Raw genomic sequence first — 113,447 nt, 5'->3', positions numbered from 1 at the left:
ATTTATACAAAAACTTTTTGTAAAGTAGGCTATAGTTCCATTTCATGCATCATGGGACAGCTTGTGAATGTATTTCATCAAAACCTATATAAAAATATTTTTAAATTTAATCCATTCGTACTGTCCTGGCATAGCACTTTCGTTACACCAAGGTTGGTTCGAGAAAGGGATGAAGTAAATTAAACTATAGGAGGAGATTCACTTTTGGGTAGGTCTTTTATCACCTTTCCAACTGAGAGTATTGTTAGATTTGATATTTTGTGGTGCCCTAGAAGACTTCGTTTTGACCACGTTTGGTCCATGTACTCTATGGTGAAATAAACCCTCTGGGGGTCACTTTGATGACATCTTACATCACCTTTCCACCCGAAAATATTGTTAGATTTGATATTTTTGTGATGTCCTGACATAAGACTTCGTTTTGACCAAGTTTGGTCCATGTACTTTACGGGGTGAAATACACCTTCCGAGGGGGTCACATTAAGGAAAGTCACTTTGAAGTCATCTTACACCACCTTTCCACCCGAAAATATTGTTAGATTTGATATTTTTGTGATGTCCTGACATAAGACTTCATTTTGACCAAGTTTGGTCCATGTACCTTATGGGGTGGAATAAACCTTCCGAGGGGGTCACATTAAGGGAAGTCACTTTGAAGGCATCTTACATCACCTTTCCACCCGAAAATATTGTTAGATTTGATATTTTTGTGATGTCCTGACATAAGACTTCATTTTGACCAAGTTTGGTCCATGTACCTTATGGGGTGGAATAAACCTTCCGAGGGGGTCACATTAAGGGAAGTCACTTTGAAGGCATCTTACATCACCTTTCCACCCGAAAATATTGTTAGATTTGATATTTTTGTGATGTCCTGACATAAGACTTCGTTTTGACCAAGTTTGGTCCATGTACTTTACGGGGTGAAATACACCTTCCGAGGGGGTCACATTAAGGAAAGTCACTTTGAAGTCATCTTACACCACCTTTCCACCCGAAAATATTGTTAGATTTGATATTTTTGTGATGTCCTGACATAAGACTTCATTTTGACCAAGTTTGGTCCATGTACCTTATGGGGTGGAATAAACCTTCCGAGGGGGTCACATTAAGGGAAGTCACTTTGAAGGCATCTTACATCACCTTTCCACCCGAAAATATTGTTAGATTTGATATTTTTGTGATGTCCTGACATAAGACTTCATTTTGACCAAGTTTGGTCCATGTACCTTATGGGGTGGAATAAACCTTCCGAGGGGGTCACATTAAGGGAAGTCACTTTGAAGGCATCTTTACATCACCTTTCCACCCGAAAATATTGTTAGATTTGATATTTTTGTGATGTCCTGACATAAGACTTCGTTTTGACCAACTTTGGTCCATGTACCTTATGGGGTGAAATTAACCCCCTGGGGGATCACTTTGGGGGGAGTCTTACATCACCTTTCCACTCGAAAATATTGTTAGATTTGATATTTTTGTGATGTCCTGACATAGAACTTCGTTTTCACCAAGTTTGGTCCATGTACCTTATGGGGTGAAATTAACCCCCTTTTTGGGCTTTTTAGGGGGCTCTAGGGTCCAGATCCACCCGGTGCGGTCAATCTTCCATACTTTTTGTGAGTGACATGGTTGACCCCAGTAACTTCAAGGGCTCAAACCTTTTGTACCTTATGGGGTGAAATCTTCTGTCGTAGGCTCTCGGTCTAAAACTCTGGTGTGTGCAGTCCTGATGATATTGTTTCATATCAATTGCATGGGTTTAGTGATGCTTCGAATCAAGCTTTCTCTTCTGTTGTTTACTTACGTAGACTGGTTAACAGAGTTCCGAGTGTGTCTTTCGTTCTGGGTAAATCTACCATTGTTGTAAAAAATCAGTTTTCTTGGCCGATAGCTAGGAAAGAGCTTGTTGCCGCTTTAAATACAGCAAGACTCGTGAAGCAGGCCTACGAGGCATTGAAGATGCCCGACTGCAGTAAGTATTTTTGGTGTGATTCTCGGACTGTGTTGCAGTGGGTTAAGAACCCTGATTTACGTTTGAATAAGTTTATTACGCGTCGAGTTGAGCATATTTTATTGTTGTCTGGAGCCCAGGATTGGCGTTTTTGCCCTACCGATATGAACCCAGCTGATGTTGGCACAAGGCCAAATCTTATTACAAAGAAAGAGTTTCGAGAGTTGTGGTTAAATGGTTCTAGTCTTCTCTATCAGTGTGAAGAAATTCCATCTGTAGAAAACCCCACTCCAGTACCTGTCCATAGCCTATATCTTCGTGACGAAGAGGGGTCGCTTGACGTTGGACAGGGTGGCCTTCACAGATTGATCGAGGCCGCACCTTCTTTGTATGTTATGAAAAAGAGAATCGCTTATTTGGTTGCTTTTGTTGAATTTTTGTGCTGTAAAACGAAAAAGCGTAGCTTTATGAAGCCAAAACTGGACGCCTCTTATCTTAATAGAGCCTTAGACTTAACTGTGAAGTTTGTTCAGAAAAGCGTGTATGGCGATGTGTTAGATTTAATGACCAAACGATCGCCGGATGCACTTGAGGAAGTGATAAAGCGGGGTAGTGTTGGCGCTTCGCAACGTGAGAAGAAACGCTTGAAAGAATTGCGTTCACTTAAAAAGTACAGACCTTGTGTAGATGATGCTGGTGTAATCCGCATTGAAGGGCGCTTAAGTAATTCTCCCGAGATTTCTCTAGAAGCAAAGCATCCGATTGTTTTGCCTTCGAAACACCCCTTCACCAGGCTTGTTGTACTGTCGCATCATAATCGAAATGCGCACTGTTAGACCGAGAGCCTACGACAGAAGATTTCACCCCATAAGGTACAAAAGGTTTGAGCCCTTGAAGTTACTGGGGTCAACCATGTCACTCACAAAAAGTATGGAAGATTGACCGCACCGGGTGGATCTGGACCCTAGAGCCCCCTAAAAAGCCCAAAAAGGGGGTTAATTTCACCCCATAAGGTACATGGACCAAACTTGGTGAAAACGAAGTTCTATGTCAGGACATCACAAAAATATCAAATCTAACAATATTTTCGAGTGGAAAGGTGATGTAAGACTCCCCCCAAAGTGACCCCCCAGGGGGTTAATTTCACCCCATAAGGTACATGGACCAAAGTTGGTCAAAACGAAGTCTTATGTCAGGACATCACAAAAATATCAAATCTAACAATATTTTCGGGTGGAAAGGTGATGTAAGATGCCTTCAAAGTGACTTCCCTTAATGTGACCCCCTCGGAAGGTTTATTCCACCCCATAAGGTACATGGACCAAACTTGGTCAAAATGAAGTCTTATGTCAGGACATCACAAAAATATCAAATCTAACAATATTTTCGGGTGGAAAGGTGATGTAAGATGCCTTCAAAGTGACTTCCCTTAATGTGACCCCCTCGGAAGGTTTATTCCACCCCATAAGGTACATGGACCAAACTTGGTCAAAATGAAGTCTTATGTCAGGACATCACAAAAATATCAAATCTAACAATATTTTCGGGTGGAAAGGTGGTGTAAGATGACTTCAAAGTGACTTTCCTTAATGTGACCCCCTCGGAAGGTGTATTTCACCCCGTAAAGTACATGGACCAAACTTGGTCAAAACGAAGTCTTATGTCAGGACATCACAAAAATATCAAATCTAACAATATTTTCGGGTGGAAAGGTGATGTAAGATGTCATCAAAGTGACCCCCAGAGGGTTTATTTCACCATAGAGTACATGGACCAAACGTGGTCAAAACGAAGTCTTCTAGGGCACCACAAAATATCAAATCTAACAATACTCTCAGTTGGAAAGGTGATAAAAGACCTACCCAAAAGTGAATCTCCTCCTATAGTTTAATTTACTTCATCCCTTTCTCGAACCAACCTTGGTGTAACGAAAGTGCTATGCCAGGACAGTACGAATGGATTAAATTTAAAAATATTTTTATATAGGTTTTGATGAAATACATTCACAAGCTGTCCCATGATGCATGAAATGGAACTATAGCCTACTTTACAAAAAGTTTTTGTATAAATCATATTAAGTCAATCGAAAAAAGGCAACAGGACATGACAATACATGGCTTTGTAACACCAAAAACAGAAAGTACGTAAGAAGCATATAGGCTACAGTAGCCAGAAAATTGATCCAAGATCTTGATACCACCACTAAATGTGGACTTAATCGAACAACTGACTATCCAAATCAAAACGTTTCGAAATGAATCATTTGGAACGTTAATTTAGGCAGTAATGAACATTTTCCAGCTGCTACAATAAATAACCCAATAAACCCAATGTAGTAAATTTTTGTTTAATGCCATTTGCTTCATGTCTCCAATCAGTTATTGTAACTGTTCATTCATAAACAGAGATTGTTTGTGTAAATGTAAACGGTAACTCAATTGGTTAGCGCGTCACTTCTGGAACGAAGAAGCTTCAAGATCAATAGCGGCGCTGGTTCGACTCTCGGGGTGTGCGCTTGAGCAACGCACGTTAAGGGCTGCTCTCCATTCAGCGGCATCTAATGGATGGAATAATTCCCCGACAACAAGCCTTCAACAATCGGAAACTTCACTCTGTCAATCTCGGTGACCGGGCCTGCGCCAGTGATTCAAAGCCTCTACAAGTATGCGAAACTGCCAGGATTAAGCTCTGCAAGAAGCTTTCCCAGTCCGAGGATAAAGATTCAATCAATCAATCAATCACTGGTGTCGCTTTTACTTTCTTCGTCTTATTCTTCAGATTCATACAATTCTCCTGTTATATACAGAGAAATAAAGACTGTACGAAACAATTGCTATTATGCACTACAGATATGCGTAACATACAATAGTAATTTTATTATCTTTTACAGACGTCTATTTTTCTTCGAATAATGCAACATTGCAACTTACTATTAACTGGAAAAAGTTCAACATTTATTTGTTATTTAGTGCACCCAGGCATTTTTCTCAAGATTGCAGAAACTATTGGTTATAGGTTCCTAAAACGAAACTTTACAGCCAGTTATTGGCTAATGTTTACAGTAAGAAAGTAAACGACTGATAGACCAGGAGAAAGTTTTATATTTATAAAGGGTAACCCAAGCGACATCCAATGCTGTTTACCTTCTTCTTGACTTTCCTGGATGAGATCAGATTCCACGCAGAGACATCTAAAGATGCTTTATACCTTTACCTTCAAACCACACCACTTTATAAGAACCTCCTTCTTCTTTCCAGCCATACTCTAGCAGCAACGTTGCTGCTTGTTCACTTCTAGTTGAAGATAACCACCATCTTGTGATGAGATGTGTGCGCCTTGTCTTCTGGAGAAGTACTCGTAAACAAAGTGGTAGAGTACTACTATCTACAGTAGCTTCTGGTATGCATGATATCCTTTCATTTTCTTTTTTGGGTTTGTAGCCGTTTAAAAACATTTGTAAACGGACTTCGTTGACATAATTAATTTTCTTGTTTTTGTACATGTTACACACAAAGTTCTCTATGGCGATGATAGTGTCTTCACTAATTTCTTTGTCGTGTCCGAGTTGGCTAAAAGCTGCCTGCGCTTCGTGGTTTCCTTGGAGTAATTTCAGCGGCCGCACTTTCCCTTTCCTGCTAAATGACGAGGTGTAATCAGAATCTGTAAAGGCATGATATGCAGGTAAACACTTGCAAATCGTCACTCCAAGTGCGGTAGGCCTATGCAGCTGGTTGATGTTGATGTACCGCTGCGTGTTATTGCTTTGCAAGCCAGCTTCTATCCATATCTTTAATGAAGGATCAAAAGTTCCATAGCAACCTAAGCCAATTACAAGACAGTCAGTGTCAGACGTGCGGATAACCACATTGCTTGGGGCTGGTACATCGCAGACAGCTTGCTTTATCTCTGTATATAACAGGAGAATTGTATGAATCTGAAGAATAAGATGAAGAAAGTGAAAGCGACAGCAGTGACAATTAGACCGAGAGCCTACGACAGAAGATTTCACCCCATAAGGTACAAAAGGTTTGAGCCCTTGAAGTTACTGGGGTCAACCATGTCACTCACAAAAAGTATGGAAGATTGACCGCACCGGGTGGATCTGGACCCTAGAGCCCCCTAAAAAGCCCAATAAGGGGGTTAATTTCACCCCATAAGGTACATGGACCAAACTTGGTGAAAACGAAGTTCTATGTCAGGACATCACAAAAATATCAAATCTAACAATATTTTCGAGTGGAAAGGTGATGTAAGACTCCCCCCAAAGTGACCCCCCAGGGGGTTAATTTCACCCCATAAGGTACATGGACCAAAGTTGGTCAAAACGAAGTCTTATGTCAGGACATCACAAAAATATCAAATCTAACAATATTTTCGGGTGGAAAGGTGATGTAAGATGCCTTCAAAGTGACTTCCCTTAATGTGACCCCCTCGGAAGGTTTATTCCACCCCATAAGGTACATGGACCAAACTTGGTCAAAATGAAGTCTTATGTCAGGACATCACAAAAATATCAAATCTAACAATATTTTCGGGTGGAAAGGTGATGTAAGATGACTTCAAAGTGACTTCCCTTAATGTGACCCCCTCGGAAGGTTTATTCCACCCCATAAGGTACATGGACCAAACTTGGTCAAAATGAAGTCTTATGTCAGGACATCACAAAAATATCAAATCTAACAATATTTTCGGGTGGAAAGGTGGTGTAAGATGACTTCAAAGTGACTTTCCTTAATGTGACCCCCTCGGAAGGTGTATTTCACCCCGTAAAGTACATGGACCAAACTTGGTCAAAACGAAGTCTTATGTCAGGACATCACAAAAATATCAAATCTAACAATATTTTCGGGTGGAAAGGTGATGTAAGATGTCATCAAAGTGACCCCCAGAGGGTTTATTTCACCATAGAGTACATGGACCAAACGTGGTCAAAACGAAGTCTTCTAGGGCACCACAAAATATCAAATCTAACAATACTCTCAGTTGGAAAGGTGATAAAAGACCTACCCAAAAGTGAATCTCCTCCTATAGTTTAATTTACTTCATCCCTTTCTCGAACCAACCTTGGTGTAACGAAAGTGCTATGCCAGGACAGTACGAATGGATTAAATTTAAAAATATTTTTATATAGGTTTTGATGAAATACATTCACAAGCTGTCCCATGATGCATGAAATGGAACTATAGCCTACTTTACAAAAAGTTTTTGTATAAATCATATTAAGTCAATCGAAAAAAGGCAACAGGACATGACAATACATGGCTTTGTAACACCAAAAACAGAAAGTACGTAAGAAGCATATAGGCTACAGTAGCCAGAAAATTGATCCAAGATCTTGATACCACCACTAAATGTGGACTTAATCGAACAACTGACTATCCAAATCAAAACGTTTCGAAATGAATCATTTGGAACGTTAATTTAGGCAGTAATGAACATTTTCCAGCTGCTACAATAAATAACCCAATAAACCCAATGTAGTAAATTTTTGTTTAATGCCATTTGCTTCATGTCTCCAATCAGTTATTGTAACTGTTCATTCATAAACAGAGATTGTTTGTGTAAATGTAAACGGTAACTCAATTGGTTAGCGCGTCACTTCTGGAACGAAGAAGCTTCAAGATCAATAGCGGCGCTGGTTCGACTCTCGGGGTGTGCGCTTGAGCAACGCACGTTAAGGGCTGCTCTCCATTCAGCGGCATCTAATGGATGGAATAATTCCCCGACAACAAGCCTTCAACAATCGGAAACTTCACTCTGTCAATCTCGGTGACCGGGCCTGCGCCAGTGATTCAAAGCCTCTACAAGTATGCGAAACTGCCAGGATTAAGCTCTGCAAGAAGCTTTCCCAGTCCGAGGATAAAGATTCAATCAATCAATCAATCACTGGTGTCGCTTTTACTTTCTTCGTCTTATTCTTCAGATTCATACAATTCTCCTGTTATATACAGAGAAATAAAGACTGTACGAAACAATTGCTATTATGCACTACAGATATGCGTAACATACAATAGTAATTTTATTATCTTTTACAGACGTCTATTTTTCTTCGAATAATGCAACATTGCAACTTACTATTAACTGGAAAAAGTTCAACATTTATTTGTTATTTAGTGCACCCAGGCATTTTTCTCAAGATTGCAGAAACTATTGGTTATAGGTTCCTAAAACGAAACTTTACAGCCAGTTATTGGCTAATGTTTACAGTAAGAAAGTAAACGACTGATAGACCAGGAGAAAGTTTTATATTTATAAAGGGTAACCCAAGCGACATCCAATGCTGTTTACCTTCTTCTTGACTTTCCTGGATGAGATCAGATTCCACGCAGAGACATCTAAAGATGCTTTATACCTTTACCTTCAAACCACACCACTTTATAAGAACCTCCTTCTTCTTTCCAGCCATACTCTAGCAGCAACGTTGCTGCTTGTTCACTTCTAGTTGAAGATAACCACCATCTTGTGATGAGATGTGTGCGCCTTGTCTTCTGGAGAAGTACTCGTAAACAAAGTGGTAGAGTACTACTATCTACAGTAGCTTCTGGTATGCATGATATCCTTTCATTTTCTTTTTTGGGTTTGTAGCCGTTTAAAAACATTTGTAAACGGACTTCGTTGACATAATTAATTTTCTTGTTTTTGTACATGTTACACACAAAGTTCTCTATGGCGATGATAGTGTCTTCACTAATTTCTTTGTCGTGTCCGAGTTGGCTAAAAGCTGCCTGCGCTTCGTGGTTTCCTTGGAGTAATTTCAGCGGCCGCACTTTCCCTTTCCTGCTAAATGACGAGGTGTAATCAGAATCTGTAAAGGCATGATATGCAGGTAAACACTTGCAAATCGTCACTCCAAGTGCGGTAGGCCTATGCAGCTGGTTGATGTTGATGTACCGCTGCGTGTTATTGCTTTGCAAGCCAGCTTCTATCCATATCTTTAATGAAGGATCAAAAGTTCCATAGCAACCTAAGCCAATTACAAGACAGTCAGTGTCAGACGTGCGGATAACCACATTGCTTGGGGCTGGTACATCGCAGACAGCTTGCTTTATCTCTGTATATAACAGGAGAATTGTATGAATCTGAAGAATAAGATGAAGAAAGTGAAAGCGACAGCAGTGACAATGAAGAATAAAGAAACGACCGTTTACATTTACACGAACAATCTCTGTTTATGAATGAACAGTTACGATAACTGATTGGAGACATGAAGCAAATGGCATTAAATAAAAATTTACTGCATTGGGTTTATTAGGTTATTTATTGTAGCAGCTGGAAAATGTTCATTACTGCCTAAATTAACGTTCCAAATGATTCATTTCGAAACGTTTTGATTTGGATAGTCAGTTGTTCGATTAAGTCCACATTTAGTGGTGGTATCAAGATCTTGGATCAATTTTCTGGCTACTGTAGCCTATATGCTTCTTGTGTACTTTCTGTTTTTGGTGTTACAAAGCCATGTATTGTCATGTCCTGTTGCCTTTTTTCGATTGACTTAATATGATTTATACAAAAACTTTTTGTAAAGTAGGCTATAGTTCCATTTCATGCATCATGGGACAGCTTGTGAATGTATTTCATCAAAACCTATATAAAAATATTTTTAAATTTAATCCATTCGTACTGTCCTGGCATAGCACTTTCGTTACACCAAGGTTGGTTCGAGAAAGGGATGAAGTAAATTAAACTATAGGAGGAGATTCACTTTTGGGTAGGTCTTTTATCACCTTTCCAACTGAGAGTATTGTTAGATTTGATATTTTGTGGTGCCCTAGAAGACTTCGTTTTGACCAAGTTTGGTCCATGTACTTTACGGGGTGAAATACACCTTCCGAGGGGGTCACATTAAGGAAAGTCACTTTGAAGTCATCTTACACCACCTTTCCACCCGAAAATATTGTTAGATTTGATATTTTTGTGATGTCCTGACATAAGACTTCATTTTGACCAAGTTTGGTCCATGTACCTTATGGGGTGGAATAAACCTTCCGAGGGGGTCACATTAAGGGAAGTCACTTTGAAGGCATCTTACATCACCTTTCCACCCGAAAATATTGTTAGATTTGATATTTTTGTGATGTCCTGACATAAGACTTCATTTTGACCAAGTTTGGTCCATGTACCTTATGGGGTGGAATAAACCTTCCGAGGGGGTCACATTAAGGGAAGTCACTTTGAAGGCATCTTACATCACCTTTCCACCCGAAAATATTGTTAGATTTGATATTTTTGTGATGTCCTGACATAAGACTTCGTTTTGACCAACTTTGGTCCATGTACCTTATGGGGTGAAATTAACCCCCTGGGGGGTCACTTTGGGGGGAGTCTTACATCACCTTTCCACTCGAAAATATTGTTAGATTTGATATTTTTGTGATGTCCTGACATAGAACTTCGTTTTCACCAAGTTTGGTCCATGTACCTTATGGGGTGAAATTAACCCCCTTTTTGGGCTTTTTAGGGGGCTCTAGGGTCCAGATCCACCCGGTGCGGTCAATCTTCCATACTTTTTGTGAGTGACATGGTTGACCCCAGTAACTTCAAGGGGTCAAACCTTTTGTACCTTATGGGGTGAAATCTTCTGTCGTAGGCTCCCAGACTATGTGGAGTACAGCACACTTTGTTGTCTACGCGACAGAAGTTTTGGATCGCTAATGGTAATGCTTCCGTGAAGAGGTATCTTAATGATTGTGGTGTATGTGCGATTGAGAAAGCTCGGCCTATAAGGCAGCTCATGTCTGATTTACCTTTGTCTCGCACAACTGCCCATAGGAAACCCTTTTTTGATTGCGGCTTGGACTATCTTGGACCACTGACCTTTGTTGAAGGTAGGAGTCACAAAAAAGCTTGGGGACTCTTATTCACATGTATGGCATCTCGCGCTATTCATGTTGAGCTGGTTACGTCATTGTCGCTGAGTGAATTTTTACTTGCCTTTACAAGGTTTACAGATTTACGTGGGCAGGTTAATGCTATCTATTCCGATAATGGAAGTACCTTTCAGGCAGCATCTAAGAAGTTACCCGAGTTGATAGAATCAGCTGAATTTCACAACGCCCTGAGACAGAGAGAGATAAACTGGGAATTTATACCTCCGTATGCTCCGGCGCAAGGTGGCGCCTGGGAGGCAATGGTTAAACAATTTAAAATTGCATTTTTTCACATTTTGGACTCTTCAATTCGTAAGCCCAATTTTATTGAACTGCTTACGTACACAGGCAGTGCCGTTCGGATCGTGAACGAACGCCCTTTGGTACCTTTGAGTGACGACCCTAGGGATTTTACTGTCATCACCCCTGCCTCACTTTTGACCCCATACTTAGACCCATACTGTGCTGTTGGGCAACCACATGATCGTGACCAATTAAGAAGGGATTATCGGTTCAATTTGTCACTTTCTCAGCAGTTTTGGAGTAAATGGATCGATTTTTACTTGCCAGGTCTTCAGGGCCGGAAAAAATGGCTAAAAATGGCCGAGAATTTGGAGCCTGGTCAACTTGTAGTGGTAGGTTCTCTCCAAGACATTGGTAAACGTGGGAAGTATCAACTTGGGAGGGTGCATGAGGTAGTTCCACAAATTAGGAAAGGGAAGCCTGTGGTTCGTAGAGCCAAAGTTGCCGTCTGCAACTATGATGAGAGTACGGGGAAAGTAAAAGTAGACTACGTGTTGAGGGATATTTCGTGCCTCGCCCCCGTAAAGAACACCTAAGTGTTAGGGTTTGAGCCTGGTTTTGTCTGCGGTGGCCGACCCTTGTCTGAGCCCGGAACAGTCGGTTATTATCGCAACTATTGTATATAGCGTCATTTTAGCGTGTACCTATGGTACCAATTTCATGTATCGTCGTGTATTATTCCGTATTGTTGTTCATTCTTTGCATGCCCTTTGTATTTGCGTATTAACTTAAACGTGAGTGATTCAAACAATTAGTGTATCGTATGTTTTATTCATTGGCTCACGATTGTCCTTCAATTCTTTTTTAGTTATGCCATGTTAGACTGTCATAACTAGGGGCCGCTATGTTACGGCCAATCTCTGTACAAATCAAACGTCATATAAAACCGTTCAAGTCTACTGAATATTACGTCATGGAAGTTGCTAGAAAATGTGCCAAAATTGCACCAGCGTTCATAAGAATTGTGTCAAACCTGTTTGGGCCTGTTTAAACAGGAAATATTACATCAGCTTTAAACACCTGTTGGAATGACTTCATAATTGTCTTTCATTATTGCGTCACAGTACTGCATACGTGAATTTGAGATATTGCTATCTATTCTGGTCATTCGTAAAATGATTGTTTGAAAGTTGGCCGCACATTTAACTGTTGGCTTAGTGCTTGCTAGCTGGACAAAGGTTCCGTCTTTTATCCAAGTAATTTGTATTGTAGTGACAGTTTTTAGGTGTACGGCGTTGCACCAGTCATTTCGATAGCCTCGGGCTAATTTTACTGGAATACACTTTTGAATAGACGTTTCGAAAGTGTGTTTATTTTTGGGTCATTGCATGCAGACGAACGGATTTGGGAATCTTACGTTACAATTTTCCCACGAAGAGATTATGGTTTACCGCTGTGACCAGAAGTTGAAAGAAATCAAAATCTGTTTCATTAATTATAATAAAAAATTAAATTTGACAAAACCTGTGAATTATACCATCAAATATGTGGCGCTAAATGAAGATCATTCAATAGACCTTTTGCATAACAAACCACCAGAGCGTGACGTTGGAGTCGTGAACGACTAGCCGCTGTTTGCAATGCTGTGCGATAGGGTTAGTGGCGTAGTTTGCAGGCGAATAAATTGTTTAACGTTTGCTTGAGCTGTTGTTTTGTGTTCTTTACAGGCGTGTATCAGTGTTTCAGTATAATTTTCAAGAAAATAAAACTCTTTTAAGGTGTAAACTTAGGCTACAGAAGTGTTAACCTTCGACCCAGTGGCGTAGCCAAGGGGGGGGGTTGGGGGTTACAACCCCCCTTTGGCACGCGTGTGACGTCACGATATTGAGAATGATGCTTTCAGTCTAAAAAAATTGCTTAATTTTAAACAAAATTGCATTAAAAGAGCAAGTTTTGCCAATACCAAACATCTCAGCCAGAAATTAGCAACAAGAAAACATAGAAACTTAGCTTTATTTCCGAAAAATGTCGAAGAAAGCATGATCTTATCCTTTTGCTATGCTACCAGACACCACCATTTTACAGGAATATTCGTAACCACATTTTTGTTGAAAATGCTCTCAGAATGCACCGAATTCAAAGTAATTTTTCAAAATGTTCTGGGGGAGGCCCCCCAGACCCCCCGACGCTGGGTTGTCAACCCCCCCCCCCCCCCCTTTCAAAATTCCTGACTGCGCTACTGCTTCGACCAGTTCTTTATTGTATTGGAAGCGATCTTGCCGGCAAAGATAGGAAGAATTTCCTGTATTATAGTTATACAGCTTCAAAAGCTAAGCGTGCAAATCAAAATGTTGATGCAGAACTTCAAGGTTTGGTATTAGTTCTGCATCTGTACCGTACACCGTATTTTTCATTCATGAATGCATCTCATGTATTTAAGGTTGAATAGTTTAAACATATTCCGTCATCGTGATGTTGTCATAGCAGCCATGAAGCCAGACTTCAAGAAGGACTACTCAAGCACCATGATCATCATCGACTGCACTGAAGTAGGCTACGTCTCGAAACACCATCCTCACTTCACCGTCAGTCGCAAACAGGGGCGGCTCGCTAGTGTGTGCTGCGGTGCTGCAGCACTCCCATAAAAGTTTTTACAAAAAGTTTCTCAAATATATTAGCGTTTCTTCTGCCCAAAATGTATTTTTGTTCTCTGTTCACAGAATTGCTGACTGTTATAAGTGTAAATTATATTTGGAAACTCTGCGTGCTAGGAAATATGTGCTGTTTTGAAACGGTAAGCACTTTAACGGCAAAATTTCATTAACTGTCGAGAAAACCTCGAGCCAATCAGAAGCTACGTTCTGTGTGACGTGAATCATAAAAAACGCGCGAAATCCCAAATGGAAGACATTTGCAAAATTGCATTAGTTTCACTTTCATAGCTGGCGGTGTGACGACATTTGCATTAGCTGACATTTGCATTATTAGCTTCATAGCAGGCAGCGTAGTGCAGGAAAACGCAAGTAGCCCACATCATGAATGATCATCCTGAAACTCAGGTAAGGTTAGTTGCAGTTAAGTCAGATCTATTCTTCAGGGTAAACTATTAATACTACAAAAAGTGCTTATATTTGATTTAGATCTTACAGTATGAGTACTGAGTAGGCTATATATTTTTACTAAAGTAGTGGTATTTGAAGTTCAACAGTTGTCAGCTACATGGCATGTGGTTGCACTGTGTTGATTTGCCAGCGCATACAATTATTATTATTGTTGTTGTAGTGGTTCACTTCTGTGGAAGATGGCATGAAGTTCATTGAAGAGTATGCAGAGAAAACTGCAACAAAACTTCTTGTTGCACAGAAACGAGCATATGGTGTGTATGTTGTTTGCTACATAACATCCTACAAAATTCATACTGAACTGTAGAGGTTTACCTTTGTTGACAGTAGAAATTTTGGGTGCAACCTAGTTCGTACCCTGAACAGTTCATACCCTGAAAAGATCGAAAGAAAAAATAAAAAAAGCTGAAGCCACTGATCGCAGTGATCGCAAAGATCAAGAGAAAAATTGCCACAAAGCCGAAGTTGCTGATCGGAGTTTTTTTTTTTCCGCAAACATTTTAAAATTTCCGGTAATGATCCTTAGAGTTCGCCGAAGTCGCTGATCGCAGTTTCAGCAAACATTTTAAAAGGGTTAGGGTTAGGAAAAGATCAAGAAGAAAAAATTAAAAATAGATGAAGTCGCTAATCGGAGTTTCCACAAACATTTTAAAAGGGTTATGGTTGATCGGAGTTTTCGCAAACATTTTAAAATTTCCGGTAAGGATTCTAAGAGTTTTTGTTTGTTTGCGGAAACTGCGATCAGCAACTTCGGCTTTGTGCTATTTTTTTTTCGATTTTTTCAGTGTACGAACTAGGTTGCATCCAAAATTTTAAAGTTTATTTAGCCAGGCTATAATGTTATCATAACTTGTGTAAATGTTATCTTTTTACGGCAATTCGATGTATTGGTTTTGAAGTAACATTTTTAGAAGTAGCCTACTCAATTTTTTCAAAAAGTGGTATCTTCACTTTCAAGTGGCATAAAAATGTAGGCTAATATGTCAACGAGAAGTGCTTTTATCAGGATTTGAGTGTTGCTACTATCACCGCATTATGTATATACCACGAGTTTTTTGCAGATTGTTTTATGAAGTAGATTGTGCAGCATCCACTAGGTTCTGCTGAATGGACAGTTGTCCTTTCGATGTGTTGCTCAAGAACACATCTCAATAGTCGAATCAGCGCCGCTTGGTCTTAGTAGGGTGCTTAACCACTGAGCAAATGGGGCGGACAGATTTTTGTGGCCACTGGCCATGTCACCTTTTCATTTACATACTGGGGTATTGACTACGGTACCTCAACTAATGGTATCGTTTTCATTCCGGATGCATTAATGACAAAAAATAAATTGATATGATAATTAAAAAAGCACTACCGGGTGTATTGATAAGCAACATTTTGATTTTGCATATTGTTTAACATGCCAAACACACGTGTGTGGACATTTTGCCGAAAGGACTAATTGCGGAAAGAACTGATCTGTTTGCGAATGATATTTATGTGTTAATGATAATACATTTGTATAATTTCAGCAATTTGTCTTTTCGGCAAAATGAGTTTCGGCAAAATGTCCGAGTACCCAAACACATTACTACAATTATTGCAGAAATCTCAAACAGCATGATTTATTGGCGAGGTGATACGCCATATATTAAGCTGCAATGCCCACAAATGCAATGCCCACAACTTCTTGTTCCGCAGATTGCTCCGTTTTACTCTGTGCCTTTCATCGCGAACAAGCCTGGGAAAGGTGGATGAGGAAAAGTGACAATGGCGTTCGTGATGATAAAGCAATTGTACTATCATACTTGCGAGCACTAGCAAGAGCCGAGAGCGAACAGTCTTTCGAAGAAACATTAATCGAGTTGAAGGACAGCAATAGTTGGATCAGCAATCCGAAACTCCGGAATTATATTGAGAATGTTTGGCTTACAGAAAAGAAGGTTTGTGTGCAATATAAACCACCCTAAATGCAAATAAATCGTAGGCTAGTTCAATAAAATAATAAACTTGTTGGTGGGTTTCAGCGTTGGGTGTGGTTTTACCGTTCTGACAAGGTCAGCATCACGTTTCACACCAACAATGGAGTGGAACGGCAGAACAGGACTCTGAAGGAATACATCAGCATGAGAAGGGATAAATCGTTATCTGCTCTTGTAACGCTTCTCCACAAGGAATTTCTCCCTGACAACAAACGTCGGTTAGTGACTTTCCAGAATAATCGTTGAATGTTGCCACTTTCTGCATGTTTGTCTGCTACTAATAACCATAAAACTAAGCAACCACACGGCATTTAACATAATGCATTAAACTGGACATAAATTATAAAGTAAAAACGTTTTCGACCATACCCAATACACATGTTAGCCCTTTTGAAGCAACCAAAATTAACTAATTTTACACCATCCACATTGAAAATGAATAACTGCTCTACACAATGAATTGAAAAAATGAAACACATAAGAAGGAAACGGCAAAGCAGGGGAGAAAGGCACATCACATGGCTAACGGCTAATTAATTACTAATAATTCTGTTATCTTTGCAATGTTTAGGTACGAACAAGAAAACATGTTCTCGTCAGAATTTTATCGGAATTATAACTCTTCGATTCCTGATTACTTGAAAAATCGGCCCAAACATTTCATTCACGAATGTTTGAATCGTATCATTTCATCCCAAGACGTCACCGCAAGCTCCATTGTTCAAGATGGAGATACGTTTGTTGTGAAAAGCACTTCATCAGAAGTACGTTACAGAACAACCTTTGGCAGTTGCAACTGTGCGCCAAACTGCACATGCCAAGATTTCCAACTCAATTTTCTTCCTTGCAAACATATGTTTGCCATTATTCATAATGTGGCAAATGTTCGTTGGGAATCCTTTCCAACGTGGTACACCAAATCTGTGTTGATTGTGATCGATCCCGACGTGGTTGGTAAGTTAGCGGTGCCTCGCCCATCACATTCTCCACAAAGTGTTGTGCAACCGTCTTTCGATTTTGCCACCAATGTTGAATCCATAAACCACGACGCCCCTGGACCGAGCAATGCATCACCTACCACACCTATGACACCTATGACATCTATGAGGGATGTTCATGCATCTGTAGATCGATTGTGTAATGTTCTGTATCGTGTTAACGATCACACATTGATAAATGATACAGTCACTCGGATAGATGCAATGACAGCTGATGTTCTATCAATCTGCCAAGACGCTGGATTAACAATCGCAAGGGAGGATACTCGGCCTAAATCTCTGAAGGCAAAACGAAAGCGCGGATCGGATAGAAAAGTTGCGTGTGATCCACTGCCACAAAAACGTGCGAAACCAAGCCCCTACACTCACCGTTATGGAGAGCATGCGGATGCAATGAGGGCTGCTTATGGTGCAACAACTCTGGACGCAATGAGGAAAGCAACTACATAGAATTGACTTGTTTGCAATCAAACCAGGCGACAATGAGCGATTGGCAAACGCGATACCCCCCAATTCAGGGATAATATGCGTGTCTGTGACCGCAGGGGACCTGGAGCCGAGTTGTTTTGCACGTTGATAACACCGTGCAGTTGCAAGCACAGTTCTGTGATCTTCACACCAAGGTTTTTTTCAGTTGCTAACACGGTCACAAATCGCAGCACATATGCGTGCTTAACTTAACGTGCTAGTGTTAAATAACAGCCTAATGGAAAGTGTTGTGGACTGAATTTGTTAGTTCAAATATATTGATTTCGATGACCAAAGCCTCAAATGAATTCACAAATGTCGCAATTGTTAACGACGACATATAATTGAGGATGTTAATGCACACACAAACTAGGGAAAGTATTGCTTGAAGAGTTAATTCCTGGGACAAAAATTGAAAACTGTAGGCTATGTTGAGCAGAAGCTGGTTTAGTGTGTTAAGGTGGTAAAAACCGTTAGCATGCGTCTACTTACATCCAACAAATAACGAAACTCTAAACTTCTCAGTTTGGTCGGGAAAAAAAGGGTTGCGAGGACAAATGGCAGGTCTCATCTAGGCAAGGGGAGGAGAGACACATGGATGATGATCTGGCCTAACAATAGTGGAAGTGCCATAGTGCATTGGCTATTTACAAAAAGTTAATACCGCACATGTTAAACAAAAATTATATATTTTGGGTACCGCAGCGGCAGAAAAAGTTGAGAAAAGATTTAGACAAAGGCAGTTGGAGCTAATTGAGCTAAACTTTTAAATGTGGCAGAGTGCAGACTTACACATTTCAGCTAGAAGTATGTTTGATTAAAGTAATTTCACAAAGTTATTGGGATTTATAGTACCGAAGATGAAGAGCAGTTTTTTTGTCGTATCCAGGCTCACGCCAGGTGGTTGAAGATTTAGATCAGAGGTGACGAACCTGCGGCCCGTCAAAGAGTTTTGTGAGGCCCGCAAAACTCTTTAACAATCGTTCATGCATTAAAGACATCTCAAAGCTGTTTTATGCATTCACTGGTACACCTTTCCTTTGCTATTTTCTTGCCCTAAACACTAACTTTCAAGGTATACAGTTAGAAAAAGGAAAGCTATAAGGCAAAGTTGTTAAAACACTATTCACCAACTTCACCTTGTATTTTTGGTCGATTCCAATATGTGACGTCATAGAATTTTGACAAGCGCTAAGTTGTGTGGCCCGATAACCATGTGTAATTGACAAAGTGGCCCGCGACCGCAAAAAGGTTCGTCACCCCTGATTTAGATTAAGTGAACGGGAAGACTTATACGACCATATGCTCGTTTCTGTGCAGCAAGAAGTTTTGTTGCTGTTTCTCTGCATAGTCTTAAGTGGACTTCATGCCATCTTTCACAGAAGTGAACCACTACAACAACAATAATAATAATTGTATGCGCTGGCAAGTGAACACAGTGCGATGATCATTCATGATTTTGACGTTCTTACGTCACAGACAACGTAGCTTCTGATTGGCTCGAGGTTTTCTCGACAGTTAATGAAATTTTGCCGTTAAAGTGCTTACCTTTTGAAACAGCACACCAGCATAACGTCGTAGAGGCATCGACTGTGACGTCGTAGAGCCGCCAGTTTTCTTGAATTGGCTGTACAAGCGAATTGCAAAGCGATGTGCTGTCTTCGGAGCAGCACACACGGCAGAACGAGAAAAAAGGCAGAGTGAAAAGTCGATCCACTGTGTCTGGCTTCGTGGTGACGTCAAAAGTGGTTTACAACGCAATAGGCAATAGCGACACCAGTGTGAATCCGCCTTCACGTTGTAAAATTACGCATTGTTAAATATTACGCAATAAACCAATTAGTAGTTTACATTTTCGCTGATTAGTATTAGGGTAGTTTTAGTTAAAGAAGAACGCAAATACGGAGGCACTAGAAAAACTGATACTTTTTAGGATAGGTCTACTTCCCATCCTTGGAAAAAAACTGCTTAAATTTAATATGTCATGCAACAAGCAACGTATCTACATCCAAAATGTAAAGTGACATAGGCCACGGTAGAATTTTTTGTCGAATAGGTAATGAAAAAAAACAACCGTGTTCTCTTTTAATCATTAAGAACGTGTTATTCACATATGTTTGTTGATCGTCCCATTCAAAATATTACACATTTGCAAAACTTATAAGACAAGTTTTACATTAAACTTTTATCACAATTTAGAGCTAAAATATGCTCAGAATGTACCAAATCAAATGTAATTTTCTGAAGGAGACCCCCCCCCCCCCGCTGTTGTATTCGCCTTCGCGGCCACAGCACCCCCATTTCTAGGACTCACCAGCCGCCACTGGTTGCAAACGTACTCGAACTATAAAAGTACGAACACTGCAAAGGCATTAGATTAGTGGGAGTTGATCCAAGAAATGGGGGTATTATGTTTGTATCTCAATTGTACACTGGTAATGTGAGTGACAAAGAAATATATCAGGGGAGTGGATTTTTCACCTTTTGAAGCAGAAAATAGCTGCTAATGAACTGCACTTCAATGATGCTGTTATGGCCAAAAAAGGGTTTCTTATAGAAAAAGATTTAGCCTACATGGTATTGGTCTACATTTGAATATCTCACCGTTCCTAGGTAGGCCTCAAATGAGTGACGACGAAGTGTTGAATACACGAAGTATTGCACGCCATCGCATTCATGTAGAGAGTGTGCCATAAAAAAAATTCGTCAATTTCACATCTTCGACAGGAAAATACCAGTGACTATGCTTGGCATCACCAATGAAGTGTGGTTGGTTTGTTGCATATGTTATGCAGAATGAAAATAAAATGTTGCAAGACAAGGTAGGCTACCACTAACGTGATCCATATATCCCGGTCAAAATGTACAGTTGTACACGTTCCACAATGGCCGTCTTAAATTGCCTTTCCTAGTCTGTTAGCCAACACTATGATTAAAACGAACAAGAACTGAAGTGTACCGATAACCTACAACAACTCATAAACACAAACAATTTACTTTCACCTCCCAGCGACCTCACGCTTGCTTGCAATAACAAGAAACGCCTTCATAAACCGTAGTAAACAAGCGATTCTTAACCCTCAGACTCCGCGTAACTCAAACGTCACGCTCTGGTGATTTTGAATGTGCAAAAGGTCTATTCAATTTATATTTCTTTGCTGGCGCGAACATGTAGAGAACGATAAAGTAATCACACGAATTTTACGCCAACAAAAGAAGATAACAAAACCAAAAGGTTTAAAATATGCATCAATAAAACTGTAAAATATCAATAAAACTGTAAAAAGTAATCACACGAATTTTACACCAACAAAAGGAGAAGATGACAAAACCAAAAGGTTTAAAATATGCATTAATAAAACTGTTTGAAAAACATAATCTTAAAAATGCACAGCCACCAAACCTAGAAAAGAAAGCGAAAAAGAAAACTTTTATTTCGTCGATAATAAGATAGATCTACAACACTTGCTAGAGTAGCAAGGGCGATTTAACACAAAAGAAATTCAAAAAGTGACAAGTTTCCCGAAGTTTTTACTTTGAGAGTCTCGCATTCAAAACTTGGTTGTGATGTCATAAAAGACTCAAAAAAATAAAAATTCAATTCAATTCAATTTATTTTTGCTGCTGGCGCAAACATGTACAAAACGGCAAAGTAAACATACGAATTTGACACCAACAAAAGGAAAAGATGGCAAAACCCAAAAGTTTAAAATATACATCAATAAAACAGTGTTACCACTATCTTAAAATTGCACAGCCACCAAACCTAGAAGCGAAATAGAAAAAAAACTGTGTTTTTTGGGAAAATAATTCTACAATCACAATTAACACTTACAAGTGCAAGGGCGATTAAACTTTTTAACACAAAGAAAAAAAATTCAAAAGGTGACAAGTTTCCTGAACTTTCGCTTTGTGAGTCATCAAAAGCATTTAAAAAAAGTGATGCTACTCAGCAAGGCAAAATTACAGGAAACCGGTTCAGAGTGACCGCACAAATTTAGAAAAAAAGTAAAAAAAAAAGCAAAAATACGATTAAATATTAAAAAAACTACATAGGCTACATAGCCCTATCACAATTTTTTTCTTAGTTTTACAAGAAAACAAAAACGTGCATAGCCTACTGTACAATTTTATTAAGATATTAACACTTGCAACAAGGGCGATTTAAACTTTGCCAAATTCAAGACGTGAAAAGTTCCCCAAACTTTTAAATTATGAAGTCTCAAGACAATTAACAAAATGAAAGTGTGATGTCATAAAGGAATGAGTCAGAGTGACAAAAAGTTACATAAAACCGGCTCAGTGTGACCATATGAATTCAGAAAAACAAAATAATGAAAGGTGAGATATAAATAAGCGTAATAAAAAAAAACATAGGTGCTATTTACTTGTTGCAGGAAACCGGTTCAGTGTGACCATGCGGATTCAGAAAAAAAGTAAATAAAAATAGAGATATAAAAGACATACTACTTTCTGTTCAAATAAACTTCGTTCAATCAATTTCACTTTCCAAAACTTTTACAAAAGTTACAAGTGAAATACTTTATGGCGATTTAAAATTTAAATCATAAATGCAATTATATTTCCACCAAAAAGGTAGTGATAAAAATGCAACAACAAAAAAATTGTAGTCAAAAGCAAATTAACGAGAACGATTATACTTGCAACAATTTGTATAAAACATTAAAGCTGCAAATGTAAAATAATTTTGATGATACGAATTTTAGTACAAAAAAAAAGATCTGGCAGCACTATTTCTAGAAATATAGTTAGGCTACCATTCAACATATTACAATTTAATGACAAAAATAACTAATTTGCACAATTTAAAGTTGTATTTTAAGGATAAATAATCACATCTTAGTCCAACACAAGCAGTTTTTGTTATTTGACCGAATTTCCATTGGAAAGCCTACTTCTTGTCTTCTCTTTTTTTTCACATTTTTCTGACATTCCACTTCGTAATTTCCTTGCAAACTATTTGAAGAAGATGAAATTGTAATTTTTCCTTTATATTTTCTTGAGTTTAGCTTATCTCCAGGTCCGAAATTTGCACAAATCCAGTTTTTAAAATTGGACCTGGAGAGCAAAAATCTTGCTTCCGCCATCCAAAAAGCGCGGGAAAACCAAAGTCAATTAGTTATGTATGCATTATTGCATACCGGTGATTGATTTCCTGTGACATCAGTGAAGTGCTAACTAGCCCATAGCCTAAATATTTTTATCATTTGTCCTGAAATGTAGGCTACAAATTTCAGACAAGTGCTGTCTGAGATCTTGGATTACTTGGCAACTCTGGTTCTGATAAAACACTCAGTGGATTTAGATCAGTCAGGCACTCAGGCTGGCTCTGAATACATCTGAATAACCTATTATGGTAATAATATTATTATTTATTTACGTCAAACAAAGCTGTCCACATTCAATTCAATTTTATTTTTTGCTGCTGGCGCAAAGACAAAACAACGAAATAATACACAAACTGCAAATGCACAAAGGTCACAGAGAGCCACTTTGCCTTTGGATGTCGTCGGTTTAAAAGTCACTAAATACCTAGGCTATCTACGGTACTGTTACAAATTTACATACAATGAGCGTTGAAAGTATCCAGAACGATATAAAAATAATTAAATACGTAACAATCAGGGATTCCTAAACAAACCGGGATGCGAAACTCCGTTTGTCCGCTTAACAACAGTAGGGCTAACGCGAAACAGCGCTGCAACTGTTTTTGAGCATATATCTGATACAGAACTTACTGCAGTTTTTGTTTCAAACATTTTAGAAACACTTAGTATTGGTATTACATAGACTGGAAGCAATATTGGTTGATTACAATTTTTTTACACCAAAAAACTATTACAAAAACAATAATTCAAAAGTCAAATAAGGGTGAAAAATCACTTCTTAGAATATTAAAAACACATAATAAATCGAATATGAAAACCTAGAGGTTTAAGCAGCAGTTTTGTTGGAGCTGGCACTCGTAGCTTTTCGAAGCTTTCCAGCCATCATTGCTGGTGTTTCATGTTTTTGTGCGTTGAGCTGTTTGAGTTCGTTTTTGGCAAAACAGTTAAAAACTATCTCCAAAGTTAGTTCAAAATTGCAATGTCCTCCTACGCAATTCTGGTGCAGCATAGCACAATAATGGATAGACTCATGTGCAACATTTTTCACTGCTGCTACACATGCAGAGCGCTGATTAGAAACTGACATCATTTTGGATTTGGCACCTTCATCCGATATGATAGCAGTATAACATTGTACAGCTAGCGTGATTACCGCAAAACAGAATTCAGAAGGCACTGACAACCCCCCTTGGTCTGCCATTTCAAATAATTTGGAGTGGTCTTCTGAATCACAATCAGGAAATGGAGGGACATCGACATCCTCGCTCTTGATGAGAAGATCTCTGCAGCATTCACATTTCCGTCGGGGTGTAATGCTGCGTGCAATGTAGCCACTAACATAAAAAGCTACGTTTGCATCATTTTAGGACAAATCTTCCAGTCCATGCACAGCAACGATCAGCAAATGTTCGGTCAACCACTTTACTCCTGGGTCGTCTGCACTACTTTCTCTACCACCATTAGCATGCCATGAAGGCATGACTTTCTCATTATTCAGCCTTGAAGCTGCCAGCAAACCGTGCTGTTGCAAAACACTCAATGTCCGAATTTTCTTTTCCGCTTCGACAAGCTTCTTTATTGACATAAAAAAGTTACCTCCATTGGCTTGGCGGTACCATCCAAAACGTCCTTCTATGGGATTTGAGGTGAAATTTTCCGGTAAAACGTACCGAAGCTTAAACTTTCGTCAAGTTTAAAGTCAACTTTTGTCTCACGCTGCTGAAATTGGCCAAGTTACAGTTCTTAAAATTGCAATCAGTAGTCTTATCTGTACAGAGTAGGCCTCCTACCTGCTAGGGTATTGATTTTGTGCTGGTCAAGTAGGTTACTAACTAGCTTGTTCTACCTAATTTGCTATGGCTTTTAATTTATTCTTGTAATCTTCCAGTACAGCAGTGAATAAGAACAACGAAACGTGAACTGCTGTCTAGCATCTGCTTACTATTGGCAAAATCACATGTCACCGCCACGCGCGCACTCCGCGACATGATGATTGATGATAGCACTACTGTTGTTACGATCCAAAGCGGATAATCCGTTAGTTTTGCATTCCGGTTTGTCTAGGAATCCCTGGTAACAATGAATAAACAATGGACAATTTGCGATAAAAGTTACTGCTGATCCAAGTTGGCATTGTGACATACGGTCAGGCCCGGATTAAGGTCAAATGGGGCCCCTTGTGCTAATGAATTTTATGGGGGCCCTTACCAGCTTATGTGGAGCGTAATGGAAGTAAGTTGGTTTCGCTTGCAGAGGAAACCGAGCTTTGCTTAGGTAACTATAGCTAACTGCTCTAGGCTGCTGCTGAGTCGGAGTCTGCCTCGCTTTCTGACCTAGTCTTGTTCTGAAGCGATCCCTGCTCCATATCTAGAAAGCTAAAGATTGAGGTTTTATAGAAAGTAACTATAAAATTAACTAGAAAGTTAGAAAGCAATTAGAAATTAGAAAGCAATTGAGGTTTTAGTTTGCTTTGGTAAGTTAGATAACTTTGAAACAGCACGTGATCGATGATTAAATAAGCATGTGCAAATTAAGTCAACAATGTTTACGTTATAATGGATGCAAAATCACACACATTAAATCAATGAAACCGTGCAAGGGAAAACATTGTACCGTAGCAAGGGACCACTGTTAGTACTGCACACTACACTGCAAATTGCAATAAAAGGTTATTCTGAATTTCTATTCTAAACTGCTCTTTCATTCACTGCTAACTACCAATAGGATTTAGAAAACTAACATGAAATTCAGTCGAACAACTTTTTTCCGGCTTTCTTTGCTGCAAAGTCTGTACGGATAGCATCAAAATTGATAAGTCGCAGCTTATCACACTCCATGCTGAGAAGGCTCAGATTAGCCAACCGCTCTTGTGTCATTGTAAACGGATGCAACCTAGTTCGTACCATGAACAGTTCGTACCGTCAGTTCGTACCTTGAAAAGATCGAGAAAAAAAAACAAAAAAAGCCGAAGTCGCTGATCGCAGTTTTCGCAATCGCTTTAAAATTTTCCCCTGAAAAGATCGAGAGAAAAAATAGGGCAGTGGCTATTTGACCGGCTCCGGTCTTTGAATCTGAAACACTATTTGACCGGTCATGACGTCATTACATAAGTACTTTTTTCTTTTTCTCTTTCAAAGCAAAAGACGTGAAGCGCCGTTATAAAGTTCTAAATTTAACACGATTCCTTCAACTCAGTCCGTGGCGCATACGTTGCGTCTCGGGTTGCCATTCTAGAGGGGATGAGTTCGATACTATCTGGAAGCATTGACTTTTTTTTTATTTTTTTCAATCTAAACTTTGAACCGAAGCGCATTTTTGTGGTCAATTTTTAATTTGAGTAGCCTACAGCCCATTTTTTTATGTCTTTTCAAATGTGAGTAATAAAGTTAGAGTTTTTTTAATTTGCTGGAATTTGAGAATTTCTCTGGGTATAATTTTCCGATCGTCATAAGTGACCGTGTTTGCTGAACGACCCTACATTTTTGCTCTCAAGTTAGTTATATTTTTTAAAGAAGTATTGTATAGGCTATAACTAACTTGAGAGCAAAAATGTAATTTTCTTTTAAAAAAAATGGACGATTGGAAAATTGGACCATTTATCACGATCGGAAAATTACCAAGAGAAATTCTCAAATTCCAGCAAATTAAAAAAACTCTAACTTTATTTCTCATATTTGAAAAGACATAAAAAAATGGGCTGTAGGCTACTCAAATTAAAAATTGATCACAAAAATGCGCTTCGGTTCAAAGTTTAAATAAAAAAAAATGAAAAAAAAGTCAATGCTTCCAGATAGTATCGAACTCATCCCCTCTAGAATAGCAACCCGAGACGCAACGTATGCGCCACGGACTTAGTTGAAGAGAGCGTGTTGAATTTAGAACTTTATATCGGCGCTTCACGTCTTTTGCTTTGAAAGAGAAAAAGAAAAAAGTACTTATGTAATGACGTCATGACCGGTCAAATAGTGTTTCAGATTCAAAGACCGGAGCCGGTCAAATAGCCACTGCCAAAAAATAGCTCAAAACCGAAGTCCGCTGATCGCAGTTTCCGCAAACATTTTTCCGCAGTTTCCGCTAACCCTAACCATAGAGTAATTTATGCTCTAACCCAGTGCTTCTTAACCTTTTCTGACTCCAGCACCCCTGTAAACAGGCCTGACTAGTCTAGCACCCCCTAACTATCGTTAACATACAACTACTACAGTGCTGACCAAAAGTTTAGTAGAGGCCGAAATTTTGAAATGCCTTCAGATCGCTGGCGATATATTTTGTAACGAAGTCTCTTGTTGTTTAACAAACTGTGCAGTTGTTTTAACGAAGTTGATTGAGGATTTGGTATTTGACTTTCATTCACCAACAGAAATTCAATTATAACCATATGTAAGTGAATCAACTATCTTAAAACAACAACGCGTTGGGCTCGCAGTCGAGAGCCTGCATGTTCGACTCCAGCCACCCGCACTTGCTGTTGTTTCTCTGGGCAAGAAACTTTACGATAATTGCCTCTACCCAGTGACCGATTTCGAGTAATGGGTAGGCTAGCAAATTTAAGTCATAAGTAGAGTAGACAACCGGAAACAGACATTGCAGTCGGCTGCAGCGTGGGTCAGGTGTACGTCGGAAGGCGTACACCGATGCATAGCGCTCAAGTCCGCTTTCCCGCAATGCAGGATAAAGATAATAAAACAAACAAAAAACAAGCACAGTTTGTTAGGCGACAGAAGAATATACCACCAGTGATCAAAAAGCATGTCAAAATTTCGGCGCCGCCATTAAACCTTGGCCTGCAATATTAAAAGGAAAGCAATGTACAAATTGATCATTTTGTTTATTCTTCAAAACTACTGTCGTCATTGGTAGTAGGCCTATAAAAAATAGGAACACCCGAGAATAGTGAAAGACATTGGACAAACTTAAGCATACTTAAGTTACCCAGCTGGGTAACTAGTTACTCATGTATCAATGTGATTTCTGTTGTTGCTTATGTGTGACCAATTTCTCTATTCGAGGCTTCGTGTTGGTCAAAGCCACTCTCATATCGTGGAGCAAGGCGGTTCCAGGCAATTGTTTTGATTTGGAGCATGATGAAGAACGCCTTTTCACACAGGTAGGTAGTCGGAAATTGAACGATCAATTCCAATGCTGCTCTGTGCCAATGCAGGATATACTGTCAACTGATCACACCAGAAATCAACAAGCGGAAGGACGAAATTTTGTCCGACAACTCTGATTCACCAGCATGTCAATCAGCTCCTCCTTTAGCCTATTATCATCACTCATGTCTGCCAAGAAGGGCTGCTGTATCCATTCTGGATATGAGTGATTTCTGGTAATGTATTTTGCCATGGTGGTTTCTAGAAGTGAGAGGTGAGCAACAATATTACAACAAAGCACCCACCAGGTAAGTTCACACAAACTACTCAGGATCAATTTGCGTTCATGACCGGTAGATGACTACAATAACAGCAAACCATGTAGGCTACTTTGAAACAGGAATCATTGATATGACAACTGCTGATACTGGTAGAAAGACGAAAAAATGCAGAAAAGTAAAATGGCATTTATGCATTTAGCACCCCCTACAGTCTATTCCAGCACCCCCAAGGGGTGCTAGCACCCCCGGTTAAGAAACGCTGCTCTAACCCTAACCCTCGCTGATCGCAGTTTCCACAAAAATTTTTCCGCAGTTTCCGTTACCGTACCCCTTACCCTAATTCTAATTTCTAACCATAGAGTAATCTATGCTCTAACCCTAACCCTCGCTGATCGCAGTTTCCGCAAACATTTTTCTGCAGTTTCCGCTGTTACCCTAACCATAGAATAATCTATGCTCTAACCCTCGCTGATCGCAGTTTCCGCAAACATTTTTCCGCAGTTTCCGCTAACCGCAGTTTCCGCTTACCCTAACTCTAACCATAGAGTAATCTATGCTCTAACCCTAACCCTCGCTGATTGCAGTTTCCGCAAACATTTTTCCGCAGTTTCCGCTAACTTTTACCCTAGCCATAGAGTGATCTATGCTCTAACCCTCGCTGATCACAGTTTCCGCAAACATTTTTCCGCAGTTTCCGCTTACCCTAACTCTAACCATAGAGTAATCTATGCTCTAACCCAGTGGTTCTCAAACTTTTTCAAAAAATTTGTTGAACGGTCCCCTTGCGATTTTTTCAAATACTCACGGTCCACAAAAAACTGAAGGCAAATTAGCGCAAAAACGGTAAATAATAATTTATTTGTTAAATGCAATTAAAATGCACACGTCAATAAAATGGGTGAACATGCTTGGGTGTTGTCAGTTCTATGTTAGGTTCAATATGATCTTGATATTATGCATTACATCCAACATGTTTTGAGCTAGGTATCGATGTAACATTGACTTCTGTATCTTTGACACCACCTGCAACTAAATGTTTTACGACAGTTCAGATATTCTCCTTCGCACAATGTCGTTTGACAGAGACACTTGCTTCAGCTTTTGAGCTTCAGATTCTTCCAAAACGTTTGATACAATAACTTGGCAACAAGGCAAGATCAGTTGTTCTTCGATGATGTGAGGCTTCTTAGGGATAGCTGTTTTTCTTACAACTTCGTAGGAGGCCCTTAACCCTGCATTATTTTCCTTCCATTGATCACTAGTGCTATCAAATCTTGACCTAACTAAACTATTAGCTTGCCGTTTAAAAAAATCTGCATCTTTGTTTTGATAATCTGGATGATGTGTTACCAAATGCCCTTTCAGTTTGCTAGGTTTGAGAGCAGAACTTGCTAAAACCAGCATAGCACGCACTGCGGCTTTTCTTCTCCTCCAGAATGTATCATAGTGAAACCAAATTGAACATAGGAATCATTGAATTTAATTGTTTTCGAGGCTGAGCCATTTTGACTTTTTGTACTCAAATTTAAGTTAAAATTTCATTTAGTAAAGTTAAAAAGTTATTAATCTTTGGCTAATTTGACTAAGGTTAAACAAGCTAAAAGTTCGGAAAGGCATTCAATTCAAAACTTAAATCAGTAAAAATAACCAGCCTTAATCAAATTCGCCTAACTCCTTTATAGTCAAGTATATTTCGTAATTCTGTTCTTGATCTGGTAAACACGAGTGTTGTAGGAGTACGTCACCACTATATGCACTTCTTGATGTCACAAAGACGATAGAAACGAAACAAAGGCTATCACAATGAAACGAAAGGCCAGGCTTAAAAAACTGTGTGGAGGGATGCCAAGCCAGCTTACTAAAATGTATCTTTTAACTTTGGTTTGGAAAATAAGTTGCCTGAAAAGTTTTACTTTCCACAATTTTTTTTTCTTCGGGCTCGTGTTAATTTGTTTGGAAAGTGCTTCGCGGTCCCAGAAAATTGTCTCGCGGACCCCAAAAGGACCGCGGACCCCAGTTTGAGAACCACTGCTCTAACCCTTGCTGATCGCAGTTTCCACAAACATTTTCCCGCAGTTTCGCAATTTCCGCTAACCACAGTTTCCGCTAACCCTCGAGTTTGTTTCAAATTGTTTGGGGAAACTCCGATCAGCGACTTCGGCTTTGTGCTATTAAACTGCGATCAGCAACTTCGGCTTTTTTTAATTTTTTCTCTCGATCTTTTCAGGGTACGAACTGACTGTACGAATGGTTCAAGGTACGAACTAGGTTGCACCCATTGTAAACTGAAGTACCGTACGTTTTTGATTCTTCTTTTTCCAGAACAGTTAGTGACCATCATACAAAGAAACAATCTAAGAATTATTTCTACATTAGGGAAAGCAGCTTCAACTTTGTCATTCTTTATTATCTGGTAGGCTACATGTTTTCATGACTAAAACTTGCTTTATTTCCATAAGCCTTTTTAAGATATATACAGGTAGAAATGCAAAAGTTCATCAACAAGACAGAGATCAACATCAGTAGGAAATTTTTTCGCTAAATTCATGACACTCTGTAAAATCTACTCCTTTGATGCATGAAGATCAATTAAAAATTCAGGAAAAATTTATTGGTTTATTTATTTCATTTTTAGGAAAAGTGGGGCCCTCTGTCTGGGGGGCCCCTGTGCTTTAGCACACCCTAGCACAATGGTTAATCCAGGCCTGCATACGGTATTTCCTGCTTTTATGGGTTAATATGGTTTAATTATGTCGCAGTTCCAGATTTGCAGTGCTTCTAGGAGGATTTTGACAAAATTTACTCTCAAGAAATACAAAAAGTTTGTCAAAAGCCATAATTTGATAAATTTTGACTTCATTGTCAATTTTGACTTTATTTGGATTTATTAACTTCTTATAAACAGTCCCCTAGGTGCTGAAAACAACTTTATCTTTGATTTGTGGACAGACAAGGTCCTTAAAAAATTTTGACTTTATTGACTTTTGCGGGCCCTACAGTACGGTACTTATGACATATTTTTCCCTATTGAGTGGAACCACAGATGGTTGAAACTCAACGTATATAATTTTTTCATTGATATATTGTGTGCAGTTATACTAAGCCAAGACAATTGTAGGTAATGTAGTTATGAACCAACTTTGTATCTAGTTTTATAAACTTCTTCAAGCCACATGAAATTTACAGAAGATCACAAGTCAATTAAAAGTCACTTGAATCAGGTAAGTTACAATGTGACTACTTTTAAGAACTTAATGTTTGCTATTAATATAGCCTCTCAGTTACTTAAGCGTAATGATGCAGTTCTCGGAGTATCCTTCTTGAACAATGCATTTTGAGGACTGCTGTCCATTTAACAGCAGAAAGTCTAGATAATTCACAGATAACAACACTTCTAAAAATGGAAGCTTCATTTTGTGAATCTCTATGACTGGGTCTGTGTCAGTGATGCAAAGCCTGTGCAAAACTACCCGGAGAGAAACGATTGCCATAGGTTCACATGGAAATGTAGCAACGGAGAGAAAATTTTCCTCGAGCATGTTGTCAAGAATAAGTTTGATATTGGTGCAATACTTTTATAACTAATTTATGCATCAGTACTTCACTATGGTCATATTTTTGATGAAATGCCATAACTAGTATTTAAGTGTTAAATTGGTTGCCTAGCAGATTTACAGCATATAATTTTGTGAAATAAATGTTCAGTACAGGTTTAGTTTTGTGTTTTATGTTCTCGGCAACCAAGCATGGCTTACCAGACCAGAGCTCTTTCTCGGTGGCCAAATTCTCACATTCGGCAGCCAAAATAAAAAATCCATCAAAAATTTGTATTTTTAAAAATCCATTAATTAATATCGTGCTTTTGCATTCATTTAGATAAGTACAACGCAAACAAAGCCCTAAAATATATTTTCAGTTGTATGTAAGTGTAACCTACTGCTTCCCATGTAGACGTAGAGCTATATATACTTTAAGTTTTTTTTTTATAGTTTGATGCTTAGCCCTTTTACTAAAGTTTTATTAGCAATATTTCCTGTTGGCATATGAAAGACTTGGTCATGAAAAGGTTGTGAGTGAAAAGAAAAAAGTTTGAAACACATACCGAGGGAGGGAAAAAACATTTCAAATACCAACAGTCAGAGTGGAGAAATAGTGGCTTGTGGAACTGACGACCTAACATGGCTTCGGAGGTCATTTATTGACCTCCCGGCGGCCATGGCCGCCGGAAGCTTAAAGGCCTTTACGTATGAAATTTACTTTGCTTGCAATGTTTTTTATGATTAGCATCAATTTCGGTCGGTAATGTTACCTGTGTTTAACATTGTAACATTTTCTTGAATCATTTTGTAAATGTGAAGAACTAACTCTCTCTGTCAAAACAAAGAAACACTTTCAACTAAGAAAAAAACTGTTTTTGTGATGGCTTAAAGAGGCTTGGACTACCAGTACTGATAAAATTCTTAATAATTTCAAAATGCATCTTCAACAAATTCTTTGAAACAGCGTAACCAGGCCTTTGTCTCTTTTCTTCATTAATCAAACTTCTTTTCTAGTCCAATAGGTTAGGTGTTCTGCCTTTTACCACCCTTGTAGCATTGATTTGGACCAGTGGTTCCAATCTTTTTTTTGCTCATTGACCATTAAACTAGAAAGATTGTGGTGGTGGGCTGGTGGCCCATTAACTTATGCAATAAAAAACACAAAGTGACAATAACACAAAATATTATGTGGATGAGAAGACTGACTCACACAGCCACGTGGTAGCCTAGTAAAAGACAATAATTTTTCAGACTGTTTCTGCTGATAAAAAGTTATGATGATTAGGCTATTGTGAATATATTATCATATTCTGAATTATGCTTAGCTTGGTGGCCCACTGGAAGGGTCTGCTACTATTCGGTGAGTCCGATTTGGTGAGTCCGATTCGGTGAGTTCATAACCTCTAATCCTTAACCCCTAACCCTAAAACGGCAATGATAATTAGGCTACGGTACCCAATAATTTAAAAAAAAAATTGAAAAAATTCCCCGTTAAGGGATCAGACTCACCGAATTGGACTCACCGAATCGGTCTCACCGAAACGGGCCATTCCGCCACTGGAAACAGTGTCATTGCCCACCAGTTTGGAACCACTGGTCTGGACTAAATGTCAAGACAAGTGTTGTGTATCCGATGTGTCATTTTGTCATCCAAACAAGACAGACCCCAAACTACCATGAGGGTATGGTCATTGGACAATTGTCCAGTTGACATGATCTGTTGCTAACATGTGCTAAAACGTTCATTATTTTCTAGAATTTATCGTCTACTGTCAAGCTTCTTCAACAAGAATGTAGAAGAAATAATTTGCCAACAGTGGAATCAGACAGTGACTCTGCTCAGCAGCTTACAGCAGTTCTAGAAGGTTGTTTCATTCATGGATTAAAAGTAAGTTTATACTATACAATTGCCTAATTTGACACCAAAAAAGAAATTTGGAAAACTGTCAAGTACTGTCAAAAAGTTAATCGAGTCATCCAGTTAAGCAATTTTGTGAATTTCTCACCCTAATAAAGAGAACCATCGACGCTTTTATGTTTGTTAGTACACATTTTCCATGTTTGCAGGATAAAGTGAGTTTAAGGCAATATTAAGATGCCATCACAGTGTTACAACACAGAATCCTTATTTTCAGTCTAATGTCTGTAGCTTTGACAGAGAATTAATTCTGTAATACCATAGACCTGGGGTGTCCAACTGTCCATGGTCCAACTCAAATATGCTAATACATAAACTGATAAAACTTTAATTAAATTTTTTTTGTTTCATCCTTTAGTGACTTTTCTTGACTTGCAACATGCGTAATCAATATGTGTATTATGTGTTTGCTTTTACGAAACTATCCATTATTCACCATCTTGAACACCTTTTTGTTTGTATGCTATTTTATCTTGTTGATTTTTTTCATTCTTCTACATTATTACAGTAAAAATACTTATTTTTTGCCTCATCATAGCTTGAATGACATGAAGTTACTTACGCTGAGTTTTTCACATAGCAAACATTGGTGTATTGACTCCACATATCTTTACAATAAACCTTTTCAAAACAATTCTTAGCTATCTTTATGTTGTAATATCAACTTGTTTATTAAGTAACTGCAAGTTAAAAGCGTGTTGTATTTTACGATCCGCTTCATAATATTTTATTTAAAAACAAAGATATCGGTCATTTCATGAAAAGTATGTATATATAATAATATTGTTTCTATGATGCCTGCCCTGTTTTATTTTCATGCTCTGCATGTGAATCAAGTCTTTAGACATGAAACTGCAACTTGTGAGAATGGTCTAGTGTGGGTATCTGATTCTTTTGAAAATTTGGGAACTTTTGAATTTTTTTAGGAATTTACGAAGAGTTTTCCCTTTTCTCATTATTTTCAAGGTTGTTCTGGCCCAGAGCAGTTGTACCTTGCACTGCCCATTGCCCAATGCCCATGTATTGGTAAAATACCCAAAAGAGGTTTAGCTCTGTTATTTACAATGTGTAGGGGTAGGCATACTGTGCATCAAATAGAGCCCTGACATAGGCCTAAGCTCATTTTTTGTCTTCACTGAAATGATGCTTGACTAATGACTATTATATCTTTGTAATGAATTGCTACTACATGTTGTGGGTCTGCTACTATTCGGTGAGTCCGATTCGGTGAGTCTGATTCGGTGAGTTCCTAACCTCTAACCCCTAACCCTAACCCCAAGCCCTTAACCCTAAAACGGCAATGATAATTAGGCTACGGTACCCGATAATTTAAAAAAAAAATTGAAAAAATCCCCCGTTAAGGGATCGGACTCACCGAATCGGACTCACCGAATCAGACTCACCGAATCGGACTCACCGAAACGGGCCATTCCGACATGTTGTAGTATGTACTGTACAGTCATGTGAATCAAAAATCAATACATGGGTCAGATGCATCAATTTTGTACCCTGTAGTCTCCAGAACGCATTTTTGCAGTTTTGGTATTTCTTAAGGTTTCAGTCTACTTTTTTAGGCTTTAAGTTACAGTTTAGATATGTGCTAATTTTCAATGGAAATTGTTAACTTCTTAGCAAAAATTTTGGATTTATCACAAAATTGCCCACTTTTTTTGGATTTTTTACGTTTTTACTTCTGTAATTCCCTTGTGATTTTTCACAGGCAAATACTGCAGTGCTAAACTGACTTTTATTTAACACTGTGCAGCTTTAGCTACATTTTAATGTTGAAATGACACTGGCTTTACAATTTTGGCCTTGTATTTTTCTCAATTTTACGAATCTGCAATTTTGGCTCCACTATGTTGTAGTCTCCAGAACAACCCATGGTACTACTCTACCAATGCCTACTCTGTGCTCCTGTTTGGGTGTAAAATGATGCAAATTTATATATAAACAAACCTACAAAACAAGAAAACAGATTTACTAAAAAGTGTGATAATAGTTCACTCTTCTATGGAAGCTATTTAGCCTGGCTCCAAAATTGTGTAGTCTCCAGAACAAACTTTAACAAAAAATGTATGCTTCCCTGTTTAAAATGGCAAACATTCTTCCAGTATGTGATGGACTAGTATGCTCACTTAGCAGGATTTCATAGAGAGGACTCGGAATAAATAAAAGATTAGGAATTTCTTTCTTATTGAATTTGTCTGTAGTCTCCAGAACACTGTAGTCTCCAGAACTTTTTTTTTTCTTTTTTTTTTGTAAAACCAGTAAGCACTCCTTTGTACAGTTATTTTTACATGTAATGTTACTATAAAAGTTGCTCATAAGAAATGATACCTGTTGAAGCATTCTGTAACCTATTTTTGATCTTAGAGAACATAGATACAGTTAAAGTTGTTAAATTTTAATTTAGCTGTGATTGTGAGGTGCTTTTTACGCATATTTGATTGGCAATGGCTCCATATGAAAAAAGTATTGCTATTACTATTGCTAGCATATGATTTATTACTACCTTGAGGTCAAACAATACATGACTTTGGCTGAAGTATCAGAATATTTAGGTACATTATCGCACAACTGCAGTAAACCTGCTAGAAACTCATAAAATAGGTATACTCACACTGATATTTAATTTTCAGTATAAAAACATGATATTTTTTGGGGGCAGTCTTTTGATTTAGTTGGTAGAGAAGTATCTCAAGACTTTTAAATCAAAATTTTATGGCACCAAGCATTCTGAATTTTTTCTCTGTTCTGGAGACTACAGGTACAAAATTGATGCATCTGACCCACATAAGTAATTTTTCATGGAACTTCTTTTTTGTGTATTCAGGAGGCATATTATGAAGCAAAAAAACGTCATAAAGATTTACCCATTCCGCAGTTTTGGAATCTTATTCTTAAGATCAGTCATAAAGACACTCTTTCTCAGGTAAGCAATTACGTCTACTGCTCTGTGTGCATTTATTATTAAGCGTATTGTTGTGTTCATACCGGTACTCAGTGAGGGAAGCCTATGTGATTCCAACTATGAAAGGAATTAAGGAATTCAATCATGTGCAATCACAACGGATTCAGTTTTAAAAAACATTTGTTACCAAAGCTGCCTGAAATACTTTAGCTTTCCTAAAAACATCACTAACAAAGCTCTATCAATTTAAATAAAAAATGCAGAACCTTAATACAAAAACCATATATACTTGTGCTATCATGGCATTCGATTGATTGCACTGATGACAGTTTAGTTTTCAAAACATTTTTTAACGAGTTCAGTTTTTGCCTTTTGGGCTCTGTACTCTGTAGTGTTAATACAAATCAAGTGAGTTATATTTACATGAAAAAATATCAAAAATAGAAGTAAAAGAACAAAACATTACAGTTACATGATAAAATGTAATTAATTACATAAAGCTCAATTACGAATTGCAATTGATCCAACTCCGGTATGTAGTTTAAAAATATCAAAAATAGACAGCCACAAGAATAATGTGGTGGAGGTGGTAGTAGTAGTACAGTTTTACTCTGGTAATGTCCTCATTATCGAGGGTGGCCGGATTCACCTCCACGTGCCGCAATAACTTCTATTGTGTGGTCTTCTAATTTATGTTCCTGCGTCATGCTTGCTTTCACACAAACCTCTAAGGCCAGTTTAAATACATCTTGCTATTGCAGACAGAGAAGCTCAGCTTCATAAAAACCCGCGTTGGCCGGTCCAGAGCATGGTTGCGATTAGCTTTAAATGAATCGTCCCTCTCCTCATATACGTCATCTCTCCTTCACACACCAGAATATAAACTGTTGCTGAAAAAGTATTATGAGACACACGCCTTACTGAGAGATAACGAACAGGTATTGTTTGTATATGAAGGCTCATTGTTTACTGATTAAATTAATTTAATTTACAAGGCTTTCTTTGTGGGTCTAGCATACCAGCCAGAACTTATTGACCCTAATACTTCCCAGTGGTTATTGCATCTTCATGGTAATTTGGTTGTTAGTTGCGTGGCCTCACATGGTAAAGCTAAGCTGTTGCCTGTTTGTGTTCTTAAGACAATCAAAATGTTAGTTTTCATTTTTAAATAATGTGGTAAGTGGGTGAGTTAAGCCGCTGTTCAAAAACATTGTGTCCATTTATGAATCAAGTGAGTTCGAATGCTCACTGCTCATAAACTAAAAGATGTTTTGTTCAAGAACCTTTTGAAGGATTTTGACCTAGGAACAGTGTGAAAAATTATTATTTCTGTTTGAGTCAATTTCGCTTGGCAATTTCGTAGGTCATAAGTAAGCAGCTATTGTGTGAAGTATCACACAGCTTACAAAAAAAGTTTTGAGTACTCATTTAGTTGTATGTACGAATTTCGTTTCGCATGCCAGGTTTCAGGATGTGGTTGTGTCTTTCTACTCAATTTCAGTTACTAATTATGTACAATAATTCGAATTTTTGCAGAGCGACATCTTCTTGAGCCATCTTCAAGGTGTTGAGAACTTGCATTTTGAACTCGGTTGTAACTCCTTTGTTCTCAATTCGTGGACCAGAACTCCGTTGGAGTTTGGAGGAGTCATTGCACGAAACCCTGTCAAACGGTGAGAGATAGAACGCCGCCTTTGTACGATATCACCTAGCACCTGCTCAGGAAGCCATTATTTTAAAATCTTCAGTAGAGCCGTAGATCTCTTGGCAATGTTATTCATCGTCATAGTATATATAGAAATACAGACAAAACCGGATAATCGTGTAGTCAATTTGCCAATAATTTTTGTGCATTTTCCTTAGATATGCCATTATCCGACTCGGATTACCAGATTATTAAGCTTTCTGATTTAGGAATCTTATGCGATAAAACGGTTTTTGCGCTTAACTGTTTCTGTGCCCAACTTTGTGCATCAAATACACGTCGGATGTACATTGTACATTCAGACTTATTTTTTGAATAAGTTTTCATCTGATGATAGATGATGGTGCGCTATCACACTTACGTAGAAACAATGCAGATAGACGTTGGAACCACAGCAAAACAATGTTGTCATACAAAATGAATTCTTGTATTATTTTTGATCCATGCACATTCCACAGCTTCCAATTCATCGAAAAAAACTTTTAAAAAAACATGCGTTATATTAAAATATGAGCAAACGAAGCGTCCGCTAACCTGCAATCAGACCAACATAGAAAGCAACACCACATAGGAAAGAAACAAATTACATCGAAATCCTGCATTTTTACATTGATTTAACGTCTGCAAATTTACTACAATCAGATAGTAGATTGCAATCAGTAGTATTGGGTATTTTTGTATCTTTAGTAGTTTGTCTGTTATTCTTACCTGTTGTTATGGCCTTTAGTGGTAACAACTTTCTTGTTTCTGTAGCTTACAACGGTGTGTTGCTTTGCTTCCAACGTCAGCGTTATTAAAGTTGATTGAATAAATGTAGCCTACAGATTGCCATTTACTGTTATCAGATAATAAATGCAGTAATGATTGAAAATGTGACATGGACATTGAACAACGGCCCTTCTATTGGTGATGTTCCAGTACCGTTGCATGCCATTTTGGTCATTTTTTTTATGAGAAATAATTTTCTTGTTCACAGTCTGCATCTATTATGTATGCATCTATTAGAGTATTACCTTGACCACGTTGAAATCCATCTGGGAATCAACTACCAAACTCCACTTTTATATGTCCGGTTTTTGCTATTGATTTTGTAGTCAGTACTTTGTCACAAGTTTGTTTTTGTACATAGAAAGCCACTTATAGCTGGTAGCCATCTTGCCGGTTCGACATCGAGTCTCAAGTTGAAGCAATCCTCCCCACACAGTCAACTGAAATCCGGCGAAGCTCCAAGTTTGCCATCAAGCCGAAAGAGCAGCTTCTCTGATTCGCTACAGATACCTTTCTCACTTTCTCCTGCCTCAAGGTATAACAATAAAGACTGTGCAGGTTAATTTTATTAAAATCAACGGAGAAAGATTCGAGTGAATAAAAAAGTCTTTAACCTCTCAGCACAAAATGAAAATGAAAAATTTGCGACCCTCTCTTTCCTTACAAAGGATAAAGTTACATCTTGCAGAAGCACTCAGTTTTTTTTTACACCAGCTGTCGCATCTTGCATTCTCTGTCATGTTGATGTGTGTTTCAAGCTAGTGTTTTTCAACTCTGCGAATCTTTTGCAGTGTTTCTTCTCTGGTTGCCAGTCCTTTGCCATTCGCTCAAGTACGAGCCGGGACGGAAGGTAAGTTTAATTATTTTAATGTGAAACTTGTATGTTTGTAAATTTTTGTGGTTAATTTACTAGCATCCGTTTTGTTTTTTCTGCTGAGGTTGAATTGAACTGTTTCGTTTACAAGTAATGCGCTCCCCCTGAAACTGTTTTGTGCATCAAGACCGTTTGCTCGTCTAGCAATGATGCGCAACTAATAATATGAAAAATAAAAACAAAAGTGTTATTGTGCTTTATTAATGCTTTATGTATTGTGACTAATTGCACCCTCACATCGAACTGCCTGTAGAGTTAATTGAGAAACGTCATTGGTCATTAACAGAAACGAATCGTTCTTCGTACTTCTTTAGCTTTCAGATGAGCATCGCTTAAGAGAATATTTTATACTTTATATATTTAACTTTAAGCAGTTATAAAAAAGTTCCTAGTTATATAAATAAATTAAGAGTTTAAAACTTTTCATATTTCTTCATTTTGTTTCATTTGTTTTGTTCTAGAAAGGTTCCTTTGTCTCCAGTTTTAGAATTGAGTTCTAATCTTGGGAGGTTTAAATACAATGGAATATAAAAATGCATTTCAAATTAACTAGGAACTTTTCTTTTAGGTGATTTCTATTAACACTTAAATAATTCCTACTTGCATCTTTTATTGTTTAACCGCTGTGTGTAAACTTTTATTCCACTAATATGAAGTCAACTTCCGCAACAGCTCATTGCCGAAATAATGTAACGTTAAAGGTCTTGTGCAAAAAAATTGTCGAAACTTTGCATAAAAGAAGTGTCCTACTTTTTGTTGTAGTTGACAATAGCAACATGGTCGAAGTGTTGCCAGAGGCAGGTCAAGCTTTTTCCCCATCTAACAAAGAGCATGACGATGCGACAAATAATGTCTCCTCTGTTCTGCATAGGCGGCATCTAATGCGACGGAAGAGGATTAAAGCGAAAAGACCACAGGTAGGTAGACTGTAGTGGTAAGATAATTAGGGCTTGTTTTTGCCAGATACACTTTTGACTGCACAATATACCACCTTGGTTAATTCTGAGTTCATTGCGTCTGGCCTTGCTGCTCGAACAAGGCTTTGAAAACATATCTTTTGGAATTTTTATTTTGAAAATAAACTCTGGGCCACTAAGCTGCCGATATTATGATTGAACTATGCAAATATGAAGGAACTTGCTGGTTGGAACGCTCAAGACTTCTAACTACCATTGAACAACTAAAATTAATCTTTACGGTTTTCGGTGGGCCATTAAAGACGAGGAAGTTTGTTTGCTTACTCAGCAAAGGTAAAATTGTCACATTTTTGTCACGTGATAGGTTTACTATGCTTTGCCTGTCAGACTTTGCCCTTTTGTATAAATAAAGCTTTCGTGGCTGCTTTTTCCTACTACTGTATCACATTTCAGTGTCTCTTTGTTTTCGTATTTTCAACACGAACTGTTGTGAGGCTGGAGCCAAGTATTAACGCATTCTTCTCGTTTTCGAAGCACATGACTAACACGAACCAATTTTAAACTAAATGATGGGAAGTTGGGGCCAGTTGTTGATGACTGCTTTGAGATGAAAAATCACTGCAATAAAGTAAAACCCAGATAATAAAATCCATTATTTTTACTTTGATTCAATGTAAAAATGACTCATTTTGCTGTCTGGGAAGTTCCATAACCTTTGCTACCACTGTGAATGGAGAAGTTCGTCATTTAAAATTTCTGTGGAATCTACTTACTTTGCTTTCCTGAAGAAGCTCATCACGTTCTGGTGACGAACCGTTTGAATTTATTGATTGTTCAATTTAAGGATTTTTGCATTATCAACAATAGTCTATACATTATTTTAATATCTAGCAGTGTTATTAAATTACTATTTTCAAAGTGTTACAATTACATGTAACTTTTTGCTATGTTTTAGCTGGAAGACTGCACCAGTTGTACGGGAAGTTGTTCCAGTTCACCGAACAGCATCGTCAGTTATGAAAGTAGTTTGTCGTCTAGCAAAATAGAAGCGGCGCCTAGTGCCAGTAGAGTCAGTAGTGTTGCCAGCTCACCTACACTTTCAAATTCTGTTTCTGTAAGTGTGTTTTCATGTGGTTGTAGTCCGTATCGTGCTGTTTCGTTATTGATTTACTAAAATATCATATAGTTTTTAGCTTTTCTTGAGTGCTGGTGTTAAATTAAAATCATTGCAGTAATTCAAAAGCTTGTTATGGCTGCTTTAGAGTTCCCGTCAAATTTTGTGGCACGTTTGACAAATTTATAAGACCGTTACATGCAGATATAAATAGCTGAGTCCCATACTTGATCCAAGCATTGGGAGATGAGAAAGTAAGTTTCTCATTACACTAAGCCTTCGGCACTAACGAGAATAGGGTGGCTAATTCCTTTCCTTCGGCCGCCTTTTTTTCAGCAAGTACGCCCACTCAATGCGTATATGCGGCCAAAACTCCCCTGTTTTTTAAATAGTGAAATAGTTTTTGCTTTGGTATCAAAATGCGTTACTACTGCTAGTAGTGTTTAGTTGATCACTTGCAACCTTGTTAACTACAGTATTTGTGCAGCACGGCACGTTTCGGTCAAAATTGAAGTACTGTACTTTGATTTGCATTTTCTTTATCACAAGGTCTTACTGTCTAGATGCGTGCAGGCTATGGCACCAGTGAGTCATCAACACAACGAAACCTAGATTCCCTGACTTCAGAAAAGACTGACTTCCCACAAGATTTAACCAATCTTCCTTCACAAGAGCCTCCATTCAATCTCGCAAGTCAAGCACAGCATCAAGTTGCAAAAGAAATCAACTTTTCAGAGAGTTTCTCCACGAACTCCCATTTCTCCACCGTTGCCCAAGCGGATGACACATTACACATCTCGATGCCAGTAGAAGATAGGACGTTAGATACTAACGAGACGCGCAGCCAACGAAAAGTTCATGACGATTTTATTTTAAGAAGCTCCACCCCTGCTAAAGAAACGCTTAAGAAAATATATTTTCCATCATTACACAGGCAAAAGTAAGGCAAACTGTTTACTTTTTCAAGTCTTAACCTAGGCCAAGCTTTGAATCCACTAGTTTCGAAAGAAACGTATTTGTTGGTAAGAAGACAATGATATGAAGGCACGTTGTGTAAATTCATGGTTCCTAATTCACATTTTATCGCTACTGATATGGCCTAGAATTACTAGAGTACAAAATCTTTCCAAGACGTTCTCAGCCAGAGGGTAAATTGTACTTCCACTGTCCGCAAGTATTTCATTTTTTACGTTACGGTACGTAAGTTGTATGGCCTCTTCATCTCGGTATGCTGAAATTAGGAAAAAGAACAAGTTCCAAAATTTTGGAATCAAGATCCTCCTGGTCCAAACCTTAGCCTCATGTGCGGAAAAAAACGTTTTCAATGCAATTTATTAACTCTTGTTGGTCTGTGTTATACTGTCGCTGGTTAGAAATTATTATAAAGGTTGTTGAAAGTACAATTTTTTAGCTCATTGTTAAAAAATGATGATTGATCAATTAAATCTTCAGCTTGGATGCGGTTGACGCTACCACTTCATTTCATCATCAACTAGATAACGCTAAAAAGATGGACCCCGTTGATTCTCCGCAATCCTCCCCGGACATGAGTGCATCGGTATTGCAGGAAGCACCTCACTCATCCGCTTGTCCACACGTATCTCTGGGTATGTTGTCTTCGCATGACATAGAGTGGTTGAAACTAGTTAGAACCGGTTTACGCAAGCAGATATTCGTCTGGTGTTCTCATTGCTCTCTGTTGCTCGTTCCTTGTGTCCTACAACGTCCTTTAAGTGCAAAGAGTCATGTTATTGTGTTTAGGTCAGGGGAACAGCCTACTGTGTGGGGTGGGGTGGTCATCTGACCATGTGGCTGCTGTTGATGGGAAAAAGGAGACAGGCGTATCTCCTCCAGTGGTAAAGCCTCCTGTTAGCGCGAATGGTCACCTACGGTCCACTGGCTCATCCGACACCTCAGCAATGGTGTAAGCTATGCGTTTTGTGAATGTGTTTTGTCTTGTTTGAAAGATCTGCTTGACTAGAAATTTACCTTGAAAATGCATCTTGAAAAGTTAAAATCGTGAAACGCCTATGCAAAATAAAATTTGTGCGTGTGCAATTGTTTTCATTTACTTTTTGTCTGAGCTATATGACACTTTCAACTACTTCAGCGAACCGCTAGTAGCCTTTCAGGCGCTTAAAATTATTTTTGAACTTTTTTCCAGCCGACGAGAAGGTTTTCTTCAGAAGAAAGGCGAAACTCTTTTATTTTGGCGCACGAGATGGTTTGTCTTGAGCGATGGAATTCTATCCTATTACAAAGGTACGCTTGTCGTTTGTTGGATGTTTTCTTCCCACTTTTTTTTTCTTTTTGCACATTTTAATAATGATAATATTTTATAATGTCACGTCAAGAGCAAACGCCATTCTCCTAGCCACTGAATATGAAAATAGCAAACAGTTACTTATTCATTGATGAGCAATCTGCTCATGATGGTAAATGAAACTGACAGCTCACATGAATTTTCTAACTCCTCTTCAGATGTCTTGAGAAAAAACAGAAAATTCAAAAGTTTTTTGTATACAACGAGCTGTAATAGAAGCCTGAATAGGTGAAACAATATTGTTGTTTTTTTCAGTCTAAACTTGGCCTCCAGCCTTGCAGTTGGATGTCGCTCTCAGCTTATATATTTTTCACCTTTTTTACTTTTGCTGCTTTCAACTTTTTGTATTCTGTTGAACAACCAATCACGTGAATGAAGCCAAGCATTGTTCACGAAACTTCAATGGTCTGCAATCTATTTCAGATCAGAAATGCAAAGACAAGTTGGGTTTCATTCATCTCAGAGACGTTGACCGCGTCGACGAAGACGACATATCCAGAAATAAAACCATCTGGTTAGTCTATTGTTATCTGAAGGTCTGTTTAAATGAATCAATTGGTTATGAATCCGATCTACAGTTTATATTGAGACTGTTTGTATTCAATTTGTTGTGATGAAGGCCACTCCATAACTTGGCCAATATTTCCGTTTAACTATGTTTATATTTATATCAACGGTTCCGCAGCTCTTGACCGTTAAATTTATTAACTTTTCTTCATATCGATGGTAAACGGCAGTAACCCAACACTTGCTGTGATGGGAGTTTGTTTTTCTTTGCAGTATGAGTTCACTGGTTTACAAGTAAAGCTTCGTGTCAGGCCTGGGCTAGCTTGAAAACATCTAACGGCTAATTCCTATAATATCGTCCCCTATGTTGTATAGTCTGCCATAGGTACCGTGCTTTCAACTCACAAAACCCTTTCTTCAGCCTGAAAATGTTGGACGGAACTGAACACCAATTGGCGGCTGAGAGCAAAAGCTTGATTGCCCAATGGTCGAAGGACATCATAAATATGACAGATGCTTATAAAGCCTTGATGCCACTGCCGAGTATCCTTGATTCAATAGAGAACAGCTACGAAGTATTAGATGAGTACAGGATCGACAAAGGTATAAAGTTCGTTGAATGCAAATCGACGTTAGATTTCGTTTTAGAATTTAGTAAGCTTGCAAACAACTTCGAATGTAAAACTTTTTAGTTTAGTGCTGTAGCTGACGTTAGTCTTTTGTGGAGTTAGTCAACAATTTGATCTAGGGATTACAGAAAATAGTACTGCGTTTTCTGTAATAAAAATGCACTGAGTGCAGGAGCACGCATGTTTAAAATGAAAATTGTTGTTCTTAATTTTCCGAGGTATTTATTATTGCGTTAAGTTACAATTGTACTCTCACTGTCGTACAGTTCATCTTTTTTCTGGCACGAATTTCCCTTTTTCTTTGTAGCTTTTTGATGCAATGATCAATATTATGCTTTTTTTGTCCCTTGCAAACATCAGATGGACCACTCCGACCTTCTGAGACAAACACCAGTTACCTGGCAACAATGAAAAATCACATTATCAAAATAGCCAATGAGAAGGGACTTGATGTGCAGAACTACCAATGTGCCGACTGTGCTTCGCCTATTGGTAAGAATGCTCGTCAGCAGCTCATACTTTTCCGAGCACCGCCATTGCCTTCCAAGAGTATTTTTTTCCTTACAATTAAAATTGGCAATAGAAACTGTTGGGCGTTTATTTTTGTATTAAAGTTTGAGGATTGTCTCTTGAAAATACAAACTAAACATTGTTGGAATAGCGTTTTAGTAAACGCCGATGTATTGCGAGGCAAAACTTAATTCATTCCCTATTTACTGTAATTTCTGTGCATTTTAAACCCAAAAAGTGTTATATAAATTTAGTAGCAATTAGTTTAAGAAAATAAGGAAGGCACATTTAATTTAAAGAGCGGCTCCGATTCAAAACACTAAGTGACTGTTTTATTTGTGTCAAAAAACAAACCATAACGACTAACCAAGCATAATATTGAAGAGCTTAGGAAGAGTCAATTTACTTCTCTCTTGTTTTGATCAATAAATCACTTTCTTTAATCCAGGAATGATTTATGGAGCACCACGTTTATGTTCGTTCACCGGCCAGTACTACTGTACCCAGTGCCATCTCAATGAAGAGCACCAAGTTCCTTCGAGAATGATTCATAACTGGGACTTCAGAAAGCACAAGGTCTCCAAGAGGTAGCTTCGAATTTAATCGAAACATTCTCACAAGCTTTTTATTTTGTGCTTTTTTTCAATCAGCCGCTTCGCAGGCAGCAAAATCCATCGTTTTACAATGAAATGTAAAACTGACGGATTTTGCTGTTTGGGTTACTCAGCCTTTAAAATAGCTCTGAAAATGCGTTTTTTATGGTTATACAATATACATCATTGTAACAACGTAATTATACCTTCATATGATAAATCTATCCATCATTATTTTTAAAACGTTTTGGCGAAAACTATGTGTGAAGAAACACATGTATAACGACTTAGCATGAAACTCAACAGAAATTTGAGTTGCGTGAAACCAATATAAAATAACTTGAGCGAACATTTAGCATTCCAGCACCTGACCATCGTGCAACCCACTTCCAAAATTGGTTATTTTTACATTGATTACAACGTCTACAAACGTTGAATCAATGCCGAAAGGACCCATTTTGGTACCTGGGTCATTCCACCCAGGTCGAAGAAGTTTCTAGAAGACATGTGGAAAGAACCTTGCATCGAGATGGACAGGGTTAACCCGGCTGCATACCGCCACCTCGCGGACTTTCGAAAACTCCTTCCGCTCCGCTTGCAGTTGAATTCCTTGCATCCTTACATCAGTAGTTGCCGCATTATTCCAATCGGACAGTTTAATTCAAAGTATGTGCACTTTCAACTCAAAGGTTATCAAAAAGATTTGTTTCAATCTTTCCAGCAAAATCCGTCATTTTTACATTGATTCAACGTCTGCAGACAGATTCAACGGATTTTGCTGTCTGGCTTGCTATCATAAGCACATAAATCAGAGTATCTCAACCAGATCGGCTCAGTGTGTTTATGATAGAACTAGACCAATTCTCTACCGAAGCTTTATCTTGCTATCAATTAGACCAGTGGTTCTTAACCTTTCCACACTGCCGGACCGGTACAAATATAAAAATCCTTTTGCGGACCAGTAACTAGAATATCTAAAGGACGATGATTTTAAATGAGGTAATCGAGAAAATTAATAAGAAACTTAAACAAAACTATGCTCAAATATTCAGTGTGGCCTACGCAAATACTTTAATGTATGTCGGAACCTTATTTATTTTAAAGTTGCTTGTGTAAAATATTCTTCGAGATTGAAACTAGAAGTGTTCATCGGCACGCAATACAGCGTATCAAGCGAGCGAGACAATTTTGTTAAACCGGAGAAAAATTAACATGTTTTTTTTTGTGAAGAAGGGAGCGTTCTTCCTGGCTATCAGCACGTTTATGCTTGAGGAAAGAGATTAGTCCGTGAATTAAGTTAGTTAATCAGCCGATTTAGTTAATTATATGGTAGATAATCTCTTGCTGGTGCATCCAGCCCTAAAAATCAATTTAAAAAGTTCTTGCTTTTAACGTTAGTTATCAATGTGGAAAATTTCAAGTCGTTTGAAGCATTTTTTTCTTCTGAGTTTTTCCGCTTCCACTTGAAGAAACTGCTCACATCATACATTTCCAGACAGCAAATCAGTCGCTTTTTACTTTACTTCAACGTCTGCATACGTTAAATCAATGTAAAAAACGTATGATTTGGTGACGTTAGTTTTCAAACTTTTTAACCGGTTAAGACTTCCTCGAGCGATATTGTTATATTAATAAGTATTATGCAACCAAAGTTGATTGTACAGTATATAACACTGTATTTCTTACGTATTCCTCAAATAACCGTGCAAGTAGCTGTGTTTAGGGAGCATAGTCATGTACGCACAGTGTTTTTTTTAAGGTGTTTTGGGGGACCGAAACGGTCCCCCAAATTTCTCCAGCGGTTTCCCAAAATTTGGACTTGCAACTACAGTAGAAAAGTAATAGCTGTTTCTCGCTATGTCTTGTCGATAATACGAATATAGCCTACGATCAATAGTTCACGTCCGGAAAAAAGAATAAGTGGAGATACAGCTAACAGCTGAATCAAAGAGTTATTCACGAAAGAAGTGCACCTTCGATACTCGTCAATGTTTATTTCTGATTTATGGCGCATAATGATCAGTTTTTACGTGTGGAAACATAACAAGCAGAAGCCAACAAGTACACTTTGTTTGATTGTGCAGCAAAGTTGTTTGGCGGCCGTGTTGGGCAGGCTGTTTGGCCGCTTAAAACTTGCGGTCTCATAAAACTACTTAGCGGCCACCCAAATCAAACCTTAAAAAAAACCTGTGTACGCATAAACCATGTTTGTCCCTTTATTTTCCAGATTATCGGGCCATCATTACATGTTAGAGCACCCCCACAAGTACTCCCCCCATGACCTCAATAAGCTACATTTCGGGGGGCTTATCGACGTTGTAAGCAAGGCAGTGTCCTTCGGCATCAACCACGTTCGGTCTTGTGACCTTTGTTCTGTCAAAGGGTTTATTTGCGAAACTTGCCAGAAAGACGAGGTACGAGGAATACTTTCAATTTTTGCCTTTTGAAATTGAATTACATTAAAAACGATCTACCCAGACCAAAAATCAACAGTTTTCACGTTGACTCAACGTCTGCAGACGTTGAATCAATGTAAAAAAACGGTTGATTTGTTGTCTGGGATAGTCTTCATGCTTCTTGCCACTCAGGCATTTTCTCTTAAATCGCGTGAAAAGAATTTAGTTGTCATCAGTTCCTGCTCTCCCGCGGCATAAATCACTTTGTTTTGCGATTATTGTCTTTTGTGAGTTACTGTCGTCTCCACTCCCCTCTAATAATATCGTTCTTATTTTTAGTTGATTTAACGTTTACAGACTTTGAATCAATGTAAGAACAACTAATTGTTTCTACTGTGGCTGGGTTACTTGTGCAAATTCTTCTATGTACTGACCATAGTCGTTCATTATTGATATGTCAGCTTGTCGTTTTTCTCCAGCAAGCCACTCTTTTTACATTGATTCAACGTTTACAGACCGATTTTTTAGACAAGCTAAAACACTTATGTTTGTAGTTAGCTATATCCTGTTTCGTAACTGTAAAATTGAGAACATTGTTCTGTCAAAATTACAAACAAAGATGTGCTATTTAAAATTCAAACCCAAATGGAAATTCCACAAACAATTAAAACAAAAAAATTGAAATTTTTTGGGCATATGGTTCGCAGTGATTCTACTTGAAGACGACTACCAGAAAAATGAATGAATAACGACATGGAGTCAGACCACTAAGAATTTGGACTCATGATATAAGGACTGTCCAGGACTTGATGAGAAAACTACAATAGAAAAATCTTACTACAAAGGAACTTAATGATGTTGATTCTGTCACTTATTTTCATTTGTTATTTATAACTTTTCGTACCTTTTGTTCAGATCATCTTTGCCTTTGAGTCGGACAAGACCTCTCAGTGCGATGAATGTAGAGCCGTTTACCACAAGGTGCGTCACCCAGACAATAAATCGACTATTTTTTACGTTGATTTGCTGCCTGGGAACCTGCGTTGATTCAGCCAGAAAATCAGCTCTTTCTTACACCTTTCTAACGTCTGCAGACGTTAAATCAGTGTAAGAAAGGACTGATATGTTGGTTGTGTATAAAGCTTTGATTGACATGCGGCTACTTATCATATGAAAGTTCTAATTAAACACGTTTGTTGCTTAGGATTGTCTGAAGGATGTTTCAAAATGTCCCAAATGCGAGAGAAGAAATCGGAGGTTGAAGAACGAAGAGGAATTGTTTTATGTGCCATCTCAAGAGATTTGACATCAATCTTTTTCTTCTAACCTCTTCATCTTCCGTGGTTGACACATGACGCATAAGCAAGAGGGTGACTGTGATCACTGAGAAGAAGTTCAACCAATTGCCCATTCCAGCTTCTGTACTGTCATCAACCCAGCTAGCAAAGTAGTTTTTTTTACGTTGGTTCAACTGAATCGATGCAAAAAGACTGTCTGGGTATTGCAACTGCTGTCGAGCTAGTCTTTTACCAGCCAACAGAATTAGTACTTTTTTACATAGGTTCAACGTTTGCGGACGTTGGGTCAATTCAAAAAGGACCAGTTCTGACGGCCGGCTTATCACTTTTCATCAAATCGTTTCAAGATTGAAATTAAAAACTTTGTTCTTTTGCAAACGTCAAGAAACATAAAAAACATATTTTTCACTATAATTCACTATCAACCAAAGCGTGAAGCTTCGCTTTCCCATCGCAACTTCCCACACAAGGTTGAATTGAATGAAAACTGTGTTTCAAACAATAATGTTATATTCTGATGCGATCCTTGCACTTGAGAGGTAAACCTAGGAAACAGTGTTAGTATTTATTTTACAATATCGTTCTTGTCATACAGCAAATCTGTCGTTTTTTACGGCACTGTAAAAAACGACCGATTTCCTGTCTGTGTTGTGACTACATTATTTCTTGTTTCTTGATTTGTTTAATTTCTCGGCAAGAGAAGAAACATGTTCTCATCACAACACTACTGTTCATGCCTGACAAGGTCTCTGTTGAATTTTAATAGCCTAAGTGAAATATTTCGGTCAGTATGCGTTGAAAAAATGTGTGCAAAAGGAATATTGGCTGAAATAAAACTTTCATTTTAAAACTTGTTTTGTTTTAAATTCATTTGTTCTCACATCTGGACGCATTCCAACCAGCAAATCAATGTTAAACGGATTGATTTGCCGGCAGGGTGGCTGTGGAAGTGATGCATGTGCCTTATTTATATTGTTGGTGCCTTGTCCAATCGACGTTTATTGTCCAAGTAGTATCAGTTAATGTTCTTACATTGATTCAAGTTGGCGGGTAATATTTTGTTTGATATTTTACTATTTATCATTGTTTGTGTTTATATTATGATGGCAATGAGATTTAAAGAGTAATGCGAAGAAATATATTTTACATCAAAATCACTTTGGTCGACCAATTGACAAGGTTCTCAACACCGCTCCGCACATAATGTGAGAACTTGTTGTTTCAATTTTCAAAACGTTTTCAGGTATTGTCTTGCAGCAAGTCTAATGCCTTGATGATTTCTCTTCATGTATTTTGTTTAATTGCCATTGTTTTTCACTCAGCAAATAAACTAAAACCTTCGTCTTGAATGAGAAGTAGCAGGGTCTCAAGACACAGCAACCGTAAACCGTTCTGATGAATCAGTTTGAAATCGTTCTGATGAAGCTGCGAATCAGTTCTGATGACGAATCGCCATTTTTACAGTACTCTGGCGACGAAAAAAGTATTGATCTGTGAAGTGACTTCCATATAGCCCAGTGGTTCCCAACCTTTTTTTGGCTGTTACCCTAATCTCCAGCCTGAAGTGAGCCAATTACCCCCACAATCAATTTTCAAAAAAAAGTGTTTATTGCTACGTATTTCAAAGGGCCAACTCTGACAATCAAAATGCAATAAGTTACAATACTGAATACAAGATAAAAATGCGTGGTAAACATTCAATGCGAAGGTTGGGCCTGGACTTCAGCCGCCAGCTTTATGACATCGCTTTCGACATCTAGGCGATTGCGCTTCATTCCCAAGACAGGTGAAAATCCTTGTTCACAGCGATACGTTGTTGAAAAAGATGTCAGGATATTTAATACCAGTGTCGCTAACGTTGGTGCGTCTTGGAGTCTGCTAAACTAGAAGGGTTCCAAGCCTTTCCCTTGAAATCAAGTTTCAACGCTTCGTTCATTCGGAGAGTAATAAATTCTTCTTTGGTCGGAAAGTCGGCATTATCCACCTGACTGTCATCACATGTGAAGGGCTCAGTGCACCATTAGAGACTAGCCGTATCCAAATTCGGAAAGTAGTTGTCTATCTTCTTGGCTAGGTGGTCAGCTATGTCCTCCTTCAACGCCGCTGTCAACTTAAGTCCATTCGACTGTTGAGCGTCTAAAACTGCGCCACGGTGCCTCTTCCAACTCGCTTGTTCCACAATTTAACCTTTGCGATAACTGCTGCTACGGCTACTTTGGTGTCGATCACAATTTCATTCTTGCCTTGAACTAAAAGACTGCCTTTGTTCAATTCACCAAAGAAATCAGCCAGATAACACAGCTGGCAAATCCACTGTTGGTTAGAGAAGTTTGCAGCCAAGTCGGACTTCTTTTCAATCAGAAAACCATGGACAGCCTCACAAAGTTCGACCAGGCGGGTTATCACTTTGCCACGAGGCAGTCATCGTACTTCTATGTGGTACAGTAATGCTTCGTATCTTTCTCCCATCTTCTTGCACAGTTTCTTGAAAAGACGGCTGTTCAATTCCTTCGCTTTTTATAAAGTTCACAACCTTCACTTGCTTCGCTGTTTCTAAATCGGGTCTCGTTACCCCACAAAAACAGGCAAATTACCCCCAGGTTGGAAACCACTGATGTAGCCTATTCGATAGCCTATACCTTTTGAGATGAAGCGGTGAGTGTCGAGAAGTGCCAGCCGCAACTGATTTCATGAAGGCCAGTTCTGGATACCAGAGGTTCCCAAACTATGTACCACGAGAGGCTTGGTAGTATGCGTCAATTTAGTTTAGAAGAAGAAGAAGAATGCTTTCGTGTGATCAACTGCTGGCTATTAATTGCGTAAGTCGCTTGATCATCGGACCTCTCCTAACTTTCACCATTTAACTGCGTAGTTACTAGTAAACATTTTGGTATTCTGCATGTCACCGGCATAAAATTGACAGCCTAAGAGCAACTGTTCTGATTAAGCATCGTTAGCTCCCAACAGAAGTAATGCAATGTACGTTTGTAGTTTTTGATGAAAATGCCTTAAGAGTATCCTGATGTTGCTCTACAAGCTATTTGTTTTTTTACTGTAGGCCATTACCAAAGCTCACTTAAATTGTGCAAATCAGCTTTTTCTGCACCGACACTGATCTTTTTTTTTTGTCGTATCCAGGCTTACACCCGGTGGTTGAAGATTTAGATTAAGTGGACGGGAAGGCAAGGAAGCCAATCTTCGTGTCCACCTTCAGGCATGCCTTTAAATGTCCTGCCACAGCCGCATGCTCTTGAGCGGTGTCGAACCGGCACCCTTTCGATTGCCGTTTCAGTGTTCTCACCACTCGGCTATGCAGCTGACACTGATCATTGATCAAGACTATAGCCTACACAAAACAAAAGTACCGTATAGGCTGCATGTCTTTCGCATTGCAGTAAAACTTGTCTAAATGTGTTTACTGGCAAACACTCAATAAATTAAAATTAACTACTATCATGAATAGTTTGTTTAATGTAGCAGCTTCGATCATCCAGAAGTAGTCTATCTAAGTGAAAAGCCAAAGTTACGCAGTAAATTCCGAATTCTTTGGTGTGCCGGAGTTCAAAAAAGTTTGAAAACCACTGCTCTGTACATTCCATGATGTACAGAGCCTAATTCCATCCATAAACAATGGTTAATTATTGTACAGTATACAATACCGGGCAGAAAAGGACTTTCCTAGCGGTGTTTGACAATTTGAGATGAGAGTGTGTTTGACGTTATATCTTCCAGTTACACGTGGAAAATTATTTTTAATTTTCAGAAGGGCGATTTATCATTTTTTCTACATCGGCTTTGAACATTTCCTAGTGCTAACAAATGCGTATTCAATGCTTAGCGAAAAAAATATTTCGTCCATCCAAGCTAACATTAGCAAGATATGGAAAGAGATTATATTTCAGATAGGCTAGGCCTACATCAATGTTATGTAAATCGATTACAAAAGTTTTTCTAATATGTTACGAGAGTTATCTATAATTTTTTTCGAATGCTTTGTTTTTAGCATATAGGCTATTACCTTTGGACGCTAAGAAAAAATGTAAGGTCAAATTAATTTTATGCCACCCACTGTTATACGAATTATAGTTAGATAAAGGTATGGCTCACGGTCTAATCCAGTTAAGTAGCCTGTGCCCTGTACGCTTTTTGACCCATAGATGAAAGCGGTTTTTCACGCCTGGTTTATGCCCTAAGATATTCTCATTAAGCATTTCGTTTCGACCAGGTCTAAAACTCTTTGCACTTAAAGTTCTTCACAATCTGTATATTTTGAAATCATTCAACATTTAACTCTGGTTGGTTTCTTTTTTCTGGAATTACGCAATACTGTTGGAGTGTAGGTATTATTAATACGTAGCCTAGGCATAGGCATTTTTATTGTGACGGTGACTGCTCGTAGCTTATTTGAAGAGTCAGACCAAAGTAACCTACTCAGACGTGAATCGCCATCCTCAAGTCTTGCAACTTACCACAACGACGTCTGCAAACGTTGAATCAATGTAAAAACGACAAGTTTTGCTGACTGGGAAGAAAGAAAATTTTAGGAGGTCAAAAGCAACTCTTGCGGAAAAATATTTTATTATTTGAAATAAAAGGTTTGTTTGAAAGTAAAACTACTGAATGCAGCCAAACGGTAATAAAACGTCATTCGACAAGTAATGCAATGTCATTAAATCGTTATAATAACTTAGTATTAAAAGCCTATTTTTTGGGGAAGCAAGATAAAATGTTGGGGGAAGGATTGCTCCCTCAACCCCGTGGCTACGTTCCTGACTTAAGTTATACTGCGAACCAACTTTTGAAAATTACTTTTAAAGCAAAGTAAAACCATGCAGACTGTATTTTGATATCTCACTATTTCCCATTGTAGCAGACTGGTGTTTTATGAAAAGGTTTTGTAACTTTAAATTATCTTTTTAATTCAATGCAAAACGGATTCAAACAACTCTTCGCTTCTGAAAATCACCGACCCTTAGACTTAGTTCAGGATCTTTCGTAACTGTTTTCAAGTTACTGCAGATTTGCACTTGTCAATGTTTCATCAATTTGCAATTAAAATAAATAAGGTATAAAAACAGCAAATTTTTATTTCTCAAGTACAAACTAGGGGTTGAAAATACATTAAAATCACAGTGATTTACCTGGGGAGATATTATCTAGCTAGTGGTGAGCACTGTGGATGGTCTTACTCGTAGACAATTTAAAAAAAAATATGCTAGATTGGAGAACTCCATGATTTTTTCATACTAGGTGGGAAATTTTTCCTCGTTATCAAATGGCGTGTACACATGAAATTTGGGTAGAAGCAACTTGTAAAGCACTGACCAGGCCAACTTAAAGTGTTCTTCAGTGTTTTCTTTGTGATGAAGAGGAACACTGCGACTTGACCTTGATAAAAGTGGAAATCTCATCATCATAAAGATTCCCGTACTCGAATCGCTCACTGATGCTATGTTAGAATCTCCTCTGTTCAATTTTCGACGCAATATCCCAGTTATTAAAACATCATGTAGTTCATCAGGTAAGTTAAAAAGTGTCCATCGTGATTCTTCGTAAAGTTCTTTAGCAAAAGAGACTGGAATAATGTATAACCCATCCGTGCAATATGGCGGCCAATATTGAGCACTGTATGTTTTGTTGCTCACAGATCTGAAAAAAAAATAGCATAATAATAAAACACTCTAATATTCTTGAATAGTGAACTAGTCCATATAGACTGGAATAGCGTCATTGTCTATTAAAGACTTTGAATTAAGTGACAGATCATCTAATGCAGGGGTCACCAAACTACGGCCCGCGGGCCAGAACCGGCCCGCGAACTGATTTCATCCGGCCCGCCACGTTCTGCGAAAACAAGAGCAGCTGCACTACAACCGTTATAGAAAAAAGTTACCAAACTTGTAAAGGACTGACGTTGCTGTTGAGCTACACGCAACCTGCTAATGATTTTTTCATAATGTTTCTTCTTATGACATCACAAACTTTGTTGTTCAAAACACCAATGTTTAATCAGTGCGATATCTCTGTTTAGGCAAATCATACCAGCCAGACTAGACATCATAAGCAGAAGGATTTGGACAATTCAAGTCAATCAAGATTCTAAATAGTTGTATATCTTTTTGCAATTTGCATCCGGCCCGCAGCTGTTGATCTCGGAGCAATCTGGCTCTCAGAGAAAAAAGTTTGGTGACCCCTGATCTAATGCTTTGGTTTCTAGCACTAGTGCTAGAAACGATAATTGTCCTGATGAACACCCGAACTTTTCAATCTAATGCTTTGTTGTTTTAACTTTTTAGCCTACCGCTGGGCTGCGTTGTTTTTAGCTTGAAAAAACTTCTGTTGAGGCAAAACAGAAATGTTTGCAACAATGTTTTAATTAATTGTCTGCAATTATACAGATTGTCACTGTATACATCTTGTAGATGTGATAGTTTAGCTTAATTTGCACCAGTAGAACATCTCATATTATTTAATTGTCTGCAAGTTATTGAAACAAGCTTCTTGAATGAGAAGTGGAAATACTGGTAAAATTATGAAAGAAAGAGGTGGTCTTCTCCCCAAAAACAAGAGTTGTCTGTAAAAGTAGAGATGAGATGCAAATGCACTAGTAGCGGATCCAAGGGGTTTAGGGGAGCATTTGGTCACGTTCCCTCCTAAAACCGAGAAAAAAATTAATTTTTGTTAAGTTTTGATAAAATTTCTTGCTCGCTTTACGTGATCCGCCGCTGGAATGCTCCACAGTAAAAGAGTAGGGATAGTGTTTTGTTCAATTTTACATGCCTCTGCAAAGTTTGCGGTCTTCTGAAATCACCTGGGTCTAAAAGCAACCTCTGGACCCCTGTTAAAGTTACTGGGTGCACTTTTTCTTTTTAGTTGCTTGTTCGGTACTTTTCTTTGCTCTTCCAGCTGGTAGCCAACCAGGGAAGTAAAATCACTATAGCAAGATTTTTTGAAATGCATTTGCATAGCCTAGTATTCCAGGTAACATAAAAATCTATGATTATAGCTTAGGCTATTACACCCAGCCTAGAGAGTAGCCTAGCAGACAACCAAAACAAAAACTTAAAACCCACCTTTCAAGCTGACTATAATTGGCATTCCTTTCCACAGGTTCCATTAATTTTAAATCTTCTAAACAATGTACTATTTGCTTTTGTGAAGAAAAAAGGGCGCTGCCATCATTTGCTATCATAACATGGACATTGTCAATAAACTGTTTGAAATAAACATGCTGGGATATGACGTCATGGAGTGCCACAAGATTAACCAAAGTGTCGTCCCCGACAAAAGCATAGAAGAAATCTTCAGGCAACATGGCGGCCGCCCATTGGAGTCCAGCAAAACTGTTGCTTGTGCTGACGCTGCAATGTAAACGCACAGTGATTTTTAGACTTCAAAAATGAAATTACTATTATCTTTTTGACAATTTTTTTTTATTTACAGAAAGCAAAAGCAAACCACCTGTTGTTTGATTTTGTTTACATTTTTGTGTCTTGCTCGGGTTTTGATCGTGGCCTTATCCATAAATATGAAAAACCCTAGCTCAAAAATCAATACAATAGCTGCAACAGTTGGCGCTCTTAGACATCACAAAACTTTCCATTCGTTGTTGTGCGACGAAATGCAGCAGCCTAGGGGTGGGCAACCTTTTTAACACAAGGGCCAAGTAGGAAAATGTAATGCTTACAGGAGGACCGCACATCAAATAAACATTAAGTCATATTTTCAGCAATGGAGTTTATCTTGTTGAAATTTTGTACAAGAATGTCATCCTTCTGCAGTGAATTCAATTCAAGCTGGATTTCTACAGGCGCAAAACTTATTTCACAGGTTGGCTACAGGGGAGTAAAAAGACGGTCATATCACTTTTTAAGCTTCGAAATTGTGTAAATCGACATGAAAATAGCCTTATTTGGGGAAAAATAGCTGGAAGAAGATGAAGGGCCGCACAAAAAATAGAAAAGGGCTTCACGTTGCCCACCCCTGCGGTAGCCCAACTGTAGGGGAAGGTCGGGTTAGTTGAGCCACTTTTTGCATTTTTGCAATTTTTTTTTATATGAGTTGCTTTTATTTCTTCATTCACAGTGCTCTACCTTCTGGGTATATTAAACAATATTTGTAGGAAGTAGGCTACAAGCCTTATCGAACGACGACAACCGGGTCCACAGGTGTTTAAAATTAGTAGTCAAATGGCTCAACTAACACCACGGTAAGGGTTAGTTGAGCCTCATTTATTATTTTTGAAAACACAAATTTAACCACGTTTCTTTTCCAAGCCTTAGTTTATATTTAAAGTAATAATATCAATATATGAAAACAGGTTAACAATTGTTCCAAGAGTCGCTCGTAACTCAATGTACGCATCAAATAATGAAGGCATTGCTACGGCATTCAAATAGCACCATTTCATTAAAGCTTGACCAAGTTTATGTGCCTTTGTTGAGTTTTAAGTAGTTCAAAGAGATTTATTGGACCGTAAACAGGCTTATCCAATGGCTACAATCTATGCAAGGTGTGTAGAGGTATCGTAAGTAGCAATATAATGCCCTTTTTACACTGGCTCAACTAACACCTTAACTATACCGCCATGAAAATGTTAAAACTACAGCAAAACTTCATGGCACACTATGCCGCTTTTTATTCAGAACGTAGCTTGTTTGTTAAGCTACCAAACAAATTAAATGAAACTGTCTCAGTAACCAAGTATAAAAAAATATTATTGGATATATCTGTATTTTCAAAATCTACTTTTCTAGGTCAAAACACAACTTTTTAACTTTAGCACCACATATAATATCAATCGTCAACTCAAACCAGAAGGGAGACCACGCGATGAGAAACTTTAAGATCACGTGATGATAAAATGTGGTTACCTCACCACATTTAAGAATTAAAAGGGGTGGATCAATTAACCCAGTGGCTTAACTAACCCGACCTTCCCCTACAGTATGCTATAAAATAACAGCAAGTCATATCTATCAATCTCCATGTATACGATTTAACGTTTCTTGTTTCCCGTATTATAATGGTAAGGCATAAAATTATGTAGGCCTACCGCTAGGCTATACTTTACATTAGATATCTCACAGAAGATTGCTCTTCTCAACGTTTTCAGTCGGTTTAGCATTCAATAATAATTCTCTAATGAGAGCCACTGTGATGAGCATTATCAACGTAAGCAACTTAAAGCTACCATAACCAATAACCATAGCCTACTTTGATTAATCAACAAAGAACAGCGCTTAAAAAGTTACAAAATTTATAGCTTGGTAATTAACGGTGAAAAGCTTCATGTACATTAACTATGCTTAGGCCAACTCACTTTGTTTTCATCTCTCCGATATATTGCAAAATATCCTTATATTCTCTGCTTTCTTCCAACAATAATGCTTTCATTTTTTCTGTAGTCGGTGTACTCAAAACAAATACAGTCTCAAATCTGCGTCAAAATATTACAGCATAGATCATGATGTAATCGACAAACCACCGAATAACGTATGAAATATGCAAAGATCTTGACAGACTCATTATGACTGCTTCTGTAAAGTAGGTTTAATATTTTCAACAATTTCAAGTTTTTGTTTTATAAAAATGCGAATTTCTTATACCAATCTTTTGCGATTACTTTTCAACAGGGTTTGCACTCTAGCCAGCAGAGATAGCGAAACATGCAGCAACAGGTAAATTCGAAATAGTTTTCTTGCTATATAGATCAATAATTATGAACTGTTGAATGAAAGAATTACTTATCCTCAATCACAAAAAAGAGTGTTCAGAAAAAAGGAGTTTAAAGTTTTGCAAATTTATAAAAACAAGTTAGGCTATATGTCGGATGATGTTGTAGGCTACTACGGCTCAGTGTGACAAATAAATTTATCAACGAAATACATTTTTGCATGAGAGCATTCTTTAGCCAACGCACAGGGATGGAGGAACCATTTTAAAAGTAGGTGGGCCCAAAGGCGTAGCAGTCAAAGCTAATCAAACTTCTGGGGGGCTTCGCCCCCCAGACCCCCCATAACATTGCTGCATACCTAATACTTCAAATCGTTTATACATTGTATTTTCATGATTGCCTTTTGTGCCAACCAGCAAAAAATTTCCGTTTTTGGACCCGATGTGGCCAAACAAATTACAAAATTGTTAAATTGCTTTATAGCGCTGTACAAAATATGGCGATTTACACACAAATAAAAAGGCAAAAGTGCACACACAGTTATAATACCAACCTGAGAGAAATAATCTGCAGCATTATACAGCAGGCCTACATGCAATCGTGCATGCACTGCATAATATGTAATGATATCATTGTTTTAACATTAGAGAGCAATTAAATTGATTTATAGATTACTCCACCAATCACACGCAACCACGCCCACACGTGCTGCCCATCAATAGTGGGCTCAACAGAAAGGTTGGAAAATTAAATTTCATCATTGAGCTATCAAAGATAACACAGGTAAACAAAATTTTTCTTTAAAAAGGCACGGAATGTGAGAGTCATTTTAGGGTATTTCGAGGCCCCTGATTCCGAAAATGCACTTGTTTTTTCGAATTGGCTCTAGTTTTAGCCTTAACTATTTCTTACTCTTATCTTCAATCAGTCACGTTTTTTTACCAATACAATCAAATGCCACTTACCTTAAACCTTCGATATCTCTAATAGAAGCCCAGGTCTTCCTTAAGAGCATTCTACGTCGATAATGACTGGCTTTCGATTGGACGAAGAAAACCAAAGCCCCTTTCATTAGCAACCCTGACCACGAGTTTCCTTGAAATTCGCGAATTGCCTAAAAAGGAAGATTAGACTATTTACGATTTGGGAAAAAGTGTAATTTCGTTGTTCTTTCTTCGGACCTTCGGCTGGGCTTACAGATAATCTCACTTTTGTTGTAACTTGTAAGATATTCTTTGTTGGCATGAAAAAAATTTTCAGGAAAAAGTACAATCCCCCTTTATCGCTATCAGGGGCGCCGGAAGCGGGGGGGCAGGGGGGGTGAATGCCCCCTGCCCTCAATTTTTCTGCAGATGGGGGGGCAGGGGGGGGGGCAATGGTGCCGTTTTAAAGTCATGTAAGCTACTGCACATTCTGCAATATAACAATTTCTGCTTTTCGCCTTAAAATTCGTTGTTTTTTCGGCAGCCATCGTGGCCTACCGGGAGCTCCTTTTCGCCGGCCAAATCTGCGTGCTTGGAGGCCAAAATACAAAATAACGATAGCACAAGTAAATAGAAATAAACTTGCAACAATGCTAAAATCATCACTTAGCGTTGTTGAAGTCTGGGCCTGGGCGACGTCCTACAATAGAATCGTTGCACCACGCAATAACTGCTTCATCGGGATTGTAATCCAGTACTGCGGGACCATCTAACGACACTCGCACGAGTGTCTCCAATGTGACTGATTTTAAAGAAGTTCGCCACTCATCTAGAATTCTTTTTAGCAACGAGAAGCAACGTTCGACATGTGTTGACGATGACGGCAAAGTAATAAAATAAGTATTTCAATGATGTGAAGGACATTACTAAAAGAAGCAGAATTTTTGCAAAATAGGATGATAAAATGTTTTCCCCTCGGATGTCAACTAACCTAGTTTTCCTTTTTAACAACGATTCAATGTCCGACAACATCGATTCGACATAAAAACGACAATATTGCCAGCCGATGTAAATTAGCACTTTCGATTAAGACTTTATTCAAATATACATCGGGAATTACAAACAAGACTTACAGCGCTGTTGATCGGCTGATTGCAGATGGATATATTCCAGCAATAACAAATATTCCCGCACAATGCAACAGTGGCGATTATGACGCGCTGATCTAATTTTGCGTCACTCTTTGACACTACATATTTTCGACAGTTAATCCACGATCATTCTATTGCGAAATTAAATAATTGGCTAGAAGAGACTGGCGGCCAAACTTGGCCGATTGAGGAGGTAGCACCGGCGGTCATTCAAGCACTACTTAGCGGCCATGGCCGCAGGCTGCTTTAAAGCTTGACAGTAGGTTACATCATTATAACATAGGCTTGTCGTTTTTTAGAAATGCAAATCCGGGACGCATATAAAACTGCAAATAATCTTAATGTAGGCCTAATACAAAATAATTTAATGCAACTATAATTATTTAATATGGGAAAATTACCAATATATTTAAGCCTATTTCTCCAACGAAAGCAAGGGAACTTAACAATATTTATGAGCACATGAATCAGGCCTAATAATATTTTTCTGTGCTAAGTACCTTTTTCGAAAGTAAGCTACAGCAGTAGCGCACCCAGAAAAAAATTTAGGGGGGGGCTAATTCAGAAATTTCGGCCGAGTGATTTGCGACAATAGTGACAGTAGGCCAATGCCCATCCCTTTGATTAATATTCAAAGGCACTCACGGCCCACTACCTACCGGTTGCCGATACATCAGTATTCGTTCTCTCAATCAGATTAGAAGTTGGCCTAGTGAACCCCATGCTATTAGAACCATCAACACTCTCATTCCTACGTCGACTCTCGCAATCTTCTATAGATCTCGACTTTTTTGTCATGTATGACAAAATAGAATTAGCTTTCCGTTTGCCAACACAAATAAGTGCGAAAACAACAACTAGCACGAAAACAGTTTGAAACAAAACACTAATTGTGTAAACAATAAATTTGATGTGGACATTTTTCCTACTTACAAAACATTTAAAATTAGTTGGTATTTTCAATTAAAGTCCCAGACGCCTTCGTCTCTCTGCTCAAATGTCGTATATAGTTTTACACCACAAGAGTACGGGAGCATCTGAACGTTAGAGAGTTAAATAAAGGTGCCATCAAAGACCATAGGCCTACCATGGAGTGTTCTTTTTGCACAGATCAAAAATTCTCTGCTGACTCATTTAAAATTTTACGCAAAGGCAAATCCCAATTTGACACCAAAATTCAAAAAGCACTGTTAACGCTACAACCCAAATTCAAACAAACAGTTATATACTTGCTGGAGGCCCGTCCATTCTCCTTAACATTTACTTGATGTATCATGTTCCCTGTGGTGCAAATTTTTTTGTAGTTATGTAGTTGCCTTTTCCTAATGTAAATTTACCTTCAAGAAGTTGAACTTTATCGCATTTTTTAATTACCTTATTTTCAGATTCCTGATGAGGGCTTAAAGTTTAGCCAAAATCGTTCGACTGTTAAAACTATTTGTAAATATGTAAAATATATTGTTATAGTTCTCTTCCCTGTTGTATTGTTGTGTCTTATTTATATCTAACCTGTAAGCAAAAGGTATCACTTAACCCTATCTGAATACGAGCTGTTTTCGTACGCGGAAAGCACGTCACGGGCTATCTTAGCCCCGTGCTAATTAATCGTTAATAACGGGAGCTATGAAAATCACAGAGCCAAAATACTTTACAAAATAATAGCCATGTGTATTGTGCATATAGAAATTAAATTTTTATCCAACAAATTTATTGGAATAAAGTGTTTGAGATGAAAAGGCGTCAGAAAGTCGGTTTTTATTCTACTTTCCCAAAAATAGCTTCAAAATTGAAATTTTCGAATTATAACACAAAGTAATGCTAAACTAAACAAAAAATTACTTTTTCTCATAATTATAAGGCATTTTTTGGCGTTTTTACATTTCAAAGTAATTGCACTAACATTTATATTGCCCTTACATTAAATTATATATATCTAGCATGGACGAAAATGTCTAGCCACCTGAGACGAAATGCTTATATTGTGAAGGGCAAGAATGTAGAAAAATCACCAGTGTATGTTTAGAAAATTTGCAAAGAACAAAAACTAAAAGTCAAGAAATTTCACATTTCTAGCACATTTCCTTCTGTAAAATATTTTACTACTAGAGTGGGGCGTCCTCATAAAGCCGGTGTCACTACAGATAGGGTTAAATGGTGAACATACAAAAACTTCATTTTTTGTGGCGGGTTTGGGGGGGGCTTGAGCCCCCTTAGCCCCATGCTGGGTGCGCTACTGAGCTACAGTGTTAAATTTTATCTTTTCATAAAATTCACTACATGTCAAATCAACATTAATTTTGCAAGTGAGGAGAGCTTTGACATTCTGTTCTAGCATTTGGCCTCTGTCATCAGACCACATATTGTTCATAATTGAAAAAAATTGTTCAACTGGTGCTGATGTCCCAGGCAAACAAAACGCAAACTCGACAAGGTTTTGAAAGTTTGGAATGGTTATGTTTTTGTTAAAGTTTACTTTTGTTCAAGAGATGTCGTTGCATTTTGCCATGATTCTTTACTCTCACTCTTAGACATCTATTTCTTTACCAAAACGTGCTCATCGAAAAAGAAGTCGATGTTGATCATTTGCTTCTGAAACATTTTGTTGATATTTTCTGCAGACCTACTTGAGAAAGAATTGTGATGACTAGCTCAAGAATTTTTTTTTGCAAATCTCAAATTGAAAACTCCGGAACAAATTGGTTAACCGGGCGAGACAACGGGCAAGGTCTTAAAATCGGGACTGTACCGGCTAAACCGGGACGTATGGCAAGCCTATTATAACATAGCATGATGCCCTTCTTTGCATACCGGATACTTGTATGCTATCATTACTCAACACATAGTGAGCTGATAGATTAGCATTATCGCTATATCTTATCTTAAAACTTGAAAAAAAATTGGCCTTTTAGTAAACAAAAGTGCCCTTTTTTCGTGGTCTTGCCCCCCCAGTCAAAAATCGTTCCGGCGCCCCTGATCGCTATGACGTTTGTCTCAATAGCTCAGTTGGTTATCGCCTGACTAAGTAAAAGAAGAAGCTTCGAGATCAAGCGGCACTGGTTCAACTCTCGGGGTGTGCGCTTGAGCAACAGAGTTGCCAGATCCAAAATAATTCTTTAGCCAAACTTTAAACAAAAAATGGCGTCAAATGGTGCGCGTGAACTGGATGACGATTCTATTCAGTGGCTGCTCGACACCTGCCCACAGGGGCGTTGACAGGGGGGTCTAGGTGGTACTTTTGGACCCGGGCCCGGAATATTTAGGGGGCCCGGATTTAAAAGATTCCCCGCGACTTCAAACATTATCAAGATCTTACTATAATCAGATCTAAAGGAATTGCGACCAGAGGTTAAAACAGCTACTTTAGCCGTCAGATGGTAAAGTACCGGGCCCCCTTCCAGGTATAGCCTAGTGATTTCCCTAACCACGATTTTTTTTTCAAAAACACGAAATATTTTTCTTACCCACTCTTTAATTCTGAATACTGTATATATATTTTTTGGTGGTAATCACTTCTAGCTACTTGCATCTACAATTCTTAGCCGTAGGAGATGGGGGGGGGAGGCAGTCGCTCTCCCGCTGAAAAAAAATGTTGCAAAAATGTCTGGGCAAATCAATCTTACCACAATGTTTCGACGCCTCACCTGTTTAGAAACTTTACATATGATAATTGTTGTAATTTATGAGATGCATTTATATTTTCCAATGAATGTAAATGTATTATCACCGACTTTGAAAACTGCTGCATGTGGTACTGCAATCTGGGCAGAATGATAAGTTTCGATTCGACAACTGCAAAATAGAACTGTAAAAAAGCACAGTTGGGAAACAGAGGTAAGCTTATTACTGATATTCACTAACATGTAGGCTGCATTTCTTCATGGGTAAGATTTAAAAGCCTACTGGTTACTGGTAACTCACTGGTAACTTTATACGATTTTTTGTTTTTTCTCAATATCCTACTAATGTAGTTGATTATAAATAATCATTTGGGCAAAAATGTATAGTTATTTGGACAAATCAATTCTTACCATAAGTTTTCAACATTCTACCAATTTATTAACTTTATAGTGTTGCATTTTGTATAAAAAACATTTTGCTTTGAATGTAAAACAGAGTATCGACAATTTTGAAAACTTTTATAGTTGGTATTAAAATTTGGGCAGAATGTTAAGTTTCGATTCAGTATTTGCAGAAAATAATGCTTCGACAAGCTGAGATAAGCTTATTACAGATGTTCATTAGAATATCATCACACTAGTCTACATTTCTTCATTGGTAGAATTTTGAAACCTTGCTGGGTTCTGGTGAGCTTATAAAGTTTTTGTTTTTTCTTTATATCTCACTACCGATAATGTTGCCATCCCAAGTCCTTCCGAAAGTCTACAACAAACTCCCACCCTTGAGAGAAGAGAGTGGTGCTGCCTAAACAGAGCCCGCTGCGGAGTTGGGAGAAATAAAAGCAATCTTTTTCGATGGAAGATGACTCCTGACCCAACGTGTGATTGCGGCCTAGACAATCAGACGATGAAGCACATCCTCACCAACTGCCCCCTTAGCCCTTCATGTGATGACAACGACCTCAAAAACATTACAAACAATGTTCTTACCTGGCTTCGACACTGGCGTGACAAGCTATGAATGAATGACCGGTAATGTAGTTGAACTTTGTAAAAATATTTGGGTAAAAATTTCCAATTATTGGATAAGTCAATTTTACCATGAGTTATGCTATGCTCGCAAAACTTGACTAAATACTACAAAGATAGCTTATCATTTTTAGATATGGTCAAACAAAATAAGGATTTGTTACAAACTTTAGTAATCAATAGTTGTGAGCAATGTGAGGCCACATATACACCACTTTTGTGAGCATTGATCCCGGCCACTAACTATAGTTATGTACAAAGTGAAAAAGTATATTAAATGAAAACAACTTGTGAATGTTCCTGTATTTAATTTCATGTTTTTGTGAGCTATGGTTTAACTGTTTTCAGCATTGAATTTTTTTGTATAAACTGCTGTTTGTCTTTGCCAGTCCCAAGGTTGATATGCTCAGTTATTTACTACCTATGACACAGTATTAGAGCAACAACAATCAAATATAAAGACACATGTTATGTTATTTTGTCATCCAATTCATGCAGTTAATATATCAGGCAATGTAAACAGTGCTATTTTTGTGTCATGTTTTGGTAATTTGGTCTGTATTTTGTGGCAACGGTTGAGTTTAAAGTTATTATCTGGGAGTGATTTTTCTTCAGTGCTTTTGATTTGAGTAGGCCTAGCTGCTTCATTGTGAAGTAAGATTATCTTTGTAATGATCTTCTGAAAAACATTGACTATTGACTATGACTATTTTATTGTAATATGATATCAATATTTTTGGTATCAAAATTAGTTTTGTTCAAAGGTGGAAGTTTGATGCACATAGCATGGTAAACTGTCCAATTTTTTTCAGGCTGTAGGATTTGAAGCAGCATGGATTAAGTAATGTTACTGGTTTGATAAGTGAACGGATTGTCATTTTAGTTTTTTTCTATGCAAATGTACAAATATTGAATCTTTGAATTGAAAAGATTGAGCTACTTTGGTCAAGCCTTTTATTGAAGTTGGGCTGGAGATTTTCATATAATCTGGTGACATGAATATTCAGCAATTATTGTTATCCAGTTATTGGTGAAGTCTCAGTTCAAATTTTTTTGAATCCAGTTAGGCTTAATATAGCCTACTGAATATTTTTTTTACGATACACAAGAATGTTTTAATTTGATGATTTATTTAAATGGGACACAGACAGGTCTATGAAAGTAGATTAAAGTAAGTTCAGCCTTGTGTTGCTGTTGTATATAGCCTACATTTTTTTTGCTTGTGTTTCGTACACAGCCAAGTTGATGACTCTCAGAGATTGTGAGTAATCTAGTATTTTTGAAAATATATACGCAAAGACAAAATTTGGGCAAATTATGTTCGCCCCCCCAATTGTTTTACTCTCCTACGGCTACTTTACTTTACAAAGAATTAATTTTAGCCGAAAAATCCAACAATTTTAAACATACTGACGAAGATCGTAATTGAGAGCAAGGATTTTGCGGTTTCTGGAGAAATCCCTAATATTGCGTAATTGCACAGTTGGGGAAATTCGTGGGTACAACAAATCTTAGAGAATAGGCTACATAAATGATATCCCTCTTAATTTTCTACTTTGAACGGCAAGTGTTATCCTCATTTTAACAGCACATCAACAAACGTTTCTACACAACCTGATATTACTATATTCATAACATTGTCGATGAAGGGGGCCCGAAAACAAATGGGTACAAGGCCCGAGAAATCCTGTCAACGTCCATGCCTGCCCAAACATCTAGCTAGACCGTCGCCGCCACTGCCTAAGGGTGGCTAAAGGCAGAACCCCTCGACCACTGGAGTGTCTGAGAAGGTTTACACAAAGAAGAACCGTCCCGTTAGCTCAGTGGTTACGCGCTCGGCTCAAGATCACGCGGTGCAATTTCGACTCTCGGGGTGTGCGCTTGAGCAATGCACGTTAACACTGCATAATTGCTGACAAGCTGCAACTGATTTAGCGTGGGTGCCTGCTTTTCTGGTTTTTCAAAAAAAAAACTTCACACGACTTTTTAACACTAATGTCGCGCCATTTTATTGCATGTGAGAAACTCTTATTGTTACATCACAATCACATTGCCCATTCACTTTTTGTGTCGTAATCGCAAAGGTAACCTTGATATTTGCTGAAGTCAGTTTTTCAAGGGTTTAGAGTTTGACCTTTTCAAGCTTTTGAAAGTTGATTGAAAGATTTTTACTCTCCAGGTCCATCGTTTTGCTTGCGTTCTTTTTTGTTTTTCGTTTTTTTTTTTGCGTTCGTGCAGTGTTTTGTGCTTATTACTCTCTTTGTGCTTATTACTTTTTCTTGCGATCTAATGTTCTTGGTGTGTTCTTATTATCTTTTTTGTTGCGTTTTAATTGTGTTGTTTTGTTTGTTGACTTCTTATTGTGTATTGCGGTCCTCGGGTGAAGTTACAAGTGTTCATTTGGCTCTCAGAGCAATTTGAGTTTGAGTCCTTTGCTCTTCAAGAATGCGAAACACTTTAACGGCTATAATCTGAATGTGAATTTATTAATTCTGTGGTACTTGGAGTACTTTAAACATCCTGATGATCCCACCACTGATGTATAGTGCATATTAGCGCTTCTCATCTTCTTATTATACAGTAGCCTATATACGGCAATTTGGATACATAGGGTATGACCAAGGAGCTATAAAGCCCGCGTGGCAATTTTAGAGGCCCGTGGTCCTTATAGGCCGTGGTCCTTATAGAGGCCCCAAAATTGGTACTGTCGCCAACCTTGCCAAAGTGCTCAAACTGCAAGCAGTGAGCTAAGGGCAATGCAATAGCAGGGTGAGAGAGAAAAACAACTTAGAGCAAAAGTCCAAATACCTGGTTCAAGAAAAACGGATATTTTTTCGAGTATTTATACTTTTTTTTTACAGACATCATCAATAGGCTACGTTTAGAAGGTAACAAAAATTCCTAACGACAAAACCTCCTTGAAAGTTTGATGATGTGAAATTTAAAATTGTAACGTAGACCAGCTAAAAAAATCTGAAAAACAGCGTTTTTTGATCTTACCAAAAGTCCATCTTTGCCTATGATTCGCTCTGGCTCCAATGAATATTTAAACTCTTTTCGCTTTTCTTTTGATCTTACGAGAATGTTTTCCGGCAAGCTCTGCAATCCCAGCAATGTTACCAATGGCATAGTGGCGCTCGGAACGTTTATCTCAGGTGCAAAACGTAAAACAGCTTTTTCTTGTTGTTCTCCTTTAAATGGGAATGGTTCTTCCGAATCTTCGTTGACCAAAGACATTTGAAATTTTGAAAGTCTGGCAAACGAAACATTTTTGTTATTCCAGTTAGTAAGAGAATACATAGCTATAGGCTACTGTAAATGTAGACAGTATAGAATAGACAGTAAATGGCATTAGCCTACTACTACAAAAAGTGGTCAATGCCAAACAAAAAACCCAAGCAGAGCAAATTACGTACCCTACAACAAATTCAGTTACTACTCTCCAAAAAGCTCTAAAGCCTTTTCATCCTTAACTACTTCGAATCATCGAAAGGTCCTTATTCAAATAGAATCTTCAAAATCGAAATGGTTCTATTTGAATAAGGACATTATGATGATCCCAAGTAAAGGTGAAACAGGCTGTAGAGATTTTTGGAGAGCAGCATCTGAATTTGATATTATCATCATCAATTAATCATGCCAATGCTGGCAGGTGGCCTCCACACATGTTTCCACACCATTCTCACCAACCACCAACTCGCACTGAACCAGCGTGGTGAGTAAAGGTTCAAACCCACAAATGAAATACATTTGATGTTATAATAATGTGTAGATTAATTTCATAATACTTTTAATCTGAAAGCATTCAAAAATAATTTTACAACAATTGCACACACTCCTTATTGGCTACTGTAAGCCTAGTCCTTTGCTCGAGTAACAGCAACATTACAAACAGAATGCAATTTTTTCACTAATTTTGTCCTTTTTGAGTCTGGAGGACTGGTAGGAGCAAATGTGTCCTTTATATGGTGATTGCCACTGCAGAGACAGAATAAATTCTTCAGTAATTGAACAGTTTTGGACATGTTGGATTTATTGTGGACCTCTTTGTTTTTGAACTAAGATAGCCTCTCTTGAACCTTAATCGTGGCCGTTTTGCATGCTTATAGAGGAATTGAACCACAGACACAGGCCCCAATACGAAGATTGATAGATATATTTTGACGCTTTTGATTGTTGCTGTTAATAAATTAGTTTATTCACTGAGCGCCACTGAATAAAGAGTTGTGATTGAACTCTCTTGCTAACTGCACTTGTTTCATTGATCGTTGGGGTGTTTTATCCTCTGGTTATTTTTTGTTTTGTGTTGCTTGTTCCTGTGAGCGACCTGCCTTCATTTTGTAGCATGGTTTGAGCAGGGGCGACCGCATTTTAAGTTAGCTAAAACTTTAGCAATAAAGTCATCTTTAATTCCATGACAGTTGGTCAAACTGTGATCAAAAATCGGCAAAACCCAGAATAGTTTGTAAAATGCAATCGTCAATGCCGTGTCTCTAGTCAGCAATGGCTGATAAAATACTCTTAAAGCAAGAACATTATACAGTATGTAGCCTAGGCAGGGTTTGTTAATTGATAACAACTTCTACTTACACGAAAAGCATTTGGGAAAGCACTTGAATAAAACCGATGGCAATAAGCATGAAAAATAGAATTACACGAATTGTTTTGAACTTTATCGTTGTTTTTCCTAGCTTCATGATTTTGAAAGGACGTATATCCACAAATTGATGAAGACCAATTGATTCTTGACGTGTTTTTGATCGTCAATTTGACTGCTCAGAAAAACAGCTACGACTTCTACTGTTATTGCTGGAAAAAAATGAGTTACTTTACAACCACTTAAGCTAAAAGTTACATTTCATCTAAAACTGTATAGGCTAGGCCAGGCTACTTGGCTTAACAAACTTATCAGGCACAATCCGATAAATATGATGATACATTTTTTCATTTTTGTTAGGCTATATCTAAACATTGCAACTTTAGGGCTCTTCAAATCGGTTGAGATTATTTTCATGTTAAAACATCCATTACCTCCTAGGAAGTGTTTGTGCACCCTTAGCCTAGTTGTTGTGCTTGTGCCTAATAACTAATTGGAAAGTGTAGTGTAGTTGTAGGCTACGTTTGAAAACAAACCTTGACAGAACTGTTTTTGCAAAACAAACGCATACGTGGCCGTCATGACTGAGCGACTTGCAAAAGACGTGTGCACCTCTTTTATAACCACCTGGTCATTCCAAAATCAAAAAATTTATATAACTGTGAAATTGCTAAATTTATAGTTAATAATAATCCACAGCACGACGCTTTCCGCCCCGATAGCTCAGCTGGTTAGCGCGTGACTTCTGGAACGAAGAAGCTTCAAGATCAAGCGCCGTGCTGGTTCGACTCTCGGGGTGTGCGCTTGAGCAACGCATTCTAAGGACTGCTCTCCATTCAGCGGCATCTAATGGATGGAATAATTCCTCAGCAACAAGACTTCAACAATCGGAAACTTCACTCTGTCAATCTAGGTGACCGGGCCTGCGTCAAGGGTTCAAAGCCTCTACAAATATGCGAAACTGCCAGGATTAAGCTCTGCAAGAAGCTTCCCCAGTCCGAAGATAAAGATTCAATCTATCTATCTATCTATCAAAAACTATACTAAAAATTGACTATTGTACATTTGTACACGTCTTAACTTTAACGTTTTGTCCTTTTACCCCTTTCTAGACTTCTGCTTTGTTAGCATGTAGCCTAGTGTTTTCTATGTGATGGTTGCAGATAAAACACAGCGCACTGAGCCGATCACATACAGCTGCTTGCCTGCACTGAACTGCCGTAACGGTTGAAAAATTTTAGTCACTGTTCAGTTGTTTCAAAGTACGCATGAAAGCTTTCAACTATTTCCCCAAGTGTTGTCTGCAAGTTGCAAGTAATTGTTCTTCAAAAGCAGCATCACAACTTTCAAATCACTGGATATCCAAATGCTGACCAATTAATGTGTTTTACACTTCAAGTTTATCCTTTACAAATCTGGTAATAAACGGCTAGTATAACTGGTGACCATAACTGCCTGTGCCTCGTAAGCTAAAGTGTTCAATACCAGTGATACCTTTCATGGTACCTGATACCTGAACGATCAAGATCAGCTTTACAGCATTTCCATGACAGTTGGTCGCCTATCACTTCACTGATTCATAAGTTATCCTTTAATTTATTAAAATGTTACAACAGCTACCGACAAAGGGCCAGTTACCGAGCTTGACAGAGTGAAATTTCCTCTTTTTGTTGAAATGTTGTTGCCAAAGAATTATTCCAGACACTAGATGAAGCTGAATGGAAAACAGTCCTGAAATGCGTAGCTCAAGCACACACCTCGAGAGCCGAACCAGCTCCGCCTGACCATGAGTAAGACGCCCACTGAGATAACGGGCGAAAGTTGTTTCTTCATGTACAATTCAACGCCTATAATCTCTCCAATCTTTTTCTCACACGACTTCACACCTCAACGACTCCAATTTTAACCTCCAAAGAGTCTGAAATAGAACGAGACTGCATGAGCAGAGCAAGTGGCAGTCCCACAAACATCCCACCACCAAGATCAGATCTAGTGGAAAAAGCTCAATTGCATTTTCAATGTGACAAGACGTTTTAACATCAACTGGTCTATGTTTTAATGGGGTCTTGCTGAATCATTATCCTGTGTGATAGGCCTATGTATGTGGACGAGATCCTCAAATCGTATAAAATATCATCCAACATTTTTCTATGTACCGTCCTCGAAATGGAAACACTACAGTGCCTCGATAGAATAATGTGACTGTCATCATCGCAAATACAAATAAGTATTTACAGTATATATAGCCGTATTTGAATTAGTTTTTTCTTTTGCATTTTTCAAAAGGTTGCGCAATATTGTGAAAAAAAAGCAATATTGTAGCCCACTAATTTATTGACAGACGTAAATTGTTAAATAAACTCGGACGAATAGGCCTACCGGTTATATTCGTAAACTTCTTAAGCGATACAGATCATGTATTTGATGTATTAACAACGACTACGTGAATTGGAAATCTTGAGTCAGACTTGGACAACTAGAATTTTTGTAGTTTTTCGAAATTAGATTAGAATTAGAGTAATTTAAGCTTTTACAAATTAGACTAGAATTAGAGCTACCCAAGTTTTCACAAATTAGAGTAAAATTTAAACTAGATAAGAATTATTAGTTGGACGCAGTTGTCACATCTGTTTTAGTTGGATAAAAACGCCAATGTGGCAACTCGGGATCAAAGTGTCATTTCACCATGACAGCTCCAAAACCACTGACGTCATAATATTCATTGTAACGTCAGTGAATTGATGAATTAATCGAATTATTAATGACTTTGCTGCTCAAGGAATGGAATGACACTTTGATCTTGATTGTTTTATTGCATTTTCTATGTATAACGTTGGTAAGAGCGCAGTATCCTTCCATTTGCCAAAAAATTATGTTGGACAAACTAAATTTTTTAGCAAAACTGGAGATTGGATAAGAACTACAATTAGAGCAAACAAGTTTTTACCGAATTAGGCCTAAATTAGAATTCCGCTCTAACTTATCGAATTAGACAACTAGAATTATCTAGTTGTCCAAGTCTGTCTTGAATAGTAACGTCGCACCATAGGTCTACAGTGGCTATCTTAGTCTAAGCGTAAAACGTATTGACCTGGAATAAATTGCGACCCTAACAAATTAGGTATCGTTGAAAAGCTTAACTCCTCTAGATTAAGATTTTCACTCTCCTCCAATCAGAGACCCTTGGCAAAAAAAGTTATGGCCGTTTTTGAAGCAGCACCTTGCGCCGCTAGTGGCGAAACTGTATTTTTCCTTTTACACAAGTTTTTAGGCTCATTTTTAACTTTTTTTCCTATGTGTATAAGAGACAACTCACATTTGATAAAATATTATTTATATTTAAATGACGTCACTCTGACGTCATCAAATTAAAATTGCTTACCTACTACTCTCAGCCCATTGATAATTGCAGATCCAATACATTTGTTCTAAAAAATCGTTTTTAGACATAACGGAGCTTCATATAATGATTCAAGGGGGCATTTTGACCCCAGGTCCGGTTTAATGACGAAACTAAACGCTACAAGTGGCGAGAGTATATTATGGGCATTATACAAAAAATGCGAAATTTTTTAAAACTTTGCTTCAATAATTATGCCGTGGAGTGTTTTATTATCTTTATCCTGCATTGCGGGAAAGCGGACTTGAGCGCTATGCATCGGTGTACGCCTTCCGACGTACACCTGACCCACGCTGCAAGGTCTGTTTCCGGTTGTCTACTCTACTTATGACTTAAATTTGGTACTACCCATTACTCGAAATCGATCACTGGGTAGAGGCAATTATCGTAAAGTTTCTTGCCCAGAGAAACAACAGCAAGTGCGGGTGGCTAGAGTCGAACATGCAGGCTCTCGACTGCGAGCCCAACGCGCTAACCACTCGGCCACTGCCCAAGGCGTGTAACTATTGTTCTTGTCGACGGTGAAAATTCGACTCACACTGCTAGTGGATATGCCATGTCTGAGGAGTACAGCTCAACTATCCAGTGGAATCTTTCGGGTAGCCCAAATTTGGGCAATAGGCTACACAAATAATAATATTTATTTGCATCAGACAAAGCTGTCAATATACAAAACAAAGAAATAATACACAAACTGCAAATGCACAAAATCTCACTAAATAGGCTATCTAATGTTACAAGTTTACAGACAATGGTACGGTAGTGTTGCAAGTTAGAAGAACTGAAAGTATTCAGAACGATAAAAATAATCAGATGACATGGCAGCCATCAAAACTAGATATCAGCATACATAGAATTATTATAATGAAGACGATAATTTGATATACGATGGCAATCGGACCTCATCAGGGAGGCAACAATAGAGTTAGACGATACTTCGCATCTTCCAACAAAAGAAAAAACATATTTCCGAAGTAATGCATCAAATGTTATAATGTTGCACAAGACTTGATGTTCACGTACGGTATAATGTTTAGGCAAATTGTGTATAATTCTAAATGCATTATTGAAGGCAACACGCAGGCGATTAATGTTACGTTGATGATAATTTTCCCACAGATGACATGCATACATTGGAGTACAATATGAACGGAATAGAACATTTTTAATATCACTGGAGCACTTGTAAAATTTTGATTTTAATTTATTGGCAGAACAGATCATTTATTGAAACATGATCAAAATGTCGCAATCCTCAGGGCAGTCGTCTTGTACACAACTGAGATTGCAACAAGTTTCCCCACGACACTCTCCACATGCTGTTACGCACTTTAAGCCATGTTTTCTGCAGCTGCAAGACATTGTACCACATTGATTTTTTGTTCCTTCTTTGCATTTGCATCGTACAACGTTCAATAGCCATTCTGGTGCCGGATCTAAATTGGCCTTTATTGGCATAACTGCACCTGCTGCGTCAGCCTTCCATCCCCATTGTGCGAGATCCAAGATTTCAGTGTCAAGATGCTTCCACTGACATACCTGAAGCAACAGTTTTATATCAACTTAGATAAATCAAGTCTTGCTGCCATAAAATTTTTGATTTGTAGTACACCACATGTTTATGCTAGTCCTATTATAACGCAAGTTGTTTTGCTATAACTTGCATCTTTTCCTTACAGCAGTTTAATAGCGCAATTTGCTGTAATATTTTAAAGTTACCGACAATAAACAATTCTTGAAAAATATCTTCAAGTGGTACAGTATAATCTATAGAGCAAAGACGCTTTTATACTAAATGATTACCGGTATTGTGTTACAATACCATTAGGCTACGCACTATTATTTCACCTGCAAATGTACTCTGAAGGAATGAAAACGAATTGCAGCTTCGGTGGGTGGCAATCTTTCAGGATGAACAGTGGAAGCTGTTGCAACCATCTGCATGTAATTGACGTACCGTAGTTGGCCAAGTGAATCGGCAGGTTTTGCACTAAAGCTTGATGGATCAACAAAATATAGCATTACTATCGGTGAATCTCATTCAGACTGGTAGGCTACTCAGCAACATTTTCATTTCTTCTTATTTAATCAACTGTGCACCAATACAGTCCCAGTAACTAACCTTTTCAATAACAAATCTCTTCCAGCATCAGCTATTTGCTCACGTGTAGAATCTAATCTCCCAAATACATCAGCAGATTGTTGAAATTCTTCCTTCTTCAGGTAATTGAACATCTTTAGCTTTTCTAAGCAACAAGACAGATGACATAATTAATCATTGTCACCAAATAATGTGTGCATACACTCCATACATTGGCATTCCAAATAAAAGTATTACAATATTAGAATAATATTGAGTGGATTTGGTAATGACTGCCATCTGAATTCTTGCATATCTTTTAAAAGCTGATCAGAAAATGGTAAAAATGTACTTTCAGACAAGCATGGTAAGCAGTTCAGGAATATATAAAACACTGTAACAAACACTATATATAAAACACTGAAAGCAAGATTAAAATGTACTGCTACCAAAGCTGATTAATTATACTGGTACCTTGTTGATATATTGCAGAAGTTGTATCACATCCACTCCAAGCATGAGCAAACAGCAAGTAATTTTTGACACACCTCATGCACCTTACAACTACTTTCGCTCTCTTCTTTTTCTTTTAGATATTGATAAAGATGACTGTCACCAATGTTTTGTGCATAGCTGATTAATGTCTTCAGTCCACCTCGCTTCACTTCTTGTAGCTTCGATAAATTATGAGATTGGCATTTGATGCATAAACTTTCATTATAAAAAGCTTGATTCTGATTTTCCATTATTCAATTATCTCCATAACATCTGAAAACTAGTCTATCAATTCTAACTGTTTAATAAACTAAGCTATACAACTTAGAAATCATTACCGGTATTTCATAAAAATCTTTAAAGCTGTAAAGAGAGAAAACTAACATCAGACCTGGGAAAAAAATGGCCACACAGAACATTTGCTCTTTCAAACTTAATCTATATCTGAATATGTTATAGCCTTTACAGGTGGTCTCAGAAGTAACAAGAACCATAGCTCTTACTGGTAGGCTGGCCTCCTTATTTAACTGATAGTGTGTGCAATTACCAGAAAACGTATTGTTGCATGGATATCAGTAGAAGCTACCAGGTCTCAATAAACACCCTTCCTTTGTCAGTTTGTGCACCAGTGCACTGGTAACAGTGGCCTACTACTACTACCATACTGCATACATTGGTACAAATACTTCACACCTGCATGCAATGCCATTTAAAATCCAAGATGTTAAATGAAAGAGAACTCAACTAAAAGAACAGCAAACTCAAAAATTTAACATAAGCTAGAGATGATAAGACATGCTGCATGTAAAGAACATTTAGACCTGTTTCCTCTAACTTTCATCATAGCCCAGCATACCGTACTGTACACTGTTATAGGCCTAGTGCATCTGTGTATCGCCTGCTGCCAGGTACCATATCTAACGTTTTGACTTCTGTTGCAAACCAAATTAAATGAATAACCTGACATAACTTACAGTACCGATAATGATGTTCTTGCAAACAGTTCCCAAAACATATTAAACTACGGTAGGCCTGCCTGGTACGGTACTCAGTTCTGTGATATTTAGGCTAGTACTGCAGCCAGTGCAGAGTGGTAGATCAAGAATCTTTGCTGTCCCAAACCTACTCAGTACTGCCTAGTTACTTACAAACCTCATGGCTATGATGGCTATTTTTTTTTTTCTTTTTGCGCAACGCTCAGAGTTCAAGATGGATACCACTACATGGCTAATAAGCTGGTCAGTGGTCACCGGAGCAACTTCGACTGCCAGAATTTTACACGGCTTGCTGTTTCTGCTGAAAACATAGCTAGATTAGCTGCGCCACTAGCGGCGCAAGGTGTTGCTTAAAAAACGGCCACAACTTTTTTTGCCAAGGGTCCCTGGTTGGAGGAGAGTGATAATCCTAAACTAGAGGAATTAAGCTTTCCAACGATACCAAATTTGTTAAGGTCGCAATTTATTCCAGGCGGCCCTATATTTTCGCATTTTACGCTCAGACTATCTGTGCTGATTAGCTTAGTAGGCTATTGATCATATCGGTCACCATACATTTAATTTTGATGTATCGTACCGGTAGGCTAAGCGGTTTGTTGTTCAGCAATTTGTCATTCTTTATTAGATTGCTTTGCTTCAACAAGCAAACTCTTATGCAGTTGGGTTACAACTTTGCAAGGTGATTGTGAACTAAGTTAGTAAAAGATGAAGGTGGCCCCATACTTGATTCAAGTGTCGGGTATGAAAAGATAAGGCTCTAAAAAGTACTAAGCCATCGGCACTTAAAAGAGTAGGGTAGACAGTTCCTTTCTCTCGGCCACCTTTCCTTGAGCAAATATGCTCACCCAATTTATTACACCCAAGGTAGAGGTGAGCGGTGTTTTCAACAACTAGCTTAGCCGGGAGATGAACCAAGTTTGCATTATTGGAATGCCAACGCCTTATCCGCTGGGCCATCCCACCATCAAAGTGAACTAACAGGCTAAACAAAATATAAATAAACTAAAAAAACATCCTCTTTTAAAAGCAGGCTTCTGAGAAGCCAACTGGAAGCACCAAAATATGGTTTCTAAATCTATTATTATTCTTACTGCATTAACCACTGGATGACTGAACATGAAGCAGAACAAACCATTTGACAACTTTCACGGAGGCTAAGTTCTATAACACTAAGAATCTTTTCAGGAAGTAGACATGGCCGGATTTAGACCATGAGAGGCCCTAAGCTATTCCATTTGTGACGTCCTCCCTATTTTTGAGCTCAGAATTCTGCGAGTATTTTCAACTGAGAGCAGGCCCGCAACCAGCAACTATTTTCGGGGGGGGCATTTAATTTTTATCAAAGTACCAGCATTAAAATGATGCATTGTGACATTTTTATGTTAATGTCCACGCCCATTGATAAGGGACAAGAGTGTGTGGCACTACCATGTTACGGTTCAGTGGTCATAACTTATGTCAATCACGTTTTTGTTTAGTACAGCATTAAAGGAAACTAGCCTTTGTAACCTTTTCTCATTTAGCTATGACTACCCAAGGAAGAAAATTACGATAATACAAATATTTACAAATGCCTAAGCCCAACTGAGTAGCTTATTCACCACGCTGTCGTAGCTGCTTTTGATCTCGAATTATTTAGTTGTTTTTAAACGCTTTTTATGGTGATGATGGATGCTGACATTATGTATACGCTAACGAAACAGATAATGAGGATGCCAGCCTAATTTATCGAACAAAATCGTTAGCATGGCTTCCAACCAGCGTAGCCTACTTTCGGTTTCGATAGTCTACACTCTACAGAAGGGTTTCCCAAACTTTTTTGGGCCACGGACCACTATTTGTGAATCTGTTTATTCGCGGACCCCCAATTCCAATACAATGGTAAAAATGAATAAAACCGAATTTTGTTTATTTAAAAAACTGACAACATCAATGGGACGGATGGGATTGCTTCTTATTGCATAAGTCATCAATTCTGGGAGTTATTTGTGAAAGGCAAACTCTTAAGTCAGGATCCACGGAAAGTCTGGACCTGTATATTGTCTTCATGTTGGTAAGAGCTGAAAATGCTGTCTCACACATGTAGGTCGTGGCAAAAGGCAATAAAATTTTAGTTGCCTTTTGCGATAGCAATGGATATTCCTCCACAACACTCAACCAGAAAGATGCAATAGCTGTTTCTGTTTGATTGAAACTAAGCATTAAAGTTCGATCAGATGATAATTCGGCTAATTCTTCTTCTTCGCGTCCTGACAGATCAGTCTTTGTTACAACGAAAGGGTTTAAAATCAAGTCGAAATTCTCATATGTCTCTTTTAAAAAGTACTTCTTGAAATGTGCAGAAAGCAATTCCAAATGTCGTGTAACCTCAGAGAAAATCAACTCTGTATTAATTAAGAACTGCGGCAATTATTTTTGACTGTGTAGGCTACGTACTGTACAACGCATATGTGTGACTTTTTAATTTCTTGTCATATCGCCACAGACCCTGTGCAGTCGTCGCGGACCACCAATGGTCCGCGGACCACAGTTTGGAAAACCCTGCTCTACAGTATGGCTGTACGTGTACGACGCACGTCTATTTACAGTACATTTCATACTGCATAGAACGCTTAAAATCTTTTCAAAAAATTTCGGGGGGGGCAAATGCCCCCAATGCCCCCCCCTGGTTGCGGGCTTGACTGAGAGTATTCTGAGAGTATTTTCAACAAAAATGTGGGTATGAATATTCTTGTAAAATGGTGCTGTGTGGTGGCATAAGAAAAGGATAAGATCATGTTTTCTTCGGCATTTTTCGGAAATAAAGCTACAAGTCTCTATGTTTTCTTGTTGCTAATTCCTGGCTGAGATATTTGAATGTTTGGTAATGGCAAAACTCGCTCTTTGCAGTTTCGTTTAAAATTAGGCAAACATTGTTTTAGAGACTGAAAGCATCATTTTCAATATCGTGACGTCACACGCGTGCCAAAGTGGGAGGTTGCAACTTGCAACTCTCAAAACCCCCCTTGGCTACGCCACTCTACGGTACTTCAACATGGAAGCTTCCAGCAGAATACGCGTAATAATTGCCTTTATTATGATGCAAGGGACGTAATAATGACTGTTTACAAAGTGGTTGAAACTAGTTGTATATAGAATTTTCTACTTTGAAAAGCTTGATATATAGGCCTATATATTTTAGGTAGGGTTTAAACTTGTCAAGTTTTTAAAAGAATTACAAATTTCGAAACCGAATTTCGAGGCCCCTGTACGTTGAGGCCCTAGGCTTCAGCCTGCCTAGCCTATTGGTAAATCCGGCCCTGAAAGTAGAACGTAAATATTGACACTACTTTTAGAGCAATATTCCATTCAAGCTTTGTGCAGCTCTATTACTATCCAACCTAACAACCATCAATTGAGTTCTTTTAGGTCCTAACAAGAGAATGGTGGAAAATGCTAAAATAAACAAAACTTAACTTTTTGTAACTCGTATCAAGATTCGATTTGATTGTCTTTCACAACATCTTTATAACGTTTACGCAGCCTTTCAGCAGCGTACGTACTTCTGTTTTAGATGATAACATTTCTCGTTTTACTGTAGGTATATTTATCTAGGCACATACGGATAGTGGTTGTTATAAGGTGTGACCTGTAGGTAGCCAAGTGGAAAGTTGACGTTTTTGCGGAAAGTTTTTCAATTCAATATTATTTCCAGTGGCCACAAGAATCGGTGATTAAAGCAAATTTAGCATACAGGGTCATTGGAGCTGTCTCGTTATCTAAATGATCTACCGGCGTAGGTGTCTTAATTGCACCAGGACACAAAAACCAAGCTCAAATAAGGTAAAAAAGAAAAACCCTTTCAGTTTGAAACCCAATTAAAAAGGACAAAAATAACAAATGAAAACGTAGCCCGCTGCTTTGTACAAACACAAACATTGAGATTCTGCAAGCAAAAAATAAAAAGTGTTTTGATCACTGGCTACTGAAGAGGCAAATGAACAAATAACGAAATCGAAGCCGATAACTAAGAACTTAGGACAATAAAAAATACCGTAGAAGATGTAATTACAAAACTGCGACCGAAAAGTCTCACAATCAAAAAGATGTAGCTGATATTTTTTCTTCATTGCCTCCGACCCTCGACCAGTGAAAAGCCCCTGATAATGATTGCCAAGACCTCAGTTCTAGCAACACCACCGTTTATATTTATGGACAGGTGACGATTACACGTAACAGACAACTCTAATAAGTTAGCATTACAACAAATTGAAACGTTCTTGTAAAATACTGAAGAAGCAAATTTAACTGATCATCAGGCTCAGCAATAGTAAGACGCAGATAACAAACAAAAACATTTTTAACATTAACAACAACGTCACTTTTTCAATATCAAGTTATGGTCACATACGTATGAGCTGTTGAGATTATTCGTCATCTACGTTGCTTTCTGATTGGTCTTGTCAATTACTCTGCTTTAGCGACCTACAAATTACAACTACACCTATCGTGTAGTTTTGGCATAAATGAAATCAGTGGCTGACCAAATCGTGTTTTTTTTTTCTAATTAATTTTTTACTCGTTTTTGCTTATCTATCACACCTCATGTGATCTGCTTTTCGCCGATGGTCATCGGTGTAACCTTCTTTCGGCTCTTTTGCAGAGCGCCGTTTATACTTTAGCGTAGAAAAACTTCCTCTTTTAACTGTTTCCTTTATATTACGATATGTCCAGCATGTCTAGATTACCTGATGACGGCCCCTTATTGGAGATGGAAAACGGTCAAGTTATTTCTTTGTATTTAGTATTTCTTCATGTTTAAAGTCTTGTACCAAATGTTGCTTAATTTATAGCCTATTATATCCTTTTGAGATTCAATAATAGACAATATCTCTCTTATAAAACGGTCATTGAATCGTAACCCATAGGCCTACAGTTACTCCAATATGGACCTTAGTAGGCTTAGTTCAAACTCTAAAGCTTTCTAGTGCGCCTAAACGCTAAACCTGTTGCAAATTAGCCGAAACTGTGATAAGATCATTTTAGGGTAGCCTACTGCTACAGTTTTAGCTCAAACCGTTCTCAATTATGGGATTAAACGCTAGTTTTTTTACCTATAACCTTTTATCTACATATTGCTACTTAAATGATACACTCCTCACGTTTTCCCAACAAGCATCACACTGGTCGAATAAATAGGACCAACATATCGTTCAGCATTCCAGCGAGAAACTGCTGTTTCAACGCCGTTTCAACGTCCAGCGATTTTCAAAAGATGTAAAAAGGTAAATCTCAGCTAGCTGGCATCGTGTTACAAAGTTACTATAGCCTACACTTCGTTGCCAGCCGTTGGTGACACCAATACTTGAAGTTGTAGTAAGCCTATTGTCTTCAAAGCTTTATTTTCAATACGCTATAAAAAGCAAGAGCGTAGATGGTCTGGATTAAGCTTTCCTACTGGTAGTCTAACTGCACAAACTGTTCCCCTTTTATTTGTTGAATAAAATAGGCAAAAATATCATTGTTTTGAACATTGGTAAGCCTAAGCAATTGAAAATTCTTTCAAAGAACAATAAGCTTTTGAATACTAATCACACTTAGGCTATAACTTTACAAAAATGCATACATTTATCAAATTGTACTTAGGCTATAATCTTAAAAACATCGATGAACTTACACATATAACCAGTTAGTAGGCAAACAATATCCTCGGCTTTCAACCACTTCCATTAAAAATAACTAAATCCAAGCATAAGCTACTAAACTAACCCTTATTATCTCCACGATTGTCACGTGTTTTATAAGACAGTTCCATTGTGCTGTGACTACTGTACAGGACTCGATATAAAGTCAATACGTTAACGTTTTCAGGGCTTTGTTATGTCGTCAAGCGGACAGAAACGTCCATTTGGGCTACAAAGGCGTATTAGCCTACTGCATGCTTTTCGTATGAATACGAATGTTTGTGATTCGGCAATTTGATATATGCCTATGCCCTATAGCCTACCATGGTCTTCGCTCCAAACAAATAAGTTACGAATATTATTCGCACAAAGATATTTTTTTTGTTTAGCTCTTAAAAATCCCTTTTTTTTGCTCACAGATTTAATTTATAAGAAATTTGGTTTGTTCGTACAAAGATGGAAGATAAACGGTAAAAGAAGTAAAGGCAGACCAAGAATGATTTGGACAACAAACATCACTAAATGGACAAAATTAAGTTATGAAAGTGCAGTACGCACAGCTCATGGTCGAGAACAATGGCGCATTGTATCCAACCCTCCATACGAGGAAGGAACAATATGATGATGAGGCAACGAAGATGTTTTTGCTCGACATAATTTTGCGAAACTCTTGATAAGTAACCTAGATTTTATTGCAGCTCAGCCACATTTGGGCATTCGGCCATCTAAGCAAGAAATTCTTATGGAAGTATTTGCACTGACATTTTACATCTTTTTTTTTTCTGATGCAAGGTATTAGGCCTACGACCAGTGGTGCCGAAGTAGGGGGGATGGGGGGGATATATCCCCCCAATATTTTGGCAGGATCCCCCCCAATAATTAAGAAAAAAATATTTGCTATAAAGTTGTAGCCTACTTCGATTTAGTTGTGTGCAATCATTTTGCATTGTTGTTGTTTTTGTTTTATTGATGTTTGATCACAGGTCTAAATTGTCTTAGATTTGACGCTAGCTAATGAAGGACCTTCATTGAAGGTATTAAGGACGAGTTGGACCAGGCCACCGGCCACGGCACTGCAGTAATGCTTATGAGGAGACTCATTGTTTTAATATCCTGTGCAGGCCTTGTGTCGTTGGTATGCAATGGATTAATCTCCTGCGTTTAATCGTAGCTCCTAACTATAGTGTCTGCTGTTCTAATCTAAAAGAGCTTAGCAGGCATTGTCCGAGTTGGAAAAACCTCTCCATTCTCAAATACTTCAGCTGATTAAGATCCTCTTAGTTTGCCTGGTAAGCTCTGCTGCTGCAAGAGGTCATTTTCCAATCTGCATAGATTGAAAACCTTTCTGAGAAATACTTTGGGACAAGAGAGGTTGAATGCTAATATTATTTGCAGCATTCACCAAAATATTCTTAATGACATCAGCATAAATGACATTTCTAATGAGTTTTCAATGTGCACTACCGTAAGACACAACATGTTCGGTTGTAACAAGTTCTTGTTAAGTGTTTGAAAGTTATTATTTTTGTCATAAATTTGCAGATGTTCTTCTGTAGTTTCGATTGTTTTCAGTGTCCTGACTAGTGACTTTGTCTTATAGTGCACTAAGTGTAGTGATTCTAGTGAAGGAGAGGACAAGAAGAAAAGTATAACTTCTGTGTTTTTTTGAAAAACTAAGTATTCATTGGAAGGTCATAAGTTCGAATCCTGCTGGAGTTACCAATTTTTCTTTGACTGCTGCAAGAATAAGAAACAAGCATTCACAAGCGCACTGGTAGCACTTTTATCTCCATGATTTCTTATCTGTACCGTATATTATGCTGTTAGCAGCTAATTTACCCAGGTCCGGTGATTGTTTAATAAATTTAATACCTGTACCACTAAAATTGTGTACAAAAATTTGCATCCCCCCAATGTTCAAAAATCGTCTAAAATTTGATAAATTGTTGAATTATCCCCCCCAATCCTAAACTAACTTCGGCACCACTGCCTACGACTCAGAGCATTATTGATTCCATAAACTGGGGTTCACGCTTACCTTGGGGGAATACAGAAAGTTTTAAGTCGATGAAAGTGCATTGATTTTCAAAAAGGTAACGTAGATTTATTTATTTAAAACTAATTTTGAAAAATACATTGTCTACTTTGGGTTATAAACAATAAATAGCCTACTATTAAATATTAATACAGGTACTATAAAAATTGTTCAATGCCCTGTTTCACTCTAAAAGGGGAAACGAATTTCTCAATAGCCTAAATTTCTCAATTTTTGATTATCACAAAATTCACAATGAAAACAATACGGTTGTAAAACTTGGGATAGCAATAAAAATAAAATAGTAAACACAAACATCTTTTTTAGAAGCATTAAAACTTTGACCAAGTTCAAATGGTTTCAAGATTTTTGAAATAGGCCTAGGCCTACTGCATACTCTTTTTTGATTTCTTCATTGTCGTCAATTCTTCAAACGTAAAGTCAATGTTTAAAAAACCCTAGAAAAGTTCATAAAAAATTTTAAAATTGTTTTGAGGTGTTGCAACAGTGCCAAATTTTAATTAATGACAATCCTGTTTTGCTCTTAAGCACGTTAGGCCTACAATGCGTTTTGTCGCTTAATTCTTCCTTTTTCTGGATAAATTTTGCATTTCAGGCAAACATTGTTTTCATTGTATAAGCTCATAGTCAGAAAGGAAAACCAACTGAACTGAACTGAAGTGCTCTCTGCTTGCATGAAAGTGTAAGCGCTCTTTCTATTAGAGTTGGTTGTGATTGTTTGGAAAAAAGTGGGCTATTTCGGTGAAACTTCGTCAACATTTGTGCGGGGAGCGCATCGACTAGGAATACGTTCGAGTTGCTGCATTGTGTTCTGTAGCCTACGGTATTCTATCAACTCGTACTTTGTGGAGAACATTAGGGCCTAGGGGCATCTGACATAGCCTAAATAACTGCTTATTTTTTCAGTGTCTCCAAGATGGAGAAGCGTGGAAGCGGATGTTTTTGTGTATTCTGTTGTCGCGTTGATTTTTGTTGAATGAGTGATTAGAGTAGGCTATGTAGCTACCAGATTCATTTTTTCTTCAATGATTAGGCCTATAGGCTTAAAGTTATATTTAAATCGATGGAGGCACGTCCTTTAGTTTTAGTTCAGTTTGTTTTTATTTTTGACCGTTAGGCTACAACAAAAAAAAAATATAGGCTAGTAGGCTATATCAAACATAGCAGAGGTCTAGAAAAAAGTAGAAGCGACATAACGTGAACGTTATAACCAGTGGCGTACGCAGGGGGGGCCATTGGGCCCAGGGGCGCCGGAACGATTTTTGACTGGGGGGGCAAGATTACGAAAAAAGGGCACTTTTGTTTACTAAAAGGCCACATTTTTTTTTCAAGTTTTAAGATAAGATATAGCGACAAAGCTAATCTATCAGCTCACTATGTATTGAGTAATGATAGCGTACAAGTGTCCGGTATAAAAAAGAAGGGCATCATGCTATGTTATAATGATCAATCAATCATTTTATTTTTCGTCATTAACGCGTCCGGGACGAAAAAGATACTAACTACAAAAATCGATATAAACCTAACAGCACGTTAACGAACGGAAAAAGGTGGCAAAACCTTGAAAAGTTTAAAACGTGGCTGAATGAAAAATTATGTAGTAGGCTATATATTAGTAGTTAGCACGGCCACAAAACCCAAAAAAAAACAAATAGCAAAAAATAAAACAAAAACAGAGAGAAGCACACATGTAGTAATGAATGACAGCCTAATGAAAAGTGAAAAGTGTAACCTTCCTGTCAAGCCTTAAAGCAGCCTGCGGCCATGGCCGCTAAGTGGTGCTTGAATGACCGCCGGTGCTACCTCCTCAATCGGCCAAGTTTGGCCGCCGGTCTCTTCTATCCAATTATTTAATTTCGCAATAGAATGATCGTGGATTAACTGTCGAAAATATGTACGGTACGGTAGTATCAAAGAGTGACGCAGAATTAGGTCAGCGCGTCATAATCGCCACTGTTGCATTGTGCAGGAATATTTGTTATTGATGGAATATATCCATCTGCGATCACCAGCGCTGGAAGTCTTGTTTGTAATTCCCGACGTTTACTTTAACAAAGTCTTAATCCGAAGTGCTAATTTACATCGGCTGGCAATATTGTCGTTTTTATGTCGATTCGATGTTGTCAGACATTAAAAAGGAGAACTATGTTAGTTAGGAAGGAGAACTAGGTTAGGTGACATCCGAGGGGAAAACATTTTTTGATCACATTTTGCAAAAATTATGCTTCTTTTAGTAATGTCCTTCACATCATTAAAATACTTATTTTATTACCTTGCCATCACCGTCAACACATGTCGAACGTTATTTTTCGTTGCAAAAGAGAATTCTAGGGGAGTGGCGAACTTCTTTAAAATCAGCCACATTGGAGACACTCGTGCGAGTGTCGTTAGATGGTCCCTCAGTACTGGATTACAATCCCGATAAAGCAGTTATTGCGTGGTGCAACGATTCTATTGGACGTCACTGGACGTCACCATTGGACGTGACAAGGACGTCACCCAGGCCCAGACTTCAACAACGCTAAGTGATCATTTTTGCATTGTTTCCAGTTTAATTCTATTTACTTGTGCTATCGTTATTTTTATTTTGGCCTCCAAGCACTTTTGCTATGCCACCGGACAGCATCATTTTACAGGAATATTCATACCCACATTTTTGTTGAAAATGCTCTCAGAATGCACCAAATTCAAATTAGTTTTTTAAAATTTTCTGGGGGAGGCCCCCCAGACCCCCCGCCGCTGGGTGTCGTCTTAAGCGGAAACGACGTCGGGCTTCGCCCGCCGGCCGTCAAAACCCCCCTCTCAATATTCCTGGCTACGCTACTGTCAATGCCCCCCCCTTGAGAAAATCCTGCGTACGCCACTGGTTATAACGTGCGCGTATTTGTAACCTGCAGGTCGCTGCTGTAGATGAGGTATATTAACCAATCAAAAGGCAAGATTTATACAGCAGATTGCAATCATGTGACTCATACACGTAGGAAAGTAACTTAAGTGAACGCTTTACCATCGGCAACGTGGCCTAGCGGTTTGAGGGTTCGAAATTGTCATTTCAATGACGTAGGTTGAATTCTCACCCCTGCCATTACTTTTTTTTCTTCTGTAATTAGGCTACCAAACAAAGTTTAAAACAAAAATCAAGTCAACTGGTTCATAAGGAAAATTGTTCTATGTTAAAGTGTCTACAGGTCAAAACACTACATCTGCTTCAGCGACCTACAGTAGGCTATACAGATAACAAATATGTTAATCGAGTAACCGAGCGTGCTTGATACCGAAACGGGATAATATCAGTTTAAAATATGATTGTTGTTGTAGTTTTATGATTGTTGTTGTAGTTTTTCCTTCATGTTGTAGCTTTCACAAAGATAAAAGTCGTATTCGATATCTACTATTGTACAATTTTCTGTATGTGAAAGTGAAACTATACTGAAATACGCTTGATTGATAATGAAACAAGAATTTTTGCATGAGATGTTGGAAATTTATACGTATCTTTCTGTATTGGAAGAATTTTGAGGTTGTTTCGCTTAAAATTTCTTTGTAGACATATGGAAACACTGTCTTACCAAAGTTGCCAAGTTGGTAATTTTCCTGCCAAATTGGGCTCTTTGTGACTTTAGCTGGCGTTTTATTTTTTAGTTTGGCGAGTGGCGTTTTTTGGGCTCCTTTTGAATATGTTATTTTTTAATTTATATTGCATTTTCATCCATAACAAGCTTTCAAAATATCTGCTTGTTAGCCATATGTAACTTAAATTTAAATGAGTTTGAAACAATGCTTCTACGGTCAACCTGAGTATAATGTTGAGTGTTGAGAAATGAGCCTTATGCAATGTACGATTATGAGGCTTTCAGGCATCAGTAGTGAATATCTTAAACCATGGTTGGGTGAGTTTACTGATCACTGGTTTTCTGAAACCTAGCCGCAGAAGACAAGTAAAACTCACAAAAATGAACAATCTCTGTGTTTCCAAGCGTTGTGGTCATTTTAAATGTACGTAAAATACCTATATGCTTTGAAATATTTTTGAGGTATGCCTGCTTGCAATAAAAATTGGCTTGTTTTGCCAATTTTTGACTGGTTTGAAATTTTGGAAAATTTGTATCCTCTGGCAACTTTGTGTCTCACTACTCTTCCAAATTTCAAAAAACCTAAGTGGTAATTTGGTAAAAATTTTGTTTCAGAATTTTGTAGGATAAATAGGCTACAACTTATAAAAGACTTTTTTTAGTCAAAAGTTTAATTGATTGTGGGAAACTTTATTCTTGGACTGAAAAATCATGTATGAAAGCTTGATTTTGAATAGCCTACCTTTATTATCTGATGTGAATAACCTTTATTGGTGCCAAACTCCTGTGTTAATTTGAAATTCTTTTCATGTTGAAAACAATAAAAATTAAGTTGAATTGAAACTCAAAACAACTTGTCCTTTCCTTGTTATTGCATTGACACAACATTAGCTTAAAAGAAAAGCTACTCAAAAGTAATCGCTCAGAATGTGAAATAGAAGTGTTTTAACTTATTGCACAAGCAATGTCTGATGCTATGCAGTTTCGCTGATTTTGTAGCGGTAAGTTAGATTTCAAAAAGTGCTAACCTTAATTGGTATTGTAAGGTGTTGCGTGTTGTTACTAGGTAAAGGTGTTGTTATTTTAAGTGTTTTAAGGTGTTGCGAACGTGCCATAGCCTATTTTAAACTGATTGTCCTGCTTTGCTATCATGCACGTTATAACGTTCCTGCTTTGTTGTTTCTACCATGTATAGACCTCTGCTATGCTTGGTATATTATTTTTGTTGCAATGGTCAGAAATAAAAACATCTGAACCACATGATTGTCTCGCCTCCCTGTTAGTATAAGAACTTTGTACAAGTTTTACAATGTATGTATGTACTATGATAACATGCATATTTCAAACATGTGTCATTCTTATTTCTGGTAAATAAATCATTAATTAATTGATTGATAATAATTTGTAAAGGTTTTATTAACCCATATCCTCCTAGCGTCAGTTTAAACTGACGGCGCAAAAAAAGAGTTACAAGCATGTGGATGCCGATTGGAATCCAGTTTTTGGGTTAATCTGATAATGAAGAGTCCAAGGCACTACTAAAAGGATGAAATGCGGCAATTTTTGCAGTTTCAGTTGGTATATTGTCCGCAGAAGTAAAGAATTAATACCAAGTAGAAAAAACAGAAATCCGATGTTTGTGTCTAGGCTATAGGCTATTGTAAAACATATAGCAGTGAACCGGGTTATATAACAACAGTCAATTCAAGATGATTTATCAATTATACACTGTATTTTCAGTAAATTAGTACTAGTAGTTAGGGTATATAGGTTACCACACGGCAGTGGTATGATTTTATCATCTTAATTTTGCTTTTGAAATAGCATTATTTAGCTTGTTTGTAAAATTGCACTGTTGAGATAAAACATGTTTATTAGTTTTTAATACTTTTTATGGAAGTGTTTAATGTAGAATCATAGTTAAAAGTAAATATATATTTCATATAATAAAGTCAAAGTTTTTTCATGTATTTTAGCTTTCAGATTATTGATTAGTTCATTTTTATTTCATGTAGATTGATGGCATTATGAGCTCTGAAGAAACTAAAATACCAGAGCCACAGTTATTAGAAGTGTGTGATGCTGTTACTATAGATGCACAAGAAATACAGGTTGAGCAGGATAATTTTGCTGTTGCTGAGCCTTCCAGTTCTGATGGCTCTTGTTTTCCATTTGGATCAAGCTCTGCGATTTCCAACAGTACTAACCCAGTTTATTTGATGTTTGAGTCTTCCACTGAGCCCAATCAGTCATTTGTATACGAAGAAACCAAAGATTCTTCCCCAGAATCAAGAAAAACAGAGAAAAAATTGGAATCCTATTGTGATAATACAGGTCCATTGGGTGAATTGTATAGTGGCTACTACATATCATACTTGTAAATTTGTAGGCTAGTTTATACATATGTGTATCTGAGTCATTTATAAATAAAACCTTCGTTTCTTTTCTTTTTCCTTTCTTCATAGTTTTTTTAATTGTCAATTTTTTTCATAGTCAATTTTAATATTTGATTCTTGCAATATTCTCGGTATTTGGCCTATTTACCAAAACTATGAAGAAAGGAAAAATAAATGAAGGCTTTTAACATTAATTGACTTTTATCTATTTAATATGTAATTTTTGTTTGTTTTGGGCTAGTTGTACTGATATCAATTTTTGTAATTTTTTTGTCACAATCCAATGTGCTGAGAAGTCCTATTGGACGAAAATCGGTTCCACAACATAAATTATAACTTTTATTAAAATACTGTTGTGAGTGTTAGTCCAGCCAAATGATTTGAAGGTTTTGACTAGATAAAAACTATTGATTTGTTTTCTTAGTGATTGCTTCTGTATTAGGTAGATCGCCCATTTGAGGAAGTGTCTAAGTACCAGATTGCCTTTTCCAGTAATTTTTTTCCACTTTTGATCACAAAACGTAGCCTGATACACATATAGAAATTAAAGATCTATTTAGTTCTTTTGTCTCAAAATAAAAATTTTAACTAAAGGGTTCTTCAAAGTGTGCAGAAGTGAAAACGCTTAAAGGAGAAATTTTCATAATCTAGACTCTAGTTAGGATTACATACCGGTATAGCATAGGAAAAATTCCCAACTTTGCAACTTAATGTTGCTTTCTGGTTATGTTATTATATGTTTTCAAGTGCTTTACAGTCACAAACTTTTTATACTAACATTTTATATAAATTCTACATTATAAATCTTAATATTTACGTATCAGTCACACCTTGAATGTTGACAAAAATTAAGACTCCTGATTTAACACTTTTTGTATGATTCTTTATTACCTTAGTTGAAAAAAGGATAGAGTTTAAATCTGTAATGTACTTAATTACTGATGTACATAATTAACTATTATTAATAAAGGTTTGTTTACTTATTAATAGATGCTTTTTCTACTTTGGAAGACAAAACAATTGCAGGTCGATCGAGAACTGGTGCGACAAAATGCTTAGAACCAGGATGCAACTTCATGTATGTATGGTTTAGTTAACTGCAATTATTCACAAGGCTTTCCTGTTTACAAGTTTACTTTTACCCTACTTGTTGCTTTTTCACAGCAGAGAATTCAAATAGAGGAAATCATGACAACTTAACCATTGCTTACAATCCAGATACAACTGTCTACAACTAAAATTCATGCAACAATTTAAGATACAGTACTTACTAAGTACTATTTAGTTACACATACACGCGGCGCTGGTTTGGCTCTCGGGGTGAGTGTTTGAACAACCCATTTCAGGACTATTCTCCACTCAGCGGCACCAAGTGGATAGAATAATTCCTCGGCAACAACACTTCAACAATCGGAATCTTCACTTTGTCAATCTCGGTAACCGCCCTGCGTCGAAAGCCTCTACAAGTATGCTATGCAAAACTACCAGGAATAGCCTAAGATCAAGGCTTTGTCGTAACGTCAGTCAAAGGATGATTTAATTAATCATCAAGATAATTAATAAAGTGCTTCTGATGTCTCTTAAACCTTCATGGCTTCTTGATGTTAGGAAAATTGCAGATTTAAATTTTAATAGGATCCATGTGTAAGGATGCAACCAAGCGAATCAGTAAATAAAAGAAGCTGGTTTGGCAACTACATAAAATTTGTTTGTTAAAGCTTTCGCAGCCGTGAATGTGGTTTCATCAGTACTCTTATTCAAACGGAATATATTTGGATAAGATTTCGATGAAGTCACGTTTGTAGCAGCGAAAGCTCTACAAATAAATTTTATGTAATTGCCAAACCTGCTTGTTTTATTTACTGAGTGTAAGATAAGCTGGATAATTATTGTGGTGATGACTTGTTACATGAAAGTATTTTTGACAATTTAGGTGTTCTCGTATCCCAAAGCTACGAACTCATTTAGAAGAGGTTCATGGAATTCAGCAGGAGCGAAAGATGTTTGCATTCGCAAGTGAAGAGGGTAATAACAGCATACATTTTCTTTAGCTTATTGTAGCACAAAATATATATGTGGCGTGCTTAATACATAGCACTCTGTTGAAGTTTTTAGTCTGCTGCTGCACTTTGCACATGTTTGTAACTCTCCAACCATGAGAATGTGCAATATCGAATTTATTACTTTGGTCTTGACTCTTGAGTACTTTTTGAATGCTGGTAACCCATCTTTGTACAACATTTGTTAGATTATAACATGCAAACGTCCGCAAAGTAAGTTCAAACTCTAGTAGTTTTTCTTATTGTTGAAAAACGTTTCTTCAGACGTAGAAAGGCATTAGAACTGGCTAAATGCTTGTGCGTCGCATTTAATTGTGTGTTCTCCATTTAGCGGCACCCAGTGGGTTGAATACTTGACAAACAACAATACTTTGACACTTTGCTATAGAACTCGTTGGCAATACAGTTATATACTTTATGATATATCAAATGCATCAAAATAAGGTGTTGAACGTTGCTCTTGCATGTGGAAAAGTATTCAACTTTTGCAACGTGAATGTTTACGTGACAAACACACCGTGTCAGTATTCTTGTGTGTGGCGTTTTGTTATCAATAGTGATAGAGTTTTCGGAAAACCTCGGATCCGAATAGTGAAGGAATAGTTTTTGATGTTTTGCTTCTCGTACTGGTCGTGCATTTTTATGCCATTTCTTTCATAATTCTTAGAGTTCAACACTTGGTTATCTGCTGTGCAACGTGAGGCAAGATGTACGTACATGCGTCGCCGGGGATGGCAGGCCAATAAGAATGGAAGCATAACGGCCTGTTATTATTGTCACCGAGGGGGCGCCTACACTAGCAAGGCTACGAAGAAACAGGTCAAACAACAGGTAGCATATCTGACCATGCCAATGACCATTGTTCAAAGCAGTTTTTGTGGTTGATTTTTCAGGTGCCGAAATAAAAGATTGCTTTTGCTGATATTTTCAGTCCATTTTTGTTGTAAACTTGATCCAATATTTTGGTTGTGTGTGACACATGTTTTCTTTTATAGTTTTAACACTGCTGGCTGTATATTTTGAACTTGACCAAACCTGACATTATAATAACGTAATCGTTTTTCACTGTAAACGTAACACAGCGGCTCTTAATTGGCTGGAAATAAGAGAAATTCTACTGGTTTGCGTCACGTTTGTGGTTATTGAGTTGGTATTTTCAATTTAACCCTGCTGAGTTCTGATGTGGTCCTGTTTTCTCCCGAATCATTCTTCTTCATCGAGCATGACTTTCTACCTTCCTCTTCCAGTCTCCCACAAGTCAGCATACTTGTGAACTAAGCAAATGGTAGTTGAGCAAGTGACAACTGAGCTAGCAACATTTCAGCAAGTGGCTGAAGTTGACAAACTAAGTACCGTACATAACAACTGAGCAAGCCGAAGCTTGGCATGTCACAAGTCAGCAAAATCAGTTTATCAAGCGATGACCAAGCTAGTCAGAACTGACTACTGAGCCAGTAAACCTCATTTGCTGACTTGGCAGTAGCTGAAATGTACTTGCTGAGTTGTCGCATGTCGCCAAACACGTCACTGTTTGCAACATTTCTCCAAATCAACCTCTCTTTCTTGATTGTCACCATTTATAAAAGTAAAACATTATATTTTTGGCCTAGTTTTTGCGATCCTTTGACCATTGCCATAGAAAATGCCGTTCCGTTTCAGTCGGCCTCTTTTCGGCGATAATCGTACTTTTTTTTCTTTGTAATGATTGATGCTGTTATTTCAGTCATCACCTCGCTAGTAATATGCCGTTTGAAACAGGGCTCTTGTAAGACTGGTGTGGAGTGCACTTCGTCCATGAAAGTAACGATGTGGACTTTGCCTGAGTCGGAAACTGATGAAGCAAGCACTGACGAGGCCAAGCACGTGCAGGTATGTTGAAGAAAGTAAGAAACCTTTTGAAATACAATTTCAGCATTATTTTGTTCGTCTTAATTTTCCTAAATTGTGTAGAATTTCAAGTTTTGTTAAAAGCGCTTGAGGTAACAATTTTCATTGACATCAGAAGTAAACCTATCTTGAATAAAGCATAAGCCATTTAAAAAAGTTGATGTGAAATTTATTTTTTCAAAATCGAACGTAGTTTCAACAAATTTCTATTTTAACGACTTGACTTGCTCGTGAAATGCTTCACATGTGAAATTTACTGGCGTCCATCGTGTATTATCAGTGGTATCACAAGCCAATCCCAAACACCCTCATTTTTGACTGGCAACACCGCTCTTACAAGCACATGGCAAGGATCTTTTTGACTTAATAATCGCCTACGAACAATTTGACTTTATCTTTTCAACTGATTCATTTCTGCCGAAGAATCGAAGATACCTTGTTTCGGTCACATTGCTTTTCCATGAACAGGTCGAAGCCTACTTGCAGCATTACGGTCACAACCTCGATTTGAACCATACGAGGATCACACCATTGGAACGAGATGATATTGCCAGGTGTGGTGGGTTTTGACATGTATGCAAACAATTGATTTGTCAAGCTCAGGGTTGCCAGGTGGCCTAAAATTCGGACATAAACGGTAAATGGGTTCATTGGGTTAAACATAAACGGTTAACGGCCCATGGGTTTAATAAGCGGGGACTACTAACTGTAGGTACCCGGTCAATTGGTCGAAAGACAATTGGTCGACAGTCATTTGGTCGACAGACATTTGGTCGACAGGACGTTTGGTCGACAGACATTTGGTCGACAAGACATTTGGTCGACAGGACATTTGGTCGACAGGACGTTTGGTCGACAGACATTTGGTCGACAGACATTTGATCGACAGGACGTTTGGTCGACAGACAATTGGTCGACAGACATTTGGTCGACAAGATATTTCGTCGACAGGACATTTGGTCGACAGAACGATTCATTTTAGGGTTAGGGTTAACTAACCCTAACCTAACCCTAACCCTAGCCCTAACTCTAACCTAACCCTAACCCTAACCCTACCCTAACCCTAACTGTAACCCAAATGTCCTGTCGACCAAATGTCTTGTCGACCAAATGTCTGTCGACCAAATGTCTGTCGACCAAATGTCTTGTCGACCAAATGTCTTGTCGACCAAATGTCTTGTCGACCAAATGTCCTGTCGACCAAATGTCTGTCGACCAATTGTTTGTCGACCAAACGTCCTGTCGACCAAATGTCTGTCGACCAAATGACTGTCGACCAAATGTCTTTCGACCAATCGACCGGCCACCTAACTGTATAAGCTAATGAAGCTTAAATTTACTGAACTGGACAGAGTAAGAAAATGTATGAGGCATAAGCTATATGTAAGCATGCTGTCCACCTATGCAGGAAACTTAGCAGCGGAATGAGTCGAAATAAAATTATGGATGAAATCAGAGGAACTCTGGACACAACCATGACTCCACATAGATTGCACTTGATATCGCTGCAGGTAATGCTCCGTTGAAAGGAATAATTTCACAGCATTTGAGAGATTAAAACACTAATGGCTCTTATTTTTCATTGCAACATCTTGCTATCTTAAGTTGCACTCGTATACCTCATGTAAAATCATTCAAACAGCTCTATGTTTATTAGAAACAGTGAACTTGAACGCTGAAAGGTTTCTTTCAAAGATACAGTGTTAGCGGCGCAAGTTTGTATCTCTTGTTTCAAAAATACTCCCTTCCTCATCAGCTGATCCAAAATTTTCGCTCTTTTTTTCCTTCTGGAGGCATTGTTTCCTCGCTTACATATTTTCTTCAGCATAATCACTTACTTTACTTCTGTATGTTGGAGCTTTTTAACTTGTTAAATGAAACCGTGACAGCATTAACGGTTTTCATAGGTCACATTTCTGTATTGTTTAGGACCTTTATAACATCGAGAAGCGTGAGGGGTTGAAGAGTCAAAGGAAGAAACAAGGCAATGATGAAGGAACCACAGTCCAGGCTTGGATCCAAAAGATGCAGAGAACGGAAGCCAATCCTGTCCTCCTCATCAAATATCAACAAGAGAAAGCTACTGAGGTAGGCTATGAGTATGCACGCACTAGGTTTTTCTGGCCTAAAAAATCACCAACTACAATATGAGATCAGAGAAAAAGGTGCATAAAATTATATCTGCAAACTATTGATCTCACCAGAATACCAGATACGAACATCCACCGACGAAAAGCAAAACAATTTTGCGATTGATAGTTCTTATCTTCCAAGCGACAATCGCTTATCAGTTAGGCCTAGTGCCCACAGCAACAATATTCGTTTGCGGCGTACATTATGATCCGCAATACTATACATCTTCTACGTCGGTAATAAAAGCTAGACATCATACTTAAAGGCCTACTAAATGAAAATTTCAAACGGGAATTAAGCATTAAAATGCGTAAACTGAACACTCAAGAATACATTTCATAAAAAATTAATGAAAAAAAAAAATGTTTTCAATGGCGCTGGCAAGGCGCAAAGTCCAGTGTTTCATTTATTTTTTGCAAAATGACCAAGAAGTGGAAAAACTGCTTGAGAATACGTCACCAGCGACTAGCAGTAGCTGTAGCGATATCAAAAGTCTTTTCGCGCGTTGGTTGGAAAGTTCAGAGGTGTTGCGTTCCAAGAATTTTCACATTGATTCAAGGCCTGGACAGTGGACACGTTGAATCCATGTAAAAAATGCTGATTACTCCACGCCTTCTGAATTTCCTAGCTTTTGTCGTATCCAGGCTTACACCAGGTGGTTGAAAATTTAGATTAAGTGGACGGGAAGGCAAGGAAGCCAATCTTCGTGTCCACCTTCAGGCATGCCTTTAAGTGTCCTGCCAAAGACACAGCCGCATGCTCTTGAGCGGTGTCGAACCGGTGCCCTTTCGATTGCCGTTCTAGGGCTCTCACCACTCGGCTATGCAGCCGAATTGCCTAGCTGAAATCGTTTCACATGCCTTTGTGGAATTTGCCTTTAAAAACTTGTTTTTTTTACATTGATTGAAGGCCTGAATACGTTAAATCTATGTAAAAGAGGCTGATTTACTGTTTGAAGAACAAGATCTGCCATTTGAAACTCACGCAGTAAAAACTCTTGCCCGATCAGCTGATTGCTAGTCGCCGGTGACGTAGACTGTATAATCGCACGCTTCGCTGCTCAAGCCCATTCCCGTTTTGAAAGCTCAGACAGAAGCACGCGTGAAATGGTGATCAGACCGCAATGGGGCCAAACTTTTTTTATGGTAGCATGTTAAACACAAAGAACGTGGAAAATCGCCAAGTCAGGTTTTTCCTTTAGTATGACTTTAACATCAGGAGGTATTCTAGTAGCCTATAGTCACCAGAAGAACGCAAGTAATTTTATTTATCAACAGCCTGGTGAACAGTTTCACTCTGTTTTTACATCTTCTACGTCTTTTGGTTTTATCCACACCCACCGTTTCCACACACACGGTTTGTATCTGTACTGTGGCCTACCATGTCAAACACTCAATGTAACTCAAAGTGTATTTCATAAATTTATTTGCTTTTAATGCAAATTGTGCATTGAACTCTTTGTCCAACTTAGTTTGTTTGTGCTAGCTTTGGTAGTTTATCTTGGCGACACAAACAACTACTGGACGTATTTAAACAAGCGCAGTGATGTTCAGTCTTTTTTTCTGCTTGTTGTCCCACTAGTATGCAGTCGGTATTTTTCCCTGAACACTTCAATGACAGAAATTTAACATATTCTACTCGTTAAAAATTGGCAAATTTTTGTTAGATATGCTATATTAACGTCAAGTAACGTATTAAAAGCGTCGCTGACGTTTTCAACAATTGCTCGCATTCAATAGTGTTTGGATTCCAGGCGTGCTCCTGCTTAAGTGACGACGACTTTATTCTCATCTTGCAAACTCCTCTTCAAGCAAAGATGCTGCGGCGACATGGTCCTCATCAATGCATCTGCATGGACATCACCCAAGGAGACCAAACAAGCAGTGGAACCAAAAGTAAGGACATCTCTTAAGTGCCGAGGTCATCTTGAACATATCCCATATTTCAACAACTATGGAAACTTCAATCTCTGTAACCGACCTTGTGTCAGTGGTTCAATGCCTTTTGAAGTAAGCAAAACTACCAGGAATAACTTATCAGAGGCTTTGTCAGTCCTAAGATAAAGATTCAAAACTAAACCAAGTAGTCAGGTAGTGCTGACGCCAGGAAGATCGCTCCTTCTCAACTCGACTTTTTAACCCTTTAAGGGATATAATATTTCTAAGACTGTTTTTTTCCAAATAAATATGTTTTGTAGTTTAAAATGGCAACTTAAATTGAATTTAAGAATTTTTTTTTTAATTTGTTTGTTTGTTTATTATAAAACGGTATGGTACATATGTGTACCATTGTCCCTTAGGGGAAATTTTATTGATAGCTCTTTTGATTATAGTTGCTTCATATGAGGAGCCCTATTGTTTTTCATAAGCACTTTCGCTTTACAGTTTTGTGATTTTAAAGATTTTACCCACACGACTATTCAATGTTAGGAATGTTGGGGGTCAACTCAGCCCCATATTTACCCCTTTTATTATGAAAATGTTGTTTCCACGCAATGTAACTTGATGATAGAAGTCAGGAATTCCCACATTTATACAGAAACATCTTCCAAGTATAATGGTGACAGTTCAGTAAAGTCAGCCACACTCATGGTACAACGAGAAGCAATTTCTACCACTTACATAGCACAGGTGGACATTGCATTCAACACATATTGGGGTTCAACTCAAGCCCATATTCACCCCTTTCATTATGAAAATGTTGTTTCCATGCTAAATAACTTGATGATGGAAATCAGAAATTACCACAATCATACAGAAACAACTTCCAAGTATAATGGTGACAGTTCAGTAAAGTCAGCCACACTCATGGTACAATGCGAAGCAATTTCTACTATTTACATAGCACAGGTGGACATTGCACTCAACACATATAGGGGGTCAACTCAGCCCCATATTCACCCCTTTTATTATGAAAGTGTTTTTCCATGCAAAATAACTTGATGATGGAAATCAGAAATTACCACATTCATACAGAAACAACTTCCAAGCATAATGGTGACAGTTCAGTAAATTTAGCCACACTCATGGTACAATCAGAAGCAATTTCTACCATTTACATAGCACAGGTGGACATTACACTCAACACATATATTGTTTGTTCTGTTTTGGAGTTTTTTCCGGTGCAATATTTGCATATATGTACATAGGCTATTAATATTTTATAATATTAAAGAGCTACGAATCAGCAACAACACGAAAACACACTGCCTACAGGCATCTCAATAAGATCTGAAAAGTTATCTGATATTTCCCCTAAGGGACAATGGTACACATATGTACCATAAAATTTATATGATTTTCTTCAATACTAAAATACTTTCAACAATGGTAAAAACGTTTATTTATTACAATACAACAACTATCCTTTATGTTTCGGAATGAAATAGAGCAAACTGCTGCTTGTTGTTTCCACAAACATGCCGTGAACAGACTTCACCGTGGTACTGCGCTAACTGCTCAAAAACCAACCTATGAAATGTGTGAAAAATGATCCAGAGTTTCAAAATTATAATTTTATATGGAACAATCAATGTAGCAGAATACCATCAAAACGTAAAATTAAAAAAAAAATGTTTATTTTGGTTGCGTAAGTCCAAAATGTTTATGGTACACATATGTACCATTGTCCCTTAAAGGGTTAAGTTGTCTTTACTGCCTCGATCACACGCTTAGCTTATTATTCACGTATTGGATGTCTTCAATAGGTTTGACTTCAGCGAAGTACGGTATCTTGAGTTTAGGTTTACGTCGCTACTTTGACGGCATTCATTGAGTGATATTGTTACATTATGTCATTGTAGTTCCCGTGAAGTCCGATGTTATGGACTATGACGTTTAGTTATTCACAGTTGGACGTTGGACACTGCCCAGACAGGAGATCAATCGTTTGTTTTTACATTGATTGGACGTCTGTAGACGTTGAATCAATGTGAAAAACGGTTGATTTGCTATCTGAGATGGTTAAAAGTTTCATAAATTCCTGTTTATACTTGCAACAATACTTTTGTTTGGATACCACGCACTGAGTCTTTACCTTGAGGCGTGTTTTCTAGATGATCCTAACTTTTATTTGATGAGTCTTGAGGTCCTCATCCCTAGCCCTGGGAACAAAGAAGAGGTCTTCCCTGTTGCGTGGTTTGTATCCAACCGCAAGGACAGATCAGTTGTCGAAATCTTCCTGAAGCAAGTCAAGGTACAATCATTTAACCCTTCAAATTCTCCTTTTTGTGTCAAGTCTTGTTGATGTTAAATGGATCCACAAAATACTTTCATCACTGAAGGAATCGTGTTTTATTCTTATTCGTGAGATTTTGTAACTTGCTTACTTTAAACGTGATTTAATACAAATTTAGCAGAACAGCTTCCCCTTCGGCGAATAATTTCTTGTTGAGCTTAGGGTTGCGTTGTTTTAATTGAAGTACCTCGTGAATTCTGACTTCAAACTCTGATTGACAGTTTCGAATTATTTTTTGAATGAATCCAACGTAAAATTGACTTTAGAATAAATGCTGCTGTCATGTTATATACAGGGTGAAGAGAAAGTCCTTGGACCAACTTAAAGCGATTTATTATTGAAAATAAATAAAATTTCATCAAAAAGGTATCACAATGGGAGCTTACAATACTAGAAATAAATTTATTTATTTTCAAAGTGGCCGCCCTTTACTTGGATAACTCTCTCAATTCTTTGTTGGAAGTTTTCGACCGAGGTACGTAGCTCATTCTGGGGTATTTTGGTCCGTTCCCACAGGAGTGATTGCTTCAGAGCATCAACACTTGGGTGAGCAACGGAACAGGTCTTTGCATCCAATAACGACCACACACAAAAGAAAGTCCATGTGATTCAAATCAGGCAATGATGGAGGCCACATTTCCTTGCTCCAGAATCTTGGAAGTTGACGTGAGCACCAGTCTTGAGTCTTTCTTGCGGTATGGGATGGTGCACCATCTTGTTGGAATGTAAAGGGCTGATCTATGTAGTGTTTATTCATCTCTTCAAGGGCTGGAACCAAAATATCGTTGATGTAGCTATCTGAATTGATTTTAACCCCTTGTTCCACGAAAATCAGTAGAGTCTTCCAAGTGTTGGAGATTGCGGCCCACACCATGACAGAAGACGGTTTTTGACGGCGGTAAACTGTCCTCACAGAATCTTTAATATCTGCGGAAGACTGCATAAATTCTATCATTCTGATTATTGAACTGAACTGATTATTGAACTGACCTTCAATTGTGAAGTTTTTCGTCTGAAAAAATGATAACTTACCCTGCCATGCCTGCCTTCAGATCTCTGAGAAAAATCTGTGCTCTTTCATATCTCTTTTGCTTTTACAGAGATGTACGCTACTGTTTTCTCATCTTGTAAGAAGACTGCTGAAGATCCTTTTCCACAATGATTCTCATTGAAGCATTGCTCACATTTCATGTCTTCAATATGGATTTGTTTGGGTTTCTCCTCACCTCTTTTCGGACAGCCTTAAACACTTTCTTTGTTCGAGCAGTGCGAGGTCTTCCACTCCTAGGACGATCTTCAGATATACCAAATTCCGTAAATCTGTTTACAACATGATAAACAGTGGATTTGGCAACTTTTAAGAGCTTAGTGATCTTAGAGTTGGTTTTCTCCGCGCGGTGGAGCTGAATGATGGCTTCTCTTTGGCTAATTTTAGACCTTACAATTAATGCTTACAATTAGACCTAAATTTGAGAGAGTTTAGCAAGATAATTCACATACTGTGTTAAGAAGCATATACGTGACATTCAATAATCAATATGTTTAATCATAAAATGAAAACAGTCCAAGGATTCTCTGTTCACCCTGTAGGCTATGCTCTTTAATTGCATTGTGTTTAATGACATATGTTAACCTTAGATGCTCCTTGGTTTTTGTAGCCAATTGCTTTCTTTCCCTTAAGTTATTGCTTTGCTTTCTGAATAAACATTTTTTAAATATTAGTTCATAAAACGTTTTATCGATTTGAAACATTGATGGATAATATTGAATCAATGCAAAGCCCCTGTTTTCTGTCAAGCAACAACTTCGTCGGCCAGATCCCACTTTATTTGCAATACCGTATTTCCTCAGCCATACAATACATTTCATTAACCAGCAGCAAAACAAGAGCATTGTTTTAATCCATTGTTAAATGAATTGAGCAATAGTACCATCAAGAAGCCATTGAAGGGTTCATAAATTCGAGGGTAGCTATTTCTAGTCTAACCCACTGCGCATTTGATGAAATTTGCGCACTGCACACATGCACATTTGATGCACACTGCGCATTCGACTGCACATAGATTTTACAACACTGAGTACTGCAATGGCGGGTAAATCGTTGAAAGGCAATGTTTTTGTTTTGCAGAACAACCTGTCCGACTTGATCCTAACCCCTTCATGCCTTTTGTTGCCAAGCAACTTGATCACAGGGGGGTGTGATTGGTTTGCTATTTGGGTGTCAACGTTTGGTTCCGGGCCTCGGAAACTCTTATGCGGGTGGCATGTTATGCGTAAGTTTGTGTTGATGATTATTTGCATGTCAAGCTGTCAAACATGTAGTTTGCTTACGACAACAGCTTTATATAAGAGGTTGAAGTTTGTTTACTAAGTTTGTGGCCCCTGTTTGATTATGGGTCCACGTCTTTTAGGTGCAGACAGTTAGGTGCTTCCCAAGTAGGTGCGCGCGCTGTGGCGGCAGAATATGTAGGCGCAGCGCACTGTGGCGCCCGGTCATTTAGGTGCTATTCGGTGTGTTAATTTACATTCATAATAATTATTTATCAGAACTGCTTAATTATAAATGCGACAGTTCTCCCTGCTTTGTTACAAAGCGAATCTGACTTTGAAACATATCAGTGTGCAGTGCATGACTATGCAAGTACAGCCGAGAACCCACTTAGCAAGCTCTCTTTGTTTTAGCAAGCTTCTTTTTTCTATTATCTTTTGAACTTAATGCTTTAGCCAATCGTGCAGTAGCTTAATTTAGTTAAGTCCTACAAAACGTGATGCAGATTGCATAACAACTAACACCGACATTGTTCTCCTTCGGAATAACAACGTTATTTAGATTTACTTAGCTCGTCAATCATTTCCTGCCCTGTGTTCTTTGTTTTGCATAGTTACTTTTGCGCATTTGACACTAACTTCAACTGCCACCCTTCCGCACAACACCCACCGTACTTTCATTTCACAACTCTCACAGACGAATGGAAGCAACGTATTCAGCGCACCGTCGTCAAGAATGCCACTTTTGAAGCCACAAGGTTCCTGAGTAATCTGCGGCTTGTTGTCCAGGAACCTTCCCTGGAGAGATTCATGAAGCATCTTCAAGACTTTGTTGAGCAACTTTCTAAGGTTGGTTTGGTTTTGGTTTTGAATCTTTATCTTCGGACTGACGAAGCCTTGATAGGTTGTTACTGGTAGTTTCGCATACTTGTAGAGGCTTTTGACGCAGAGCCGGTTACCGAGATTGATAGAGTGAAATTTCCGATTGTTGAAGTGTTGTTGCCAGGGAATTATTCCATCCATTAGGTGCATTTAGGTTAGGAGTAGGTAACGTGGAATTTTTGTTTGCTTGCTGTTGCCAACGGATTGAAATGTGTAGAAGCGCCACATTACAATTTACAACTAAGAGTTTGCTCATTCTAGGCAGTAGCCGGAATTGTTACATTGTTTAAAGGGAGAGTGGTTAGACTGAAGGGGTACAGCTGCTGACTGTGACTTGGGTGTGAGCTGTCGATGATTTAAAGGGAAATAGAGCATGGTAGTAAATCCAGCTGTTAATCGGTTGGAGTAGGTTACGCTTTACAGCTCCTATTATTAGTGAACAGAGAGGATATATGTATTTCCCCTCCTAAGGCGCGAAACTGGGTGGATTGACTTGAATTCTTCAGACTTTTTGGTAAGAGTCCCTCGCAGGACACCACGCAGAGGTTGTTCTCGTCCAGGATCCACCACCACGGCCTACGAACTACATCTGATAGAGAAAAACCAGGACAATGAATGTCGGTTGTGCGATTAGGAAGATTAGTCGGTAGAACATCTCTGACTTCGATAGTCAGCACTGATAATGGAGAGGCACCATCAACATCCGGGTCAATCCTTTGGAAAACTCTCTGCCCTCCAGAAAGCAAACCTAGCACTGCTGAGGATCATCCTCAAATGCCTTGAGCAAAACAACAAAAGCACCGCATAGCATCGTTGGTCAATTTGTGACCGGTTGCATTATTTTTATGCTATTGCTTTTTTGATTAGGATGACGCCTGTATTTCATACGCCAAGTTCTTCAAACTGCACTACATGGAAAAGCCTGAAATATGGGCCCGGGCTTACAGAAGCGAACCTCAGGTAAAGGCGGAAAGCCTATTCGAAGACTATCACGCTAAAATATCACGACACATCTATCAAGAAGGTTTTAAACGAAAACAATTGGACGTTCTTATTAAGGTAAGCATTTTGCTTGAAAAACAAACTATATTTCTTTATTATTTAAAGCAAAAACAGCTTAAAAGCAACAAGAAGAAAAAAGCTTAACAACAAAAGCTTACAATAAAAAGCTTAAAAGCAAAAAGCTTACTACTATTTTATCTTGGCGACACTTTCTTGATCATACAAGGTCCAGAAAAACATGGCACCATACGTGTTGTCAAGCCCTAATCTGTGCCCGCATGTTTTAATTTATCGAAGTTTTTTTTTCATTAATAATATATTAAAATTGTTTGTAATAGCCATTTGTAAATTGCAAAGGAATGTTTCACGCCACTGCAAAAAAAATCATCATACTGGGATTTGAACTGTCGGCCTATGTATTACACGTACACTGCTTTACGAACCTTCTACCAGGAAAATGTTGTTTTTTCTTGCAAGAGGAGCTTAAGGCACAGTCAGTTATTAATTCCAAACTAGATTTGATTTTATTTGTACAGACGTTGATGAGGCATTCACGCGACAAAGCTCTGAACAAATTACGTCAGAGCTATAAGCAGTCCAGTGACGCAACCATCAAGCGAATGACGTCATCGAATCACTGGGACAGTCTGAAATTACCTGTCAACTTCGTTTCACCTCATCAGGTGAGCTGCTCTTCTCAAGCGACCAAACTTGAAAACGAAATTCCGTAACTGCTCACGACCTTGCCAAGCGCTTGAGGAAAAAAAATCTTCCTTAAGTTTTTTGTGATGTGAATTTATTTGTGTTGGGTTTTGGTGCTGTTTAAAAGAAAATGTAAAGTTTCGTTATCTTTTATAGACATTATTCATGTTAGTGCAATGGTGAATCGTATGAAAAGGGTGCCACACTTCACTGCAAGTGATGGCTTTCGAGCAAACAAAACTTTTTATTCAGTAATGCTAGTAGATCATACATCTCACCTAATCACCTAGGCCTAATGCATCTCACATACACATACATCTCACATACATACATCTCACCTAATGCATCTCACATACATCTCACCTCACCTACAAATCGTACAAATCGGTCCGCCCCCATAGCTCAATTGGTTAGCGTCTCACTTCTGGAACGAAGAAACTTCAACATCAATAGCGGCGCTGGTTCGACTCTCGGGGTGTGCGCTTGAGCAACGCACGTTAAGGACTGCTCTCCATTCAGCGGCATATAATGGATGGAATAATTTCTTGGCAACAAGACTTCAACAATCGGAAACTTCACTCTGTCAATCTCGGTGACCGGGCTTGCGTCGGTGATTTAAAGCCTCTACAAGTATGCGAAACTGCCAGGATTCAGCTCTGCAAGAAGCTTTCCCAGTCCGAGGATAAAGATTCAATCAATCAATCAAAACCTGGTGCTTTCATAACTGCATTGTCTCCTTTGTAGGACTTGCACACGTGGTCGGTGATGTCTGTAATTGACAGTGTACGAGCTGTAGAACAACCTCTTCAATCTGGTCAACCCATGAGGTTAAAAAAGGTAAGAAAAGTTCGTAGTGTCCTGTAGTGTATAATTCGGCGGAAGCGGTTCTATTGCTTGTGTTAGGCTCCTCTTGATTAAGGGGATTGTCAACCTGGCACCGTTGATCCTATCCCTTGAACGAAAAAAGGTTGTGGAATTCCTTATGAAATAAACAACCCATCAGTCTTTAAAATTAGCAAAATTTTGTGTCACTGAGAAGTACCTTTTCGGTTTTAATCTTCAGTGTGTTTCATACTCTCTAGGTGGCGGTAGAGTACATTGTCACGTGCACTGACGTCGATCGCTGCCCAGCGAGGATGATGTGTGCTTACCGATGCGATGACTGTGGGATATGCTCACATCACTTTGCGTGCTCATGCCAAAACGAGCAGGTAAGATTGATCGGGTCGCGGTGAAGGAAGTCTCCGTTAAGATGCACGTCAAGCGAAGTACGGTATCGCATCTTTAATTTGGACGCACTATGAACTATTTCAGTTAAATTTTTTTTATTCTCATCTCTGTGTCGAGCTGCGCGCCTGAGGAGCGAAAGCGCTTGCGCGTCATTCTGTTCAACACCTATCGAGCTGTGGCTTAGCTTAAGATCGCAGCTGTGTTTTTTAAAAGACATTTAATGCTTGCAGATGGACATGGTAATGAATTGGTTTTCTCGCCTTCTCTTTCACTTAATCTAAATCTTCACCCGTCGAGCATAAGCTTAAATATGGTGTTTTGTATGCACTGCAGCACAGCGCCTGTAGATTCTTAGCAACAGATGTTTTAAAATTTGTTATTTAACAACTCTGCATTAATCGTACACCATCTGACACACAGTAACCTACTGTGTTATCTGTTATGAAAATACTTGGTTGTCATAGGAATTGGTGTGTTCTTGTATCAAAAGCGTCATTTCCCAGTTAAATATTTAATCTTTTGACATTAAACGCCGCTTACAAATCGTAAGTCTACCCAGTACTTTATAACACTATGTAGCAAACACCATTCGATCATGTTGGGTTATATTACAGAAAAACAAGTCTATACCTTGTGAAGGCTTACAAGTGTTGTGCGAGCATTGTCATCTGGTGCTGCGTTTCATGCAGAAAAACAATCTCACTGTGGAATCTCTATTCTCTGCACCAACCACTGCGCAAGCGTCAGAAAAAGACAAAAACGGCGACGACAATTCATCCCAAAAGATAATTGTTATGGTGGTAGAAGACGAAACAGATTCAGATTTAGTCGAGTCGAATCAAGCTGAAACCCTGAAGGAATTTCCCACGGATCTACCATCAGAAAAAGCTGCTAACTGTGCAAGTCAAGACGATGCTTACGTAGCCCACGGTGAAGCCGTGTCAGACACAACGCTTTATACTTTACCTTTATCAAATTTACCAACAATAGCGACCTCAGACCTTCAACTACCAATACAAGCAACTGATTCATCATTGGCGGCTAGTAACTCCGTGAAACCCGACTCTATCACGCAACAAAGCGTCAGTAAGGACGTTTATGACATTCTCACAACTACTACTACTAAAGCAAAGCATCCAACGCGTGCCTTGCGATCAGGTCGTTCAAACACTTCAATAAGCGGGATCTATTTGAAACATAAACTTCCGTGCAGTGAAGACCACTCGAAGACTAGTGATTCACTTAAAAAACGTTTTAATTTAAGGAAAAGTTGTTCTTGAAAAGAAGTGAGCCGAATTTCACGTGAAAATGTACCAGTTCCCAGACAGCAATATCCGTCATTTTACATTAATTCAACGTCTGAGGACGTCGTCATCCGAAAAATGTAAAAAAAATTTACTTTCTGGTAATCAGTAATCACCACTGTTTTAGATGACTGTTTTCTATGTGAAGTTTAAATAGATATTGTTTTAAGTTGACATGTTTCTGTTCGCACAATTTTTTTTTTCTAGTTTGTAGACTTCAATATGAAATATTTGTGGGAAAGGAATAAAACATTGTATTTTCATTCTGCATTTTTCACATGTTTCCGTAGTGTCATTACACCAACATGGGCACTATTTCGAATACCAACAAGAAAGGATCTTGGATTTTTTGCCACAATGCGGTAAAAAGACTTTGTGATGTAAATGGTTGTGCCATGATGTAGTCGTTTAACTTATTGGTAACGCTAGCTTTCTGCACGTGGCTTTAACTACAAGGAACTTGACATTTTCTCCTGGCAGCTCACTCGATGAAGACGTGGCTGAGTCAACGAATGAGCACATGATCTAAGGACAATACTTCAATTTTTGACTTGTAAAGCTCCCATTCATCGACACGCGGGTGGTCGTATCTGTTAGTATTTTTGAACTGCCCTTATAAAACTTGAAAACATATTCTAAGGATAAACGTTTTCAATAAAGTTAACGCATGAATCGGTTTAGCCTATGGCATGCATGTAGTAGCACACGGAAGGGAGGTCAAAACCCTCCGTGGAGCTTGATATATTGAAATCTTCTGTGTAGCCTACTTCACTGCGTGTTGGTCTGGGAAACCGCGAAGGTTGTGAGGCGCGTGTGTTTCCAAAACAATATGCTTGGACTTCACAATGGTCTATCTGGGAAAACTTTCAACTGGAAATCTGCGTAAGGTTAACTGAAGAGCAGTGCAAAAGCCTATTCGTAAAAAAGCACAGGGTATAACCTACTGTCAGATTTGCGAAAATGATAAATAATACACAACTTACAAAATGCTAATCTTTATTCTACCATAACATGAATTATCAACATCAAAATTGGACGAGAGGTACAAAATTGTTTATTTTTCTATGAATACATTCCAAACAGCCTGCCGAGAGGAATCTACATCTTTATCCTCTTTACAAATTTGAGATGTAGTATCCTTAGCTGATCGGTGGTTTAGCAGCCAGGATCTTACATTTTTTTTAACGGTAGGCCTAAATTGAGCCACAGGTGGTCCATTGCAATTAATGAACACCAAACAGCTCACATTATCAGTGAGCAAAGATGCTCTTAAACTTGTGATAATATTGTTCTTTAAACTGAAACCACGTTCACATTTTACTGTAGAACAAGGTAAAGTTGAAATAACTGTCAAGAGAGGCTTCAAATCATTGGGCACAATTTCAAATTTTTCACTAAAGTCTGTTAATCCTTGGATTGACTGCATTTCATCAGTGTCAAAGCGTCTACAAATTCTTCTCACCTCTGCTTTTCCATGACTCAAATTTCCTTATATCATTTTTTCAGGTTGCAAGTTATCAATATTAACCAGTAACTGACCATTGTCAGTGTCGGCATTAGCGCAAAGTTTCATTTGCATTCTGCAAACAATGCTCTGAATGAATTGATTGAATGATAAAACTCGCAGAATGGAATCAAGTTCATGGTACACCCGTGTACCATTGGTCCTCAAAGGGTTAAGTAGTTAGTTAGTAGTTGTCAAGAATCAGTAAGGATAGCATAGGCACTCTCTTTGGAAAACCAGAGGGTATACTATAGTTGCTCGAAAAAGCAGAGAGTAGGCCTGTACTAGCCTACGTATACCCTCGAATACAGCACTGCTGAAGAGCATCCCACGAGCAACTGCATCGGTGCGAGCAGTGTCGTCGGCGACAGTGACTACCTATTTGATTGTTCACTTTTTCTCAGCAAGCTTAAAACACATTCTATTTGGTTTGCATTCAGCATCATGGTTTTTCAGTTTATATCAAAATGATATATAAAAAGTGATTGTGTAAGTGTTTAAAAGTTGCTAAAAAAGTAAATAACCAAACATCGTCACCTCCACTCGGTGCATGCAGAACTGAGTTTGAGTTGGTAAGTCAACGAGTAGGCGTGCAACAGACTCTTCTGTTTGTTAATACAGTAGGCCTATGGCTCAAATTTACAAAAAAAAATATTCTTGCAACATGTGCAAACACCATAAAACTATGTCATTTAATTCCGTTTTAGAAAAGAAAAGTTACAGCAAGACGCTGCTCAACTCTCCACTTGGGCAGAGTCAATTCAAAAAGCAAAACAATACAAGTCCAAAAAGTTAAAAATCAACTGGCAACACTGGTGCAGAACAAACAAAGCTTGTTGGAAAGTGGACTGTGGAGTTTTGTTTATGTAATTTCTGTTTGCAATCAGTGGTTGTCCTACAATCCTTTATAAATTGGCAACCGTTCAGCTACTAAAATATATCAGTATTCGATTGGATAAGTCACTAGTTTAAAAAGCCAGGTTATTTCATAAACATTTTGTGAATTGTATTTTTTATATAAAGTGTATTATATAAACATCAGTTGAGATTGCAAGAGTATAAATACCAGGAAGAAAACCTAAGTCATGAATTTTATGGTTTATTGGAGAAAAAGAAAACGCAATAATCAGAACTCAAGTGTAATTTTGAACATTGATAAATTAAATCTTTATTTATAAGAGCATGAGCAGTTAAGCGTTAAAGGCGAAATAAGCAAATGTCACTGTGGTTTGCCAATTTTGACAGTCTCATTAACGTCTCATTAAATCGTTACAACGACATTTGAAATGAAAACGATATTGCTGCCTTTCTATCAAGACGGTAGTATTTTAAATGTAAATTCCACTCATAAACTAGACATAAGCAAATATATGTTCAAATTTTATAATAATAAACTAAAGTACAGTACCGGAAGACTTCAAAATTTCCTTCACACATTATCATCTATACATACATTTGTATAATATAACACCCAATGCTCAAGCTCCAATTCACTTTATACTCAGCAGGCAAATACCCAATTATTTCCAAAAAGTTTAAAATGCATGGGAATCAAGTTACTGTATGGGACAATTTACCCCAAAACATGAAAAACACATAAAAAAGGCTACAAATTGTTCAGTAAAATTGTGAAAAAAAAAGAAGCTAGCCTCATGGGCGAAACTCGGTGTCTATTGTTGTTAATTCTTGCTACAATCGACTGCCAAGAAACATACCGTATTGCGCAGCAATGACCGAGTGGTTAGCGCGTTGGGCTCGCAGTCGAGAGCCTGCATGTTCGACTCCAGCCACCCCCACTTGCTGTTGTTTCTCTGGGCAAGAAACTTTACGATAATTGCCTCTACCCAGTGATCGATTTCGAGTAATGGGTAGTACCAAATTTAGGTCATAAGTAAAGTAGACAATCGAAAACAGACATTGCCGTCGGCTGCAGCGTGGGTCAGGTGTACGTCGGAAGGCGTACACCGATGCATAGCGCTCAAGTCCGCTTTCCCGCAATGCAGGGTAAATATATGAAAAAACAAAAAAAAAAAAAAAACAAGCTCAGTAAAACTTGCAAAAAACACTTCTTCAAGAAGTGAAGTCCGCCCCGATAGCTCAGTGGTTACGCGCCGGGCTCAAGATCACACGGCGCTGGTTCGACTCTCGGGGTGTGCGTTTGAGCAACGCATTTCAGGACTGCTCTCCATTCAGCGGCACCTAGTGAATGGAATAGTTTCTCGGCAACAAGACTTCAACAATCGGAAAAACTTCACTCTGCCAATCTCGGTAACCGGCCCTGCGTCAAGTGCCTCTACAAGTATGCGAACAAGTACCAGGAATAACCTACCAAGGCTTTGTCAGTCCGAGGATAAAGATTCAAAACCAAACCAAACCAATCAAGAGCTATAGAAGTGACATTCACTACCTGACTTTATGTCCAATGTCATTATTTTTTTTGTATAATATATATCTTGCATCTGTAT

The 113,447-nt window shown here is 38.1% G+C and overlaps 4 protein-coding genes across 5 annotated transcripts; 2 read left to right on the top strand and 2 right to left on the bottom strand.

The window, feature by feature from the left end:
• Positions 1–31,210: 31,210 nt before the first annotated feature.
• Positions 31,211–51,473, top strand: LOC145774209 (pleckstrin homology domain-containing family M member 1-like). Of its 2 annotated transcripts, XM_082585385.1 has the most exons (21): positions 31,211–31,340; positions 33,415–33,546; positions 36,413–36,511; positions 37,252–37,428; positions 38,027–38,163; positions 39,325–39,498; positions 39,755–39,813; positions 40,600–40,754; positions 41,710–41,868; positions 42,432–42,808; positions 43,321–43,475; positions 43,630–43,792; positions 44,033–44,130; positions 44,615–44,705; positions 45,120–45,301; positions 45,688–45,819; positions 46,286–46,424; positions 46,914–47,096; positions 48,658–48,844; positions 49,742–49,807; positions 50,031–51,473. In XM_082585385.1, exons 1-21 carry the CDS (start codon positions 31,293–31,295, stop codon positions 50,130–50,132), a joined length of 3,015 nt encoding a protein of 1,004 aa, XP_082441511.1. In that variant the 5' UTR covers positions 31,211–31,292; the 3' UTR covers positions 50,133–51,473. The 2 variants fall into 2 exon arrangements, with proteins under 2 accessions (XP_082441511.1, XP_082441512.1); XM_082585386.1 differs by lacking the exon at positions 46,914–47,096.
• Positions 51,474–54,696: 3,223 nt separating this feature from the next.
• On the bottom strand, positions 54,697–71,371 carry LOC145774737 (uncharacterized). Its single transcript, XM_082586035.1, has 6 exons — positions 71,111–71,371; positions 69,521–69,773; positions 60,766–60,914; positions 59,447–59,563; positions 57,198–57,485; positions 54,697–55,773 (listed from the first exon to the last, which is right to left on the bottom strand). The coding sequence occupies exons 1-6, from the start codon at positions 71,215–71,217 to the stop codon at positions 55,371–55,373; spliced, it is 1,317 nt and encodes a 438-aa protein (XP_082442161.1). The 5' UTR covers positions 71,218–71,371; the 3' UTR covers positions 54,697–55,370.
• Positions 71,372–74,499: 3,128 nt separating this feature from the next.
• LOC145774626 (uncharacterized) lies at positions 74,500–78,072 on the bottom strand. Its single transcript, XM_082585912.1, has 4 exons — positions 77,072–78,072; positions 76,640–76,763; positions 76,366–76,513; positions 74,500–76,056 (listed from the first exon to the last, which is right to left on the bottom strand). The coding sequence occupies exons 1-4, from the start codon at positions 77,148–77,150 to the stop codon at positions 75,742–75,744; spliced, it is 666 nt and encodes a 221-aa protein (XP_082442038.1). The 5' UTR covers positions 77,151–78,072; the 3' UTR covers positions 74,500–75,741.
• Positions 78,073–91,466: 13,394 nt separating this feature from the next.
• LOC145774334 (uncharacterized) lies at positions 91,467–110,138 on the top strand. Its single transcript, XM_082585559.1, has 17 exons — positions 91,467–91,712; positions 92,765–92,852; positions 93,708–93,799; positions 94,502–94,665; positions 95,593–95,703; positions 96,190–96,275; positions 97,130–97,232; positions 97,651–97,809; positions 99,608–99,749; positions 101,909–102,048; positions 104,219–104,363; positions 105,056–105,207; positions 106,108–106,299; positions 106,779–106,925; positions 107,689–107,781; positions 108,027–108,155; positions 108,789–110,138. Exons 1-17 carry the CDS (start codon positions 91,598–91,600, stop codon positions 109,452–109,454), a joined length of 2,724 nt encoding a protein of 907 aa, XP_082441685.1. The 5' UTR covers positions 91,467–91,597; the 3' UTR covers positions 109,455–110,138.
• The last annotated feature ends 3,309 nt before the right edge of the window (positions 110,139–113,447 follow it).

This window comes from Aplidium turbinatum, chromosome 7 (assembly GCF_918807975.1).
Source record: "Aplidium turbinatum chromosome 7, kaAplTurb1.1, whole genome shotgun sequence".
NCBI classification, from domain to species: domain Eukaryota; kingdom Metazoa; phylum Chordata; class Ascidiacea; order Aplousobranchia; family Polyclinidae; genus Aplidium; species Aplidium turbinatum.
The sequence above is the reverse complement of the archived record's forward strand: the minus strand, read 5'-3'. Positions and strand labels throughout refer to the sequence as shown.

What these genes read in the sequence shown, in the direction of transcription:
- LOC145774209 (XM_082585385.1), top strand. Translation starts at nt 31,293, where the DNA reads ATGAAATTTACAGAAGATCACAAGTCAATTAAAAGTCACTTGAATCAG. An exon ending in TTAAAAGTCACTTGAATCAG is followed by an intron (nt 31,341 to 33,414) that starts GTAAGTTACAAT and finishes ATTATTTTCTAG; the next exon opens with AATTTATCGTCTACTGTCAA. An exon ending in TCCAGAAATAAAACCATCTG is followed by an intron (nt 44,706 to 45,119) that starts GTTAGTCTATTG and finishes CCCTTTCTTCAG; the next exon opens with CCTGAAAATGTTGGACGGAA.
- LOC145774737 (XM_082586035.1), bottom strand. Translation starts at nt 71,217, where the DNA reads ATGAAGCTAGGAAAAACAACGATAAAGTTCAAAACAATTCGTGTAATT. An exon ending in CTTTCCCAAATGCTTTTCGT is followed by an intron (nt 69,774 to 71,110) that starts GTAAGTAGAAGT and finishes TTCGTTTGCCAG; the next exon opens with ACTTTCAAAATTTCAAATGT. An exon ending in AATTATAGTCAGCTTGAAAG is followed by an intron (nt 55,774 to 57,197) that starts GTGGGTTTTAAG and finishes TTTTTTTTTCAG; the next exon opens with ATCTGTGAGCAACAAAACAT.
- LOC145774626 (XM_082585912.1), bottom strand. Translation starts at nt 77,150, where the DNA reads ATGAGGTGTGTCAAAAATTACTTGCTGTTTGCTCATGCTTGGAGTGGA. An exon ending in TTCTGCAATATATCAACAAG is followed by an intron (nt 76,764 to 77,071) that starts GTACCAGTATAA and finishes CTTGTTGCTTAG; the next exon opens with AAAAGCTAAAGATGTTCAAT. An exon ending in CCTTCAGAGTACATTTGCAG is followed by an intron (nt 76,057 to 76,365) that starts GTGAAATAATAG and finishes CTGTTGCTTCAG; the next exon opens with GTATGTCAGTGGAAGCATCT.
- LOC145774334 (XM_082585559.1), top strand. Translation starts at nt 91,598, where the DNA reads ATGTTTGAGTCTTCCACTGAGCCCAATCAGTCATTTGTATACGAAGAA. An exon ending in AACAAGCAGTGGAACCAAAA is followed by an intron (nt 99,750 to 101,908) that starts GTAAGGACATCT and finishes CGTGTTTTCTAG; the next exon opens with ATGATCCTAACTTTTATTTG. An exon ending in ACTTCGTTTCACCTCATCAG is followed by an intron (nt 106,926 to 107,688) that starts GTGAGCTGCTCT and finishes TCTCCTTTGTAG; the next exon opens with GACTTGCACACGTGGTCGGT.